Source organism: Pseudophryne corroboree, chromosome 4 (genome assembly GCF_028390025.1).
Source record: "Pseudophryne corroboree isolate aPseCor3 chromosome 4, aPseCor3.hap2, whole genome shotgun sequence".
NCBI lineage: Eukaryota > Metazoa > Chordata > Amphibia > Anura > Myobatrachidae > Pseudophryne > Pseudophryne corroboree.
The window spans coordinates 840,154,254-840,298,432 of record NC_086447.1 but is presented as its reverse complement, the minus strand read 5'-3'; the positions used below and the strand labels follow the sequence as shown (position 1 = coordinate 840,298,432).

General features: G+C 46.2%; 2 pseudogenes; one reads left to right on the top strand and one right to left on the bottom strand.

The window, feature by feature from the left end:
• Positions 1–18,784: 18,784 nt before the first annotated feature.
• Positions 18,785–18,903, bottom strand: LOC134912617 (5S ribosomal RNA; annotated as a pseudogene).
• A 1,471-nt stretch (positions 18,904–20,374) lies between these two features.
• On the top strand, positions 20,375–20,493 carry LOC134912161 (5S ribosomal RNA; annotated as a pseudogene).
• The last annotated feature ends 123,686 nt before the right edge of the window (positions 20,494–144,179 follow it).

The window sequence follows — 144,179 nt, the reverse complement described above, 5'->3', positions numbered from 1 at the left end:
TTGTATTATTATTATAATATATACCACCTAACCGTGGTTTTTTTATACCACCTAACCGTGGCAGTCCGTCCATAATTGTATACTAGTATCCAATCCATCCATCTCCATTGTTTACCTGAGGTGCCTTTTAGTTCTGCCTATAAAATATGGAGAACAAAAAAGTTGAGGTTCCAAAATTAGGGAAAGATCAAGATCCACTTCCACCTCGTGCTGAAGCTGCTGCCACTAGTCATGGCCGAGACGATGAAATGCCAGCAACGTCGTCTGCCAAGGCCGATGCCCAATGTCATAGTACAGAGCATGTCAAATCCAAAACACCAAATATCAGAAAAAAAAGGACTCCAAAACCTAAAATAAAATTGTCGGAGGAGAAGCGTAAACTTGCCAATATGCCATTTACCACACGGAGTGGCAAGGAACGGCTGAGGCCCTGGCCTATGTTCATGGCTAGTGGTTCAGCTTCACATGAGGATGGAAGCACTCAGCCTCTCGCTAGAAAACTGAAAAGACTCAAGCTGGCAAAAGCACCGCAAAGAACTGTGCGTTCTTTGAAATCCCAAATCCACAAGGAGAGTCCAATTGTGTCGTTTGCGATGCCTGACCTTCCCAACACTGGACGTGAAGAGCATGCGCCTTCCACTATTTGCATGCCCCCTGCAAGTGCTGGAAGGAGCACCCGCAGTCCAGTTCCTGATAGTCAGATTGAAGATGTCAGTGTTGAAGTACACCAGGATGAGGAGGATATGGGTGTTGCTGGCGCTGGGGAGGAAATTGACCAGGAGGATTCTGATGGTGAGGTGGTTTGTTTAAGTCAGGCACCCGGGGAGACACCTGTTGTCCGTGGGAGGAATATGGCCGTTGACATGCCAGGTGAAAATACCAAAAAAATCAGCTCTTCGGTGTGGAGGTATTTCACCAGAAATGCGGACAACAGGTGTCAAGCCGTGTGTTCCCTTTGTCAAGCTGTAATAAGTAGGGGTAAGGACGTTAACCACCTCGGAACATCCTCCCTTATACGTCACCTGCAGCGCATTCATAATAAGTCAGTGACAAGTTCAAAAACTTTGGGTGACAGCGGAAGCAGTCCACTGACCAGTAAATCCCTTCCTCTTGTAACCAAGCTCACGCAAACCACCCCACCAACTCCCTCAGTGTCAATTTCCTCCTTCCCCAGGAATGCCAATAGTCCTGCAGGCCATGTCACTGGCAAGTCTGACGAGTCCTCTCCTGCCTGGGATTCCTCCGATGCATCCTTGCGTGTAACGCCTACTGCTGCTGGCGCTGCTGTTGTTGCCGCTGGGAGTCGATGGTCATCCCAGAGGGGAAGTCGTAAGCCCACTTGTACTACTTCCAGTAAGCAATTGACTGTTCAACAGTCCTTTGCGAGGAAGATGAAATATCACAGCAGTCATCCTACTGCAAAGCGGATAACTGAGTCCTTGACAACTATGTTGGTGTTAGACGTGCGTCCGGTATCCGCCGTTAGTTCACAGGGAACTAGACAATTTATTGAGGCAGTGTGCCCCCGTTACCAAATACCATCTAGGTTCCACTTCTCTAGGCAGGCGATACCGAGAATGTACACGGACGTCAGAAAAAGACTCACCAGTGTCCTAAAAAATGCAGTTGTACCCAATGTCCACTTAACCACGGACATGTGGACAAGTGGAGCAGGGCAGGGTCAGGACTATATGACTGTGACAGCCCACTGGGTAGATGTATGGACTCCCGCCGCAAGAACAGCAGCGGCGGCACCAGTAGCAGCATCTCGCAAACGCCAACTCTTTCCTAGGCAGGCTACGCTTTGTATCACCGCTTTCCAGAATACGCACACAGCTGAAAACCTCTTACGGCAACTGAGGAAGATCATCGCGGAATGGCTTACCCCAATTGGACTCTCCTGTGGATTTGTGGCATCGGACAACGCCAGCAATATTGTGTGTGCATTAAATATGGGCAAATTCCAGCACGTCCCATGTTTTGCACATACCTTGAATTTGGTGGTGCAGAATTTTTTAAAAAACGACAGGGGCGTGCAAGAGATGCTGTCGGTGGCCAGAAAAATTGCGGGACACTTTCGGCGTACAGGCACCACGTACAGAAGACTGGAGCACCACCAAAAACTACTGAACCTGCCCTGCCATCATCTGAAGCAAGAAGTGGTAACGAGGTGGAATTCAACCCTCTATATGCTTCAGAGGTTGGAGGAGCAGCAAAAGGCCATTCAAGCCTATACAATTGAGCACGATATAGGAGATGGAATGCACCTGTCTCAAGTGCAGTGGAGAATGATTTCAACGTTGTGCAAGGTTCTGATGCCCTTTGAACTTGCCACACGTGAAGTCAGTTCAGACACTGCCAGCCTGAGTCAGGTCATTCCCCTCATCAGGCTTTTGCAGAAGAAGCTGGAGGCATTGAAGAAGGAGCTAACACGGAGCGATTCCGCTAGGCATGTGGGACTTGTGGATGCAGCCCTTAATTCGCTTAACAAGGATTCACGGGTGGTCAATCTGTTGAAATCAGAGCACTACATTTTGGCCACCGTGCTCGATCCTAGATTTAAAGCCTACCTTGGATCTCTCTTTCCGGCAGACACAGGTCTGCTGGGGTTGAAAGACCTGCTGGTGACAAAATTGTCAAGTCAAGCGGAACGCGACCTGTCAACATTTCCTCCTTCACATTCTCCCGCAACTGGGGGTGCGAGGAAAAGGCTCAGAATTCCGAGCCCACCCGCTGGCGGTGATGCAGGGCAGTCTGGAGCGACTGCTGATGCTGACATCTGGTCCGGACTGAAGGACCTGACAACGATTACGGACATGTCGTCTACTGTCACTGCATATGATTCTCTCAACATTGATAGAATGGTGGAGGATTATATGAGTGACCGCATCCAAGTAGGCACGTCACACAGTCCGTACTTATACTGGCAGGAAAAAGAGGCAATTTGGAGGCCCTTGCACAAACTGGCTTTATTCTACCTAAGTTGCCCTCCCACAAGTGTGTACTCCGAAAGAGTGTTTAGTGCCGCCGCTCACCTTGTCAGCAATCGGCGTACGAGGTTACATCCAGAAAATGTGGAGAAGATGATGTTCATTAAAATGAATTATAATCAATTCCTCCGCGGAGACATTGACCAGCAGCAATTGCCTCCACAAAGTACACAGGGAGCTGAGATGGTGGATTCCAGTGGGGACGAATTGATAATCTGTGAGGAGGGGGATGTACACGGTGATATATCGGAGGGTGAAGATGAGGTGGACATCTTGCCTCTGTAGAGCCAGTTTGTGCAAGGAGAGATTAATTGCTTCTTTTTTGGGGGGGGTCCAAACCAACCCGTCATATCAGTCACAGTCGTGTGGCAGACCCTGTCACTGAAATGATGGGTTGGTTAAAGTGTGCATGTCCTGTTTTGTTTATACAACATAAGGGTGGGTGGGAGGGCCCAAGGATAATTCCATCTTGCACCTCTTTTTTCTTTTCTTTTTCTTTGCATCATGTGCTGATTGGGGAGGGTTTTTTGGAAGGGACATCCTGCGTGACACTGCAGTGCCACTCCTAGATGGGCCCGGTGTTTGTGTCGGCCACTAGGGTCGCTAATCTTACTCACACAGCTACCTCATTGCGCCTCTTTTTTTCTTTGCGTCATGTGCTGTTTGGGGAGGGTTTTTTGGAAGGGACATCCTGCGTGACACTGCAGTGCCACTCCTAGATGTGCCCGGTGTTTGTGTCGGCCACTAGGGTCGCTAATCTTACTCACACAGTCAGCTACCTCATTGCGCCTCTTTTTTTCTTTGCGTCATGTGCTGTTTGGGGAGGGTTTTTTGGAAGGGCCATCCTGCGTGACACTGCAGTGCCACTCCTAGATGGGCCCGGTGTTTGTGTCGGCCACTAGGGTCGCTTATCTTACTCACACAGCGACCTCGGTGCAAATTTTAGGACTAAAAATAATATTGTGAGGTGTGATGTGTTCAGAATAGGCTGAAAATGAGTGTAAATTATGTTTTTTGAGGTTAATAATACTTTGGGATCAAAATTACCCCCAAATTCTATGATTTAAGCTGTTTTTTAGGGTTTTTTTAAAAAAACACCCGAATCCAAAACACACCCGAATCCGACAAAAAAAATTCGGTGAGGTTTTGCCAAAACGCGGTCGAACCCAAAACACGGCCGCGGAACCGAACCCAAAACCAAAACACAAAACCCGAAAAATTTCCGGCGCTCATCTCTAGTATAATCCCCATATTCCTTACGGAGTCCCCAGCATCCTCTAGGACGTTAGAGAAAATAAGATTTTACTTACCGGTAAATCTATTTCTCGTAGTCCGTAGAGGATGCTGGGGACTCCGTAAGGACCATGGGGAATAGACGGGCTCCGCAGGAGATAGGGCACTTTAAGAAAGACTTTAGGATGGCGCCACAAGGGTTCCGCAGCACCCAATTACAGAGTACATGAACAAATAATCAAACAGGAAAACAGCAACTTACAGTTGATGACAGTATAGGACAAGTACAGGGTAAATAAACATAGTTACATCAGCAGATGACATTGGAATAAGTATCAGGTGGCAGAAGACTGCTGGATTTGGTGCAGTTGAAGGTTATTAAAGTAAGAAAGGATAAGCACATGAGGGAAGAGGGCCCTGCTCGTGAGAGCTTACATTCTAAAGGGGAGGGGTAGACAGACAGGGGTGACTTACCGATGTGGAGGGTAACACCAGCTTTTGCTGGCATTACCCTATAGAAGCCTCAGCTGCCCAGCACCGCTCACTCTGGCCCCCCTCACCTCCTGTGCTGGCAGCCATGCGGCTCACTCCCGGATCCCTGAACCTCCTTCTCCCCCAGCAACACAGCCAGCTGTCCTGCCTCACCTTCCAGGTGCAGGGAGGAGGAGCCTTGCAGATGTCACCAACAGGAGGTTAATACCAACAGGTAATACCATCAGGAGGAATACCATCAGGAGGCTCCCAGAGCTAGGAGGTGGAGGAGACCCGCGTACACCCTCTCACCCAGCGGCGGCATCGCAATAGTCAGCTCTTTTTGGAAGAGCTGTCTTATGATACTAATTGCATATGTTAGTACATATGGGATTAGTATCATTGCGATGTTTGGCAGAGTGGACTCTGCACACTTTGTACATCCCACCCACAGTGTGATTGTTAACCCTTTTTTAAGTGCTATAATGCTGACACAATGCACTTTCCTCTTGGAATACCTCCACCAGGATCCCAGGTATGAGCAGTATGAGCTGCAGTGTCTAGTAAACCATCTTAAAATGTAGGAATACTAGCATTAAAGGATTTAAAGGAGTGACATTGCTGAAAGAGGCTGGCTGTTTAAATATTTAAACATATACATCAGTATATTGTAAAAGGATATAGCAAATGCAGAACAGTACCTTACTTTAAATCCATGTACTGTATCCAGTGGTGCAAGTACAAATTTTTTCTTAGTGGTACTGATAGTAAAAATGTGCGTGGTCACGTGTCATGAGGGAGCATGGTCACACGAAACTAGGGGAGTGGCTACATGACAAAAGGGGCATGGCCACATTATGCCACACACTGTAATGCCCCTTACACATTATGCCAAACACTGTAATGCCCATTACACATTATGACACACACTGTAAAGCTTATTACACATTATGCCAGACACCGTAATGCCCATTACACATTATGCCACACACCGTAATGCCCATTACACATTATGTCAGACACTGTTACACCCATTGCACATTATGCCACACCGTGACGTCCATTACACATTATGCCACACACCGTAATGCATTACATATTATACCACACACCGTAATGCCTATTACATATTATGCCACACACAGTTATGCCACTGACAGCATTTTATGTCCTACACACAAAAATGCCCCTTATAAATTATGCCCCAGCAGTGGTCTAAATGGTACTCCGTACCACCCTACTTTCAGCACTGACTTATCACTTCTGGTGTTGCAGGTATACAGCATACCTCCCAACTATCCCGATTTTCGTGGGACAGTCCCTTTTTTTGGGACTGTCCCGCTGTCCCTCCCGCCAGCCGCAGTGTCCCACATTGGGAGGCTCCTGCACTCGCTGCTCTGCTTAGCAGAACAGCGGTGAATAGACGCTATGCGCATGCGCACAGCGTCTATTCAGTGGAGACTGAAGGAGAGGGGGCATGCCAGCAGCTCACAGAGCGCTGGGTATGCCCCCTCAGTGATGAAAATGGGGGCATGGCTCACGATCGTGGGCCCTCCTGCGAAGCCACGCCCCTTTTCCATATGCCCCACCCCTTTTGGGAGCGCACGGGGCTTCGCCGCCCATGTGTCCCTCTTCGCCTAATAACAAAGTTGGGAGGTATAATACAGTGTCTCCAAATATGGCTGCAAATGTCAACACCAATCCTAAAATAATGGAGCTTTGTACTTTAAGTTAATGTATATGGAAATTAAATATGATATATTTCCTGTTTACTTTTTTCTATATGAATGAATAGAAGAGTTTCACTGGCTGATCCAAGAGCTTTAAAGAATTTTCAAAGGGGCACTGACAATTTGTAACTCAAACATATTCCGTAGCTAATGATTTCTCCAAATCTTATGGCTAAAAAAAGACTCCTCTGTATGTTAGTTCCTGTATTCTGTTTTATTTTTCCTGCAAAGGTGTTTGCCAAAAAGAAACGTATTTATCAAGAACTGCTGATTAGTTAGTGTAGCTGGCAGGATTGCAAGGCACTTAGCAGAAAATATGTATCTGTCAGTACAGCGAGCTTATGTATTGTGTACAATATATTGAAAGAATTCCATGCAAGATTTAACCACACTAGCATTTTCATTGAGATGGTTTCTGTAACTTGATTCAATTGGCGATCTATTTTATTTTGTTATATTTCACTTCATTTTACTATTATTATTATTATTATTATTATTATTATTATTATTATCATCTGTATGCATTAACAAAGTGAAAATAAGGAAGTATCAGAACATATTTCGGTCAAAACAGTTAAGATTTGCAATCCATCATTACTTTTGAAAGACTTACTTTGACATCTATCCATCAAACGGGTGGTCTTCTGTATGCCGAATGTCGGGATCCCGGCGCACAGTATACCGGCGCCGGAATCCCGACACCCGGCATACCGACAACTATTCTACCTCGTGGGGGTCCACGACCCCCCTGGAGGGAGAATAAAATCCTTTGCGCTCGCCACGCTGTCGGTATGCCGGCGGTCGGGCTCCCGGCGCCGGTATGCTGGGCGCCGGGACCCCGAGCGCCGGCATACCGTACGACACCCCATCAAACTACAGCTGCTGGTATCTTGGCTGCAGTCAAGTGGGTGGTACAGGGTGGGGGGGCGTGATGCAGCCAGGCAGGGGGTGTGGCATTATGATGCTGTTACCACGGCCCCACCCCCAGCCAGTGCTGGTTTCCTCACTAGGCACGTGCCTATGGGCTCCACAAGCTGGGAGTGGCACAGCAGTCCCACCAACTCTTGAGATTTCAAATGAAACAATTCAGCCGCAGCTAATTGGACACAGAATAAAGACCACATCATGATGCATCACAGGGATTATTAGGAGTGGGTGCATGTGCAGACCAGGAGCCCAGAAGATCAGGTTTATACTGGGAGGAGTTTCCGGAGAGTTTGCACGAAGCCGGATTAAGGGGGGGGGGGGTCCCGGGTATACGTACCCCGGGCCCCCCTTTCCAAAAGGGCCCCCTGCCACACCACAGATCGGATCTCTCTTCAATCCAATCTGCGGTGCTGCGCTCACGAGCCCCGGCTCCCCGCTGCCCTGTCCCTCCTCCTCCTTCAGTTCAGCGTGCGGCACGCCAATGACTGAGCCGCAGGCTTGCTGAGCCGGACAGCAATTGGACAGCTGAGCCGTCGCTCAGCTGCACTGACTACAGCTCTAAGAAGAGTGCTCTAACAGCTGTAGTCAGGGCAGCTGAGCGACGGCTCAGCTGTCCAATTGCTGTCCGGCTCAGCAAGCCTGTGGCTCAGTCATTGGCGCGCCGCACGCTGAACTGAAGGAGGAGGGATTCTTAGCGATGTGGATATATATATTTTATTTCTTTTTTTTAGTCCATGGGGGCCCCTGCGCTTTAGTGCCCCAGGCCTCCCGGGGCCTTAATCCGGCTCTGTTTGCACGTGCAATCCAGGAGCCTGGAAATAGCAGCCCCTAGCCCATGATAGAAGCCTGCGAAAGGCCAAAGAAACAGGGTGCTGGAGAAGGCCGTGTTTTGTTGTGCCTAGGGGTGCCCTGACCCCTAATTCGCCCCCAGCATTGTATAACGAGGAGCAACTATTTTATATGGGGAGAGGTTGTCAAATGCTGGCCAGCCTTTTTAAAGACTAGGGGCCAAATGCAATTGCCTATGAGATTTGGAGAGTGCAAAGATTTGGGCGATTTAGCTGCAATATTTAAAGCAGCATTTGCATGTCCCTAACCCAAATTTCCAGGTGTATCGGATAACTTGCTATGAAAAATGAATGGCTTTGTATCTAAAAAGTGCACCAGGATGCTACTTATTTATTTTTAAGTAAGACACAAACCATCCCTGTCTTCCTCATACCAACAGGCTCCCATCTCATGCCTACAAACTACTTGGGGTTTATTTACTAATATTCGTGTTTGTGCCGATTTGATGGGATTTTAATCTCGATTTTTATCGGACATACTGTATTTTACTGCAACTTTTTGAATCCTTTTTCGCTAATTTACTAAGCTGACGAGTTTTCTTGTTTCGTATTTTCCGATGTCGATGTGATTCGTATTGTCGGGCAGTGTTTTACGGGAGTGATGAGTAATACACTGCCGGACATAACACAATGAAGCCCAGCCGGATCAGTGAGATCCGTGCAGGGCTTCATTGTGTACATTATGAGTAGTGTTTAAAGAGTTAAAACTCGGAAAAAAATTGCGTGGGGTCCCCCCTCCTAAGCATAACCAGCCTCGGGCTCTTTGAGCCGGTCCTGGTTGTAAAAATACAGGGAAAACATGCGTCCGGTCCTGGTTTAAAAAATACGGGGGACAAAAGATGTAGGGGTCCCCCGTATTTTTTAAACCAGCCCGGGCTCCACTAGACAGAAAGATGATGCCACAGCCGCGGGACACTTATATAGGTCCCTGCGGCCGTGGCATTACCCCCCCAACTAGTCGCCCCTGGCCAGGGTTCCCTGGAGGAGTGGGGTCCCCTTAAATCAAGGGGTCCCCCCCTCCAGGCACCCAAGGGCCATGGGGTGAAGCCTGAGGCTGTCCCCCCCATCCGTGAGCGGTGGATGGGAGGCTGATAGCCTTTGTGTAAAAATAGGAATATTGTTTTGTTGTTGTAGAACTACAAGTCCAAGCAAGCCTCCCCCGCAAGCTGGTACTTGGAGAACCACAAGTACCAGCTTGCGTGGATATAACGGGCCCGCTGGTACCTGTAGTTCTACAACAACAAAAAATACCCCAAAAAAACACAACACACACCGTGAAAGTAATGCTTTATTTTACATACATGCACACTTACACACTCACATACTTACCTATTGTCCCACAGAGCCCCTCGGTACAGTACCTGTCAAATAAAAAATATACTTACAACCAATCCTGTGTAGATCTGTCCTCTTCTTATCCGACGTAATCCAGGGTCTTGAATAAAATAACAAACCGGAAACCCGATCCACGCACTTAAAGGGGTTCCATGTTTACACATGGAACCCCTTTCCCCGAATGCCGGGACCCCCCATGACTTCTGTCACTGAAGGTCCCGTCAGCCAATCAGGGAGCGCCACATCATGGCGCTCTCCTGATTGGCTGTGCGCTCCTAGCCTGTCAATCAGGAGGAGCGCACTGGCTAGAATGGGGCTTAGCGCAGCTCCATTCTACCCAATGATGGGAACTTTGCGGTCTGTGGAAAACCACAAGGTTAAATGGGGTCACTTTTGATTTCCCTTGAAGCTCCTTGTGAGATAAATCGCATCAAAAGTGCTTTTTTGTGTGCATTCCATGCGCATACAATCATGCGATTTATCGCATGTCCCTTGCGACCAGCAATCGGATGACCAGAAATGGGTGGAGGGGAGTGTCCAGTAAGTGAGCTAAATACCTAACAGATTGCACATCGCAGTGCGATAAATCAAATGTGGTAAAAGCTGCATGCCATCGCACGTGCCATCTGATAAATATTAAGTGCAGCACATAATATCTTGAGATGCAAGATTTGACCAGCGTGCCCGCGCATCGCATCGGGGGACACATTTGATGTGCATACAATCCTGCCACTTATCGCACCGATGCGGTCAAGGGTTGTACCAGATATCTCACAAGTGTATGGGCACCATAACGGTTGCATCTCAGTTTTAACTTTATTTTAATGAAAACACTTTTTAAATAATATTTTTGGTTATGAGTATTTTACCTTTTGTTTTTACATAGGACTGTGGGCCTAATTCAGAGTTATACGCTATTGCAATTGTGATTTTCTATGCTCCGCAATTGCTAATGTTAGGAAGGGAAGCCAGTGATTGCAGGTCGGGGGGTCTCTCCGTTCCCCCCTCTCCCGCCCCTGCATGTACTTTGTGGTTGGAGTTGCTACCGCTGCTGCTTACATAGAATCTCAGCGATAGCGCTAATACAGTAATGCAGCAGGGGGCGTCACGCCTCCAGCTGCATTACTGATCCGAGCTGCATTCTAGGATGCAGAATTAGGTCATCTGCAACACCATCGGGCGAGCTTTGTGACCTATGAGGTTGCGCAAGACCGTCGACGCAGCAACAACAAAGAGGCGAGAAATTCTCTGTCCTCGGACAGAGATCTCGACATTGTCCCTCCCCCGCAACAGCTGTGGCATTTTGGGAAACGGATGCCGTTGTCTCCCCCTCCCCACACCAAAATGGCATCAGATTGTCAATCACTGACAGCCTGATGACGTAGTGCGACCGGCATCACAGACCCGTACTGGACTTGCGCAGTACAGGTCCAGCGCATGCACAAAGTACATCAGCACTGTGCGTCATGCATCGCTATAGCGACAGGACCTGAATCAGGCCCCTACTGCACATGTCCATCTCAGGACATGTCAACATCGATTATTATACAGATACACTGTCTTTATTTTCTACACTGTGGTAACATATTCTAAATATACAACAAACACAAATAATTACTATGTGTACAAGCTTAATTATAATAGTGTACAAGAAGCAGAAGGCTGTGCATCCTGATTGTAACACATTGTTAGTATGAGGTCACAAGCAGAGGCTTCGGAATGGGAAGGGGGTGGGGGGGGGGGGCAAGGGGGCAGCATGCCCCCTCCAAACCAGACAGATGCATAGGCGTGGGTGAGGGGGAGCGTGGCCATGCTGAGCCTGCTGGAATATCCCCGCCTCCTCCCAGTAATCCATCTATGGAGAGCCGGCTAGAAGGACATGGGGCGTAGCCATTGGCGTTTCTATAATGGGTGCAATGTGTGCGGTGCACACGGGCCCCTGGGTCCAGGGGGGGGGGCTATAAACACTTGGAATCATTGCAGCAAACAATTCTCCTTTGTAACAAACTATCAGGGCTTGTACAGAAGAGAGGTGATAAACGCTAGTTACCATTGTAGACAAAAACTTGGTACTTGTCCTTCGCTTCAACAGAGCGTTAGAAGTGTGGTAATTATAGAGACTCCAAGTTTACCTGCAGGAAAGTGCAGCATGTCCTTAATAAGCATTTCCACATACTGTCACTGTATGGTACAGATGGCTAACGTTTATGAATACTGCTTGTTAGCGAGTGTGAATGAACTGGTCCATTCCCTTACATTTTTGGGGGACTCTTTATATAATAAGGATTACGAAATCTTAAAAGGCCTATGTATTAATACACTGCTCAAAAAAATAAAGGGAACACTAAAATAACACATCCTAGATCTGAGTGAATGAAATATTCTTATTAAATACTTTGTTCTTTACATAGTTGAATGTGCTGACAACAAAATCACACACAAATTATCAATGGAAATCAAATTTATTAACCCATGGAGGTCTGGATTTGGAGTCACACTCAAAATTAAAGTGGAAAAACACACTACAGGCTGATCCAACTTTGATGTAATGTCCTTAAAACAAGTCAAAATGAGGCTCAGTAGTGTCTGTGGCCTCCTCGTGCCTGTATGACCTCCCTACAACACCTGGGCATGCTCCTGATGAGGTGGCGTATGGTCTCCTGAGGGATCTCCTCCCAGACCTGGACTAAAGCATCCGCCAACTCCTGAACAGTCTGTGGTGCAACGTGGCATTGGTGGATGGAGCGAGACATGATGTCCTAGATGTGCTCAATTGGATTCAGGTCTGGGGAACGGGCGGGCCAGTCCATAGCATCAATGCCTTCGTCTTGCAGGAACTGCTGACACAATCCAGCCACATGAGGTCTAGCATTGTCTTGCATTAGGAGGAACCCAGGGCCAACCGCACCAGCATATGGTCTCACAAGGGGTCTGAGGATCTCATCTCGGTACTTAATGGCAGTCAGGCTACCTCTGGCGAGCACATGGAGGGCTGTGCGGCCCCCCAAAGAAATGCCACCCCACACCGTTACTGACCCACTGCCAAACCGGTCATGCTGGAGGATGTTGCAGGCAGCAGAATGTTCTCCTTGGCGTCTCCAGACTCTGTCACGTCCGTCACATGTGCTTAGTGAGAACCTGCTTTCATCTGTGAAGAGCACAGAGCGCCAGTGGCGAATTTGCCAATCTTGGTGTTCTCTGGCAAATGCCAAACGTCCTGCACGGTGTTGGGCTGTAAGCACAACCCCCACCTGTGGGCGTCGGGCCCTCATACCACCCTCATGGAGTCTGTTTCTGATCGTTTGAGTAGACACATGCACATTTGTGGCTTGCTGGAGGTCATTTTGCAGGGCTCTGGCAGTGCTCCTCCTGTTCCTCCTTGCACAAAGGCGGAGGTAGCGGTCCTGCCGCTGGGTTGTTGCCCTCCTACGGCCTCCTCCACGTCTCCTGATGTACTGGCCTGTCTCCTGGTAGCGCCTCCATGCTCTGGACACTACACTAACAGACACAACAAACCTTCTTGCCACAGCTCGCATTGATGTGCCATCCTGGATGAGCTGCACTACCTGAGCCACTTGTGTGGGTTGTAGGGAGGTCATACAGGCACGTGGAGGCCACACACACTACTGAGCCTCATTTTTACTTTTTTTAAGGACATTACATCAAAGTTGGATCAGCCTGTAGTGTGTTTTTCCACTTTAATTTTGAGGGTGACTCCAAATCCAGACCTCCACGGGTTAAGAAATTTGATTTCCATTGATAGTTTTTGTGTGATTTTGTTGTCAGCGCATTCAGCTATGTAAAGAACAAAGTATTTAATTAGAATATTTCATTCATTCAGATCTAGGATGTCTTATTTTAGTGTTCCCTTTATTTTTTTGAGCAGTGTATAGAGATGTGCACCGGACATTTTTTGGGTTCTGTGTTTTGGTTTTGGATTCGGTACCGCGGCCGTGTTTTGGATTTGGACGCGTTTTGGCAAAACCTCCCTGAAATTTTTTTGCCGGATTCGGGTGTGTTTTGGATTCGGGTGTTTTTTTTCAAAAACCCCTCAAAAACAGCTCAAATCATAGAATTTGGGGGTCATTTTGATCCTATAGTATTATTAACCTCAGTAACCACAATTTCCACTCCAGTCTATTCTGACACCTCACAATACTATTTTTAGTCCTAAAATTTGCACCGAGGTCGCTGGATGACTAAGCAAAGCGACCCAAGAGGGCGGAACAAACACCTGGCCCATCAAGGAGCGGCACTGCAGTGTCAGACAGGATGGCACTTTAAAAAACTGGCCCCAAACAGCACATGATGCAAAGAAAAGAGAAAAAGAGGTGCACTGTGGTCGCTGGACGGCTAAGCTAAGCGACACAAACACCTCAATATCACTGGAATTATTCGTTCTAATCAATGGTATTATTGGTCCAAATCACTGGAAGAAAATGACAAAATCACTGGAATTATTTGGTCTAATCAATGGTATTATTGGTCCAAATCACTGGAAGAAAATGACAAAATCACTGGAATTATTCGTTCTAATCAATGGTATTATTGGTCCAAATCACTGGAAGAAAATGACAAAATCACTGGAATTATTCGTAAACATTTGTAGAAAGTCGTTGCTTTCTGATTACAGAAATGCTCAGATATTCCTGCGAATCCACAATCCCTTCCCAGAGGAAAAAGAAATTGAGTAACCGTTGTTTGAGAACGTTTGTTCTCTTTCCCTTACAAAGAAACAAACCACTTTCCAAGAAGACTGACGTTTTTGGGATTATGGAGGCATAATGTTTTTGAATATAAATCCTAAAGCAGGTGGTGTATTAGAGCAAAAGAGTGCAAGAGACCAGCCATGCAGTTTCTGAAATATTATGACAAAATGTTACTGTATTTCATAAGCACTCATTCCTAACTCTGCTAAGTACTGTTTGGTATACTGTATCTGGCTTCCATGAGGTAGTTGTCCATTATTTCAGCTTCCATTGACCTTTATGAAAGCGGTAGAAGTTATCGATTCTTTTTTTTATTTTTTATTTTCCCCTATTTTTAATTTTCTCCTGCATAGCCCAGTAAAATGTTGCAATGTTAAGTATTGACTTGTGCCTTCTGGGGGTCCACTTCTTCCCCAAACCCAGCCAAATCTCATCCTAACCCTCTGTTCCACGTTCTCTATGTACCCCATCTGTGTCACCGATGTCTGTCTACCCCTCCCCTTTAGATTGTAAGTTCTCACGAGCAGGGCCCTCTTCCCTCATGTGCTTATATACTGTTGGTCACCAAAATGCTGCACTGTAGTACTATATATACTGCTCACAAAAATGCTGTACACATATGGAATGGATACTTGCAGTGACACAGAGCTGCAAGATACAGCAATGGCCTACTGTACAACTATATACTGTTAGTCACCAAAATAACTGCACTGTAATAACGAGATTTATGGTAAGAACTTACCTTTGTTAAATCTCTTTCTGCGAGGTACACTGGGGTCCACAAGTCTGGACAATGGGGTGTAGAGTAGGATCTTGATCCGAGGCACCAACAGACTCAAAGCTTTGACTGTTCCCAGAATGCACAGCGCTGCCTCCTACATCACCCCGCCTCCCAGCACAGGAGCTCAGTTTTAGTTAACCAGCCCAATGCAGTAGCAGGAAAATAGACGACAACGGTTAGTAGCCACATACACCACACTCTCACGACAAGAGAAGTGTCAGCGGCTAATGCCAAATGAACCCAAAGAAGCTAAGTGCGTCAGGGTGGGCGCCTTGTGGAGCCCAGTGTACCTCGCAGAAAGAGATTTAACAAAGGTAAGTTCTTACCATAAATCTCGTTTTCTGCTGCGGGGTACACTGGACTCCACAAGTCTGGACAATGGGGATGTCCTAAAGCAGTTCCTTATGGGAGGAGACGCACTGTAGGGGGCACAAGAACCCGGCGTCCAAAGGAAGCATCCTGGGAAGCGGCAGTATCGAAGGCATAGAACCTTATGAACGTGTTCCCGGAGGACCACGTAGCCGCCTTGCACAATTGTTCAAGGGTTGCACCACGTTGGGCCGCCCAAGAAGGTCCAACAGACCGAGTAGAATGGGCCGTAATGTGAACAGGAGCAGAGAGACCAGCCTTCACATAAGCATGTGCAATCACCATTCTAATCCATCTGGCCAGGGTCTGCTTGTGAGCAGGCCAGCCACGTTTGTGAAATCCAAACAAAACAAAGAGAGAATCAGATTTTCGAATAGAAGCAGTTCTCTTCACATAGATACGGAGAGCCCGTACCACATCCAAAGACCGCTGTTTGGGAGACAAATCAGGAGAGACAAAGGCCGGAACCACAATCTCCTGATTAAGGTGGAACGAAGAAACCACCTTAGGTAAATATCCGGGATGAGTCCTAAGAACCGCCCGGTCACGGTGAAAAATCAGATATGGGGAACTACAACACAAGGCACCCAGATCCGACACCCTTCTAGCAGAAGCAATAGCCAGCAAGAACACCGCCTTAAGGGAAAGCCACTTAAGGTCAGCTGAACCAAGAGGTTCGAATGGAGGCTCCTGCAACGCCTCCAAAACCACCGACAAGTCCCAAGGAGCCACAGGCGGTACACAGGGGGGGGGGTAGGATACGCAACACACCCTGAGTGAAAGTATGAACATCAGGTAAAGTCGCACCGCCAGCGCATCCACGAATGCTGCTTGAGGATCCCTTGTCCTTGCTCCGAAGACCGGAAACTTGTGATTGTGTCGAGACGCCATCAGATCCACATCTGGAAGACCCCACCTTTCCACGAGGAGTTGAAACACTTCTGGATGGAGGCCCCACTCGCCGGCATGTACGTCCTGTCGACTGAGAAAGTCCGCTTCCCAATTCAGGACTCCTGGAATGAATATTGCCGATATTGCCGGTAGATGGCGTTCTGCCCAACGTAGAATTCGTGAGACTTCCTTCATTGCCAGACGGCTTTGAGTGCCGCCTTGATGATTTATGTAAGCCACTGTGGTGGCGTTGTCCGACTTTACTTGAACAGGACGGTTCTGAATCAAATGCTGGGCTAGGTTCAATGCACTGAAAACCGCCCGCAATTCCAGAATGTTGATCGAGAGGAGAGATTCCTCCTTGGTCCACCGACCCTGCAAGGAGTGCTGCTCCAGCACCGCGCCCCAACCTCTTAGATTGGCATCTGTCGTCAACAGGACCCAGTTGAATGTCCAGAAGGGACGGCCCCTGTACAATTTTTGGTCCTGGAGCCACCAGAGCAGCGATATACGGACCTCCGGAGTCAAAGAGATCATATTAGACCTGATCCGGTGAGGCAGGCCGTCCCACTTGGCTAAGATCAGCCTCTGGAGAGGGCGAGAATGGAATTGAGCATACTCCACCATGTCGTATGCCGAGACCATGAGGCCCAGCACCTGCATTGCCGAATGTATCGACACCTGCGGACGAGAAAGGAAGCAACGAATCCTGTCCTGAAGCTTCAGGACTTTCTCCTGAGACAAGAACAACCTCTGGTTGTGAGTGTCCAACAGCGCTCCCAGGTGCTCCATGCTCTGAGCAGGGACCAGGGAGGATTTCTTCCAGTTGATGAGCCACCTGTGGGCTTGTAGAAACTGGACCATCATGTCTAGATGACGCAGGAGAAGATCTGGGGAATTTGCCAGGATTAACAAGTCGTTCAGATACGGCAGTATCCTGACCCCTTGACGGCGGAGTACCACCGTCATTACCGCCATAACTTTGGTGAAGACTCGCGGAGCCGTTGTTAAACCAAAAGGTAACGCCCGAAACTGGTAATCTAGGTTGCCAATAGCGAACCTCAGGTATTGCTGATGTGACACTGCTATAGGAATATGCAGGTAAGCATCCTGTATGTCCAGGGAGACCATGTAGTCCCCAGGTTCCAAGGCCAGAACTATCGAGCGAAGGGTTTCCATACGGAACTTGGATACCTTCACAAACCTGTTCAGTGCCTTCAGATTTAGAATGGGCCGGGAGGACCCATTCGATTTCGGGACTAGAAACAGCGGAGAATAGTACCCCTGGCCTCTCTGAGCAATGAGGCACCTGTACAACGACTCCTGTATCCAGGAGGGTCTGTACCACCGAATGTAGAGTGTTTGCCTTTGTCTGGTCCGACGGGATGTCTGTTAGGCAAAATCGATGAGGGGGTCGGTTTTTGCAGGCTATGGCGTAACCTCGAGTGTCGACTTCCCGTACCCAGGCATCTGAAGTGGTCTTCAACCATTCCTGGGTATACCCTAGAAGCCGGCCCCCCACCCTGGGATCCCCCAGGGGGAGGCTCGCCCCGTCATGCGGCAGGCTTATCAGTCTTGGCAGCTGGCTGACGGGCAGCCCAGGCTCTTTTGGGCTTCGGCTTACCAGGTTTGGAAGGGCGGGCCTGCTTATGGTACGCATGACCTTTTGCTTTACCTGAAGGACGAAAGGGGCGAAAGGACGTGCCTTTGGCCTTCGACACAGAAGGAGCTGTATTAGGCAGACAGGCAGTTTTGGCAGTAGCCAAGTCAGCCACTATCTTATTTAAGTCCTCCCCTTGAAAGGGAGTACCTCCAGGGTTTTCCTAGGGTCCAGATCCACAGACCAGGATCTCAGCCACAATATCCGGCACGCCAGGACTGACGTAGTAGAGGCCTTGGCTGCTAGGATACCGGCATCAGAAGCTGCCTCTTTAATATAGTGAGAAGCTGTGACAATATAGATGGTGAACAAGCCCGTTTACAGGGTGAAACGTACGTTCTATAAAGTTAGATTTAAGGATGCCGCACAGGACTAGGTGGTTTGTGTTTAAAATTTATTTGCAAAAGGTTTCCAAGATAACCGACCCATCAGAAAAATTCTGAAAATGTATCACCATCTACCAGTAGAAATATTTTTGTGTAGATATAAACAGTGATTGTCGATGGTGCTCCCATAGGTCCAATGCATATGTAGTAAAGGGGAAAGAGAAAGAAAAAAAGTGACCTTTGTTGGGAGCACTCCCACTTGGAAACGATAATGATTTGAGTAATGAGCAATGATATGAAAAGTGAAGTAATTAAAATGTAACCTTTAATTTTATTATATTAAAATATTGGTACACCAGTTATATTGTTTCACTATTTAGGGGCTAGTCAATGTGAGCCACCTGGTAAAGCTAAATTGTGAAAATATTGATGAAAATACAAAACATTATTAGGCAGGCTCAGAGTACTTGGATATATGGAATAGGTACTATAACCAAATTGGTGCCGTCAAAAGAACCTACAACACCTGGTATTCCTTAGTGGTCCACCACCTAAGTACTGACCAGGCCCAACACCGTATTGCTTCCAAGATCAGACGAGATTGGGCATGCGTGGTGTGGTATGGTAGTAGATCAGCATTGATCTGGCGATTTCTACCACTAATATATAGATGGTAGGGGGTTATTGGTAAGCACCTTGTTACCAAATTAACCGAGTAATCTCTAAGGAGAAAATATATGTTTAACCATCATTGCACCAAATTGTAACCCAAATCTGTAGGTATACGTGGATTTAAATCATGTGGTTAATGGTTTCTCAGCCCGCAAGGAATGCCTGTATGTTTCATTATGTGCTGTGCAGCACCTATGAAAATTGGGTTTGTACTGCCCGTGAACAAGCTAATCTGTGAAACGTACGTTGGGAGGTGAACAGGAGGATCATGATGAGTACGCTCACATGATCAGAGACCGAAAGGAGAGGAGATCAGAGAGGCAGCACGGACGCCGGAGCCCGGCGGTCAGCGGCGCGCTACGAGCAGACAGACACTTAAGTATTTTTGGTCCCCACTTGCCTGTCGATCTCCCAGTAGCAGGAGATGATATTTTTCAAACCTCATTAACGCCGGAGCTTTGCGGCTAACGGCGCATGGAGAGCGGGCAAACTTAATTATTGCATTGTCCCATCTGCTACACTATCTCCCGTCAAACCTATTGGCACATACACAATTAAGAAACAGCGTGCATTGGTCTCTTTGGCAAATGTTATGCCAATAATCACAATACAGTGCATCAGTACCTATTCATATGCAGGTCTTTGTTGGAATATAAAGCTATTGTGCATATCATAGCTAAATGTATTGAAAAAATCACCTAGCATATGATCTTTTTTGGGGGATTATTGTATTTGTCCCCTCTTTGGGTTCGTTTTGGCAATTCTTGTCTGTCTATTACATGTTAGACAGACACGTTACAGATACACTGTGGATACATGCTAGATAAGTTATTGTGGCAAAATTTCTCTATTTCAAAGACAACACCTATACTTTGTTAGGCACCATGGCACTAATTAGCCCTTAATTGGATAATTGAGACTGTTATACATCTTGTCTATTTTTCAAGTCTGTTTTCTTTCTCCTAACAATCTTTATATCATTCTTGGTCCTGTATTTTTTCGATCATGATATAATAGGAGGTTTATTTATAATCTTTGAGCTTATAACTTCACAATAACCTTTGTTTTTCCCTTAACAGGGTGATCCAATTAACCAATAGAGACGATTTCTCTTTGGATCATATACAAATACTGTGGCATGTTATCAGTAGAACAGTGATCTATATCTGCCTTATTCGCAGTACAAACCCAATTTTCATAGGTGCTGCACAGCACATAATGAAACATACAGGCATTCCTTGCGGGCTGAGAAACCATTAACCACATGATTTAAATCCACGTATACCTACAGATTTGGGTTACAATTTGGTGCAATGATGGTTAAACATATATTTTCTCCTTAGAGATTACTCGGTTAATTTGGTAACAAGGTGCTTACCAATAACCCCCTACCATCTATATATTAGTGGTAGAAATCGCCAGATCAATGCTGATCTACTACCATACCACACCGCGCATGCCCAATCTCGTCTGATCTTGGAAGCAATACGGTGTTGGGCCTGGTCAGTACTTAGGTGGTGGACCACTAAGGAATACCAGGTGTTGTAGGTTCTTTTGACGGCACCAATTTGGTTATAGTACCTATTCCATATATCCAAGTACTCTGAGCCTGCCTAATAATGTTTTGTATTTTCATCAATATTTTCACAATTTAGCTTTACCAGGTGGCTCACATTGACTAGCCCCTAAATAGTGAAACAATATAACTGGTGTACCAATATTTTAATATAATAAAATTAAAGGTTACATTTTAATTACTTCACTTTTCATATCATTGCTCATTACTCAAATCATTATCGTTTCCAAGTGGGAGTGCTCCCAACAAAGGTCACTTTTTTTCTTTCTCTTTCCCCTTTACTACTGAAACGTACGTTCAGCAGTACTAGTCTTTGAGCGTCACATGACGCCACTTCCGGAATCCCGAGACACGTGACAGGGGCCCGGACCACGGCACTAACGGAGACGACTGCCGCAACCGCTGCATTCGGGGACTCTCTCTCCCCGTCAGGTATTTTCAGTGCGCTCTCATCATCCGCTTGGCGGTACCTCCCAGCCCTGCACTGATTAAATATCAACAGGGCTGCGGGCGCTATAGCGGATGACAGCAAGAAACACTCTTTTCTTTCTTCAGTCCGTTACCGTCTGGCCGACTCTCTCACCTCCCATTCACTGTGTACTTGCACACACATGGGAAGGCAGCAGAAGTTGGCTGGGCATATGGGACGGGCTTCTATTCTGCCTGTAGATGGGGATTCTTTAATTTACACCAATATCCCCTTTTTGTGGTAATTAAACTATCTTTCTCCACAAATGTCTATTATAGCTACAGTTCTAAAAAACAGATTCAGCTAACTCAATTTAATTCTTCCTCTGGCTATGATTATATTTATAGGAAGACTGACAATTCATTGTAAATTTACCTTATCGCTGATGTTACATATCGCTTAAGAAATAACAAAACTGTTGCAAGTAGATTGGAGATCAGAGTCCATATAAGGAGTTACTGCTTCACTCTTTTGAGATTTTACATTGTGTCTTTTTCTTTAGTAATTGCTGCAAGCACAGTGGAGTACCCAATTTCTAAACTATATATTGCCATTAATGATGGTACAACAATAGGGGACACATATATATTTTTCCTCTGTGCAAATCATGCTCATATAAATGCAGATAAAACTCTCTGCTATCTGTACCTGTCACTGTGGCCATAAACAAATTGCTTCTCATTATTGAGGAGTATATGATTTATCTGCCCTATTCAGGTAAACACTCACTCTTAAAAGAATGTTTATGACCAACTGTTTATGTATCAGGATTTCAATACAATAAAGTTCTGATCTATAAAGCCTGCTCAGGTATATTCTGTTCTGAGCAGGGATAGTGATCAGCTACAAACTAATTTGATAAAACTGCTTTTTGATTTCCCTCAATAGAAGTGACACAGTAGCTACTAACTACAGGTAGATCGTCCAGTTAGGAGAATACATTATGCCGTCATGGTCGGATCATTACTCTCTGACCTTGCTTATTTTATCTTATAATTAAATTGAAAAAAAAAAAAAAAAAAAGCTTTTTTTTATATAATCTTATATCACACTATATTTTCACCTGAGGGTGACCTATATTCAGAGGTCAAAAATCTCTCTTTTTTTGTTTGAGAAAGGCTACGTATGACATATATATTTTTATTTTTTGACTCAATAAATGTTATGTTTTAAATAAATTAAATTATTTTGATAAAGAGTGCCCCCACAAAGAGGTTTTCTTCCTGTTCTCTTGATCTCTTTCGAGGAACAAAACAATTTTCTAAGATTTAGTTTCTTTACCTCGGGGTGCACCACCAGCAGGATGATTTATTTCTGGAAATTTTCTCCTTAATTATCTTCCAGATTGTTGGTTTACAATATTTATCAATATTTATCATCATTTTCTGAAAGGTTGTGCAGGAACATTCCGCCCTCCCTGTTTCACAATATATGACAAGCATTGTCTAGCATGGTCAGAGGAGATTTCAGCTTCTAACTCCAAGGCCCATGCTTCAGCACCCGTGAGGGTGTAAATCGCTTTCAGACAACCCTCGACACGTTTGTCCGTAGGCTCTTTTAGAGACGTGACGGTAGTGACAGGTAGAGCTGAGGAAACCACCATCCTAGCCACATGTGTGTCTACTGGAGGAGGCGTTTCCCAATTCTTAGACAGCTTTGGCGCGAGGGGATAGCGAGCCAGCATCTTCTTTTGAGGCACAAACTTCATACCCGGGCTTTCCCAGGGTTCCTGACGTATATCCACTAGGTGGTCAGAGTGAGGTAAAACCTGCTTAACCACCTTCTGACGCTTCAACCTATCTGGTTTCTTAGGAGGAACGGATGGCTTGGGATCATCCGTAATCTGCAATATTAACTTAATAGCCTCCAAAAGATCAGGAACATCCACATGTGAACCACCCTCCCCATCAGCCGTATCTGAGTCAGAACCTGTGGGCTCAGTGTATGTGCTGTCTTCATCAGACGAGGTGTCAGTGACAGCAGTGGATTGTGAGGAGACGAGCGCTCGCTTAGAGGATCTCTTGGACTTAGCCGAGCGTTCGTCAGACTTTTTAGTAGTCAGGGACTGGTTCAACTTCTTTAATTGAGCAGATAAATCATCCGCCCACGGCGGGTTAGCTGCAGGGACCACATACGGTTGTACCGGCATTGGGGGTCCCATAGGGGGTGTTAGTTTGTGAACTAGCGTATGTAGAAGCGTGGAAAAAGCGGCCCACTGAGGGTCAGTATGTGCCTCAGTTGCCACAGTCCCACTGGGGGGCAAAGAGCCCCCAGAACCAGAGCCCACAGCTGCTATATTCTTCTCATATGGGTCTGTGACTGCAGCAACACCGGCAGTGTGTTCATCCCCAGAACCGTTACCCTCAGAAGCAGACATGATATAACTTGCAGTATGAGGTAACACAGTACAATTATTAGCAGCACTATATCCCTAAACCCAAACCCCTGCGCAGTATAGTCAGCACTAGCAGAGATAAAGGAGAGATATGGTGACTAGATCACAGAGAAAAATACGTAATACAGTATATCTTTGTGAAAATCCTATATTAAATAACACCTGACGCACCAAGCCCCCTCAGGTTATGAAATATAGGGATAGCAAGTTGAGTGAAAGACACGAAATGGACACCACTCAGCTATCAAATGCACACACAAATAGTCACAGTTTGTACAATGCAGAGGTTATTACAGACAATAATACTGCACTGGACTAGCTTACACAGCTATATAACAGTAGATATAACAGTAGACAGTAAGAACTGGATGTATATCACAGGGTAATTGTACTAGAAAACCCTGACTAAGTGCACTCTTTCTTAACTAGCACTGACTAAAAAGGCAGGTAGAATACTTAGTGTCATGTAAAGGCACAGCGCTGACAACCAGGCGGCTTTACATAGGAGGATTTGCCCTAGCAGTCCCTGGAACAGTGAACTGAGGAGTAATGGCGCCGCAGACACTGACAGGGAGTGAGGAAAAGACAGAGATGCAGCTCCAGGGCGGGAACACTTGCTGGAAATGGCGCCCTGGGGGAGGGGCTTCAGGTCTAAGCCTTATCCCCCTTGCTGGAAAAACCACCGGGTACTGTGGGAGATATTAAAATCGGTTTTGAGAGAAAACCTGACCTGCGCCCATGCCCTGGTGATCTAGTGGGATCGCCTGTATCCACAGTGTCCACCGCCAGCGCGCGCGGCCCGCCTCCCACTGACCGCGCCGGATTGCGATAAAGACCGAGTCCCGCAAGCGGGACCCACTTACCACCTCCCGAAGCGCGGCCACGCGATCCTGGAGAGCCCCAGCCATGTGTGCCTAACGTGAAGTAAACCGGAGCCTCCGCTGTAGGAACCCGGCAACCAGGGCTCGGGAGTGTACAGCGCCGCTGGGGAGAGCTGGAGCAGCAGCAGAGAATGTCACAAGACATTTACCACCGCTGCTGCCCTGAAGTCTTCAGTTTTTCTTCAGAAAAAAAGCCTTTCTTAGGGCTGCCTGGAGCAGCCCCTCTGTTAAGTGCCTGCTTACTGCAGCACCAACTAACAAACTGAGCTCCTGTGCTGGGAGGCGGGGTGATATAGGAGGCTGGGAACAGTCAAAGCTTTGAGTCTGTTGGTGCCTCGGATCAAGATCCAACTCTACACCCCATTGTCCAGACTTGTGGAGCCCAGTGTACCCCGCAGCAGAAACTATATATATACTGCTCACAAAAATGCCGCACAGATATGGAATGGATACTTGCAGTGACACAGAGCTGCAAGATACAGCAATGGCCTACTGTACAACTATATACTGTTGGTCACCAAAATGCTGCACTGTAATACTATATATACTGCTCACAAAAATGCTGCACAGATATGAAATGGATATTTGCAGTGACACAGAGCTGCAAGATACAGCAATGGCCTACTGTACAACTATATACTGTTAGTCACCAAAATGCTGCACTGTAATAATAAGATTTTACTCACCGGTAAATCTATTTCTCGTAGTCCGTAGTGGATGCTGGGGACTCCGTAAGGACCATGGGGAATAGACGGCTCCGCAGGAGACTGGGCACATCTAAAGAAAGCTTTAGGACTATCTGGTGTGCACTGGCTCCTCCCCCTATGACCCTCCTCCAAGCCTCAGTTAGGACACTGTGCCCGGAAGAGCTGACACAATAAGGAAGGATTTTGAATCCCGGGTAAGACTCATGCCAGTCGGCAAATATCCCTCTGTGCATCACGCATGTATAAGACAGCGTCTTTTATATGCTCTATTTTCAGCAAAATATTGTCCCTATCTATAGTATAAATATTATCCGACAGGGAATCTGACCACGCAGCTGCCGCACTGCACATCCATGCCGAGGCAATAGCAGGTCTCAATATAATGCCCGTGTGTGTGTATATAGCTTTAAGGGTAGTTTTCTGCTTTCTATCAGCAGGTCCTTCAGGGCGGCCGTATCCGTGACGGTAGTGCCACCTTTTTTAATAAGCGTGTAACCGCTTTATCTACCCTAGGGGTTATTTCCCAACGTGACCTATCCTCTGGCGGAAAAGGGTATGCTGCTTAGAAATTATCAATTTCTTATCGGGGGAAGTCCACGCTTCCTCACACACCTCATATCACTTCTTCAGATGCAGGAAAACTACTGGTAGTTTTCTGTCACCAAACATAATACCCTTTTTTGTGGTATCTGGGGTATTATCAGAAATGTGTAATACATTTTTCATTGCCTTAATCATGTAACGGGTGGCCCTATTGGAAGGTACACTAGTCTCATCGTCGTCGACACTGGAGTCGGTATCCGTGTCAACATCTGTGTCTGCCATCTGAGGTAGCGGGCGTTTTAGAGCCCCTGATGACATGTGAGACGCTTGGACAGGCACAAGCTGAGCAGCCGGCTGTCCTATGTCGTCAAACCTTTTATGTAAGGAGTTGACACTGTCACGTAATTCCTTCCATAAGTCCATCCACACCGGTGTCGACCCCGCAGGGGGTGACATCCCATTCACAGGCATTTGCTCCGCCTCCACATCATTATCCTCATCATACATGTCGACACAGCAGTACCGACACACAGCACACACACAGGGAATGCTCTGACAGAGGACAGGACCCCACAAAGCCCTTTGGGGAGACAGAGGGAGAGTATGCCAGCACACACCAGAGCGCTATATATCACAGGGATATCACCTATAGAGAGTGTTTTCCCTTATAGCTGCATAATATATATATATATATATATATATATATATTGCGCCTAATTTGTGCCCCCCCTCTCTTTTTAACCCTTTTCTGTAGTGCAGGACTGCAGGGGAGAGCCAGGGAGCGATCCCTCCAGCAGAGCTGTGAGGGAAAATGGCGCCAGTGTGCTGAGGGAGATGGCTCCGCCCCTTTTTCGGCGGGCTTTCTCCCGCTATTGTAAAAGTTCTGGCAGGGGTTAATAAACACCTATATAGCCCCTGGGGCTATATATGGTGTCAGTTCGCCAGCCAAGGTGTTAATATTGCTGCTCAGGGCGCCCCCCCCCCCAGCGCCCTGCACCCATCAGTGACCGCAGTGTGTGGTGTGCATGAGGAGCAATGGCGCACAGCTGCAGTGCTGTGCGCTACCTTGGAGAAGACAGAAGTCTTCAGCCGCCGATTTTCCGGACCACCTTCTTGCTTCTGGCTCTGTAAGGGGGACGGCGGCGCGGCTCCGGGAACGGACGACGAGGTCGGGTCCTGTGTTCGATCCCTCTGGAGCTAATGGTGTCCAGTAGCCTAAGAAGCCCAAGCTACCACCACTTAGGTAGGTTCGCTTCTTCTCCCCTTAGTCCCTCGGTGCAGTGAGCCTGTTGCCAGCAGGTCTCACTGAAAATAAAAAACCTAACATATACTTTCTTCCTAGGAGCTCAGGAGAGCCCCTAGTGTGCATCCAGCTCAGCCGGGCACAGAAATCTAACTGAGGCTTGGAGGAGGGTCATAGGTGGAGGAGCCAGTGCACACCAGATAGTCCTAAAGCTTTCTTTAGATGTGCCCAGTCTCCTGCGGAGCCGTCTATTCCCCATGGTCCTTACGGAGTCCCCAGCATCCACTAGGACGTCAGAGAAACTATATATACTGCTCACAAAAATGCCGCACAGATATGGAATGGATACTTGCAGTGACACAGAGCTGCAAGATACAGCAATGGCCTACTGTACTGTACTACTACTATTATATAGATTACAGATATAAAGTTACATTGTGGGGGAATCCAGTATACGTTCTGTCACCAGGTACCAGTGAATGGCCACATCATGTATACAGGTGACAGATATAAAGTTACATTGTGGGGGAATCCAGTATACGTTCTGTCACCAGGTACCAGTGAATGACCACATCATGTATACTATATAGGTGACAGATATAAAGTTACATTGTGGGGGAATCCAGTATACGTTCTGTCACCAGGTACCAGTGAATGACCACATCATGTATATAGGTGACAGATATAAAGTTATATTGTGGGGGAATCCAGTATACGTTCTGTCACCAGGTACCAGTGAATGACCACATCATGTATATAGGTGACAGATATAAAGTTACATTGTGAGGGAATCCAGTATACGTTCTGTCACCAGGTACCAGTAAATGACCACATCATGTATATAGGTGACAGATATAAAGTTACATTGTGGGGGATTCCAGTATACGTTCTGTCACCAGGTACCAGTGAATGGCCACATCATGTATATAGGTGATAGATATAAAGTTACATTGTGGGGGAATCCAGTATACGTTCTGTCACCAGGTACCAGTAAATTACCACATCATGTATATAGGTGACAGATATAAAGTTACATTGTGACGGAATCCAGAATACGTTCTGTCACCAGGTACCAGTGAATGTCCACATCATGTATATAGGTGACAGATATAAAGTTACATTGTGGGGGAATCCAGTATACGTTCTGTCACCAGGTACCAGTGAATGACCACATCATGTATATAGGTGACAGATATAAAGTTACATTGTGGGGGAATCCAGAATACGTTCTGTCACCAGGTACCAGTGAATGACCACATCATGTATATAGGTGACAGATATAAAGTTACATTGTGGGGGAATCCAGTATACGTTCTGTCACCAGGTACCAGTGAATGGCCACATCATGTATATAGATGACAGATATAAAGTTACATTGTGGGGGAATCCAGTATAAGTTCTGTCACCAGGTACCAGTGAATGGCCACATCATGTATATAGGTGACAGATATAAAGTTACATTGTGAGGGAATCCAGAATACGTTCTGTCACCAGGTACCAGTGAATGACCACATCATGTATATAGGTGACAGATATAAAGTTACATTGTGGGGGAATCCAGTATACGTTCTGTCACCAGGTACCAGTGAATGACCACATCATGTATATAGGTGACAGATATAAAGTTACATTGTGGGGGAATCCAGTATACGTTCTGTCACCAGGTACCAGTGAATGACCACATCATGTATATAGGTGACAGATATAAAGTTACATTGTGGGGGAATCCAGAATACATTCTGTCACCAGGTACCAGTGAGTGACCACATCATGTATATAGGTGACAGATATAAAGTTACGTTGTGGGGGATTCCAGTATACGTTCTGTCACCAGGTACCAGTGAATGGCCACATCATGTATATAGGTGACAGATATAAAGTTACATTGTGGGGGAATCCAGTATACGTTCTGTCACCAGGTACCAGTGAATGGCCACATCATGTATATAGATGACAGATATAAAGTTACATTGTGGGGGAATCCAGTATACGTTCTGTCACCAGGTACCAGTGAATGGCCACAACCTGTATATAGGTGACAGATATAAAGTTACATTGTGAGAGAATCCAGAATACATTCTGTTGCCAGGTACCAGTGAATGACCACATCATGTATATAGGTGACAGATATAAAGTTACATTGTGGGGGAATCCAGTATACGTTCTGTCACCAGGTACCAGTGAATGACCACATCATGTATATAGGTGACAGATATAAAGTTACATTGTGGGGGAATCCAGTATACGTTCTGTCACCAGGTAACAGTGAATGGCCACATCATGTATATAGGTGACAGATATAAAGTTACATTGTGAGGGAATCCAGAATACGTTCTGTCACCAGGTACCAGTGAATGACCACATCATGTATATAGGTGACAGATATATAGTTACATTGTGGGGGAATCCAGTATACGTTCTGTCACCAGGTACCAGTGAATGACCACATCATGTATATAGGTGACAGATATAAAGTTACATTGTGAGGGAATCCAGTATACGTTGACAAAGCCTAATATATGTATCCTATATTAAACACTCTAAAAGGTTAAGAGACACAGTACGCAATTGGCGTATGGAATACCGTAAGAGTACACACGTAGCATAACAAACGCTTAGCCGTGGACGAGACGCACGAGCGGCACGTTCGCTCACGGCTTAAAGCGTAAAGGCTAGCACGCTATAGGCTGCCGACTAACGTGATGATACGCTATCAGTGTAGCGGACGCTCGAGACCACGAGGAGATCACAAGCGGTGTTGACGCTCACAGAGTTAAACCTTTGTAACAATATCATAAACAATGTACTTATTTTGTAAACCTTTGTGCAGTGATAAGGTGTAAATGCAACACAGTGTAACCTTGTTAGTTTAAAAGCTGTATGAGCGACTCTTACGCTCTGAGAACCCTTTAGCAATATAATAAACACTCAAATACCGGTCTAAGGTTCTAACACCTTTTAAGGGAGAGAATGAACGTTCAATCGCAAAAGAATACACAATACAAGTTATACACTACCAAACTAACATAAAATACCTAACCGAGTTACTACACGTTAAAATACAACAAAGACACAATTACATTTAAGGGGAAAGAGAGAGAGAAATGGCTTACAACAAATAGGAGATAAATATGGTTGCAGAGAACTTACGCACAAGGGGAACAATCGCAAGCGCCTTTCTGGATATCCAGCTCCCGATTATTAGTGATGAGAACCGTTGAGAAGAGTAGAGAGTTGGCCCAGATCGGCTTGTCTTTTTATACACTACACACAATACAGTACAATGGTCCCTACATTCTTATTGTTCATTGGACACAGGAATTCGTCTCCGCATTATAACAAAAGGTCATAGGTTGGTTCATACAGGTGGGCTGTGACTATTCCAAACTGTTCAGGTGGGAGGGAAACTGGGTTTCCCGCCGCATGGGTAATAAAGTGCAAATATAGTGTTATGCACACCAGTGCCTGCAGGAATGTACTGGTGTCTGAACTGTTATGCACACCAGTGCCTGCAGGAATGTACTGGCGTCTGAACTGTTATGCACACCAGTGCCTGCAGGAATGTACTGGTGTCTGAACGGATAGGGATGCAAAACAAATGAACTCACAGACAGACTGGGGAATATGACATTACGTACACAGAAGGTGATAGGGTAACAAAATAAACACAACTTGAACAGAGAAGCCCAGAGGCTAAGAAACTGAGTGTCTCCCTATGATTAGGAATGCTCAGATGAAAAAAGCAAGATGTTGTGTTTTAATACGTATAGAACCCGAAATGCTGTTGCTAAGGGCAACAGCAAAACCCTAAAGGGTTACCAACGGGTGTGGCAGTAAACTCCTTGGTCAGAGATGGAATGATAGACACAAGGAGAGTCTCCACAATCCTAATCATCACTTGCAGTGCACAGGTTCAGCTTACTGCCACTAAACTGAATACCTGAACACCTTGCACAGTGAGACAGGATTTAGGCAGGCAGTCTGAGAATACAGCCGCAAACCTGCTAAGTTCACAGAGTAGCAAAAGAACCCCAGCAGGTTAAACGACTGACTCCAGTCTTACTGCTAGGTCTGGATTGGCAGAGTGTAGTACCAAATCCCCAGGCCTATTTGCAGTAAGCAACAACAAATACAAAGCTACACAGTACTGGCTAACTTTCAGGAACTGACTAACCAACAAAGATTCAGCAGCATCTGCTTAACCTGAGAAGAGGCCTTATAAAGCAGGTGCTGTCCACGCCCCACTCAGACCTCACAGACTGTGAGCACAAAAACCAGCACCGGATCCCCTGCCGTGCACAGAGCCTGTAACCACTGCACAGCAAAAGACCCGAACCGGAGTATCAGCTGCGCTCAGGTTACTCCGCTAGCACTTGTCTCCCGGTTGCCATGACGACGTGGCAGCACAGGGCAGGAGACCCTAACATATAGTAAATGTCCATAAACTTCTTATGTCCATAACTATACGCACGAGCGAGTAATCTGCTTCAAACCAACACCGGAATATTGCTAATTATATTCTCTTCCGATGGATACTAAACACCACTGTGCAACCCCTGTCTGACCCTTCGTTTCAAACAAAGAGGAATCTCTTTGTCCCTGAACATGCTAAATTAAATAAACTTTCAGATTCTATCAAAGGGACCATAATCTACAAAATACATTATATGACTAAAATATGTTACGATTGAGTCGCCCGCTAGACGCACACAAACTCTACCGTAAATGCGCATACCGTGCGCCTGCGAGTGCACGCGACTGCGAGTATACGCACGCACGGGAGGGCTCATGCACGCGCAGCAGGCACCCGCATGAGGTGCATATATGGCAATGTGTAGCGTGATATTTTTCTGACTTTGACAGTCCACCCTTTGGCAGTCACCAATAACTGCCACTTCCTAAAACATTTCAAAAAGAGAAAAATATATGTCATGTGTAAATACATTTCTATGGTCGGGTAGGGGAGGAGAGAAGAAGGTGAGAAAAAGGTATGATCTAGTGAGATAGTAGAAGCATGTATGTATGAGTCCATGTTTGAGGGGTCATGTATCATCGTGCCGTACGTGTTTTAAATCAAGCTTCGAGGTATTGCGAAGTTTACATTTGAATTCCTTCTTATCCCGTGGTACGGGTCTGTGGATGGGCTGTCAAACTTTACCGAGCTCTTTTCGGCTTTTGGTTGCAACAAAATGGGGGAGCACATTTTAGTTGATGATACATGAATGGGGGGATATGTGAGTGCTGATATCTGTGCCTGTATTCCCTATCGACTATGTGTGTTATTACCTCAAGGTTGTAGAGATGAAGATAAGGAGCAATTATGGTAAATGCAGTCATAAACTATGTGAGTTTAATATACATTTGTTGATTGGAGTCTTGTCTGGTGTCTTGTCTTGATGTACATGTTGACTGTAGTCTCTTTGGGCTTTTGCCAATAATGCGAGCAAAAGCTTTCTCAATGTCCATAGACTTACAAAAAGTGTTGGGCTAGCGTAAAATTAAAGTTACTAGGGATATGGGGGGTCTATGGCATAGTCCATCAGTTGTCTGTGTAAAAGGTTGTCAAATTCTTCTTCCAAGCGGATGTCTTTTTACCTTGGAGGAAAACAAAGGAGAAACGGGTGAAAGAAACGGACCGTGGAATCACATTTTCATCACTACATTGTCTCTATCGTTGGGTCATAAATCAAATCCATTGGAATTACAATGTCCTCACTCCTTAGACTCATCACCCTAGTACTTCGTTTACACTTCGTTAAAGCCTGAACGCATCTAAATATCAAACCAATCGATATGACGATACCCAAGATACACAGAAGAAATTTCCCTACATCCATTATAATTCCTTGGGCCCATTCTCCTAAACCAGAGAACCAATTTCGCGGGTTCATCCATAACACCCAACCGGTCAGCTCATTACCCACAGCAGCGAGGGTGAGATTGTGTCTCCTGCGGAACTCCCACTTTAATTGGAGGATGTCGTCCATCTTTTGGTCTATGACCTCGACCGGGTCCTTGGTGCTATTCGTAATATAAGTGCAGCATTTTACGCCGTACTGCGTTGCCAGTGTGACACAATATCCACCCGTCACTGCCGTGAGATAATTAAGAACCACCCTATGCTGAACCAGTTCTGTTTTATAAGCTTGGAGCTCCCTTCCGGTATACCGGAATGTGTCATCATACATTTCCGTGATATTGTCTAATAAATTTGCAAGCGCAGATATATATTTATAATTTATCACTCCTCTGGCGGTACGAGTGATATCTAACGTGATTAGGAATTGAATCCCGGTGGATTCATGGATCAGGTCAGAGGCCGGATGCTCTGTTCTTTCTATTAGGTGCCGTTTAACAATGTGCTCGTAATGAGTGTGAGTATAAGGAGCTTGGGCACTGCGGTGAATATCCTTCATTTTAGTGTGGGATACGGTCATTACCTCAGGCAGTACTTTTCCAATATAACATAACCCTTCTGAGTTTGGGGCAAGCCACTTATACGCCTTCCTCCCGCATATGAAATATGCATCATCGGGGAGAACATATGGGACGGAGTAGGACATAACCATATTACACATTTTCCATATGAAATCTCCTAACCCTAATTCTCCCATCTGTTTAGTACACGTATCTGTTTGTACGATATGTGCACAGTATCCTGGTGATACTTCTCCAACTCTCATGATCCTACTTCCTAGGGTATACCTATATTGGAAATATTTTCCACTACCGGCTATGTGGCGTATAAGTTCTGTATCTGTAGGCATTCTATTGGCTCTGTATGAAAAGGTCATGGTTTGGTTATTCCATGACACTTCCCAATTTCCCGGCTTTCGGGGATTGGAAATGTTAAAACATACTAGGGATCTATCCACGTGATATTGGTGGAGCTTCAAACTAGGAGGACTGGAGATATTAAACCTCCTGTCCACCGGCCTCCCACCACTTAGCTCAAGTACATCTCCTACCGTTAAAGGGAATGGCACTAGCCCTGATTTGCTATGGCCTTGAGGTACTTGAGAGCATACCCAACAGTCTGTCTGATTTAGTACTTTACCCACTAAGGAGTGATAGTCACTCAATGGATGCCTATCCATATGGATATTAAAACTGGATTGACATTTCTTGATGCACCCATCCTCAACTACATTATTACAATGCCTACAGATGCAGTTTCCTTCAGCTAACAATCCTTCACAATGTTTACAAATAACATGGCTGCTAGATCGTTTCCGGTACTCGCCTTTGCTCGGTGGTTGTGTTGCTATTGGAAATTTACACCTCCGTCTCAGTCATCAGAAACCCATTCCGGATCCTTTCTCAACCTCACTGGTACTCTTACCGAAACAGACTGCTCTGGTCAACATCATGGTCAACAGGAAAATACGGACTGCAGTCTCTTGGGGCGAGTCCATCTTACAGGAGGAGAAAGAAATTTGTAATGGGGGTACAAAAAATACTTTGAGGGGAAAGAAAAATGTTACGATAATTAGTTCTCTAGTCTTGTTGTTCTTCTTGTTCTGCTGTCATCTCAAAGGTGCTGTCTCTCAGTCTTCCAAACGAACACTCCGGTGATACAATATTCCTTCCAAACCAGCGATCTTTCTGTAAGGAGCAAAAATCTTGCATCACCATTCGTCTAACTGATGTGTGACATACCATCTTTAAAACATGAAAACATGAGTGAGAAGAGAGAAAACAAAAAAAAACAAAAGAGAGAGAGAACAATTCATATATATATATATATATATATATATTACATAAACCAACAATAAACAACAACAGGGAAAAAAAACTTTTCAAACATTTTTCAGGAGAGAAAAAAAACATTGTCAGATCTGCCGTTCATCATCAGGCTGTCATATCTACATGTCCAATGGTATCCTTGCACAGTCCCTCCCACCAGCACCTCCATACTCCACCCTTTGTATCTGGCCAGGATACATTGATGCGGGTAGGTCATGCTGGGGTTTGGTAGACTTCTGCAAAGACCAAGTAGCTATGCAATGTTTGAGTCCTGCCGATGACCGTCAGAGATGGGGAAAAAGAAAACATTTCACTGATACATTACAAATTTTACCCGGTCATTCCTGTGTCCTCAAGGAATGACCTCCCAATTTGTTAACAATAACCTCAGGCTTACCATCAGTCCTAATGATCACCTTTCCTGATTGCATGTTACAGGTGCGGCCCAAACTCCTTCCTATGTGATCCCTGATTACAATTTGGTGTGTAATAACTTTGCTCATCTCTTTGTCTAGGGGGTCTGACTTTATGTGGGCTGTTACAGTTGCTGGCATAATGCCCTTCTCTTTTACAAAGATAACAAATCCTTGATTTCCTCCATGTGCCAATGGCCTGGGGTTTTGGTTGATTTGATGTCTCCTCTAATGTTTGGATGCCCATCGCCATCAACCGCTTTCCCTGTACTTCCCTGATTCCTTGGATACCATGGTTATGTTGTTGTCTAGGGGGTTGATATGACTTTTGTCTACTTCTTGATCTACAATCTCTTGCAAAATGTCCCTCTTTGTGACAATGGTAACAAACTACTACATTTGAATTTCTCACAGGGTTTTGGGTCTTAAGCTGGTGTGGCTTCGTTGTCAGGGCTTGTCTACTGATTGTTATTTGCTTACTGCCCTGTGACTCCAGGTGTCTTTTGATGCTCCACTCGACAACGGCTGGGAAATATTTTCCTAACTGTCGGTTGATCTGCTTAATACATTCCTGATTGTGTTCCTCCGTACAAGGTACCTCCGTGTCTAATTTACAATCAGAAATAAATTTTGCAGGGTCAACACTGGAGGGCAAACATGCCCTCAGCACTGTCCGCCAATCTTTGTTGGTGGGTTTTGTGGAGTTTCCTAGTTCTTTAATAAATCTTTGACATGAAACTAGATCTTCCCTAGGATCAGGGAATTCAGACATGATTGATCTCAATTCTGTCCGGGACCAGGGACGGCGCATTGCACTGTCCTTGACGGGAATGATTCCCTGATCGTCAGTCTTCCCATTGGGGACTGTGATCACCCTGACAGGACTAAATTCAATTACATCACCTTGTGTTGGTCTTACAATATGGGGTACATTTGTTTGTGCGTGATATATAACACCGTACGTACCTGTGGACACGACCTCACCTGACCCTCCGTTAGGGGGTTTGATTACTGCCTTTACCGATTTGGTCGCGTCCACCTGGATGTCTGGTAGGATGGCTACTGGAAAAGGTGCAGACATCGTGCTGGGCTCACTTTCTTGCTTGTAGTCCTGAGGGAAGTTTGACATGGGGTGCGACTTGCACAGGTTAACATTTGTAATTTTTACACTTTCATTTTTATAAACATTATTACATTTGTTACTTTCATTCTTAATACAGTTACTAAGTGCATTTTTATCGTACACCATTGCGCCATTCTCTGCAACCATAATCCTCTCCATTGCCATGTCTCTCTTCCCAAGATGAGAGTCAGATATGTAAGTTAAATTTCTTTGCATTTCACTTTCCTGTTGCCACAATTTTAAATAATCATAATGTCTAATACGCCTTTTTGAAGATTTAATCAGGCACACTCTTCTCCTTAAATTCTGTAATACTTCTGGGTTAAAACTACCTACCCGGGGAAACTTTTCCCCGTCATGCACAGTCATCCTTTCCCATTCATTGCACAACATTTCTGTGTGATGACCATATTTCTCACACATGATATACCTTGCCGACCCGATTGGTCGGTTTATCAAATCAACCTGAACCTCGGCTGATCGCCCCTTACCTGAACAACTGGCCCCCATCTCTGCAGGTGCTGCTTTCACTACCTCTGACTTCAAATCAGGGTCTTCGGCAACCCTTACAAAAACCAAGATGCTCGGGGTAAGGCTGCGGTGGGGGTTTTGCTCCGAAGTCCGCCCACTTAACTCCCGTCCACGCTGGCCAATACGGCGACCAAAGTTCCCAGAGGTTCCGTACCCAACCTAGGGCACCTAAGTACGTCTACTTGCTCGGGCGTGTGGGAGTGTCTTACCCTCCCCAGCAAGTGTCAGTCGCTGGAATGTCCCTGAGTGATCAGGCTACTTCCCTTAAAATAAAAAAAATTACACAAATCACGTTAACAATGTGCAAGTAGCGTTCTTCTGAATTCAAGACACGCTAATGCACACAATCACATGCGGTACAATCGTATCTGCACACAAGCAACTAATCTTATGTGCGGAACGATCAGTGGAATCGAAAATTTCTGCTGCGAATTCCTTCAGCGATGAGCTTCTTTGGCCTATATGGGTCTCGCACCAACCCTCTTCGGTTGTGCTTCTCTACTTCTAGTCTGCTGTACCTGAACCTCTTGTTCTGTGACCTCCTGGTCTGTGACCTCCTGGTCTGTTATGTACAGCAGACTCTACTGCTCATTAATATGTCGAGACTAACAAGGGACGCTTCCCAAGCCACCCCACGATATCACTCTCGCTGGTGTACCTCTTTCTACTGGCCTATGGTTCCCACTTCCGTAATAAAAGAGAAATCTTCTATATACACACACTCTTACATTTGAACACTCTTATTTCTGTACAGAATTCCTTTCATTCAGTATTAGCCTAACCCAGAAGAATTGCAATAGAGAAGGTTTTTTTTCTTTTAACTTTAAACTTTTGGATTTGAGATAGATCTGTGTTATTATCGCGTTATTTCCTTATCATCTATTAAACAATACTATCGTGCGGTTTGTATTATGTGGGTGTATCCGTACGCTCCGTTGCGTAATATACGCTCCGTGCGTCGACCCTTGCGTTGCGTACGCCCTGCCCTTGTAAGGACACGTGTACGCAGACCAAGTACGTCCACAGTAACACACTACACGTTTATCAATGTGAATGATCTTTAACAGTAATCATTCACTGAACACCACCCAAATCTCCCTTGTACTTCTAGGCGAGACTGTGTGCGTGTCTTTTACAATTATTCCCTTAAATATTACTTTTTATCTTTTAACTATTAAATAACAACAGATGTCTCAGCACTTTTATCACTAGTATGTGGCAATCAGGAGAATGAGGCACGAACAAATAATACTAAACAAGAAATACAGGTGTGTGTGCTTATGCGTACGTTCGCAAAACAGAAACTAAACACTTTTTAAAAGACAATAACGTACTGTTCCTACCTTCCGGTTCCGGATTCCTTCAGCACTCCTTACTAAGCGAAGCAGACGTTTATCTGGTCAGCACTACGAGGAATATTACCTCCCGCCCTTTGCTGACCGATAATGTCTGCTGAAATTACCTAGTGCAGATATGTGAAGAGCGGGCGAGTCCCCAATTGACAAAGCCTAATATATATATCCTATATTAAACACTCTAAAAGGTTAAGAGACACAGTACGCAATTGGCGTATGGAATACCGTAAGAGTACACACGTAGCGTAACAAACGCTTAGCCGTGGACGAGACGCACGAGCGGCACGTTCGCTCACGGCTTAAAGCGTAAAGGCTAGCACGCTACAGGCTGCCGACTAACGTAATGATACGCTATCAGTGTAGCGGACGCTCGAGACCACGAGGAGATCACAAGCGGTGTTGACGCTCACAGAGTTAAACCTTTGTAACAATATCATAAACAATGTACTTATTTTGTAAACCTTTGTGCAGTGATAAGGTGTAAATGCAACACAGTGTAACCTTGTTAGTTTAAAAGCTGTATGAGCGACTCTTACGCTCTGAGAACCCTTTAGCAATATAATAAACACTCAAATACCGGTCTAAGGTTCTAACACCTTTTAAGGGAGAGAATGAACGTTCAATCGCAAAAGAATACACAATACAAGTTATACACTACCAAACTAACATAAAATACCTAACCGAGTTACTACACGTTAAAATACAACAAAGACACAATTACATTTAAGGGGAAAGAGAGAGAGAAATGGCTTACAACAAATAGGAGATAAATATGGTTGCAGAGAACTTACGCACAAGGGGAACAATCGCAAGCGCCTTTCTGGATATCCAGCTCCCGATTATCAGTGATGAGAACCGTTGAGAAGAGTAGAGAGTTGGCCCAGATCGGCTTGTCTTTTTATACACTACACACAATACAGTACAATGGTCCCTACATTCTTATTGTTCATTGGACACAGGAATTCGTCTCCGCATTATAACAAAAGGTCATAGGTTGGTTCATACAGGTGGGCTGTGACTATTCCAAACTGTTCAGGTGGGAGGGAAACTGGGTTTTCCGCCGCATGGGTAATAAAGTGCAAATATAGTAAATGTCCATAAACTTCTTATGTCCATAACTATACGCACGAGCGAGTAATCTGCTGCAAACCAACACCGGAATATTGCTAATTATATTCTCTTCCGATGGATACTAAACACCACTGTGCAACCCCTGTCTGACCCTTCGTATCAAACAAAGAGGAATCTCTTTGTCCCTGAACATGCTAAATTAACTAAACTTTCAGATTCTATCAAAGGGACCATAATCTACAAAATACATTATATGACTAAAATATGTTACGATTGAGTCGCCCGCTAGACGCACACAAACTCTACCGTAAATGCGCATACCGTGCGCCTGCGAGTGCACGCGACTGCGAGTAAACGCACGCACGGGAGGGCTCATGCACGCGCAGCAGGCACCCGCATGAGGTGCATATATGGCAATGTGTAGCGTGATATTTTTCTGACTTTGACAACGTTCTGTCACCAGGTACCAGTGAATGGCCACATCATGTATATAGATGACAGATATAAAGTTACATTGTGGGGGAATCCAGTATACGTTCTGTCACCAGGTACCAGTGAATGGCCACATCATGTATATAGGTGACAGATATAAAGTTACATTGTGAGGGAATCCAGAATACGTTCTGTCACCAGGTACCAGTGAATGACCACATCATGTATATAGGTGACAGATATAAAGTTACATTGTGGGGGAATCCAGTATACGTTCTGTCACCAGGTACCAGTGAATGACCACATCATGTATATAGGTGACAGATATAAAGTTACATTGTGGGGGAATCCAGTATACGTTCTGTCACCAGGTACCAGTGAATGGCCACATCATGTATATACTTATACTGGTGGTCCCCGGTCCCCACAATGCAGCACACTGATCAAATATTTGCAGCACACTGAGCACAGATATGGACCGTTTTCAGGCAGAGAACGTAGATATTTTCAACACACTGAGCAGATTATTTGCAGCACACTGAGCACAGATATTTGCAGCACACTGAGCACAGATTACGGAGCTTTTCAGGGAGAGAACGCTGCCACGTCCTCTCCGTTCAATCTCCAATGCAAGAATGAAAATGGTGGCGACACACGGCTCCCTATATAGAATACGAATCTCGCGAGAATCCGACAGCGGGATGATGACGTTCGGGCGCGTTCTGGTTAACCGAGCAAGGCGGGAAGATCCGAGGCTGCCTCGGAACCGTGTAAAATGGGTGAAGTTCGGGGGGGTTCGGATCCTGAGGAACCGAACCTGCTCATCTCTAATTAATAACTGTGGTATTGCAACTGATATTTTAATTTTTAATAAAAAATATCCCCGCTATGCACTAAAGTTAACTTATAGCAATGATCGCGCTGAGCAAAATATTTTGTGGGTCTCTTCACATATTATGGGGGCATTGAAAGATTGCGCACTCCAAGACTTGGTATACTGTACATGCACTGACAATACAATGTCAGTGCATGTACACTTTTTTTTTTGTATTGTCAGTGCATCTATACCTTGAAGAAAACAGTGGTGGGCATTGAAATGTCGGTGAACAGAGCCGGATTAACAATGGGGCGGATGGAGCTGCAGCTCCAGGCCCCCCATTGAAAATAGGCCCACAGCAAACTGACAGCATTGAAAGGAAAAATCTTTTTCCTGTCATAGACTGCCAGTGGCCTCCTCTCTCCCATGCCTGCCTACCTCCTCCTCCAGCTCCGTCCAGCACTCTCACCTGGGTTCCCACGGTGCCATGCAGGCAGTGTGGTGGCCGCCCCTCCCTCTCATCCAGTCACTGCTTCACTGGGGGTCCTTCTGTCATTCACAGCCTTAAGCTCCGCCCCCAGACTGTATGAGGAGCTCCTTAGCACGAAGGCAACATAGACACAACCCTGCTGGAAGCCTGGCAAGTGTAATGGCTCTTGAGTAATGTGTGTATACTGTGTGTGTGTGTGTGTGTGTGTGTGTGTGTGTGTGTGTGTGTGTGTGTGTGTGTGTGTGTGTACTTTTTAATGTGTGTGTAGTGTGTACATGTGGTGGTGTGTGTATAGTGTGTGTGTATATGTGGTGATGGGAGTGTTTGTGTGTACTTTATGCGTGTGTATATGTGGTAGTAACGCTGTGTGTAGTGTGTACTATGTGTGTGTATATGTGGTAGTGGGTGTGTGTGTATAGTGTGTAGTGTGTGTGTGTGTCTGTGTGTCTGTGTCTGTATATGGGGGATGTTTGTGTACTTTGTGTGTGTAATTTGTGGCGGTGGATGTGTGTGTGTGTGTGTGTGTGTGTGTGTGTGTGTGTAGTTTGTGTGCGTAATGTGGGTGTATATGTTGTGGAGGTGTGTGTGTAATGTGTGTGTATATGTGGTGGTGGAGTGTGTGTGTTTGTGTGTACTGTGTGTATATATGTGGTGGTGGGGTTTTGTGTGTAGTGTGTACTGTGTGTGTGTATGTGGTGGTGTGTGTGCGTAATTTGTGTGTGTAGTGTGTACTGTGTGTGTATATGTGGTGGTGGGGGGGTGTACTGTGTGTGTGCCATAGGCCCTCATTCCGAGTTGTTCGCTCGCTAGCCGCTTTTCGCAGCAGTGCACACGCTAAGCCGCCGCCCTCTGGGAGTGTATCTTAGCTTAGCAGAATTGCGAACGAAAGATTAGCACAATTGCGAATAGAAATTTCTTAGCAGTTTCTGAGTAGCTCGAGACTTACTCTGCCATTGCGATCAGTTCAGTCAGTTTCGTTCCTGGTTTGACGTCACAAACACACCCAGCGTTCGCCCAGACACTCCCCCGTTTCTTCAGACACTCCCGCGTTTTTCCCAGAAACGCCAGCGGTTTTTCGCACACGGCCAGAAAACGGGCAGTTTCCGCCCAGAAACACCCACTTCCTGTCAATCACACTCCGATCACCAGAACGATGAAAAATCCTCGTAATGCCGTGAGTAAAATACCTAACTTTTGTGTAAAATAACTAAGCGCTTGCGCTCTGCGAACCTTGCGCATGCGCAGTAAGCCACTAATCGCAATATAGAGAAAATCGGCAACGAGCGAACAACTCGGAATGACCACCATAGTGTGTACTGTGTGTGTTTGTGTATACGTGGTGGTGGGTGTGTGTGTGTGTGTGTGTGTGTGTACTTTATGTGTGTATATGTGGGGGGGTGTACTTTGTATGTGTAGTGTGTACTGTGTGTGTGTGTGTGTGTGTGTGTGTGTGTGGTGGCGTAAGTTCGTCCCCGTTGCCTGGAGGCAAGATAAATATTGGTGTCCCCCCCCATTTCCTATATTAAGACAAATAAATGTGTGTGTGTGTGTGTGTGTGTGTGTGTGTGTGTGTGTGTGTTCTTAAAAAAATGTATATACTGTATTTATACATTTAATTGTCTTTTATTTTAAATCACACAATTCTTAGCAGTCATACCCAGGATTAGAAGCCATGACCTGCTTCACTGACAGCAGACACTTTACTGATGGAGTTATTTGCTCCTGTACGGGAAGCATGAGAATTCTAACTATATGAAGTTACGTGTAATTGTCAGAGAAGTAACTTCATATAGTTAAAATTCTCATATTTCCTATACAGGAGCACATCAGTAAGGTGTCTGCTTGCAGTGTAATAGGTTGCGGTTTCTAATCCTGGCTGTGACACTTGTAAAATGTGTATCCACAGTATAATAAAGAGGGTGTGATTTGTAAGGTGCAGGGACCAGTGAGGAAGTCGGCCACTGAAGAGATAGCGGCAGCTATCAATTAACTTAATTCAATGGTGTCACAGAATGGGAGGAGAGGTGCCCCCTTCAGAGCAGGAGCCCGGTGGCAGATGACTCCGTTGCCTCCCAGAGTTCTGCCTCTGTGTGTGTGTGTGTGTGTGTGTGTGTGTGTGTGTGTGTGTGTGTGTGTGTGTGTGTGTACTTTCTCTAACGTCCTAGTGGATGCTGGGAACTCCGTAAGGACCATGGGGAATAGCGGGCTCCGAAGGAGGCTGGGCACTCTAGAAAGATCTTAGACTACCTGGTGTGCACTGGCTCCTCCCACTATGACCCTCCTCCAAGCCTCAGTTAGATTTCGTGCCCGGCCGAGGTTGGATGCACACTAGGGGCTCTCCTGAGCTCTTAGAAAGTTATAGTCTTAGAATTTGTTTTTTTCAGTGAGACCTGCTGGCAACAGGCTCACTGCAGCGAGGGACTAAGGGGAGAAGAAGCGAACTCGCCTGCTTGCAGCCGGATTGGGCTTCTTAGGCTACTGGACACCATTAGCTCCAGAGGGATCGACCGCAGGCCCAGCCTTGATGTTCGGTCCCGGAGCCGCGCCGCCGTCCCCCTTACAGAGCCAGAAGCAGGAAGATGGTCCGGAAAATCGGCGGCATGAAGACATCCTGTCTTCACCAAGGTAGCGCACAGCACTGCAGCTGTGCGCCATTGCTCCTCATACACACTTCACACTCCGGTCACTGAGGGTGCAGGGCGCTGGGGGGGGGCGCCCTGAGGCAGCAATAAAAACACCTTGGCTGGCTAAAATACCTCAATATATAGCCCCTGGGGCTATATTTGAGGGAAATACCCCTGCCAGAATCCCCCCCCCCCAAAAAAAAGCGGGAGAATAGGCCGCGAAAAAGGGGCGGAGCCTATCTCCTCAGCACACTGGCGCCATTTTTCCCTCACAGCTCGGCTGGAAGGAAGCTCCCTGGCTCTTCCCTGCATTTCTACAGTACAGTAAGAGGGAAAAGAGAGGGGGGGCACTAAATTGGCACTGTATACAGTATAAGCAGCTATTAGGGACATAACTCAGTTAGTCCCTGTATATATATAGCGCTCTGGTGTGTGCTGGCATACTCTTACTCTGTCCCCCCAAAGGGCTTTTGTGGGTCCTGTCCTCTATTTGAGCATTCCCTGTGTGTGTGGAGTGTGTCGGTACGGCTGTGTCGACATGTTTGAGGAGGATAATGATGTGGAGGGGGAGCAGATGCCTTTAGCAGAGATGTCACCCCCTGCGGGGCAGACACCTGAGTGGATGGTATTATGGCAAGAAATGAGTGCACGTATAGACTCCTTACATAAAAAATTTGACGACATGCCGACTGTGGGACAGCCGAGTCTTCAGCTCGTGCCTGTCCAAGGGTCTCAAAAGTCATCAGGGGCTCTAAAACGCCCGTTATCTCAGGTGGCACAAGTAGATGTTGACACGGATACTGACGCCAGTGTCGACGACGATGAGTCAAATTTAATGCCCGTTAAGGCCATTCGCTGCATGATTGAGGCAATGAAAGAGGTGTTAAATATTTCTGATTTACATCCAGGTACCACAAAAAAGGGTATTATGTTTGGGGAGAAAAAACTACCTGTGGTTTTTCCCCCGTCAGATGAATTAAATGAAGTATGTGAAGAAGCGTGGGCTTCCCCTGATAAGAAATTGGTGATTCCTAAGAAATTACTAATGGCGTTCCCTTTCCCGCCAGAGGATAGGTTACGTTGGGAAACACCCCCGAGGGTGGATAAAGCGCTCACACGTTTGTCAAAAAAGGTGGCACTACCGTCCCAGGATACGGCCGCCCTTAAGGAACCTGCTGATAGAAGGCAGGAGGCGATCCTGAAGTCTGTATATACACACTCAGGCATTATACTCAGACCAGCAATTGCGTCAGCTTGGATGTGCAGTGCTGCCGCTGCATGGTCAGATAACCTGTCAGAAAATATTTACACACTAGACAGAGACACGATCCTGTTAACAATTGACCATATAAAAGACTCAGTCTTATACATGAGAGATGCACAGAGGGAAATCTGCCGGCTGGCATCTAAAGTAAGTGCACTATCTATCTCTGCTAGGAGATGCTTATGGACTCGCCAGTGGACTGGAGATGCAGATTCCAAAAGGCACATGGAAGTTTTGCCTTATAAAGGGGAGGAATTATTTGGGGATGGTCTCTCCGACCTAGTTTCCACAGCAACGTCTGGGAAGTCAGCATTTTTACCCCATGTCCCCTCGCAGCCTAAGAAGGCGCCATTTTATCAGGTTCAGTCCTTTCGATCCCAGAAAAATAAGCGGGGAAAAGGAGGGTCTTTTCTGTCAAGAGGCAGAGGCAGGGGAAAAAGGCTGCAGCAAACAGCAGGTTCCCAGGAACAAAAGTCCTCCCCCGCTTCCTCTTCCAAGTCCGCCGCATGACGGTGGGGCTTCACAAGCGGAGCCAGGTACGGTGGGGGCCCGCCTCAGGAATTTCAGCGATCAGTGGGTTCGCTCACAGGTGGATCCCTGGATCCTTCAAATAGTATCTCAGGGATACAGGCTGGAATTCGAGGCGATTCCACCCCGCCGTTTCCTAAAATCCGCCTTGCCGATTGCTCCCTCAGACAGGGAGGCAGTGCTAGCAGCAATTCACAAGCTGTATTCCCAGCAGGTGATAATCAAGGTACCCCTACTTCAACAAGGCCGGGGTTACTATTCCACACTATTTGTGGTACCGAAACCGGACGGTTCGGTGAGACCCATTCTAAATTTGAAGTCCTTGAACACATACATAAAAAAATTCAAGTTCAAGATGGAATCGCTCAGGGCGGTTATTGCAAGCCTGGACGAGGGGGATTACATGGTATCCCTGGACATCAAGGATGCTTACCTGCATGTCCCCATTTACAATTCTCACCAGGAGTACCTCAGATTTGTGGTACAGGATTGCCATTACCAATTCCAGACGCTGCCGTTTGGACTCTCCACGGCACCGAGGGTATTTACCAAGGTTATGGCGGAAATGATGATACTCCTTCGAAAAAAGGGAGTTTTAATTATCCCATACTTGGACGATCTCCTAATAAAGGCACGATCCAAGGAACAGTTGTTAGTGGGAGTAGCACTATCTCAGGAAGTGCTGAGCCAGCACGGTTGGATTCTGAATATCCCAAAGTCACAGCTGGTCCCCACGACACGTCTAATGTTCCTGGGAATGATTCTGGACACAGCCCAGAAAAAAGTGTTTCTCCCGGAGGAGAAAGCCAGGGAGTTGTCTTCTCTAGTCAGAGACCTCCTAAAACCAAAACAGGTATCGGTGCATCACTGCACGCGGGTCCTGGGAAAGATGGTAGCTTCTTACGAAGCAATTCCATTCGGCAGGTTCCATGCCAGAATCTTTCAGTGGAACCTGTTGGACAAGTGGTCCGGATCGCATCTTCAGATGCATCGTTTAATAACCCTGTCTCCACGAACCAGGGTGTCTCTTCTGTGGTGGCTGAACAGTGCTCATCTTCTGGAGGGCCGCAGATTCGGCATACAGGACAGGGTCCTGGTGACCACGGATGCCAGCCTACGAGGCTGGGGGGCAGTCACAAAGGGAAGAAATTTCCAGGGACTATGGTCAAGTCAGGAGACTGCCCTTCACATAAATATTCTGGAACTAAGGGCCATTTACAATGCCCTAAGTCAAGCAAAATCCCTGCTCCTACACCAGCCGGTGCTGATCCAGTCAGACAACATCACGGCAGTCGCCCATGTGAATCGACAGGGCGGCACAAGAAGCAGGACGGCGATGGCAGAAGCCACAAAAATTCTCCGATGGGCGGAGAATCATGTACTAGCACTGTCAGCAGTGTTCATCCCGGGAGTGGACAACTGGGAAGCAGACTTTCTCAGCAGGCACGACCTCCACCCGGGAGAGTGGGGACTTCATCCAGAAGTCTTCCAAATGATTGTAAATCAATGGGGTCGTCCACAGGTGGACATGATGGCGTCTCGCATAAACAAAAAACTAGAGAAGTATTGCGCCAGGTCAAGAGACCCTCAGGCGATAGCGGTGGACGCCCTAGTGACACCGTGGGTGTACCGGTCAGTGTATGTGTTCCCTCCTCTACCTCTCATACCAAAGGTACTGAGAATAATAAGAAAGCGAGGAGTAAACACAATTCTCGTGGTTCCGGATTGGCCAAGAAGAGCGTGGTACCCGGAACTTCAAGAGATGATCTCAGAGGACCCTTGGTCCCTGCCGCTCAGGCAGGACCTGCTACGGCAGGGCCCCTGTCTGTTCCAAGACTTACCGCGGCTGCGTTTGACGGCATGGCGGTTGAACGCCGGATCCTGAAGGAAAAGGGCATTCCGGAGGAAGTCATTCCTACGCTTATTAAAGCCAGGAAAGATGTTACGGCAAAACATTATCACCGCATATGGCGGAAATATGTTGCATGGTGCGAGGCCAAAAAGGCCCCAACAGAGGAATTTCAACTGGGTCGATTTCTGCATTTCCTGCAAGCAGGAGTGAATATGGGCCTAAAACTAGGCTCCATTAAAGTACAGATCTCGGCTCTGTCGATTTTCTTTCAAAAGGAACTAGCTTCAGTACCTGAAGTTCAGACATTTGTGAAAGGAGTGCTGCATATTCAGCCCCCATTTGTGCCTCCTGTGGCACCGTGGGATCTCAACGTGATGTTGAATTTCTTGAAATCACATTGGTTTGAGCCACTAAAAACCGTGGATCTGAAATATCTCACGTGGAAAGTGGTCATGTTATTGGCCCTGGCATCAGCCAGGCGAGTGTCAGAATTGGCGGCTTTATCATGTAAAAGCCCTTATCTGATTTTTCATATGGATAGGGCAGAATTGAGGACTCGTCCCCAGTTTCTCCCTAAGGTGGTGTCAGCGTTTCACCTGAACCAGCCTATTGTGGTGCCTGCGGCTACTAAGGATTTGGAGGACTCCAAGTTGCTAGACGTTGTCAGGGCCCTGAAAATATATGTTTCCAGGACGGCTGGAGTCAGAAAATCTGACTCGCTGTTTATCCTATATGCACCCAACAAGCTGGGTGCTCCTGCTTCTAAGCAGACTATTGCTCGTTGGATTTGTAGTACAATTCAGCTTGCACATACTGTGGCAGGCCTGCCACAGCCTAAATCTGTCAATGCCCATTCCACAAGGAAGGTGGGCTCATCTTGGGCGGCTGCCCGAGGGGTCTCGGCTTTACAACTTTGCCGAGCAGCTACTTGGTCAGGGGCAAACACGTTTGCAAAATTCTATAAATTTGATACCCTGGCTGAGGAGGACCTGGAGTTCTCTCATTCGGTGCTGCAGAGTCATCCGCACTCTCCCGCCCGTTTGGGAGCTTTGGTATAATCCCCATGGTCCTTACGGAGTTCCCAGCATCCACTAGGACGTTAGAGAAAATAAGAATTTACTTACCGGTAATTCTGTTTCTCGTAGTCCGTAGTGGAAGCTGGGCGCCCATCCCAAGTGCGGTCTATCTGCAATACTTGTACATAGTTATTGTTAACTAAATCGGGTTATTGTTGAGCCATCTGTTGAGAGGCTCTATTGTTTCATACTGTTAACTGTGTTTCATATCACGAGTTGTACGGTGTGATTGGTGTGGCTGGTATGAGTCTTACCCGGGATTCAAAATCCTTCCTTATTGTGTACGCTCGTCTGGGCACAGTACCTAACTGAGGCTTGGAGGAGGGTCATAGTGGGAGGAGCCAGTGCACACCAGGTAGTCTAAGATCTTTCTAGAGTGCCCAGCCTCCTTCGGAGCCCGCTATTCCCCATGGTCCTTACGGAGTTCCCAGCATCCACTACGGACTACGAGAAACAGAATTACCGGTAAGTAAATTCTTATTTTATATGATGGGGGTCTGTGTGTATATGCTATGTTTGGGAGGGCTGCGTTAACACTTATTTGTTATAGGAGTAGCAGCTGAGGAGGGAAGGGGTTGCACTAGCCCTTAGAAATTGGATGTTTAGTGCATAAAGGGGGTCATTCCGAGTTGATCGCTCGCTGCCGATTTTCGCAGCGCAGCGATCAGGTAAAAAAATGGCAAAACTGCGCATGCGTATGCACCGCAATGCGCAGGTGCGTTGTATGAGTACAAAGAGGATCGGTGCTGGGCGATAGTTCTAACAAAGAATCCATTCGCACAGCCGATCGCAAGGTGATTGATAGGAAGAGGGCGTTTATGGGTGTCAACTGACCGTTTTCTGGGAGTGTTTGGGAAAACGCAGGTGTGTCCAGGCGTTTGGAGGGCGAATGTCTGACGTCAATTCCGGGAACTTCATCGCTGGATCGATCGCACAGGGTGAGTAACTGCAGGGCTGGTCTACTTTTACACAAAACTTTTCTAGCATAGCAGGGCTGCACAAGCGATGGCAGCCTTGCTATGCTAAAATACACTCCCCCATAGGCGGCGTTAGGTTGATCGCACGAGCAGCAAAAAGTTGCTATGTGCTATCAACTCGGAATGACCCCCAAACTCCCAGCACTCACTCCTAAACAAATAATATCACATATGCAGTTTACTTTTACATTCTGGTATAATCCAATTTATTAGGATACAAAGCATAAAAACACGATATTATTTACAATTTATATGGTTTATATAATGCTGATGGTCCTAATACCAGTATACACAGACAGTACAATACATGACAAAAAACATTTAAACATTTAAAATGCTATTTGAATAATGCAGTGGCAAAAAGGAATATTTCTGCTGTCCTATTTGATTGACGCAAAATAATTGTTTTCTCCTATTTTTCCTAAGGACTACATTTATCCCCTATTTTTACCTGTTTGTAGAGGTACAAAATGCTGAAGGGAGAGTAAACCGCATAAGGCGTATCTACCTATATTCAGATTTTTCTCCAATCAAATAGGTCAGCAGAAGTATTCCTTCTTGCCACTGCATTGTTAAAATAGCATTTTAAATGTTTAAATGTTTCTTTTTTTGTCATGTATTGTACTGTATATGTATACTGGTATTAGGCCCAATAAGCATTATATAAACTATAAATAATATCGCGTTTTTATGCTTTGTATCCTAATAAATTGGATTATACCAGATTTTAAAAGCAAACTGCGTCTGTGTATATATGTTGTGGTGGGGTAGTTTGTGTGTATTTTGTGTGTGTGTGTGTGTGTGTGTGTGTGTGTGTGTGTATGTAATGTGTACTGTGTTTGTGTATATGTGATGGTGGTGGAGGTGTGTGTGTACTTTATGTGTGTGCGTAGTTTGTACTGTGTGTGTATATGTGGTGGTGTGTGCTTTGCAATAGAGAGGAGAGTTGATGCTACCTTCCTCAATATAGGAATAAGTATCTTTTCAAATTATTTGTTGCGCTGGTGTAACTGTATTTCTATTTTGTGTATGTGAAGTGGTGGTGTGTGTGTTTGTGTGTACTGCATGTGGTGGTGGGTGTGTGTGTACTTTATATGTGTATAGTGTGTACTGTGTATGTGGTGGTGGGTGGGTGTACTTTGTGTGTCTAGTGTGTACTATGTGTGTGTACTACGTACCTGTGTATATATGTGGTGGTGTGGGGAGGTGAATGTGTTAGTGGGCACTGGGATATTGAAATTGATCAATGAATGGCTTATGAGTGCTAGGTGGGGGTAGTTAACGGGTGTTGCTGTGTGTGTGTCTGTGTGTGTGTGTGTGTGGTAATAGGTGCTGCTGTGTGTGTGTAGTATCGGGTTCTGCTGTGTGAGTGCAGTAAGGGGTTCTGCTGTATGTGTGTGTGTGTAGTAAGGGGTGCTGCGCTGTGTGTGTAGTAAGGGGTGCTGAGCTGTGTGAGTGTCGTAACGGGTTTTGCTGTATGAGTGCAGTAACGGGTTCTGTGGTGTGAGTGTAGTAATGGGTGCAGCTGTGTGAGTATAGTAATGGGTGCTCCTGCTAATGTAGTCATGAGTGTTACTGGTCATGCCCATCCACATCACTAGTCACATCCTCGGCGGTCGCATATAATAGACCCTTTGTAAATTTCAGCTCCAGGCCCACGTGGACCTTAATCTGGCACTGTCAGTGAATGTAACATGCTATGACCTTTAATATATTCTATTTAAAAGTAAGTATTGGTGTGCCGCAGTCTTTCATTGCCTACCACTACTTTTGCTGAAGGCACCAAGCAAGCTGATCCTTTGTATGTGAGCGAGTGTTGGTGGTTCATTAACCATATTAAAAATAAATATATATATATTAGTGATGAGCGGGTTCGGTTTCCGAGAAACCGAACCCCCCCGAACTTTACCCTTTTTACACGGGTCCGAGCCATACTCGGATTCTCCCGCATGGCTCGGCTAACCCGAGCGCGCCCGAACATCATCATCCCGCTGTCGGATTCTCGCGAGATTCGGATTCTATATAAGCAGCCGCGCGTCGCCGCCATTTTCACACGTGCATTGAGATTGATAGGGAGAGGACGTGGCTGGCGTCCTCTCCGTTTATATAGTTATAGTTAGTTGATCTGATTGCTACTGCTTAGCTTATTGTGGGGAGGATTGGGGAGCAGCTGTTAGGAGGAGTACAGTGCAGAGTTTTGCTAGTTTTTTTTTATCCGTTCTCTGCCTGAAAAAAACGCTCCATACCATATCTGTGCTCAGCCTCAGTGTGCTGCATGATATATCTGACTGTGCTGAGTGCTCACACTGCTTAATTGTGGGGGAGACTGGGGAGCAGCTATAGCAGGAGTACAGTACACAGTTTTGCTGACAGTGACCACCAGTATACGTTTGTCTGCCTGAAAAACACTCCTGTGGTGTCTTTTTTCTTTATACTATAAGTATAAACGCAGTCTGCTGACAGTGTCCACCAGGTCCATTATACTGTATATAGCAGTACGGTAGGCCACTGCTGTACCTACCTCTGTGTCTTCAGTCACTCGTCGTCATACATAAAGTATACTATCCATCCATCTACATTGTATACCTGTGGTGTCTTTTTTTCTTTATACTATAGACGCAGTCTGCTGACAGTGTCCACCAGGTCCATTATACTGTATATAGCAGTACGGTAGGCCACTGCTGTACCTACCTCTGTGTCTTCAGTCACTCGTCGTCATACATAAAGTATACTATCCATCCATCTACATTGTATACCTGTGGTGTCTTTTTTTCTTTATACTATAAACGCAGTCTGCTGACAGTGTCCACCAGGTCCATTATACTGTATATAGCAGTACGGTAGGCCACTGCTGTACCTACCTCTGTGTCTTCAGTCACTCGTCGTCATACATAAAGTATACTATCCATCCATCTACATTGTATACCTGTGGTGTCTTTTTTTCTTTATACTATAAACGCAGTCTGCTGACAGTGTCCACCAGGTCCATTATACTGTATATAGCAGTACGGTAGGCCACTGCTGTACCTACCTCTGTGTCTTCAGTCACTCGTCGTCATGCATAAAGTATACTATCCATCCATCTACATTGTATACCTGTGGTGTCTTTTTTTCTTTATACTATAAACGCAGTCTGCTGACAGTGTCCACCAGGTCCATTATACTGTATATAGCAGTACGGTAGGCCACTGCTGTACCTACCTCTGCGTCTTCAGTCACTCGTCGTCATACATAAAGTATACTATCCATCCATCTACATTGTATACCTGTAGTGTCTTTTTTTCTTTATACTATAAACGCAGTCTGCTGACAGTGTCCACCAGGTCCATTATACTGTATATAGCAGTACGGTAGGCCACTGCTGTACCTACCTCTGTGTCTTCAGTCACTCGTCGTCATACATAAAGTATACTATCCATCCATCTACATTGTATACCTGTGGTGTCTTTTTTTCTTTATACTATAAACGCAGTCTGCTGACATTGTCCACCAGGTCCATTATACTGTATATAGCAGTACGGTAGGCCACTGCTGTACCTACCTCTGTGTCTTCAGTCACTCGTCGTCATACGTAAAGTATACTATCCATCCATCTACATTGTATACCTGTGGTGTCTTTTTTTCTTTATACTATAGACGCAGTCTGCTGACAGTGTCCACCAGGTCCATTATACTGTATATAGCAGTACGGTAGGCCACTGCTGTACCTACCTCTGTGTCTTCAGTCACTCGTCGTCATACATAAAGTATACTATCCATCCATCTACATTGTATACCTGTGGTGTCTTTTTTTCTTTATACTATAAACGCAGTCTGCTGACAGTGTCCACCAGGTCCATTATACTGTATATAGCAGTACGGTAGGCCACTGCTGTACCTACCTCTGTGTTTTCAGTCACTCGTCGTCATACATAAAGTATACTATCCATCCATCTACATTGTATACCTGTGGTGTCTTTTTTTCTTTATACTATAAACGCAGTCTGCTGACAGTGTCCACCAGGTCCATTATACTGTATATAGCAGTACGGTAGGCCACTGCTGTACCTACCTCTGTGTCTTCAGTCACTCATCGTCATACATAAAGTATACTATCCATCCATCTACATTGTATACCTGTGGTGCCTTTTAGTTGTGCGCATTAAAATATGGAGAACAAAAATGTGGAGGTTAATAAAATAGGGAAAGATCAAGATCCACTTCCACCTCGTGCTGAAGCTGCTGCCCTAGTCATGGCCGAGACGATGAAATGCCATCAACGTCGTCTGCCAAGGCCGATGCCCAATGTCATAGTACAGAGCATGTAAAATCCAAAACACAAAAGATCAGTAAAAAAATGACCCAAAAATCAAAATTAAAAGCGTCTGAGGAGAAGCGTAAACTTGCCAATATGCCATTTACGACACGGAGTGGCAAGGAGCGGCTGAGGCCCTGGCCTATGTTCATGGCTAGTGGTTCAGCTTCACATGAGGATGGAAGCACTCATCCTCTCGCTAGAAAAAAGAAAAGACTTAAGCTGGCAAAAGCACAGCAAAGAACTGTGCGTTCTTCGAAATCACAAATCCCCAAGGAGAGTCCAATTGTGTCAGTTGCGATGCCTGACCTTCCCAACACTGGACGGGAAGAGCTTGCACCTTCCACCATTTGCACGCCCCCTGCAAGTGCTGGAAGGAGCACCCGCAGTCCAGTTCCTGATAGTCAAATTGAAGATGTCACTGTTGAAGTACACCAGGATGAGGATATGGGTGTTGCTGGCGCTGGGGAGGAAATTGACAAGGAGGATTCTGACGGTGAGGTGGTTTGTTTAAGTCAGGCACCCGGGGAGACACCTGTTGTCCGTGGGACGAATATGGCCATTGACATGCCTGGTCAAAATACAAAAAAAATCAGCTCTTCGTGTGGAATTATTTCAACAGAAATGCGGACAACAGGTGTCAAGCCGTGTGTTGCCTTTGTCAAGCTGTAATAAGTAGGGGTAAGGACATTAACCACCTCGGAACATCCTCCCTTATACGTCACCTGCAGCGCATTCATCAAAAGTCAGTGACAAGTTCAAAAACTTTGGGTGACAGCGGAAGCAGTCCACTGACCACTAAATCCCTTCCTCTTGTAACCAAGCTCCTGCAAACCACACCACCAACTCCCTCAGTGTCAATTTCCTCCTTACCCAGGAAAGCCAATAGTCCTGCAGGCCATGTCACTGGCAAGTCTGACAAGTCCTCTCCTGCCTGGGATTCCTCCAATGCATCCTTGAGTGTAACGCCTACTGCTGCTGGCGCTGCTGTTGTTGCTGCTGGGAGTCGATGGTCATCCCAGAGGGGAAGTCGGAAGACCACTTGTACTACTTCCAGTAAGCAATTGACTGTCCAACAGTCCTTTGCGAGGAAGATGAAATATCACAGCAGTCATCCTGCTGCAAAGCGGATAACTGAGGCCTTGGCAGCCTGGGCAGTGAGAAACGTGGTTCCGGTATCCATCGTTAATTCAGAGCCAACTAGAGACTTGATTGAGGTACTGTGTCCCCGGTACCAAATACCATCTAGGTTCCATTTCTCTAGGCAGGCGATACCGAAAATGTACACAGACCTCAGAAAAAGAGTCACCAGTGTCCTAAAAAATGCAGTTGTACCCAATGTCCACTTAACCACTGGGTAGATGTATTGCCTCCCGCTGCAAGAACAGCAGCGGCGGCACCAGTAGCAGCATCTCGCAAACGCCAACTCGTTCCTAGGCAGGCTACGCTTTGTATCACCGCTTTCCAGAATACGCACACAGCTGAAAACCTCTTACGGCAACTGAGGAAGATCATCGCAGAATGGCTTACCCCAATTGGACTCTCCTGGGGATTTGTGGCATCGTACAACGCCAGCAATATTGTGCGTGCATTACATCTGGGCAAATTCCAGCACGTCCCATGTTTTGCACATACCTTGAATTTGGTGGTGCAGAATTATTTAAAAAACGACAGGGGCATGCAAGAGATGCTGTCGGTGGCCAGAAGAATTGCGGGCCACTTTCGGCGTACAGGCATCGCGTACAGAAGACTGGAGCACCACCAAAAACACCTGAACCTGCCCTGCCATCATCTGAAGCAAGAGGTGGTAACGAGGTGGAATTCAACCCTCTATTTGCTTCAGAGGATGGAGGAGCAGCAAAAGGCCATTCAAGCCTATACATCTGGCCACGATATAGGCAAAGGAGGTGGAATACACCTGACTCAAGCGCAGTGGAGAATGATTTCAACGGTGTGCAAGGTTCTGCAACCTTTTGAACTTGCCACACGTGAAGTCAGTTCAGACACTGCCAGCCTGAGTCAGGTCATTCCCCTCATCAGGCTTTTGCAGAAGAAGCTGGAGAAATTGAAGGAGGAGCTAAAACAGAGCGATTCCGCTAGGCATGTGGGACTTGTGGATGGAGCCCTTCATTCGCTTAACCAGGATTCACGGGTGGTCAATCTGTTGAAATCAGAGCACTACATTTTGGCCACCGTGCTCGATCCTAGATTTAAAACCTACGTTGTATCTCTCTTTCCGGCAGACACAAGTCTGCAGAGGTTCAAAGACCTGCTGGTGAGAAAATTGTCAAGTCAAGCGGAACGTGACCCGTCAACATCTCCTCCTTCACATTCTCCCGCAACTGGGGGTGCGAGGAAAAGGCTACGAATTCCGAGCCCACCCGCTGGCGGTGATGCAGGGCAGTCTGGAGCGAGTGCTGACATCTGGTCTGGACTGAATGACCTGCCTACGATTACTGACATGTCGTCTACTGTCACTGCATATGATTCTCTCACCATTGAAAGAATGGTGGAGGATTATATGAGTGACCGCATCCAAGTAGGCACGTCAGACAGTCCGTACGTATACTGGCAGGAAAAAGAGGCAATTTGGAGGCCCTTGCACAAACTGGCTTTATTCTACCTAAGTTGCCCTCCCTCCAGTGTGTACTCCGAAAGAGTGTTTAGTGCCGCCGCTCACCTTGTCAGCAATCGGCGTACGAGGTTGCTTCCAGAAAATGTGGAGAAGATGATGTTCATTAAAATGAATTATAATCAATTCCTCCGTGGAGACATTCACCAGCAGCAATTGCCTCCAGAAAGTACACGGGGACCTGAGATGGTGGATTCCAGTGGGGACGAATTAATAATCTGTGAGGAGGGGGATGTACACAGTGAAAGGGGTGATGAATCGGACGATGATGATGAGGTGGACATCTTGCCTCTGTAGAGCCAGTTTGTGCAAGGAGAGATTGATTGCTTCTTTTTTGGTGGGGGCCCAAACCAACCAGTCATTTCAGTCACAGTCGTGTGGCAGACCCTGTCGCTGAAATGATGGGTTCGTTAAAGTGTGCATGTCCTGTTTATACAACATAAGGGTGGGTGGGAGGGCCCAAGGACAATTCCATCTTGCACCTCTTTTTTCTTTCATTTTTCTTTGCGTCATGTGCTGTTTGGGGAGTATTTTTTTGAAGGGCCATCCTGCGTGACACTGCAGTGCCACTCCTAGATGGGCCAGGTGTTTGTGTCGGCCACTTGGGTCGCTTATCTTAGTCACACAGCTACCTCATTGCGCCTCTTTTTTTCTTTGCGTCATGTGCTGTTTGGGGAGTATTTTTTTCAAGTGCCATCCTGTCTGACACTGCAGTGCCACTCCTAGATGGGCCAGGTGTTTGTGTCGGCCACTTGGGTCGCTTATCTTAGTCACACAGCTACCTCATTGCGCCTCTTTTTTTCTTTGCGTCATGTGCTGTTTGGGGAGTATTTTTTTCAAGTGCCATCCTGTCTGACACTGCAGTGCCACTCCTAGATGGGCCAGGTGTTTGTGTCGGCCACTTGGGTCGCTTAGCTTAGTCACACAGCTAGCTCATTGCGCCTCTTTTTTTCTTTGCGTCATGTGCTCTTTGGGGAGTATTGTTTTGAAGGGCCATCCTGCGTGACACTGCAGTGCCACTCCTAGATGGGCCAGGTGTTTGTGTCGGCCACTTGGGTCGCTTATCTTAGTCACACAGCTACCTCATTGCGCCTCTTTTTTTCTTTGCGTCATGTGCTGTTTGGGGAGTATTTTTTTCAAGTGCCATTCTGTCTGACACGGCAGTGCCACTCCTAGATGGGCCAGGTGTTTGTGTCGGCCACTTGGGTCGCTTAGCTTAGTCACACAGCTACCTCATTGCGCCTATTTTTTTCTTTGCGTCATGTGCTGTTTGGGGAGTATTTTTTTGAAGGGCCATCCTGCGTGACACTGCAGTGCCACTCCTAGATGGGCCAGGTGTTTGTGTCGGCCACTTGGGTCGCTTATCTTAGTCACACAGCTACCTCATTGCGCCTCTTTTTTTCTTTGCGTCATGTGCTGTTTGGGGAGTATTTTTTTGAAGGGCCATCCTGCGTGACACTGCAGTGCCACCCCTAGATGGGCCAGGTGTTTGTGTCGGCCACTTGGGTCGCTTATCTTAGTCACACAGCTACCTCATTGCGCCTCTTTTTTTCTTTGTGTCATGTGCTGTTTGGGGAGTATTTTTTTGAAGGGCCATCCTGCGTGGCACTGCAGTGCCACTCCTAGATGGGCCAGGTGTTTGTGTCGGCCACTTGGGTCGCTTATCTTAGTCACACAGCTACCTCATTGCGCCTCTTTTTTTCTTTGCATCATGTGCTGTTTAGGGAGTATTTTTTTCAAGTGCCATCCTGTCTGACACTGCAGTGCCACTCCTAGATGGGCCAGGTGTTTGTGTCGGCCACTTGGGTCGCTTATCTTAGTCACACAGCTACCTCATTGCGCCTCTTTTTTTCTTTGCGTCATGTGCTGTTTGGGGAGTATTTTTTTTGAAGGGCCATCCTGCGTGACACTGCAGTGCCACTCCTAGATGGGCCAGGTGTTTGTGTCGGCCACTTGGGTCGCTTATCTTAGTCACACAGCTACCTCATTGCGCCTCTTTTTTTCTTTGCGTCATGTGCTGTTTGGGGAGTATTTTTTTGAAGGGCCATCCTGCGTGACACTGCAGTGCCACTCCTAGATGGGCCAGGTGTTTGTGTCGGCCACTTGGGTCGCTTAGCTTAGTCACACAGCTACCTCATTGCGCCTCTTTTTTTCTTTGCGTCATGTGCTGTTTGGGGAGTATTTTTTTGAAGGGCCATCCTGCGTGACACTGCAGTGCCACTCCTAGATGGGCCAGGTGTTTGTGTCGGCCACTTGGGTCGCTTAGCTTAGTCACACAGCTACCTCGGTGCAAATTTTAGGACTAAAAATAATATTGTGAGGTGTGAGGTGTTCAGAATAGACTGAAAATGAGTGGAAATTATGGTTATTGAGGTTAATAATACTATGGGATCAAAATGACCCCCAAATTCTATGATTTAAGCTGTTTTTTAGGGTTTTTTGAAAAAAACACCCGAATCCAAAACACACCCGAATCCGACAAAAAAATTTCGGTGAGGTTTTGCCAAAACGCGTTCGAACCCAAAACACGGCCACGGAACCGAACCCAAAACCAAAACACAAAACCCGAAAAATTTCCGGTGCACATCACTAATATATATATATATATATATATATATATATACAGTATATATATATATATATATATACATATATATAAACCAATATGAACAAGCAGCACTCGATGACTGAGTTATAAAGTCAATGTATTAAAACACATAAGTGCATAACATTCCAACGTTTCGCTGCACAACTGCCCCTTTGTCAATGCGTGTCCCCCGAAACGTTGGAATGTTACGTGTCTTAATACATTGACTTTATAACTCATTCTCTGAGTGCTGCTGCTTGTTCATATTGGTTTCTATTGGATTTATGCCAGAGGGCACCGCAGCAGATAACATTCTACAGGAGAGTGGTGGGGTGTGTGAGGTCATGCTGTGATGTCATAATGGCAACTGCCTATATCAGGGCTGTGCTTTTGCTGTCTCTTGCATATGCCTCCTGAGGCCTGGGACGGCATAGCACACCAGCAGAGCTTAGTGACTGGACAAAGATAAGGGCAGCTTAGTTCGAAGCGTCGGCAGACTTTTAGCATGACTACTATAATATATGACTTATGACCTTGGGGATAGCATAGTATTGGATAAAAACAAAATCTCACACTACTGGGACAGTGCTTTTACTTAACAACCACAAGCGCCTGCAAATGGGTCATTGGAAATATTTGAAGAGCGCTGTCTAGATGGGCCTATAATGTCCCTAATATATCCTTTATGTCCGGCAGCACCTGTGACATCTCCTTGGAGTTGTTTGGTGAGCCTATAATGTCTCTCTGCCTGCCTAAATCCCAGTGTGCCAGTTTTGCAGTATGTTCCATTTCTATTAATTTGCAGAGGTGTAAGAGAATTATATTGTGCTTTAGTCAATACTTTTGTTGTTATCCAATATTATATACAGATGTAGCCACGCTGATCATGGCTACATCTGAGTTAAACGTGCACCCTCGACGTAGCTATGCGCACCTGTGCCTAGCCATGCCGAGCTGCGGCATTTGCCGCTCCCATTCATCCAAAATGGCTGCACAAACATCTTAGACGTCCAGACGTACGTGGCGTGGTAGCGCCTAACAAGATGCAATCGCGGTATGATGTAGCCACAACGAGATTGGCTACATTTGTACAGTTGTAACTCCCTGTGATCATCAGAGACGAGTGCTATGGTGGTTATGACTGTCCCCCTCCCCCCCATCTCTTGCTCTCTTTTTCTCTAACGTCCTAGAGGATGCTGGGGACTCCGTAAGGACCATGGGGAATAGACGGGCTCTTTCAGAAAGCTTTGGATTCTGGGTGTGCACTGGCTCCTCCCTCTATGTCCCTCCTCCAGACCTCAGTTTTACACTGCGCCCAGACGATTAAGGGCGCACTGCAGGGAGCGCTCTTGAGTTCTTTGCTACAGAAAGCATTTTTGTTTGGATTTTTACCTTTTTCACAGGGAGCACTGCTGGCAACAGGCTCCCTGCATCGAGGGACTGAGGAGAGAGGGGCAGACCTACTTAACTGATAGGATCTGCTTCCTCGGCTATTGGACACCATTAGCTTCAGAGGGGGTGAACACAGGTTCGTCCTGGGCGTCCACCCCCGGAGCCACGCCGCCGTTCTCCTCACAGAGCCAGAAGAACAGAAGCAAGAAGACGTCTCAGGCGGCAGAAGCCTACAGCTTCACAGAGGTAACGCACAGCACTGCAGCTGTGCGTCATTGCTCCACATCACCTCACACACTCCGGTCACTGTATGGGTGCAGGGCGCAGGGGGGGGGGGGCGCCCTGGGCAGCAATAATAACACCTCTTAGATGGCAAATAGGTATATACATGTACATGTACAGCTGGGCACTGTACATGTATATATTTGAGCCCCCGACATTTTACACGATTTTGAGCGGGACAGAAGCCCGCCGCCGAGGGGGCGGGGCTTCTCCCTCAGCACTCACCAGCGCCATTTCTCTCTCCACAGAACGCTGAGAGGAAGCTCCCCGGACTCTCCCCTGCTTACACACGGTGAAGGGAGTTTAAAAAGAGAGGGGGGCACATAATTGGCGGATAAAGTATAATACAGCGCTGCTGGGGAAAAGCATTCTGTGTTGGTCTCCAGGTTGTTGCGCTGGGGTGGGTGCTGGCATACTCTCTCTCTGGGGTATATGCAATTGCGGTCGAATTCCCGAAAATGTCGAAAAACGGGACATTTTCGCCCAAAAAAATAATTCGACAATGCAATTCAGTACTTTTCGCCAAAAAAACGGACTTTCCAAATTCGACTTTTTGAAATTCGACATTTGTCAAATTCGACATTTCTGCAATGGTACAAATGCGGCAATTCGACAAAAGTATATTCAATTGAAGATTGTAAATTCGACAACAGTGCTTTTAGACAGTAAATTCGTCATTTTCAATCCGCCACACTTTGCTGGCGGAATCTAATAAAAATGTTTAAAAACATGTTTTTTTTAGTGTTTTTTTTATTGGTAATAGCATTTCTCTGACGTCCTAAGTGGATGCTGGGACTCCGTAAGGACCATGGGGAATAGCGGCTCCGCAGGAGACTGGGCACAACTAAAGAAAGCTTTAGGACTACCTGGTGTGCACTGGCTCCTCCCACTATGACCCTCCTCCAGACCTCAGTTAGAATCTTGTGCCCGGCTGAGCTGGATGCACACTAGGGGCTCTCCTGAGCTCCTAGAAAGAAAGTATATTTTAGGTTTTTAATTTTACAGTGAGATCTGCTGGCAACAGATTCACTGCAGCGAGGGACTAAGGGGAGAAGAAGCGAACCTACCTAACTGGTGGTAGTTTGGGCTTCTTAGGCTACTGGACATCATTAGCTCCAGAGGGTTCGACCGCAGGACCCGACCTTGGTGTTCGGTCCCGGAGCCGCGCCGCCGGCCCCCTTACAGAGCCAGAAGCAAGAAGTGTTACGGAAAATCGGCGGCAGAAGACTTCTGTCTTCAACAAGGTAGCGCACAGCACTGCAGCTGTGCGCCATTGCTCCTCATGCACACCTCACACTCCGGTCACTGATGGGTGCAGGGCGCTGGGGGGGGGGGGGGGCGCCCTGAGGGCAATATAAGACACCTTTATATTTATATTAGAAGGGATTAGGTACTTGGTTTGCCTATTTTGGAGGCACAAGTACTATTTATATATTTTTAAAAATATATATATCCAAAATTTGCCCCGGCACTCCTCCAGATAACTTGCTGAGGTGCACTTCCTTGTGGACTTGCTGGTCCACCCACATGCAATAGGGAGAAAACAGGTGGCACTCTCAGTCTTGTAGATAGTGAAAAACCTCCACGTCGTGGAGTCTTTATTGAAACAAACAGGTGACGTTTCGGGGACGTATCCCCTTCCTCAGACAACAATATAGTGCAAGAACAGTGTTTAAATATAAGCATAGAACCCACTTACCCCCACAATCATGACTCTCAGCTGCGTGGACCACGGAGTGTCCGGCGTCTCATGTCCCGCACTTCCGGTTTCGGCAGCACGGCCCGGCCGGAAGTGACGCGATCACGTCAGCCGGTTTCCTTGGCAACGCGCTGGGAGCCCTGAAACAATAACAAACCAGCAATGTGACAATCTCATGTGCTATAGCTGCTCACAAGTCTAAAACACGCTCAACTGAGCTAGAGTGAGCACATAAAACAAATAAAAGTGAAAACAACAATATATCATATAGAAAAATATCATGTAAAAAATTTTTTATCATATAAAAATAGTTAACAGTGATTTAAAATAACCTATGTGTACTAACACCCAGGGACCAGTGCACAACAGACCTTGTAAGTTTTAACATTAATGCCCGTTGTATCGATGTTGACAAACATCGATGGGTCTTTTTTATTTTTTTTAAAATGTTTATTCATTTATTTAAAATTTAATTTCAAAAGACAAGTTTGTTTATTTAATTTTATCTCTTATTATTATGGCCTTTAGAGCTTTTTTTAAAAGAAGCTTAATAAATCTATGAGGTGGACAAACCAGTGAAGTGGCTGCCATCCTGGGCCCGATGGTGACAACTATATTTAATTCAAATCATAAACGGAGAAAAGTAGGGCAAATGAGTCTAGACGGGGGGAACCTGTACCAAAGCAATGGTTAAGGGTTTTATCACAGAAAATTAATCAAACCCAGTGACTCGTTTAGACCCTTGGGCGCCAAGCAATCCAGGCGGAAAATCCACCTGGATTCGAGCTGGAGCAGCTTTCTCCCCCTATCTCCCCCCCGGATGGACGCTGGTACGTGATCAATTGCTCGGTACCTCAAACTAGCAAGGCTATGTTTAAATCTGGCAAAGTGCCTTGCCACCGGCTGCTCACTAGTACCCGTGGCAATGGCTGCCCTGATGGCCGACCTGTGTTGTGTTAACCGTGTTTTTAATTGACATTCGGTTTTGCCTACGTAGTAGAGCCCGCAAGGGCAAACTACCACGTAGACCACAAACCGAGATGTGTAGGTCAGACACTCGGTGACCCCTTTTGTGGTAAACACCCGGTCAGGGGCCTCCACCCGGGGAAGAGCAAAACGAGAAGGGGAGGTCAAACGAGGAGGCTGAACAGTAGGAAGGCCGCCCAAACACAGAGCCACCTAATCTTCAACCTATCCTCGCAGGAGCTTCAGGAGTCTGAGCAACGTCTACTCAGCAAGGGACTTTCATATATACCCACCAACTTTGTGGATCCTTTTAAGTGGAAGATAGAATCATTTAAATTAGCCCGTTCATTAAAAATTAAAGAACATTTCCATAAACATCCTACGGTGAACATGGAGCCTATGTTACCTGGCCGTATATCCAAATTGGGTAATCGTTCCAGATTTGACCCGCAGTCAAATAATGCCACTCTTAAGACTTTTCATAGACTTATGGACAGTTCATGTGGACAGAGAATCCCAGGGGTGAAACACAACCTGTCAAGTGATGAAAGACAAGCGTTAAAGAACTTACAACAGAGGACCGACATCGTCCTGAGAGCCGCAGATAAGGGCGGCTCTATTGTAATTCAGGACACTTCCATATACGCAGCAGAATGTGACAGGTTGCTAAGTGATGGAAACACCTACAACCGATTGGATAAAGATCCCACTCCTGGGTTTAAACAGGAACTTGACCTCTTGTTAAAAAGGGCTGTGAGTGAGGGGTTGTTATCTCAGGTAATCAGTGACAAATTATCCACAAAGTGGCCACGGGTTCCCTTGTTCTACACTCTCCCTAAGATCCACAAGGACGCGCAGAGACCCCCGGGCAGACCTATCATCTCTGCCCGTGGGTCTCTGTGTGAGCCGATTGCGATCTTCCTGGATGCATATTTGCAGCCATGCATCCAGGACACGTTCACGTACCTGAAAGATACTAAGATGTTGTTGGATAGGCTGGCCAGGTTGGGGCCACTGCCCAGTGACACGATCATGGTGACCTTAGATGTCACCAGCCTTTATACGTGCATTCCGCACGACGCTGGGTTAGAGGCTGTTAGACGGCTAATCACAGCGAACCCGTTATACACAGGTACAGATGTGGATCTGTTTATTGAGCTGTTGGCCTACACCTTGTCACATAATTTCTTCTTTTTCAATGGTAGGTTTTACAAACAACTGACGGGGTGCTCGATGGGGTCCCCAGTGGCACCGTCTTTTGCAAATAGTTTCATGTGGGAAACGGAGAGGGGACTGTTTTTTGAGGATGCGGACATTGCAGGGCACATTAAGTTATACTTTCGTTATATTGACGATCTCCTCATCTTCTGGAGTGGCGACATCCAGATCCTGACTGAGATCATCAATAGACACAATAGTTCAGCTTGCCCTATCAAATTGACTTGGAACCATAGTAGTTCTGAAATTTGTTACTTAGATGTCTGCATACTCCTAAAGGAGGGACAGGTGGGGACAACCCTCTATAAAAAACCCACAGACAGAAACACCCTACTCCGAGCTGACAGCTCACATCCGAAAGCCATGATCCGCAGCCTACCCTATTCCCAGTTACTTAGGGTTTGTAGGAATAACACGGACCCGGAGATACGGCGGCAGCAACTGGAAGAAATGATATGGAAGTTCTCTGAGAGAGGATATTCTCTTCCAGAACTGAAAAAAGCAAAAGAAAGAGCGCTGTGCAATTTTCAGAAACCACCAAAACGCCATTCAAAAAGGCTACCCAAGGAGACTATTCCTTGGGTGACTGAATATAACTCCAGCAGCCCGACACTGGTAAAACAGGTTAAGGGGATGTGGCAGATGGTCACTTCCGACCCGGATCTTAAGTGTTTCCATAATAGTAAATTGATGCCCAGTTTTTCTAGGGGCAGAAATCTGAAAGATCTAGTTGTCAAAACGGACATCACTGGCTTTGACACTAAAGAGACAACCAGACATTTTTTGAGTAAGAAGAATGGGTGTTTCAAATGCCTAGGATGTACGACTTGCTCTTTTTTCATTGTAGGTGAGACGTTTCCCCATCCACATACGGGTCAACGGCTCAAAATTAGGTGGCCATTAACCTGCACATCTCGGTTTGTGGTCTACGTGGTAGTTTGCCCTTGCGGGCTCTACTACGTAGGCAAAACCGAATGTCAATTAAAAACACGGTTAACACAACACAGGTCGGCCATCAGGGCAGCCATTGCCACGGGTACTAGTGAGCAGCCGGTGGCAAGGCACTTTGCCAGATTTAAACATAGCCTTGCTAGTTTGAGGTACCGAGCAATTGATCACGTACCAGCGTCCATCCGGGGGGGAGATAGGGGGAGAAAGCTGCTCCAGCTCGAATCCAGGTGGATTTTCCGCCTGGATTGCTTGGCGCCCAAGGGTCTAAACGAGTCACTGGGTTTGATTAATTTTCTGTGATAAAACCCTTAACCATTGCTTTGGTACAGGTTCCCCCCGTCTAGACTCATTTGCCCTACTTTTCTCCGTTTATGATTTGAATTAAATATAGTTGTCACCATCGGGCCCAGGATGGCAGCCACTTCACTGGTTTGTCCACCTCATAGATTTATTAAGCTTCTTTTAAAAAAAGCTCTAAAGGCCATAATAATAAGAGATAAAATTAAATAAACAAACTTGTCTTTTGAAATTAAATTTTAAATAAATGAATAAACATTTAAAAAAAAATAAAAAAAGACCCATCGATGTTTGTCAACATCGATACAACGGGCATTAATGTTAAAACTTACAAGGTCTGTTGTGCACTGGTCCCTGGGTGTTAGTACACATAGGTTATTTTAAATCACTGTTAACTATTTTTATATGATAAAAAAAATTTTACATGATATTTTTCTATATGATATATTGTTGTTTTCACTTTTATTTGTTTTATGTGCTCACTCTAGCTCAGTTGAGCGTGTTTTAGACTTGTGAGCAGCTATAGCACATGAGATTGTCACATTGCTGGTTTGTTATTGTTTCAGGGCTCCCAGCGCGTTGCCAAGGAAACCGGCTGACGTGATCGCGTCACTTCCGGCCGGGCCGTGCTGCCGAAACCGGAAGTGCGGGACATGAGACGCCGGACACTCCGTGGTCCACGCAGCTGAGAGTCATGATTGTGGGGGTAAGTGGGTTCTATGCTTATATTTAAACACTGTTCTTGCACTATATTGTTGTCTGAGGAAGGGGATACGTCCCCGAAACGTCACCTGTTTGTTTCAATAAAGACTCCACGACGTGGAGGTTTTTCACTATCTACAAGACTGAGAGTGCCACCTGTTTTCTCCCTATTAAAAATATATATATATTTTTTTTTTAATGGAATGGTAAAAAAATTTTTTAAAAATGCGTGGGGTCCCCCCTCCTAAGCATAACCAGCCTCGGGCTCTTCGAGCCGGTCCTGGTTCTAAAAATCCGGGGGGAAAACTGACAGGGGATCTACCGTATTTTTAAAACCAGCACCGGGCTCTGCGCCTGGTGCTGGTGCAAAAAATACGGGGGACAAAAAGCGTAGGGGTCCCACGTATTTTTTATACCAGCATCGGGCTCCACTAGCTGGGTAGATAATGCCACAGCCGGGGGACACTTTTATACTGGTCCCTGCGGCCATGGCATTAAATACGCAACTAGTCACCCCTGGCCGGGGTACCCTGGAGGAGTGGGGACCCCTTAAATCAAGGGGTCCCCCCCCTCCAGCCACCCAAGGGCCAGGGGTGAAGCCCGTGGCTGTCCCCCCCATCCAAGGGCTGCGGATAGCCTTGAGTAAAATGAAAGAATATTGTTTTTTCCAGAAGAACTACAAGTCCCAACAAGCCTCCCCCGCAAGCTGGTACTTGGAGAACCACAAGTACCAGCATGCGGGTGGAAAAACGGGCCCGCTGGTACCTGTAGTTCTACTGGAAAAAAAATACCAAAATAAAAACAGGAGACACACACCGTGAAAGTTAAAGTTTATTTCATACATGCCAACACATACATACTTACCTATGTTGACCCGCCGACTGCCACGTCTCCAATGTCGCCGACGATCCGGGGTACCTGTGAATAAAATTATACTCACCTCAATCCAGTGTCCTGTGATTTGTAATCCACGTACTTGGCAAAACAAAAAAATGAATACCCGGACCACACGGACTGAAAGGGGTCCCATGTTTACACATGGGACCCTTTTCCCCGAATGCAGAGACCCCCCATGACTCCTGTCACAGAAAGGTCCCTTCAGCCAATCAGGAAGCGCCACTTCGTGGCACTCTCCTGATTGGCTGTATGCGCGTCTGAGCTGGCAGACAGCGCATCGCACAGCCCCCTCCATTAGTTTCAATGGTTGGAACTTTGCGGTCAGCGGTGGGGTTACCCGCGGTCAGCCGCTGACCGCGGGTGACCTCACTGCTGACCGCAAAGTTCCCACCATTGAAAGTAATGGAGGGGGCTGTGCAATGCGCGTCTGAGCTCAGACGCGCAGAGCCAATCAGGTGAGTGCCACGAAGTGGCGCTTCCTGATTGGCTGAAGGGACCTTTCTGAATGCTGAATGTCTTGAATGCAAATGTAAATCTCCTGCATAAAAGATTAGACAAGGCTGAAGCTAGGGATCAGTCAGCTAGCCAGTCCGTGCCTGTCCCTGTGGTGCCAGGACCTTCAGGGTCTCAAAAGTGCCCCATATCCCAGGTCGCTGATACAGATACCGACACAGATACTGACTCTAGTGTCGACTATGAGGATGCAAAATTACAGCCGAAGGTGGCAAAAGGTATTAGGTACATGATTATTGCCATAAAAGAGGTTTTGCATATCACGGAGGAACCCCCTGTCCCTGACACGAGGGTTCACATGTTTAAAGGGAAAAAGCCTGAGGCCACGTTTCCGTCCTCATTTGAGCTAAGCAAATTATGCAAAAAGGCTTGGGAATCTCCGGATAGGAGACTCCATGTTCCCAAAAGGATTCTCATGGCGTATCCTTTTCCACAGAAGGATCGGATACGATGGGAATCTGCGCCTAAAGTAGACAAGGCGCTGACACGCTTATCCAAGAAGGTGGCACTACCTTCTCCGGATACAGCTTCCCTCAAGGATCCTGCTGATCGCAAGCAGGAAATTACCATGAAGCACATTTACACACATCTAGGAACTATCGTTAGGCCGGCCATGGCGTCGGCCTGGGTTTGTAGTGCTGTCGTGGCATGGGCAGACTCCTTATCTACGGAGATGGACACCTTAGATAGGGATACCATTCTAATGACCATGGAGCATATCAGAGATGCTGCCTTGTATATGATGGATGCTCAGAGAGACATTTGTTTACTAAGCTCTAGAATAAACGCTACGTCTATTTCTGCTAGGCGGCTCGTGTGGACCCGACAGTGGACGGGAGACGCCGACTCAAAGCGGCATATGGAGTCATTGCCTTACAAGGGGGAGGAGTTGTTTGGAGAAGGCCTCTCGGACCTAGTCTCTACTGCTACGGCTGGTAAATCAAATTTTTTACCTTATGTTCCCCCGCAGCATTCTAAGAAGGTACCACATTATCAAATGCAGTCCTTTCGTTCCAATAAAAACAAGAAGGTACGAGGATCGTCCTTCGTTGCCAGAGGTAAAGGCAAGGGAAAAAAGCTGCACTCAGCTAGTTCCCAGGAGCAGAAGTCCTCCTCTACTTCCGCAAAGTCCACAGCATGACGCTGGGGCTTTCCGGGGGGGTCAGATCAAGGGGGGGCACGTCTTCGTCTTTTCAGCCACGTCTGGGTTCAATCACAGGTGGATCCCTGGGCAATAGAGATTGTTTCCCAGGGATACAGACTGGAATTCGAAGACATGCCCCTCGCCGGTTTTTCAAATCGGCTCTGCCGGCTTCCCCGTCAGAGAGGGAGCTAGTGTTAGCGGCAATTCACAAATTGTACATTCAACAGGTGATAATCAAGGTTCCTCATCTCCAGCAAGGAGAGGGTTATTATTCATTCCTGTTTGACCCATTCTAAATCTAAAATCCCTGAACCTGTACTTGAAGAGGTTCAAGTTCAATATGGAATCGCTCAGAATGGTCATCGCCAGCCTGGAGGGAGGGGATTGGATGGTGTCCCTGGACATAAAGGATGCGTACTTTCATGTTCCGATTTTCCCCCCTCACCAGGCGTTTCTGATATTTGCAGTACAGGATTGTCACTGCCAATTTCAGACGTTGCCGTTTGGTCTTTCCAGGGCCCGAGACTTTCACCAAGGTAATGGCGGAAATGATGGTGCTCCTGCGCAAGCAGGGAGTCACAATTATCCCGTACTTGGACGATCTCCTTATAAAGGCGAGATCTCGGGAGAAGTTGCTGGACAGCGTGTCTCTGTCCGTGAAGATGTTGCAGATGCACGGCTGGATTCTCAATTTACCGAAATCCCAGCTAGTACCTGCAACGCGTCTGACCTTTTTGGGCCTGATTCTAGACACAGACCAAAAAAGAGTTTTTCTTCCGGTGGAGAAGGCTCAGGAGCTCATAACCCTGGTCAGGAACCTTTTAAAGCCAAAAAAGGTTTCGGTGCATCATTGCACAAAGGTTCTGGGGAAGATGGTGGCTTCATACGAGGCCATCCCCTTCGGCAGGTTCCATGCGAGGACTTTCCAATGGGACCTATTGGACAAATGGTCCGGGTCCCATCTACATATGCAGAAACGGATCACCCTGTCTCCCAGGGCCAGGGTATCTTAACTTAACCATCTTCCTTTTTCTTCTCATCCTCAGGTATGTTCAAATCTCCCCATGTAATCTGGCTATTGCTATCTGCACGTATGCAAATCATCTTTATTCCAAATGTATGTTCAAATCTCCCCATGTAATCTGGCTATTGCTATCTGCACGTATGCAAATCATCTTTATTCCAAATGTATGTTCAAATCTCCCCATGTAATCTGGCTATTGCTATCTGCACGTATGCAAATCATCTTTATTCCAAATGTATGTTCAAATCTCCCCATGTAATCTGGCTATTGCTATCTGCACGTATGCAAATCATCTTTATTCCAAATGTATGTTCAAATCTCCCCATGTAATCTGGCTATTGCTATCTGCACGTATGCAAATCATCTTTATTCCAAATGTATGTTCAAATCTCCCCATGTAATCTGGCTATTGCTATCTGCACGTATGCAAATCATCTTTATTCCAAATGTATGTTCAAATCATTTGTTAGACAGTTTTGTGATTTATGCTTTTGTTTGTAATTTAAAATACCTGCGTTTCAAAGCTTGGTCAGTGCCGCATATTTAATTAAGGCTCACTGGGCTGGTGTTTGTTTAGTCAATCACTGTGTAATGTAACACCTTTGATTAGTGGGACATTTGCCTCAGCTGTAGTTGGGTCAATTTCCCATAGTATATCTGTAACTTCAACCATGCACAGCTGTGCATGTCAGCTGTGCGTTCCAATACTCAAAGTGTTCCTTCTCTAAGCGTCTTGAAAATGAACATTTAAACAAACATTGAACAGCATCAAGAAAGAAATCTGGAACATTATGTGGCCTCTCCTCACCTCTGCCATGAGAACACCAGGACCAATGCCTACTACTTCTGTGTCCAAAAACATCATGACTGCCCCCGGGACTACCCCTCAAGCTCAGCAGGGAACTGAGGGACGTGCGCATCAGGACCAGACTTTGCTGGGTCAGTTCCATTGGACATTAGTGTGCACCCCACATTCTCACACCCACCCGCACTGCTCTCATGAGACCAGGACATTTATCTTTTTCACAAAATAATGTTAGTACAGTTTTCCTGCAAATGTGTCTTTCTCTTCTCTTACTTCTTACACGGTACTTCCACCCCACTGTGTGCTATTCCCGTAATGTGTACCTCCATTGGTTGCACACCCTGCCAGCAGTAACCTATGCAGTGCGCCCAACATGGCTGCCTCGGATGGTTCCCCTGTGGGCGGGGTGTGCTTCATTTGAATCTTTCCATGCAGGGTATAGCATACTCCTACACACGTGTCAGTTCTCCCATACATGCATTTGGCCCCTGTATGGCTCATCTCCCACTGTGTAACCTTGTAGTGCGCCCAACATGGCTGCCTTATCTGGTGCGCTTGTGGATGGGATGAAAAATGCGTGGACCTGATGTTTTTATTGGAACCCTACTCTGAACTTAAGGACTCTGCAATCTCCCCATTTTGTGTTCTCTTCTAGGGGTGGACTATTCAACCCTGGGTAATCCTACGCAATGCGCCTAAGATGGCTGCCGCACCTGGTGCCTTGTGATGGTGGAATACACAACCCCTGGAGGTTATTACTCAAAATGCCTACACCAATCATGCATTATTCTTTCTGTGTCTTTGTCTGTGTGGTTTATCTTTTGATGTAATACTTAAATCTTCTGTATTATGTGCATTGTGTGAGTTCTAGTTGGCGCCGCGGATGGCTGCCTCGGTGCTGCTCTGCCAAGCAGCCTTAGTTTTTAGTCTTAAATGTATAATATGTCTACTGTACAGTTGCATATGTGCAGTATGAACTCATATGTGTAATGTTTGTAATGTATGCTACGTTTTTTCCTCCATGTTGCTGCTTGGCAATGCATTGTACCACAAAGAATTCCTAGTGTACGTGAGTACACCTGGCCAATAAAGCTGATTCTGATTCTGATTCTCTCCTGTGGTGGCTGCACAGTGCTCACCTCCTAGAGGGTCGCAGGTTCGGCATTCAGGACTGGATCCTGGTGACCACGGACGCGAGCCTCCGAGGTTGGGGGGCTGTCGCACTGGGAAGAAATTTCCAAGGTCTCTGGTCAAGCCTAGAGACTTGTCTCCTCCACATCAATGTCCTGGAGTTAAGGGCCATTTACAACGCCCTACGCCATGCGGAGGAGTGGCTTCAGAACAAACCGGTTCTGATTCAGTCGGACAATATCACGGCAGTGGCTCATGTAAACCGCCAAGGTGGCACAAGGAGCACAGTGGCCATGGCAGAGGCGACGAGGATTCTGCGCTGGGCGGAAGGCCATGTAAGCGCACTATCAGCAGTGTTCATCCCGGGGGTGGACAACTGGGAGGCGGACTTCCTCAGCAGGCACAACCTGCATCCGGGAGAGTGGGGACTTCATCAAGAAGTCTTCACACAGATCGTGGATCGGTGGAGACTGCCTCAAATAGACATGATGGCGTCCCGTATCAACAAAAAGCTAAAGAGATATTGCGCCAGGTCAAGAGACCCTCAGGCGGTAGCGGTAGAAGCTCTGGTGACACCATGGGTGTTCAGATCGGTCTGTGTGTTTCCTCCTCTGCCTCTCATACCCAAGGTGTTGAGATTAATAAGACTAAGAAGGGTCAGAACAATTCTCATTGTTCCAGATTGGCCAAGGAGGACTTGGTATCCGGATCTGCAAGAGTTGCTCACAGAAGATCCGTGGCCTCTTCCTCTAAGGCAGGACCTGCTGCAGCAGGGGCCCTGTCTGTTCCAAGACTTACCGCGGCTGCGTTTGACGGCATGGCGGTTGAACGCCGGATCCTAGCTGAAAAAGGGATTCCGGAGGAGGTCATTCCTACCCTGATCAAGGCTAGGAAGGATGTGACATCGAAACATTATCACCGTATATGGCGGAAATATGTTTCTTGGTGTGAGGCCAGAGCTGCTCCTACGGAGGAGTTCCATTTGGGCCGTCTGCTTCACTTCCTTCAAACGGGAGTGAATTTGGGCCTAAAATTAGGGTCCATAAAGGTCCAAATTTCGGCCTTATCCATTTTCTTTCAAAAAGAATTGGCTTCTCTTCCTGAAGTACAGACTTTTGTGAAGGGAGTGCTGCATATTCAGCCTCCCTTTGTACCTCTGGTGGCGCCTTGGGATCTTAACGTGGTATTAAGTTTCCTCAAGTCACCTTGGTTTGAACCACTCAAAACAGTGGAGTTTAAAATACCTCACTTGGAAAGTGGTCATGTTGTTGGCCTTAGCTTCTGCAAGGCGTGTTTCGGAATTAGCGGCTTTATCATATAAAAGCCCATAACTGATTTTTCACGTGGATAGGGCAGAGTTGAGGACTCGTCCTCAATTTCTGCCCAAGGTGGTCTCATCCTTTCATATGAACCAACCTATTGTCGTGCCTGTGGCTACACGGGACTTGGAGGACTCCGAGTCCCTGGATGTGGTCAGGGCTTTGAAGATTTACGAGACCAGAACAGCTAGGATCAGGAAGACTGAAGCTCTGTTTGTTCTGTATGCTGCCAACAAGGTTGGCGCTCCTGCTTCAAAGCAGACAATTGCTCGCTGGATCTGTAACACGATTCAGCAGGCGCATTCTACGGCAGGATTGCCATTGCCTAAATCGGTTAAGGCCCATTCCACTAGGAAGGTGGGCTCTTCTTGGGCGGCTGCCCGAGGGGTCTCGGCACTTCAACTGTGCTGAGCTGCTACTTGGTCGGGGTCAAACACCTTTGCAAAGTTCTATAAGTTTGATACCCTGGCTGAGGAGGACCTCCTGTTTGCTCAATCGGTGCTGTAGAGTCATCCGCACTCTCCCGCCCGTTTGGGAGCTTTGGTATAATCCCCATGGTCCTTACGGAGTCCCCAGCATCCTCTAGGACGTTAGAGAAAATAGGATTTTACTTACTGGTAAATCTATTTCTCGTAGTCCGTAGAGGATGCTGGGCGCCCGTCCCAAGTGCGGACTTCTTCTGCAAGACTTGTATATAGTTATTGCTTACATAAGGGTTATGTTATAGTTGGTTGGTCTTGAACCGAGGCTATGTTACTTGTTCATACTGTTAACTGAGTAGTTTATCACAAGTTATACGGTGTGATTGGTGTGGCTGGTATGAATCTCGCCCTTAGGTTACATAAATCCTTTCCTCGTACTGTTCATATCCTCTGGGCACAGCTTCTCTAACTGAGGTCTGAAGGAGGGACATAGAGGGAGGAGCCAGTGCACACCCAGAATCCAAAGCTTTCTTAAAGTGCCCTATCTCCTGCGGAGCCCGTCTATTCCCCATGGTCCTTACGGAGTCCCCAGCATCCTCTACGGACTACGAGAAATAGATTTACCGGTAAGTAAAATCCTATTTTTTCACTCTCTCACCATCGACTGTAGGTGCGTTCTTCACCGGCCGGGTAATAGGTCAAAATAGCAGATTTTAGGTGTCAGAAGGGATGACTGGGTTATGCAAGGTTAGTGGGTGGGTGGGTGGTGTGGGCAAACTCTGCATAGTCTCTTAATGCCTAGAGGGACTGGCAGTCCTTCAGCCATGGGTCCCCAGAGGTTTCCTCCACAAGGGGGCTTTTCCTCTCCTGAGTGCTGAAGGGTGACTTCATGAGTCATGAGGCTTCTGCCATCTTGTTCCTCTTATAGGACAAGTTTGTAAGATTTCTGGACCAATCTTAGTCCGAAATTCCCTACTTTATAATGCAGAGAAAATTATTATAATAATTACATAATAATAATAATAATAATAATAATAATCAGAAGAAGAAAAAGAACAAAAAGAAAAATAGGCTATATTTTACTTTAAATAAAAATAGACAATTATTTTTTAAATATATTTTGCTTGAAGCTGCCTTTATTTTTATTAATGAATCCTCTCAAAAGGTCAAGAAATATAACACATATTTGGGGTGACAAAATATTAGGAGAGTTCAGAACCATACACTGGCCAGTATCTACTAAAAATCAGAGTTTGGCCAATTTGTGTTTTTTTTTACTAAGTCCCAACACTGGAATTCACTAAGCACAAATCTCGGCAGTGTTTGGGACATTCGTAATGGTTTGAATGGCAAAGTACACAAATACGAATGAATAGACCATCAGTCAAACGCGCCTGTTATTTCATACAATACGGGAATTTACTATTCATTCGTATTTGGGTGTTAGTCTTTGAGTGCTCAATTGCGGTCGGATTTGTTTGCGATTCGTAAAAAAACGCAGCAAAAAAATAGACCTGCTTTTTTCAGCCGTGTTTACATGTGTTGACACTTACAAATCATTCTAACCTGAATTAGGATGCCTATAAAAGGGACACAAACTTCTCTCATGCAAAATAATTTATTTCCTTATGTTTGGTGGCCAAAACTTGTAGATTTGTAAGGCAATACACATTTAACAACATATATCCATTATTACACACATTTGTGTTCAACTTTCAAATATGTCAAATGTTGTTGTTTCTGCATCATGTTTTTAAATCTGATTACTTATTTTTAACACACACAAACATGGCACAACAATAATGTCAGTCATTTTCGGACTGAATTATCTAAATATTACCCCCAACATATTAGGACACTTTTAGCCAACTCAGTTGTGTTTTTCTTGTCAATTCGTCTAGAGAGGAAATGTAAAACAGTTACAATTCACATTGTAAATTGTATTGGTCATGGATGAATCTGCCTGGCTGCCAATTAGTCTGTCTGCTGACTCAAAGAATGATTAGAATCTAGAAAGAGTAATGATTAGAAAAAAATCAAGTGGTCTGCTTTCTGCCTGCTTAAGACAATCTGCCTGGCTGCCAATTAGTCTGTCTGCTGGCTCAAAGAATGATTAGAATCTAGAAAGAGTAATGATTAGAAAAAAATCAAGTGGTCTGCTTTCTGCATGCTAACATCTATGTGCAGCTCAAACAACAGTTTCCTGCTAACAAAAAATACAAAGATGATAAAGAAGAAATGTGTGTACAAAATTCCTTTTGTTGTTTGTACCAGTTATAATTAATGATGTTGTACAAATTGTCAAGGAGCTAAGTGTTATATATATTCTTTTAATCATACACTTGGTAAGTGTTTTTTCTCCTACCTCCTAGAGGATGCTGGGGACTCCAAAAGGACCATGGGGTATAGACGGATCCGCAGGAGCTTGGGCACACTACAAAGACTTAAACTGGGTGTGAACTGGCTCCTCCCTCTATGCCCCTCCTCCAGACCTCAGTTAGACTTTGTGCCCAGGAGTGATGGGTCACACACTAGGGGAGCTCTAATGAGTTTCTCTAGAAAAGACTTTTGTTAGGTTTTTTATTTTCAGAGAGACCTGCTGGCTACAGGCTCCCTGCAGCGTGGGAGTGAGGGGAGAGAAGCAGGACCTACTTCTGTGAGTTTCAAGGCTTCTGCTTCTCGGCTACTGCACACCATTAGCTGCAGAGGGTTTGATCACTTGGTGCGCCTAGCTGCTTGTTCCCGGAGCCACGCCGTCCATCCCCTCACAGAGCCAGAAGAAAGAAGTCGGGTGAGTATGAGAAGATCAGAAGACATCTGGACGGCAGAAGACTTCAGAGACGACAGGTACAGCACAGCGTACACATCACCAACGGTATATTACTGGGTGCAGGGCGCTGGGGGGGCGCGCCCTGGGCAGCATGTCCCTGAGGTCCATGAGAGCGGCATACGGAGGGTAAGTGCTTCGGCACCCACCGCAGACCCCCGCCGGCATTTTAAAACATTTTATGCACTTTTAAATTTGGCGGGCCGGAGCGCGCCGGGAAGGGGGCGGAGCTTCGGTCCGCAGATCACCGGCGCCATTTTCTCTGCTCCACGAGGCCCAGAGAGGAGACGCTGCGGAGGACCTCCACGCTCCTGCTAATACAAGTAAAACGGGGGCTTTTTTACTAAAAGGGGGCCGCAGTTCTGGTGATTCTTAAGTGTAATCAGCGCTGCATATATCGTGTGTATCGATATATGGGCGCCGGGCCAGACCTGTATATATGGGATATAAGGAGTTATAACGCGCCGAGGGGGGCGGGGCTTAGCTCTCCCACTAACAGGGTCAGCGCCATTTTTTCCTTCCCTGTCCCTGCCAGAATGTATGTTTGCACAAAGGGGGGGGCACTGTTTTTTAGTGTTATATACTCATATATAACCCTAGTGGAATTGGAATGGGCCATGCACTCATTCTTGTGTGTAGTTTTTGTGTGCTCCCTGTCAAAAATACCCAGTTTAGTACACTTGTGTCGACAGGCGTGAGTGTTCGGTTATAAACACATATAGCTTCACTGTCGGCATCGCCGACGCCCGTGGGTACTTGCTACAAATAAGAAGTATGTTTCTGGGGGACACAATGGTATGTGGGTGACCCTGTCGGCACCAACGGTTGTCACCGGGGGGTAACTGGACATGCTGTATATGACTTCTATAGAGTTGAGCGTGACTTCCCTCAGACCCCTTGGGGTCGCAAGAAGGTAATTTTCCCTGGTTACTAATCCCTGCTGTCGACGAATACTGGGGTTTTCTGTCAACTACTAGGTTTCCTTGTAGATCCACAACCGAGGCTTGTCAGTACATGGCCATACACGTTCAGACCACATTAATGTCACTGGGACCAGAAGGCTCGGGACGATCTGATTACATAGGTGTATGGTATATGTATATGTGTATGTATGTATATGTATATATATATATATATATATATATATATATATATATAGGATATGTGGCTATATGTGTATTGTAATAGTCATATGATGTTTCTGATGAATACTGGTGTAATATTATTAGTACTATTTCTTGCTGTCGACATTTCCTAAGGTTCTGTCGACCATAACGTTCCTGGTAGATCCTCATCGGGGGCATATCAGCACATGGTCATACACATTCACAACACATTACTGTCTCTAGGAACCTGACGGTTCTGGACAATCCACTTGCGTATAGGTTATATCTATATGTGTGTATATGTAGATATAGCTTTATATATGCAGGACTAGGATATGTGTGTTTTATTGTGTATTACATGATGTATATCCATGATTGCTAAAATAATGGTATTCTTATTCATGTGCTGGTCGCTCTGTTGATTAAGCTCTAGATTGGCCGTGGCGAGTTGGTTTTCGATCCTATCAAGGAGTCCGAATATTATTCTCTTCCTGACGCGGAGAGAACATTATGACAGTCAACTCCTGGTCGACGCAGAGCCTGGCCGCAAGGGATCATATACAGGAAGCTAAGTGATATTTTATTTCTATACTTTGACCTTGTTTGCACTGCATGCACTTGAGGGTGTGTTGTATCCGGGTAGCATCCGATAGAATTACCCTACCCTGAGTGGGTAAGCTTGCCTGTGTTGACTCTACCTTATAACAGTGCAGCAGCCTACCGCGTGACAGCAGGAGGTGTGACCGGGAAAAGGCTGAGGATGTCTCCAAGAGATACTGGAGAGAGGCCTCTGTTCACTCAATCTCGGCGGTTACCTCTGGTAAGTTTAACTTCGTAAGTTAGCCTCCTTCACAGCGGTTGGAGACGCATTCTTTTGTGGGATGCAGTCGTTTTAACCGGTTTGATACCGTCTTTTCTTTTCTTTTCCTTTTCTGTGCAGACAGTGGAAGTTGAGAAGGTAAGAGTTCTGCAGCCTTGTTAGGTTCGCAGAAGTGGAGGTTGTTTTCGGTTTCCTCCACATCCAACACTTGTCGCTGAGTCTATTGGGCTGGTCCCCACTCTGGTGGGCACTCATCTAATAATTCTCAGTTGGCCCGGGAATAGACTAGGACCCGTGGGTTATTTATAGACTCCGGAGGCGAACATTCTGAGTTACGGTTGTTTCCCCTTATTGTTTGTTTAATAGATCTTGCCGTTCCACTATGGAAAGGGAGATAGTACGCGACGCCATGCAGAGGTGCGTCAGGATCTGGTCATTGTCCGGTTGCCCCTGTATAAGGGTGCAAATCGTTGTTTCTCTCCGACTGTTCTTTGACACAGGGATTGGCTGTTGTTTCCAACGATACAGATGTCGGAGTTGGGTTTTAGAGCTGATAATGACCGGTTAAGGTTTGGTGCTTTTCCTGTGGAAAAAGGTCTGAAGATCCAGAGTTGGATCAGCTTTGCTGTGACACTTCATCAATGTGTTCCGTTATTAAAACGATTGGGTGCGGCCTGAGGAGCCTCGTTTTTGTTGGTAGGCGGGTCTAATGCCAGGGAGGCTTTCAAGAGACCAGTTGGGAATGTGGTCCGGGTCTCAACTGCATATGCACCTGAATATAATTCTAACGGCCAGGACAACACTTCTGTGGTGTCTGCTTGGTTCTCTCCTTCTAGAGGGATGAAGGTTCGGTTTCCGAGGGTAGATCCTGGTGTCCGTGCATACAGATTTCCACGGCAGGGGAGCAGTACTTGCAAGGGACGTATTTCCAGGGGATAAGGTCAATTTGGAAAGCTTGTCTGCTATATGCTTTCTTGAATTAAGAGTAAGTTTCGACGAATGTATTCGTCATATTCTACCCGTGTAGTTCTGCCTGACAACTTGTCAGCGGTGGCGTACGTAGGCCGCTATGGCGGAACAAGGAGCAAACCGGCAATGGCAGAAGATACACAGTTTCGCCGTTGGGTAGAAAGTCGTGTAAACACTATATTAGCAGTCTTTGTTCCGAAGGTGAACGACGGAGAAATAGATTTCCTCTGCGGGCGCAATCTCCATCCAGGAGAAATTCAATCGTCTTCGAGAAATTTTCACAGACGTGACAGGTCTTTGAGGAATGTCGCAATTGGATATATTGGCGTCTCACCGCAACGAGAGGCCGCTGGGATGTTGTTCCAGGTCAAGGGACACTCGTGCTATAGCAGTGGACTTCCTTGTGACACCGTGGGTGTTTTTTAGTCGGTCTATGTGGCCTCTCCGTTTTCACTTTTTTCTGAAGGTGATAATTGTGGGATGAACTAAGGTTCAGGCGATCCTCTTGGATCTGGTTTAGTCAAAGAGGTTTTGTTATCCACTTTTTCCTGAGGTACTCATAGAAGATTACTGCCCTCTTCCTCTACGTGAGGATCTGTTACAACAGGATCAGGGTGTGTTTTAAGGCTTTCCGCTGCTGAGTCTGACGGCATGGTGGATGAATGCCATATCTTAAGCCGAAAGGGTGTTCCCAGGGAAGTCATTTCCTCAAGTCTTCAGGCTAGGAAAGAAGTAACGGCTAAGCTTTACCACCAGTGGTTGACGTAACTATGTGTCTCGGTGTGTATCCGGGAAAGCTCCTATGGAAGACTTTCAGCTAGGTGGTTCTTATCCGTATTTTACAAGCCGGTGTAGATGCAAGCCTAAAGTTGGGTTCCTTTTCAGTGCAGTGTGGCCTAATAATTGCTTACAAAATTTATCTCTTAGAGAGTGGTCATGCTATTGCCTTTGACATCCGCATGGCGGGTGTCGGAAAGGGTGGTTTTTTGTATACCAAGAGCCTTGTTTTATCCTTCATGTGAATGAAAAGGAATTGAGAACTCGGTGAATAGTTCAGCCATGAGTGGTTTTTGGGTTTCGCAGAAATCGGCCTATTTTAATACTGGTGATTACTTAGGCATTGGCTGATTCAAATTCTCTCAAGGTAGCCAGGGATTTGAATATTTAGGCCGCCAATTTGGCTCAGTTTGGAGAAACAGTGAATCTGTTTGGTATGTCCCAGCATGCTTTGGGTGACTGTGTTATACAGTCTATTACACGCTGGATATGTGAAGTTATTTGGCATGTTCGTTCTACGGCTGGATTGCCATCACCGAAGTCGGTGGTGGCCCCTTCTGCTGGGAAGATGGGCTCTTCTTGGGAGGATGCCCGAGAAGTCTCGGCGCTTCAACGTTGCCGAGTGGATACTAGGTCGGGTTCAAACGCTTTTGTTATGCTCTACGAGTTTGATACCCTGGCTGAGGGGGACCCTTTGTTGGCTCAATCGGTGTTGCAGAGTCGTCCGCACTCTCCCGCCCATTCTGGAGCTTTGGTATTGACCCCATGGTCCTTTTGGAGTCCCCAGCATCCTCTAGGACGTAGGAGAAAATAGGATTTTGGTACCTACCGGTAAATCCTTTTCTCTTAGTCCGTAGAGGATGCTGGGCGCCCGTCCCAGTGCGTACTGTCTGCAGCTCTAGATGTTGGTTACACCCTGGTGGTGTTTCTTCTCTGTCAAGCTGTTGCTCTTGTTGTTCATGCCATGGCATGCAGTGTCTTATTACTGGTTGTGTTGACACACAGGCTGTGTCATATTATCTCGGCATGTGGCCGTGTATTCTTCATGCCGTGGTCTGGTTTTCTATTGAATGCCACGTTCTGCGGTATGTTCGTGGTGTGAGCTGGTTTGACACTCACTGTGTTTATAAATTCTTTCCTCGAAATGTCCATCTCTCCTGGGCACAGTTTTCTAACTGAGGTCTGGAGGAGGGGCATAGAGGGAGGAGCCAGTTCACACCCAGTTTAAGTCTTTGTAGTGTGCCCAAGCTCCTGCGGATCCATCTATACCCCATGGTCCTTTTGGAGTCCCCAGCATCCTCTACGGACTAAGAGAAAAGGATTTACCGGTAGGTACCAAAATCCTATTTTTTCTCTTCTCTTTAAAGAAATGGGTGTGGTTTTTTTTAATGTTTATTTGGGTGGTTGCTTGTCCTGGCCTTTGCCTTTATCACTGTCGTGTTGGCGTGCTCTGGTGGAGCACCTTGGTGGTGATGACACTGGCGTTACATTTGGAGTAGTCGTACCAGAACTGCTGCTTGTTTGCTGTTGCTGCAGGGATCTGAGTGTTTCATTGAGGTTACTGAGGGTGGCATTGAGTTCACGTGTTGCAGCATTTTGATTGTCTACAATTCTGGACATGGATTCATTGATCATTTGATTGCTTTCTAAAATGTTTATATAGCTTTGCTGTTGTCTGTGCTGTTCTTCCATTATGCGCTGTAAGTTGCCCATGACATGTGTAATGTCTGCACGTATGATTTCCATGGTATTTGCAATTCTTGTGTTTGTTTCATTTTGTCTACTCAGATTTCTGCTGATTCGTCTGAGGTGAGATGGTAGGCTTGCAAACATTTGGGTCTGCCTACGCAGGCAATCTTCATTAGTGGCCTGCTGTCTAGCCCAAATGGTCCAGAACACTTGATCAGGGCCTTGTGTTACTGGTGTTGTTGGGCTGTGTTGGGTTGGTGGTGTGCTTTGCTGTGGGAGAGTACTCACAGGTGCTGGGGGGCTGATTCCTTTGCTTACTGGATGCATTTCTAACATGATTGTGTCATCCATGTCACTGTGTTGCTGTTGTTGCGGAGGGATGCTGGTACTAGGACTAGAAGCTGAAATTAAAAACATTTATCCGTTACTTATCCATATGTTTAATACATTGGTACAAAGCACTAAACATGGAACACATGTAATGGACTTGTGCTTTCAGATATCCGGCCTAGCAACATCATCACTCATTACTTAAATACATACATATGCCTGTTTGTGGCAAATGTGTCTGGTTACTTCATTCTGAAAGCAAACACATGAGTTGTATGGTACATCAGACATACTCCTGCCTAAAAACACATTGTAATCCATAATGTGTTGCCTTATAGTGTCTCCAACCAAAACATAGTAATGTTTTTGTATGCAGTTGGCAATGTTAGGACAAGCACACATGTGTAAATGATTCTAACAACCTTACTATTTGCAAAGCTTACACATGAGTTTCTGTTGCAGCATCTTCCACACAATGTGCTACTGTATGGCTGAAGTGGACATACATATCTTTACTGGATGTTGTGTAGGCCATTTTGTTTGGTTTCCATTTCATGTTTTACTGACTTGGGTAAGTATAGCAGATTTTGATGGGTATTGACTTAATGAGTTTAAGTAAATGGTTTTTTAAAGATCTGAAATTTTTAATTGTTATCACAGTTTGTTACTCACAATCAAGATGAGGGGAGTGTGGTTGTCGTCTTGGAGGTGTGTCCAAAATTTGGAGTGGGGGCACCGAACAAACAGTAGATAATCTTCGTGGCGGGGTAGCCTGCTGTGGTTGGGCCTGGACATCAGACCTTGCTTTCTTTGCTGGCAGATGTTTTTTGTGGTGTGTTCCAGAAGTGCGCCTTCTGCTGCTTAAGACTTCTTTGGATGGACCTAGTATTGAAAGTGATATTTTGTTATGGCCATTCATTTACAAACCTAACCTATACTACAATGGACACTTTACCTGCTTCCGCAGCGTCATCATCATCAGATGTGATGGGAGTGACTGTAGGACGACCAGTACTGCTTTTTTTCAACACTGTAAATCCAAAAAAAATTAAAAAAAAAAATTATTCATGCTATTGTTAATACATCCACCCATTATGCTTATAAACATTACATCTTTAAAAAATGGATGTTTTATTATGAATCTAAAAATAAGGACATTAAACACAAAAAGCACAACAACAAACCCAAAACATTGTCCAATAGCCATATGCACTATGGAAAGTGCAACACAGGGAATCATATACAGGACACAGACATAGGACACAATTCCAAAAACATACACTAACAAGCCAAAACACACACAGCTTCATTTTCAAATAAAATGAAAAAAAAAAAAAAAATACAGATGCGATATAGAAATAGGTCTGTGATGTGGCACTCCAAACACACATTAACACAATATGAGGCCAACAAAAATTAAAAAAAACAAAACAAAAAACAGTAAGGTAACTAAGTCTGCAGTTGTTGTGTCAGTGTACAAATACAGACTCAAAATGAACCAGCAAATAGTGGCCTTGACTTAAACAATATTACATTGAGTACTAATGAAATTATACATGTAACTGCCTTCAAAGACACTTTGCACTACTCCAGCCTCTAACATATCAACCACTGATTTGGAAACATTGCACATGGATAACTGAATTAAAAAACATAGTCCAACTTTCAAAATGTACAATGTGCAAAAGTAAAACATTATTGCTGGACAATTCAATGACACACCAAGTCCAAACTACACATGGAAAATGTACTGTCCAAAAACCACATGACATACAAGCAAGTAAGACGTTACATTGACTTTTGTATGAAACATGACCCAAAACAATATATTTGATGACGCACACTTGAAGATGGGAGTAATATGCAACGTCACATGACACACATTTAAAACATACAGTAAGCCAGAAGTAATGTCATAGAATGTTAAGGCAAATACACATGCTCACCATCCTTCCTGGGGCGATCGGAATCCCGGACATGGGTTGCAGACACTACTTCTGGAGGGATTATAGTCCGCATGGGCTCCTCATAGTCCAGATATGTGGCAATAAAGGGCGGACCACCACCGGTTTTGCGAGCCGACTTCGCCTCCTTGGCCATTTTGGACTAGACACGTCGCTTTATGTCATAGTACCGTTTGCGGCACGTGTCCTCCGTCCGCTTCACCACCCTCTCACTATTTACAGCAGCAACTACTTTCGCCCACAACACCGTCTTCTTCCGTGTTGGCACCTTGGCGGACTCAGGCCCAAATAGCTGCCGCTGATACTTCATCAGCTCCCGCACCAATGCCACATTTTCTGCATAACTAAACTTGACATTCCGCCCAGTCTTAGTAGTGGTGCGTGGCTGCGGAGCTGTCTGACTGTCACTATCACTGTCACTTGAGGCTGCTGCAGCAACCTCACCAACCTCCTCCACCTCACTAACCTCACTAACACTCACCTCCTCCACCTGACCGACCTCCTCCCCCTCACTAACACCCTCCACCTCACTCACCTCAGCCACCTCTGAGTCACACATAATTGTGTGACTAAACAATTAACACAGAAAAAAAACAAACAAAACAAAACACTCCTCCGCTACCACTACACTAATCACACACACACACACACACACACACACACACACACACACACACACACACACACACACACACAAACACTGACAAGGGACTATAAATAAAAAAAGCTTGGACAAAAATTGAAACAAAACCAAAAAATACAAGACAACAAGAATGACAAAACTACTTTCAAATAGGGATGAGCGGGTTCGGTTCCTCGGAATCCGAACCCGCCCGAACTTCAGTTTTTTTCACACGGGGCCGAGCGACTCGGATCTTCCCGCCTTGCTCGGTTAACCCGAGCGCGCCCGAACGTCATCATCCCGCTGTCGGATTCTCGCGAGGCTCGGATTCAATCGCGAGACTCGGATTCTATATAAGGAGCCGCGCGTCGCCGCCATTTTCACACGTGCATTGAGATTCATAGGGAGAGGACGTGGCTGGCGTCCTCTCCGTTTATAGAGAAGAGAGTGAGACAGTAGAGAGAGACACAGTAGTAATTTTGGGGAGCATTAGGAGGAGTACTAGTAGTTACTTGCTGAAGTGATAGATAGTGTGACTGTATTATCTGACTTGTGGAGGAGACACTGACAGTGGGGAGCAGTTAGAGTCTGAGAGCAGGACTCAGGAGTACATATAACGTACAGTGCACACTTTTGCTGCCAGAGTGCCACACTGCAATTGTGACCACACTGACCACCAGTATAATATATATTGTGATTGTCTGCTTAGGAGTACTACTTGCAAGTTGCTGATAGTGTGACCACTGACCAGTGACCTGACCACCAGTTTAATAATCACCACCAGTGAGTTTAATATATATATATATATATATATATATAATTGTATATAATATATATATAATATTGTATACCACCTACCCGTGGTTTTTTTTTTCTTCTTTATACATACTACTATAGTAGCTTACTGTAGCAGTCTGCGGTGCTGCTGAGCTGACAGTGTCCAGCAGGTCCGTCATCAGTCATTACATAATAAATATATATACCTGTCCGGCTGCAGTACTAGTGATATTATATATATATATATATTGATTTCATCTCATTATCATCCAGTCTATATTAGCAGCAGACACAGTACGGTAGTCCACGGCTGTAGCTACCTCTGTGTCGGCAGTCGCTCGTCCATCCATAATTGTATACCACCTAACCGTGGTTTTTTTTTTCTTTCTTCTTTATACATACTACTATAGTAGCTTACTGTAGCAGTCTGCGGTGCTGCTGAGCTGACAGTGTCCAGCAGGTCCGTCATCAGTCATTACATAATAAATATATATACCTGTCCGGCTGCAGTACTAGTGATATTATATATATATATATATATTGATTTCATCTCATTATCATCCAGTCTATATTAGCAGCAGACACAGTACGGTAGTCCACGGCTGTAGCTACCTCTGTGTCGGCAGTCGCTCGTCCATCCATAATTGTATACCACCTACCCGTGGTTTTTTTTTTTCTTTCTTCTTTATACATACTACTATAGTAGCTTACTGTAGCAGTCTGCGGTGCTGCTGAGCTGACAGTGTCCAGCAGGTCCGTCATCAGTCATTACATAATAAATATATATACCTGTCCGGCTGCAGTACTAGTGATATTATATATATATATATTGATTTCATCTCATTATCATCCAGTCTATATTAGCAGCAGACACAGTACGGTAGTCCACGGCTGTAGCTACCTCTGTGTCGGCAGTCGCTCGTCCATCCATAATTGTATACCACCTAACCGTGGGGTTTTTTTTTTCTTTCTTCTTTATACATACCACTATAGTAGCTTACTGTAGCAGTCTGCGGTGCTGCTGAGCTGACAGTGTCCAGCAGGTCCGTCATCAGTCATTACATAATAAATATATCTACCTGTCCGGCTGCAGTACTAGTGTGATATTATATATATATATATATATATATATATTGATTTCATCTCATTATCATCCAGTCTATATTAGCAGCAGACACAGTACGGTAGTCCACGGCTGTAGCTACCTCTGTGTCGGCAGTCGCTCGTCCATCCATAATTGTATACCACCTACCCGTGTTTTTTTTTTTTCTTCTTTATACATACTACTATAGTAGCTTACTGTAGCAGTCTGCAGTGCTGCTGAGCTGACAGTGTCCAGCAGGTCCGTCATCAGTCATTACATAATAAATATATCTACCTGTCCGGCTGCAGTACTAGTGTGATATAATATATATTGATTTCATCTCATTATCATCCAGTCTATATTAGCAGCAGACACAGTACGGTAGTCCACGGCTGTAGCTACCTCTGTGTCGGCAGTCGCTCGTCCATCCATAATTGTATACCACCTACCCGTGGTTTTTTTTTTTCTTTCTTCTTTATACATACTACTATAGTAGCTTACTGTAGCAGTCTGCGGTGCTGCTGAGCTGACAGTGTCCAGCAGGTCCGTCATCAGTCATTACATAATAAATATATATACCTGTCCGGCTGCAGTACTAGTGATATTATATATATATATATATATATTGATTTCATCTCATTATCATCCAGTCTATATTAGCAGCAGACACAGTACGGTAGTCCACGGCTGTAGCTACCTCTGTGTCGGCAGTCGCTCGTCCATCCATAATTGTATACCACCTACCCGTGGTTTTTTTTTTCTTTCTTCTTTATACATACTACTATAGTAGCTTACTGTAGCAGTCTGCGGTGCTGCTGAGCTGACAGTGTCCAGCAGGTCCGTCATCAGTCATTACATAATAAATATATATACCTGTCCGGCTGCAGTACTAGTGATATTATATATATATATATTGATTTCATCTCATTATCATCCAGTCTATATTAGCAGCAGACACAGTACGGTAGTCCACGGCTGTAGCTACCTCTGTGTCGGCAGTCGCTCGTCCATCCATAATTGTATACCACCTAACCGTGGTTTTTTTTTTTCTTTCTTCTTTATACATACTACTATAGTAGCTTACTGTAGCAGTCTGCGGTGCTGCTGAGCTGACAGTGTCCAGCAGGTCCGTCATCAGTCATTACATAATAAATATATCTACCTGTCCGGCTGCAGTACTAGTGTGATATTATATATATATATATATATTGATTTCATCTCATTATCATCCAGTCTATATTAGCAGCAGACACAGTATGGTAGTCCACGGCTGTAGCTACCTCTGTGTCGGCAGTCGCTCGTCCATCCATAATTGTATACCACCTAACCGTGGTTTTTTTTTTTCTTTCTTCTTTATACATACTACTATAGTAGCTTACTGTAGCAGTCTGCGGTGCTGCTGAGCTGACAGTGTCCAGCAGGTCCGTCATCAGTCATTACATAATAAATATATATACCTGTCCGGCTGCAGTACTAGTGATATTATATATATATATATATATTGATTTCATCTCATTATCATCCAGTCTATATTAGCAGCAGACACAGTACGGTAGTCCACGGCTGTAGCTACCTCTGTGTCGGCAGTCGCTCGTCCATCCATAATTGTATACCACCTACCCGTGGTTTTTTTTTTCTTTCTTCTTTATACATACTACTATAGTAGCTTACTGTAGCAGTCTGCGGTGCTGCTGAGCTGACAGTGTCCAGCAGGTCCGTCATCAGTCATTACATAATAAATATATATACCTGTCCGGCTGCAGTACTAGTGATATTATATATATATATATATTGATTTCATCTCATTATCATCCAGTCTATATTAGCAGCAGACACAGTACGGTAGTCCACGGCTGTAGCTACCTCTGTGTCTTTTAGTTGTGCCTATTAAAATATGGAGAAAAAAAATGTTGAGGTTCCAAAATTAGGGAAAGATCAAGATCCACTTCCACCTCGTGCTGAAGCTGCTGCCACTAATCATGGCCGAGACGATGAAATGCCAGCAACGTCGTCTGCCAAGGCCGATGCCCAATGTCATAGTACAGAGCATGTCAAATCCAAAACACCAAATATCAGAAAAAAAAGGACTCCAAAATCTAAAATAAAATTGTCGGAGGAGAAGCGTAAACTTGCCAATATGCCATTTACCACACGGAGTGGCAAGGAACGGCTGAGGCCCTGGCCTATGTTCATGGCTAGTGGTTCAGCTTCACATGAGGATGGAAGCACTCAGCCTCTCGCTAGAAAACTGAAAAGACTCAAGCTGGCAAAAGCACCGCAAAGAACTGTGCGTTCTTCGAAATCCCAAATCCACAAGGAGAGTCCAATTGTGTCGGTTGCGATGCCTGACCTTCCCAACACTGGAAGTGAAGAGCATGCGCCTTCCACCATTTGCACGCCCCCTGCAAGTGCTGGACGGAGCACCCGCAGTCCAGTTCCTGATAGTCAGATTGAAGATGTCAGTGTTGAAGTACACCAGGATGAGGAGGATATGGGTGTTGCTGGCGCTGGGGAGGAAATTGACAAGGAGGATTCTGATGGTGAGGTGGTTTGTTTAAGTCAGGCACCCGGGGAGACACCTGTTGTCCGTGGGAGGAATAGGGCCGTTGACATGCCTGGTGAAAATACCAAAAAAATCAGCTCTTCGGTGTGGAAGTATTTCACCAGAAATGCGGACAACATTTGTCAAGCCGTGTGTTGCCTTTGTCAAGCTGTAATAAGTAGGGGTAAGGACGTTAACCACCTCGGAACATCCTCCCTTATACGTCACCTGCAGCGCATTCATAATAAGTCAGTGACAAGTTCAAAAACTTTGGGCGACAGCGGAAGCAGTCCACTGACCTGTAAATCCCTTCCTCTTGTAACCAAGCTCACGCAAACCACCCCACCAACTCCCTCAATGTCAATTTCCTCCTTCCCCAGGAATGCCAATAGTCCTGCAGGCCATGTCACTGGCAAGTCTGACGAGTCCTCTCCTGCCTGGGATTCCTCCGATGCATCCTTGCGTGTAACGCCTACTGCTGCTGGCGCTGCTGTTGTTGCTGCTGGGAGTCGATGGTCATCCCAGAGGGGAATTCGTAAGCCCACTTTTACTACTTCCACCAAGCAATTGACTGTCCAACAGTCCTTTGCGAGGAAGATGAAATATCACAGCAGTCATCCTGTTGCAAAGCGGATAACTGAGGCCTTGACAACTATGTTGGTGTTAGACGTGCGTCCGGTATCCGCCGTTAGTTCACAGGGAACTAGACAATTTCTTGAGGTAGTGTGCCCCCGTTACCAAATACCATCTAGGTTCCACTTCTCTAGGCAGGCGATACCGAGAATGTACACGGACGTCAGAAAAAGACTCACCAGTGTCCTAAAAAATGCAGTTGTACCCAATGTCCACTTAACCACGGACATGTGGACAAGTGGAGCAGGGCAGGGTCAGGACTATATGACTGTGACAGCCCACTGGGTAGATGTATGGACTCCCGCCGCAAGAACAGCAGCGGCGGCACCAGTAGCAGCATCTCGCAAACGCCAACTCTTTCCTAGGCAGGCTACGCTTTGTATCACCGGTTTCCAGAATACGCACACAGCTGAAAACCTCTTACGGCAACTGAGGAAGATCATCGCGGAATGGCTTACCCCAATTGGACTCTCCTGTGGATTTGTGGCATCGGACAACGCCAGCAATATTGTGTGTGCATTAAATATGGGCAAATTCCAGCACGTCCCATGTTTTGCACATACCTTGAATTTGGTGGTGCAGAATTTTTTAAAAAACGACAGGGGCGTGCAAGAGATGCTGTCGGTGGCCAGAAGAATTGCGGGACACTTTTGGCGTACAGGCACCACGTACAGAAGACTGGAGCACCACCAAAAACGCCTGAACCTGCCCTGCCATCATCTGAAGCAAGAAGTGGTAACGAGGTGGAATTCAACCCTCTATATGCTTCAGAGGTTGGAGGAGCAGCAAAAGGCCATTCAAGCCTATACAATTGAGCACGATATAGGAGGTGGAATGTACCTGTCTCAAGCGCAGTGGAGAATGATTTCAACGTTGTGCAAGGTTCTGCAACCTTTTGAACTTGCCACACGTGAAGTCAGTTCAGACACTGCCAGCCTGAGTCAGGTCATTCCCCTCATCAGGCTTTTGCAGAAGAAGCTGGAGGCATTGAAGGAGGAGCTAAAAAGGAGCGATTCCGCTAGGCATGTGGGACTTGTGGATGGAGCCCTTAATTCGCTTAACAAGGATTCACGGGTGGTCAATCTGTTGAAATCAGAGCACTACATTTTGGCCACCGTGCTCGATCCTAGATTTAAAACCTACCTTGGATCTCTCTTTCCGGCAGACACAAGTCTGCTGGGGTTCAAAGACCTGCTGGTGACAAAATTGTCAAGTCAAGCGGAACGCGACCTGTCAACATCTCCTCCTTCACATTCTCCCGCAACTGGGGGTGCGAGGAAAAGGCTCAGAATTCCGAGCCCACCCGCTGGCGGTGATGCAGGGCAGTCTGGAGCGACTGCTGATGCTGACATCTGGTCCGGACTGAAGGACCTGACAACGATTACGGACATGTCGTCTACTGTCACTGCATATGATTCTCTCACCATTGAAAGAATGGTGGAGGATTATATGAGTGACCGCATCCAAGTAGGCACGTCAGACAGTCCGTACTTATACTGGCAGGAAAAAGAGGCAATTTGGAGGCCCTTGCACAAACTGGCTTTATTCTACCTAAGTTGCCCTCCCACAAGTGTGTACTCCGAAAGAGTGTTTAGTGCCGCCGCTCACCTTGTCAGCAATCTGCGTACGAGGTTACTTCCAGAAAATGTGGAGAAGATGATGTTCATTAAAATGAATTATAATCAATTCCTCCGTGGAGACATTGACCAGCAGCAATTGCCTCCACAAAGTACACAGGGAGCTGAGATGGTGGATTCCAGTGGGGACGAATTGATAATCTGTGAGGAGCGGGATGTACACGGTGATATATCGGAGGATGATGATGAGGTGGACATCTTGCCTCTGTAGAGCCAGTTTGTGCAAGGAGAGATTAATTGCTTCTTTTTCGGTGGGGGTCCAAACCAACCCGTCATTTCAGTCACAGTCGTGTGGCAGACCCTGTCACTGAAATGATGGGTTGGTTAAAGTGTGCATGTCCTGTTTATACAACATAAGGGTGGGTGGGAGGGCCCAAGGACAATTCCATCTTGCACCTCTTTTTTCTTTCATTTTTATTTGCGTCATGTGCTGTTTGGGGAGTGTTTTTTGGAAGGGCCATCCTGCGTGACACTGCAGTGCCACTCCTAGATGGGCCAGGTGTTTGTGTCGGCCACTAGGGTCGCTTAGCTTACTCACACAGCTACCTCATTGCGCCTCTTTTTTTCTTCTTTGCGTCATGTGCTGTTTGGGGAGTGTTTTTTGGAAGGGCCATCCTGCGTGACACTGCAGTGCCACTCCTAGATGGGCCAGGTGTTTGTGTCGGCCACTAGGGTCGCTTATCTTACTCACACAGCTACCTCATTGCGCCTCTTTTTTTCTTCTTTGCGTCATGTGCTGTTTGGGGAGTGTTTTTTGGAAGGGCCATCCTGCGTGACACTGCAGTGCCACTCCTAGATGGGCCAGGTGTTTGTGTCGGCCACTAGGGTCGCTTAGCTTACTCACACAGCTACCTCATTGCGCCTCTTTTTTTCTTTGCGTCATGTGCTGTTTGGGGAGTGTTTTTTGGAAGGGCCATCCTGCGTGACACTGCAGTGCCACTCCTAGATGGGCCAGGTGTTTGTGTCGGCCACTAGGGTCGCTTATCTTACTCACACAGCTACCTCATTGCGCCTCTTTTTTTCTTCTTTGCGTCATGTGCTGTTTGGGGAGTGTTTTTTGGAAGGGCCATCCTGCGTGACACTGCAGTGCCACTCCTAGATGGGCCAGGTGTTTGTGTCGGCCACTAGGGTCGCTTAGCTTAGTCATTCAGCGACCTCGGTGCAAATTTTAGGACTAAAAATAATATTGTGAGGTGTGAGGTATTCAGAATAGACTGAAAATGAGTGGAAATTATGGTTTTTGAGGTTAATAATACTTTGGGATCAAAATGACCCCCACATTCTATGATTTAAGCTGTTTTTTAGGGTTTTTTGAAAAAAACACCCGAATCCAAAACACACCCGAATCCGACAAAAAAAATTCGGTGAGGTTTTGCCAAAACGCGGTCGAACCCAAAACACGGCCGCGGAACCGAACCCAAAACCAAAACACAAAACCCGAAAAATTTCAAGTGCACATCCCTACTTTCAAACACAATACAACACTCAGAACTCGCAAAAAATACTCCTCCAAACAAACACTACTCACCAAACTCCACTGCACAACCTCTCTCCTCACCACTAACTAAACCCACGAGGTGCGGACGGTTTGGGGAATATTTATATGGTTGCGCACAGACACTCCTACCATCTGAAACACAACCAATCACGAACGGGGATGAAAACCGAAACTAAAAGTGAAAATGCGGCCACTGGACAAAAAAAAACCCTGCCGCGTTTAACTTAGAAAAAAACCCAGCAAAAACAACACAAACACGTACACAAACGACAATGACGGCCGTAAATGTGCCAAAAAAAACCGACTGGCATCGACATCGAAAACACGAAAACAATAAACTCGAATGCTTAGTAACTTGGCGTATATAGGGGGTAATTCCAAGTTGATTGCAGCAGGATTTTTGATAGCAATTGGGAAAAACCATGGCCCTCATTCCGAGTTGATCGTTCGCAAGGCGATTTTAGCAGAGTTGCTCACGCTAAGCCGCCGCCTACTGGGAGTGTATCTTAGCATCTTAAAATTGCGAACGATGTATTCGCAATATTGCGATTACAAACTACTTAGCAGTTTCTGAGTAGCTCCACACTTACTCGGCATCTGCGATCAGTTCAGTGCTTGTCGTTCCTGGTTTGACGTCACAAACACACCCAGCGTTCGCCCAGACACTCCTCCGTTTCCCCGGCCACTCCTGCGTTTTTTCCGGAAACGGTAGCGTTTTTTCCCGCACGCCCATAAAACGGCCTGTTTCCGCCCAGTAACACCCATTTCCTGTCAATCACACTACGATCGCCGGAGCGAAGAAAAAGCAGTGAGTAAAAATACTATCTCCATTGTAAAATTACTTGGCGCAGTCGCAGTGCGAATATTGCGCATGCGTACTAAGCGGAATTTCACTGCGATGCGATGAAAAATACCGAGCGAACGACTCGGAATGAGGGCCCATGTGCACTGCAGGGGAGGCAGATATAACATGTGCAGAAAGAGTTAGATTTGGGTGGGTTATTTTGTTTCTGTGCAGGGTCAATACTGGCTGCTTTATTTTTACACTGCAAATTAGATTGCAGATTGAACACACCCCACCCAAATCTAACTCTCTCTGCACATGTTATATCTGCCTCCCCTGCAGTGCACATGGTTTTGCCCAATTGCTAACAAAAATCCTGCTGCGATCAACTTGGAATTACCCCCCTAGTTTCAAAAAGTTGCATGAAAATGCACCCGATACAAGACGAGTTTAAACACTACACAAACCGACACAAACACGAATATTAGTAAATTTTGGCCATTGTATATTCTACACAAGAGACAGTGCCGTAACTAGACATTTTAGCGCTGTGTGCAAGAAACAAGATCGGCGCCCCCCCCCACACACACACATTTAAAACAGGGTCAGTGCGCGCCGTAGGGGGTGTCTTCGTGAAAAAGGGGCGTGACCACAAAATAATACCAAATTATATTACGCTGCACAGTAGTCTTCATTATTCAAATTATGCCGAACAGTAGTGCCACTTACACACACATTACAGTAGGCACAGCTCCCTTTTACACCTTACGGCAGACAGAGCACCCTTTTACACCTTACGGCAGGCAGAGTCACCATTTACACCTTACGGCAGGCAGAGTCCCCTGTCAATCAATACAGCAGGCAGAGTCCCCTGTCACACATTATGGCAGGCAGAGTCCCCTGTCACACATTATGGCAGGCAGAGTCCCCTGTCACACATTATGGCAGGCAGAGTCCCCTGTCACACATTATGGCAGGCAGAGTCCCCTGTCACACATTATGGCAGGCAGAGTCCCCTGTCACACATTATGGCAGGCAGAGTCACCATTTACAGAGTCCCCCGTCCTCCGCTGAAATATTCTGTGATTGCCCCTGTGCCTGCCCACCTTCCCCCATCCCCTCCTCTGTCATGCTATGCTGACTTTACCTTATGGCCTGTACCAGTGGCGCAAGTTTAATCTAGATGCCCGGAGGCGGAATAGACGATGGTGTGCTCCCCCCCTCAAAGTTCACACACAGCCACATAGGCACACAGACAGTCACACATACACACACACACACACACACACACACACACACACACACAGTCACATATGCACACACACAGTCACATATGCACACACACAGTCACATATGCGCACACACACGCAGCCACATATACACAGACGGGTACATATACACACACATACATAGCGACATATGCGCACACACAGTCACATATACACACAGTCAAATATACACAGACAGCCACATACACTATTCACACATAGTTATAGACAGCCACAGTATATACAGTCACATAAGCACAGCCAGCCACATGTACACCACAGCACATATACATCGACAACCACATATGCTCCCACACACAGTCACACATACACACACAGCCATACAATGTTAAACAAGTAATACACTACTCTCCCCACCACATCGTTACTGACTCCTCACTGCACCCTGCTGAGCGGCGCCTGCTGCTCTCCCGCCCACAGCCCACCTGCATAGTGACAACTGTATCCCTCTGCTCTGCACGCCTGCACACACTGTGGACGGCTTCTCAGGCAGCGGGCGGACAAGGTCCGGCGGGCGGTCGGGGGGGAAGATGAGATGCCCTTCCTCGCAGCTTTCTGCAGCTGCACAGCACTCCAAGCTCCAAGTCCAGCATGGGGAGGAGCGGAGGCGGAGCTGACATTCAGACAGTGGCACCGGCGCTGCTGCTGTCGAGTATACATTATGATGGAGGCTAGTTGCGCCCCAGGTCATCGTGCGCTGTGTGCAAGGCACACAGCGCACATACCTAGTTACGGCCCTGACAAGAGAGTACCAGGCGAGGCAGCCATGTTGGGTGCAGTACAAGGGTAAAATGAAAAGCAACTAACAGGACACCTAGTTCACAGTAAGGAAAATGGTCTTACTCTATAATTGCTTTTAGACATTTTTCTCCTTTATAACAATTTTCAAGTGAGCTGAGGAGAAAATAACAAAAGAGGGTCAAGTTATATTTTGAAATAATTTACAAAAAAATAATAATCTGACAAATAATAAAAAATAAAAAGTTATATTAATTCTCTAATATTCCGAAGATGATAAGCTCATACAGGGGCGGATTAGGAATGAACACCAGCCTGGAAAATTTATGGAAGCAGCCCTAATGGGGGCAGAGTCTGTTGAGGGGGAGGGGTCTGTCAAGAGGGCGTGGTCACTCTTTAGAGGTCCTGTTCCTGAAATAGACACAGTTGGGGCCTCCTTTGCTTTACGTTATGCTAATGTTTACATGCGACTTTATGCATGTGCTACTACAATCCCCTTCCCTGATGTACATCTGTACGTCTGAATATACAAGGACTGATATGCCCACTTTCAGTGTCTACTCTGACACTGCTGTCATGCCGTTAATCTACTTCTGATTTTATTGATTTTTCATTCTACAAACCCCTTTTTTTACCTTATATGTTTCAAGTACAAGGAGGGGGAGCACACACTACATACAGCACAGTACAGGGAGAGGGAGCACACACTACATACAGCACAGTACAGGGAGGGAGCACACACTACATACAGTACAGGGAGGGGGAGCACACACTACATACAGCACAGTATAGGGAGGGGGAGTACACTAAATACAGCACAGTACAGGGAGAGGGAGCACACACTACATACAGCACAGTACAGGGAGGGGGAGCACACACTACATACAGCACAGTACAGGGAGGGAGCACACACTACATACAGCACAGTACAGGGAGATGGAGCACACACTACATATAGCACAGTATAGGGAGGAGGAGCACACACTACATACAGCACAGTACAGGGAGGGAGCACACACTACATACAGCACAGTACAGGGAGGGGGAGCACACGCTACATACAGCACAGTACAGGGAGGGAGCACACACTACATACAGCACAGTACAGGGAGGGAGCACACACTACATACAGCACAGTACAGGGAGGGGGAGCACACACTACATACAGCACAGTACAGGGAGGGAGCACACACTAAATTCAGCACAGTACAGGGAGGGAGCACACACTACATACAGTACAGGGAGGTGGAGCACACACTACATACAGCACAGTACAGGGAGGGAGCACACACTACATACAGCACAGTACAGGGAGGGAGCGCACACTACATACAGCACAGTACAGGGAGAGGGAGCACACACTACATACAGCACAGTACAGGGAGGAGGAGCACATACTACATACAGCACAGTACAGGGAGAGGGAGCACACACTACATACAGCACAGTACAGGGAGAGGGAGCACACACTACATACAGCACAGTACAGGGAGGAGGAGCACATACTACATACAGCACAGTATAGGGAGGGGGAGTACACTAAATACAGCACAGTACAGGGAGGGGAACACACACTACATACAGCACAGTACAGGGAGGGAGCACACACTACATTCAGCACAGTACAGGGAGGGAGCACACACTACATACAGCACAGTACAGGGAGGGGGAGCACACACTACATACAGCACAGTACAGGGAGGAGGAGCACACACTACATACAGCACAGTACAGGGAGAGGGAGCACACACTACATACAGCACAGTACAGGGAGGAGGAGCACATACTACACACTACATACAGCACAGTACAGGGAGGGAGCACACACTACATACAGCACAGTACAGGGAGATGGAGCACACACTACATACAGCACAGTATAGGGAGGAGGAGCACACACTACATACAGCACAGTACAGGGAGGGAGCACACACTACATACAGCACAGTACAGGGAGGGGGAGCACACGCTACATACAGCACAGTACAGGGAGGGAGCGCACACTACATACAGCACAGTACAGGGAGAGGGAGCACACACTACATACAGCACAGTACAGGGAGGGGGAGAACACACTACATACAGCACAGTACATGGAGGAGGGAGCACACACTACATACAGCACAGTACAGGGAGGAGGAGCACACACTACATACAGCACAGTACAGGGAGGGAGCACACACTACATACAGCACAGTACATGGAGGAGGAGCACACACTACATACAGCACAGTACAGGGAGGAGGAGCACACACTACATACAGCACAGTACAGGGAGGAGGAGCACATACTACATACAGCACAGTATAGGGAGGGGGAGTACACTAAATACAGCACAGTACAGGGAGGGGAACACACACTACATACAGCACAGTACAGGGAGGGAGCACACACTACATTCAGCACAGTACAGGGAGGGAGCACACAGTACATACAGCACAGTACAGGGAGGTGGAGCACACACTACATACAGCACAGTACAGGGAGGGAGCGCACACTACATACAGCACAGTACAGGGAGGGGGAGTACACTAAATACAGCACTGTACAGGGAGGGGAACACACACTACATACAGCACAGTACAGGGAGGGAGCACACACTACATTCAGCACTGTACAGGGAGGGAGCACACACTACATACAGCACAGTACAGGGAGGGGGAGCACACACTACATACAGCACAGTATAGGGAGAGGGAGCACACACTACATACAGCACAGTACAGGGAGGGGGAGCACACACTACATACAGCACAGTACAGGGAGGAGGAGCACACACTACATACAGCACAGTACAGGGAGAGGGAGCACACACTACATACAGCACAGTACAGGGAGGAGGAGCACATACTACATACAGCACAGTATAGGGAGGGGGAGTACACTAAATACAGCACAGTACAGGGAGAGGGAGCACACACGACATACAGCACAGTACAGGGAGGGGGAGCACCAGTGGTGCAAGTGTGTGGGTACGGGTGGGTACGGCGTACCCGTAAGAATTTAGCCGTGGGTACGCCGTACCCACACCGACGGGCCGCCGCTCCTCTTCCCTCCCTCCCTCTGCTGCTACCCGCCGCACCGCCGCTGATGTGAAGGAAGGAGAGCGCAGCCTGCGCCTCTCCTTCCCCTCAGTCTCCGGCGGGTGTCTCAGTTTAAGGGAGCAGGGGAGGAAGGGGGGACATGTATACCTGACACTGGGGTATATCTGGCACTGGGGGGGCATGTTATACTTGGCACTGGGGGATATCTGGCACTGGGGGGGGGGCATGTATACCTGGCACTGGGGGATATCTGGCACTGGGGGGGGGCATGTATACCTGGCACTGGGGGATATCTGGCACTGGGGGGGGGCATGTATACCTGGCACTGGGGGATATCTGACACTGGGGGGGCATGTATACCTGGCACTGGGGGATATCTGGCAATGGGGGCATATCTGGCACTGGGGGGGCATGTATACCTGGCACTGGGGGATATCTGGCACTGGGGAGGCATGTATACCTGGCACTGGGGGATATCTGGCACTGGGAGGGCATGTTATACCTGGCACTGGGGGATATCTGGCACTGGGGGGGGGGCATGTATACCTGGCACTGGGGGATATCTGGCACTGGGGGGGGGGGGGCATGTATACCTGGCACTGGGGGGGCATGTATACCTGGCACTGGGGGATATCTGGCACTGGGGGCATATCTGGCACTGGGGGGCATGTATACCTGGCACTGGGGGATATATGGCACTGGGGGGGCATGTATACCTGGCACTGGGGGATATCTGGCACTGGGGGGGGGCATTTATACCTGGCACTGGGGGATTTCTGGCACTGGGGGGGCATGTATACCTGGCACTGGGGGGGCATGTATACCTGGCACTGGGAGCATATCTGGCACTGGGGGGACTTGTGTACCTGGCACTGGGGGATATCTGGCACTGGGTGCATATCTGGCACTGGAAGACATGTGTATCTGGCACTGGGGGCATATCTGGCACTGGGGGGACATGTGTATCTGGCACTGGGGGGACATGTGTATCTGGCACTGGGGCATATCTGACACTGAGGGCATATCTGGCAATGGGGGCATACTTGTGTATCTGGCACTGGGGGCATTTCTGTATCTGGCACTGGGGGCATATCTGGCACTGTGGGCATATCTGGCACTGGGGGCATACTTGTGTATCTGGCACTGGGGGCATTTCTGTATCTGGCACTGGGGGCATATCTGGCACTGTAGGGGCATTTCTGTATCTGGCACTGGGGGGCAATGTATATCTGACACAGTGGGGGCATTTGTGTATCTGGCACTGCGGAGCAATGTGTATCTGACACTGTGAGGCATGAGGCAATGTATATCTGGCACTCTGGGGGCATTTGTGTATCTTGCACTGTGGGGCAATGTGTATCTGGCATTGTGAGGCAATGTGTATCTGGCACTCTGGGGACATTTGTGTATCTGGCACTCTGGGGGCATTTGTGTATCTGGCACAGTGAGGCAATGTGTATCTGGCACTGTGGGGCAATGTATATCTGTCACTGTGGGGCAATGTATATCTGGCACTGTGGGGCAAAGTGTATCTGGCACTATTGGGGTCATATGTGTATCTGCCCCTCCCCCCATATGTGTATCACGCCCCCATTTCTCTAATGTCCTAGTGGATGCTGGGGACTCCGTAAGGACCATGGGGAATAGACGGGCTCCGCAGGAGACTGGGCACTCTAAGAAAGATTTAGTACTACTGGTGTGCACTGGCTCCTCCCTCTATGCCCCTCCTCCAGACCTCAGTTAGAATCTGTGCCCGGAAGGAGCTGGGTGCATTTTAGTGAGCTCTCCTGAGCTTGCTATTAAGAAAGTATTTTAGTTAGGTTTTTTATTTTCAGAGAGCTTCTGCTGGCAACAGACTCTCTGCTACGTGGGACTGAGGGGAGAGAAGCAAACCTACTAACTGCGACTAGGTTGCGCTTCTTAGGCTACTGGACACCAATAGCTCCAGAGGGATCGAACACAGGAACTTAACCTTTGGTCGTCCGTTCCCGGAGCCGTGCCGCCGTCCCCCTCGCAGAGCCAGAAGACAGAAGCCGGCGGGTTGAAGCAAGAAGACGTCAAAATCGGCGGCAGAAGACTCCTGTCTTCATATGAGGTAGCGCACAGCACTGCAGCTGTGCGCCATTGCTCCCACACTAACCCACACACTCCGGTCACTGTAGGGTGCAGGGCGCAGGGGGGGGCGCCCTGGGCAGCAATTGAGTACCTCCTGATAAAAAGCAGCATATACACAGCTGGGCACTGTAATATGCATGAGCCCCCGCCATTATTTTTATACAAAATCGCGGGACAGAAGCCCGCCGCTGAGGGGGCGGGGCTTCTTCCTCAGCACTCACCAGCGCCATTTTCTCTCCACCGCTCCGCTGAGAGGAAGCTCCCCAGGCTCTCCCCTGCAGTCTCACGGTAGAAAAAGGGTGAAAAAGAGAGGGGGGGGGGGGGGGCACATAAATTTGGCGTAAAAACAATATATACAGCAGCGACTGGGTTAACACTAAGTTACTGTGTGATTCCTGGGTCATATAGCGCTGGGGTGTGTGCTGGCATACTCTCTCTCTGTCTCTCCAAAGGGCCTTGTGGGGGATCTGTCTTCAAATAGAGCATCCCCTGTGTGTGTGGTGTGTCGGTACATGTGTGTCGACATGTCTGAGGTAAAAGGCTCCCCTAAGGAGGAGTTAGAGCAAATATGTGTGTGAGAGGGTGTCTCCGTCGACAACGCCGACACCTGTTTGGATATGTGTAAGTGCTAAGGTGAATTTATTGCACAAAAGATTAGAGAACAGACAGGAAATCTACCCATGTCTGTCCCTATGGCGCAGAGACCTTCAGAGTCTCACAATGCTCACTATCCAAAATAATAAACACTGATATCGACACGGAGTTTGACTCCAGTGTCGACTACGATAATGCAAAGTTACAGCCAAAATGGCAGAGAAGTATTCAATATATAATTATTGTAATAAAAGATGATTTGCATATCACTGATGACTCATTTGTCCCTGACACAAGGGTACACATGTTTAAGGGGAAGAAAGCTGAGGTAAATTTCCCTCCTCTCATGAGGAAAAAGAGCGGGAATCTCCAGACAAGAGACTGCAGCTTTCCACAAAGAATTCTCAGGCAGTATCCTTTCCCCACTAGGGCCAGGATGTGATGGGAATCTTCCCCTAGGGTGTCACGTTTGCACAGAAGGTAGCCCTAGCTATTCTCAGGGATCCTGCAGATAGCGTGCACATTCTGGTACACTACTCAGACCGGCGATTGTATCGGCATGGGTTTATAGCGCTGGGGCGGCGTGGAGGTACCTTATCTGCAGAAATTGAGACCCTAGTATGTATATATATATATATATATATATGTATATAGAGAGATATGTATATATATTAAAGATGCTGTCTTAAGAGATATATATAATCAAACATGCCCAAAGAGACATGAGTATACTGGGTCCTAGAGTCAAAGCTATGTCAATTTCTGCTTGACGTGTCCTGTAGAATATGCAATGGACAGATGATGCCAACTTAAGTGGCATATGGAAGGCTGAGGATTGTGTGGAGAAAGGTTCTCGGACCTGGTCTCCACGGCTATAGCTGGTAATTCGGATATTTTGCCTTATATTCCTGCACAGCCTAGGAAAGCATGTCATTATCAAATGCAGCTTTTCGAACAAAGAAACAAGAAAGTCCGAGGTGCGTCCTTTCTTGCCAGAGGCGAGGCCAGAGGAAAGAAGCTGCACAACACAGCTAGTTCCCAGGAACAGAAGTCCTCCCCGGCCTCTATGAAAATCCACCGCATGTCGCTGGGGCTCCACAGACGGAGCTAGGCCCGGTGGGGGCACGCTTTCGTAAGTTCTGCAACAAGTGGGTTCACTCCCTGTTAGATCCCTGGGCAATAGATATTGTGTCTCAGGGATACAAGCTGGACTTTGAGAAGATGCCTCCTCACTGCCGGCCCTGCCGGCTTCCCCCCCACGAGAGGGAAACAGGGTTAACTGCAATTCACAAATTGTATCTTCAACAGGTGGTGGTCAAAGTTCCCCTCCTTCGACAAGGAGGGGGTTATTATTCGACCATGTGGTAGTCCCGAAACCAGACGGTTCGGTCAGACCCATATTAAATTTAAAATCCCTGAACATATACCTGAAAAGGTTCAAGTTCAAGATGGAATCGCTAAGAGCGGTCGTTACAAGCCTGAAAGGGGGAGATTTTATCGTGACTCGGGACATAAAGGAGGCATACCTTCATGTCCCCATTTATCCACCTCATCAGGCGTACCTCAGAATTGCGGTACGGGATTGTCATTACCAATTTCAGACGTTGCCGTTTGGTCTCTCCACGGCCCCGAGAATATTCACCAAGGTAATGGCGGAAATGATGGTGCTACTGCGGAAGCAAGGTGTCACTATTATCACGTACTTGGACGATCTCCTCATAAAAGCGAGATCAAGAGAGCAGTGGCTGAACAGCGTATCACTTTCTCTGGAAGTGTAACGGCAACACGGCTGGATTCTATATATTCCAAAGTCGCAGTTGGTTCCTACAGCTCATCTGCCTCTCCTAGGCATGATCCTAGACACAGACCAGAAAAGGGGTTTATCTCCCGATAGAGAGAGCTCAGGAGCTCGTGACACTGGTCAGGAATCTATTAAAACCAAAACAGGTGTCAGTGCATCACTGCACTCGAGTCCTGGGAAGGATGGTGGCATCATACGAGGCCATTCCTTTTCGCAGGTTCCATGAGAGGACCTTCTAATGGGACTTACTGGACAAAGTGGTCCGGATCACATCTTTAGATGCATCGGTTAATCACCCAATCCCCCGGGGCCAGGGTGTCTCTCCTGTGGTGGCTGCAGAGTACTCACCTTCTCGAGGGCCGCAGGTTCGGCATTCAGGACTGGGTCCTGGTGACCACGGATGCAAGCCTCCGAGGGTGGGGGGCAGTCACTCAGGGAAGAAGTTTCCAAGGGCTGTGGTCAAGTCAGGAGACTTGCCTTCACATCAATATCCTGGAACTAAGGGCCATATACAACGCCCTAAGTCAAGCGGAGACCCTGCTTCGCAACCAATCGGTGCTGATCCAATCAGACAACATCACCGCAGTGGCTCATGTAAACCGCCAAGGGGGCATAAGAAGCAGGGTGGCGAGAAGCCACCAGAATTCTTCGATGGGCGGAGAATCACGTACGAGCACTGTCAGCAGTGTTCATTTCGGGAGTGGACAACTGGGAAGCAGGCACGACCTCCACCCCGGAGAGGGGGGACTTCATCAAGAAGTCTTCGCGCAGATTGTAGGTCGGTGGGAACTGCCACAGGTGGACATGATGGCATCCCGCCTCAACAAAAAGCTACAGAGGTATTGCGCCAGGTCAAGAGACTCTCAGGCGATAGCTGTAGACGCACTGGTGACACCGTGGATCTTCCAGTCGGTTTATGTGTTTCCTCCTCTTCCTCTCTTACCCAAGGTGCTGAGAATCATAAGGAAAAGAGGAGTGAGAACAATACTCATTGTTCCGGATTGGCCAAGACGGACTTGGTATCCAGAGCTGCAAGAAATGCTCACAGAGGACCCATGGCCTCTGCCTCTAGGGCAGGATCTGTTGCAGCAGGGACCTTGTCTGTTCCAAGACTTACCGCAGCTGCGTTTGACGGCATGGCGGTTGAACGCCGGATCCTAGTAGAAAAAAGGGATTCCGGATGAGGTTATTCCTACGCGGATAAAGGCTAGGAAGGACGTGACGGCTAAACATTATCACCGTATACGGCGAAAATATGTTGCTGGGTGTGAGGCCAGGAATGCCTCTACAGAGGAATTCCAGCTGGGCCGTTTCCTTCACTTCCTACAGTCGGGAGTGACTTTGGGCCTAAAATTGGGGTCCATTAAGGTCCAGATTTCGGCCCTATCCATTTTCTTTCATAAAAAACTAGCTTCTCTACCTGAAGTTCAGACGTTGTAAAGGGAGTGCTGCATATTCGGCCCCCTTTTGTGCCACCAGTGGCACCTTGGGATCTTAACGTGGTGTTGAGTTTCCTGAAATCTCACTGGTTTGAGCCACTTAAGACCGTGGAGTTAAAATATCTCACGTGGAAAGTGGTCATGCTATTGGCCTTAGCTTCGGCTAGGCGTGTGTCAGAATTGGCGGCTTTGTCATGTAAAAGCCCCTATCTGGTTTTCCATATGGACAGGGCAGAATTACGGACTCGTCCGCAATTTCTGCCAAAGGTGGTGTCATCTTTTCATTTGAACCAACCTATTGTGGTGCCTGCGGCTACTCGTGACTTGGAGGATTCCAAGTTACTAGATGTAGTCAGGGCTTTGAAGATTTATGTAGCCATAACGGCTGGAGTCAGGAAAACTGACTCGCTGTTTATCCTGTATGCATCCAACAAGCTGGGTGCTCCTGCTTCAAAGCAAACTATTGCTCGCTGGATCTGTAACACGATTCAGCAGGTTCATTCTGCGGCTGGCTTGCCGCCTCCAAAATCAGTAAAAGCCCATTCCACAAGGAAGGTGGGCTCTTCTTGGGCGGCTGCCCGAGGGGTCTCGGCATTACAGCTTTGCCGAGCAGCTACTTGGTCGGGTTCAAACACCTTTGCAAAGTTCTACAAGTTTGATACCCTGGCTGAGGAGGACCTTGTGTTTGCTCATTCGGTGCTGCAGAGTCAACCGCACTGTCCCGCCCGTTTGGGAGCTTTGGTATAATCCCCATGGTCCTTACGGAGTCCCCAGCATCCACTAGGACGTTAGAGAAAATAAGATTTTACTCACCGGTAAATCTATTTCTCGTAGTCCGTAGTGGATGCTGGGCGCCCGTCGCAAGGGGGTCATTCCGAGTTGTTCGCTGGTTATTTTTTTCTCGCAACGGAGCGATTAGTCGCTAATGCGCATGCGCAATGTCCGCAGTGCGACTGCGCCAAGTAAATTTGCTATGCAGTTAGGAATTTTACTCACGGCATTACGAGGTGTTTTCTTCGTTCTGGTGATCGTAATGTGATTGACAGGAAGTGGGTGTTTCTGGGCGGATACTGGCCGTTTTATGGGAGTGTGTGAAAAACGCTACCGTTTCTGGGAAAAACGCGGGAGTGGCTGGAGAAACGGAGGAGTGTCTGGGCGAACGCTGGGTGTGTTTGTGACGTCAAACCAGGAACGACAAGCACTGAACTGATCGCACTGGAAGAGTAAGTCTCGAGCTACTCAGAAACTGCACAGAGAAGTCTTTTCGCAATATTGCGAATCTTTCGTTCGCAATTTTGATAAGCTAAGATACACTCCCAGTAGGCGGCGGCTTAGCGTGTGCAAAGCTGCTAAAAGCAGCTTGCGAGTGAACAACTCAGAATGAGGGCCCAAGTGCGGACTTTCTGCAATGCGTGTATATAGTTATTGCTTAATAAAGGGTTATGTTATGTTGGCATCCGTGGTTGATGCTTTGTTGTTGTTCATACTGTTAACTGGGTATGTTATCACAAGTTGTACGGTGTGATTGGTGTGGCTGGTATGAGTCTTACCCTGGATTCCAAAATCCTTTCCTTGTAATGTCAGCTCTTCCGGGCACAGTTTTCTTAACTGAGGTCTGGAGGAGGGGCATAGAGGGAGGAGCCAGTGCACACCAGTAGTACTAAATCTTTCTTAGAGTGCCCAGTCTCCTGCGGAGCCCGTCTATTCCCCATGGTCCTTACGGAGTCCCCAGCATCCACTACGGACTACGAGAAATAGATTTACAGGTGAGTAAAATCTTATTTTTCATTGGCCACGCCCCATGTGGCATTTGGCCACACCCATTTTTTTTGCACGCGCCGACACGGAGGAGGAGCACATACTATATATACAGCACAGTACACGGAGGAGGAGCACACACTATATATACAGCACAGTACACGGAGGAGGAGCACACACTATATATACAGCACAGTACACGGAGGAGGAGCACATACTATATATACAGCACAGTACAGGGAGGGGGAGCACACAAGTAGTGAAACACAGACACAGGGGACCAGCATAGCGGAATATGTCCCAGTGACCAATCCGCCCCTGATTACATACTGTACATAGCCACCATATTATTACATGAATAGTACCACATTACACGAATAGCACCACATTACACGTATAGCATGGCATTGCATGTATAGCACCGCACTACACGTATAGCACCACATTACACGAATAGCACCACATTACACGTATAGCATGGCATTGCATGTATAGCACTGCACTACACGTATAGCACCGCACTACACGTATAGCACCGCACTACACGTATAGCACCGCACTACACGTATAGCACCACATTACACGAATAGCACCACATTACACGTATAGCACCACATTACATGTATAGCACCACATTACACGTATAGCATGGCATTGCATGTATAGCACCACATTACACAAATAGCACCACATTACAGATATAGCACGGCACTATACGTATAGCACCGCATTACACAAATAGCACCACATAACACGAATAGCACCACATTACAGGTATAGCACCACATTACACGTATAGCACTGCATTACACGTATAGCATGGCATTGCATGTATAGCACTGCACTACACGTATAGCACCGCACTACACGTATAGCACCGCACTACACGTATAGCACCGCACTACACGTATAGCACCACATTACACGAATAGCACCACATTACACGTATAGCACCACATTACATGTATAGCACCACATTACACGTATAGCATGGCATTGCATGTATAGCACCACATTACACAAATAGCACCACATTACAGATATAGCACCGCCTTACATGTATAGCACGGCACTATACGTATAGCACCGCATTACACAAATAGCACCACATAACACGAATAGCACCACATTACAGGTATAGCACCACATTACACGTATAGCACTGCATTACATGTGTAAGGAGACTAAGAGGAGACATTAGTAATATCTTCAAATATGTAAAGGGGCTTTACACGGAGCTAGCAACTGATTTGTTTATTAAAAGAACTCTGTATAAGACGCGTGGGCACTCACTGAGGCTAGAAGAGAGAAAATGCCGTACGCAACGTTGGAAAGGGTTCTTCTCTGTAAGGGGAATAAAGATTTGGAACTCACTGCCGGAGGAAGTAGTAATGGTAGACTCTATAAATGCATTTAAAAACGGATTGGACAAATTTCTAACAGGAAAACATATCAAGGGCTTTAGCATTTAGCATATTGACATTAAAATTATCTGGGAGTGGTAGGAATCATTGCTGTAAATCGGTACTAAACCATTACTTCAGCATGCACATTATAAAATAAACAGATTAATGCAGAATACAGGTTGAACCCGATGGGCATTTTGCCTCTTTTCAACCTCACTGACTATGTAACTATGTATAGCACCACACTGAACGTATAGCACAGCATTACACAAATAGCACCACATAACAAGAATAGCACCACATTACAGGTATAGCACCGCACTACACGTATAGCACCGCATTACACATATAGCACAGCAATACACTTATAGCACCTCATTACACAAATAGCACTGCATTACATACATAGCCACCGCATTACATACATAGCAACCGCATTACATAAATAGGCCCATCACAGACATTGGGCAGCTATAGGGCTGAAGGACGTTGTATTAGAGATTGTCCCAGGGCTGGCTGTGAGTGCTGCCTGATCAGCTGGCATCCTGAGAACAAGGTACATCCTGCTCCTGTCCAGTCCCCAAACCATACACTGTGACCGGGGACGCCCTAACCCTTACACCACCATGATAATGGAAATAATGTAATTAAAAATAACCTCTCTGCCGGGTCCCCTTCAGTGCTCATTTGCCGCTCTGGCCAGTTCAGTGAAAGTGCAGAAGCTAGGGTGGCGGCGGGTGCAGTGAACCATCGCTATGCTGCTGCTCCCGGGCTGGGTTCGTTGAAGAGACCTTTGGCTGGGTCCAGAGAGAGGATGCTGCTGAGCTGGTTAACTTTCTCCAGGTCCCTCCTATGGTAGAACAGCTTCACCACTTCTCACGGCTAGCGGCACCTGGAAGTGCCCGTTAGCCTAACTGTGTTTCAATGAACCGCAAGTACTGGAAGCAGTGTGAGCCAGCCCAGCCTGAGTGTGAATCAGCCTGGCTGAGGGGGATATGGGACCGGCCCATCAGAATCTGTCACGGTGTCCTGATGGGCCAATCCGCCCCCGGGGGCAGCTTTGCCCTGTGCTGGGTGCCCCTTACATGCTAGAGAATGGAGTTGTAGTTTTGCGATTTCTCGCAAAACTACAACTCATACAGAATAGGCGCTATGTTCAGACTAATTCACATTACTTTGAATATTGTGAAAGCCTACAAAATTGTTGCCTCCTTTGATATGGGGGACAAGTCTGATTTAACAAGTTATATATATATATATATATATATATATATATCTCCAGCAAATTGAATCAGAGGGCGCTCTCAATCACTTAAACTGGTTACAAACTAAAAATTGACCAAATGATTATGGCTTTACACAATTTATTAAAAGCAAAGTATTGCCCAATCTAGACAGAGGTAACCCTTTTTCACAATTACAGATCACAATATATGTCAAATGTACAATAGTGTAGGGTTTCTTTTCTCTCTGTCTTCAAACCTGACGCGTTTCGTCCTTCGTGGACTTCTTCAGAGGGATGGTCAACACAGCAAATGGTCAGTCCATGAAGCAACCATATATGAATTCAATGGGTTGAAACACTCTAATGCTCAATAGTGTTGAACACTTTAGATACAGCAGTAGTTCCTATGTGCTCTCCCAAGTGCAACTGCTCGTAGAACAAACAGCGGCACTCAGGAGACTTTCTTAAAGATGATAAGGTGCAAAAATTTAATCCATGTTAAATCACCCAAACAAGAGGCCTCACCTTTTGCAAGGTGCGAGCTCGACAGGGAGTATCACAACCTAGTCTGTAAAGATACTCCCTGTCGAGCTCGCACCTTGCAATAGGTGAGGGGATATCTAGATTCCACCTTACAAACGTGTTGGCTGTGTACTCTTTTAGTTGCATTTTATTGACACAATTTTATACTTTGAACTGTGTATACGTTATTAAAATAACTTTTTACTAATTGGCCTGTTGGCCTCTTGTTTGGGTGACTATTTGGTGAGGGGTGTCTGTTACAGGTCCCCAGATTTAAATACCCTCCAGTCTTCATTCCGACGAAAATAACGCTGGAAGAACTGTGTAATTACATTCCACTTTAGCGCACTTGAGAATTTGTGTTTATTCATATATATATATATATATATATATATTGTGGTTGTACTGGAGTTGTGAGTGTCGAATATTTTGAGGAAACCAACTCTCTCTCTCTCTCTCTCTCTCTCTCTATATATATATATATATATATCTACTGTATATATCTTCCACAATTCTCTGCAACCTTCTCTGCTGACAACCAGATATTTCAAGTAATTTCAAATGAGTCATAAATATTTTATAAGACATTCGGTTGTGGTACTGTGTATGGTTTGCTTGCAAATGGATTACTGAGTACAGTATTTAAACATGTGTATTATGCTTCAGACAAAAGTCCCTAAAATCCATTATAATATAGACAAACATGTGGCTAACCACACCTCTAGTATTCCCAATGCCAACTATGCACTGAGTTTTTGCAAACGATAGACCGGATAAATACCCACAGCGTGCACATGTTTCAGTGGTGATGAAAAACCATAATGTTATGCAGGAGATTAACCATGCTTACTCATACTGTAGTTCAGTTTCAGAACTTTAAGTACAGAAATATGGAAGCATTCTAGTCGGACAGACAAATGCTAGGAATTTACGATATTTACTGAAATAAGGTGTTTAAGAAGTCCGACTGGTAGAAAACAATATGAACTTTTGTAAGGAGATTTGTTCATTAGTTTTATATCTATATAGCTGAAGTAATTCATGACTGATTAGGCAGTAGCTGTGGGGGTATATCATACTTACCAAATTTCTGGCTGCCCCCTACCAGGAGGGACGGCAGAGCGGGGACTGATATAATCATTATTAGCATACTTGCTAATGATTACCTGCAATCTAGGGGCCTGATTCAGACCTGATCGATGTTGTGCGAATTCGCAAGGCGGGTGATTATTATCGATCGACTGCGCATGCGCACGGATCGTAGTGCATACGTGCGAGGCCAAAATGCAAAAATATCCAGCAACTTTTTTGATCGCTAGGCATACGCAAGTTGATTGACAGGAAGCGGGCATTTGGGGGTGGTAACTGCCCGTTTTCTGACAGTGTAAGGAAAAATGCTGGCATGGCCAAGCGTTTTCAGGGGGGATGTGTGACATCAGCTCCGGCCTTGATCAGCCTGATTCTATTGCACTGTAGGACTGGAAAAATCATTCGATGGTGAGTGAGTTGCGAACGGATTTGCAGCTGACTGGCGTTCGCAGAGATTTTTCGCAAGGCGTATGCAGACTTGCACGGGGCGGGTTTTCACTCTGTCTGGGCGGCGACTATCTGATCGCAAACCTCTGCAAATTTGCAGAGGAGCGATCAGGTCTGAATTACCCCCTATATCCATACACCTGAGCGATGTATCTGGAGATGTGACCTAATCTAAATAGTTCCTGGAACATGAAACAATTCAGGGGCAGCATATGAGGGATGGGGGCCCATGTGCAATGTCCAAGTAGGTACTTCCTCACAATGGCAAATGCACGGTGTAGACGATGACAACCTGCCATTGTCCCAGAGATTTCTTATGAGTCAGAGAAAGCTTCTGCAGAAGGTTAGTTTATTGAAAGGAAGCAGGGTGTGCAGTGGCCACAAAGCCTGCACCCATCATAGGTACAATGCTACAATAGCCGTACATTGTACACCCTTACTGTATATACGTTGTACGGGCACACCCCATCCACCTCCCAGGAATAGGATGCCCAGTGGCTTGTTACATTTGTTTTAGGGTTCATGCACAATCCCTAAGTGTGTTGTACAGTAGATCATATTTAAAGCCAGTCCAGCTGATGGACATTGTATATGAATGAAAATCATCCAATGCTAAAACATGGTAAAAATGTTGGCAGAGTATTGCGGTACCTGATGTAGTTACGTTAGTCCACACACTTAAAGAGTTAACAGAATGCATGTTTATTGAGATACACACAGGTGACTTAGTAATTAGAAGATATCTTGTAATGGCAGCTGGCTCCTATAGCAGACAGCTTAACACAGTATATTTGGTGGTACTTATCGGTACGGTGATATATGGCTGCGGTATGACACCAGGGTATGGCTCCGATGGTGAGGGATGGAGGACTGCACGTCCGTGCAGTCTGACTCACGCTGTGAAGGATGACACACTACCCGGCTCTATCTTAAGCTCCTGCAGTACGGCACATACAACACACGTGAAACGTTGAAGTCACTCAGCTCTGAGCCCTCTGTAAAATGGAGGAGCTCCGTGTTAGGCTCCGCCTCCCTAATACAATGGGCACTAACAGGGTAAACACTAGGGGATGCGCCCATAAGACTGTGCATAAAGAGACATGTATAGAGCGCATCATTATCCAACACTCCCCCTGGCTCAAAACTGTCTCCGGTCACATATATAAAAGAACATGACATTTTTTTTTACCAACAAAGCCATGCCTGTAACCGAAAACATGGGTTAAGAAAGCAAAAATAGTAAGTACAAATCAACATTAAACATATTCCAGTCCACATTCCTTCAAGAATGCATTTAACAGGTGTGATGACAGTCCTTTGGTCGACATGTCGGCAACATTTTCTTCACTTGTAAATTATTCCACACTGATGGACTTATTTTCCACTAATTCGCAAATGAAGTGATGTCTTATAGCAATGTGCTTAGACCGTCCATGTTGCTTTGTGCTACAAGAAAGATCTATTGCTCCCTTGTTATCATACACTATGTTGATGATCTCACTGTGATAAAGAAGACCTAACTCACAAAGTCTCTTTTATCCATAGTGCTTCCTTTGAAGTTTCTGTGAGCACCATTTACTCCACTTCCATTGTATAGAGGGCAACTGTGGGTTGTTTCCTGCTTACCCAGCTGACGGCTGCGCCTGCTAATGCAAACAGGTATCCAGTGTAGGAATGTCGGTCGTCCTGATCTGACCCCTAATCGGCGTCAAAGAATACTTTTAAGCTAGTGTCTTTTGATTTGTAAATCTCAACTTTAGTGAACTTGCACCTTTGAGGTACCTTAATATTCTCTTCACTGCAATCCAGTGTTGCCTCCCAGGATTGTTTGCAAACTGGTTTGCCCGACTCACTGCATGTGTAATGTCAGGACATGTCCCAATACTTGCGTACATCAAGCTACCAATGGCATTTTGATAAGGGATTTCTTGCATCTCCTCTATCTCCCCCTAGCTGCTTGATAACATGGCCTTGACCATCTCTACACTTTTGTCAATGGAAGTGATTACTGGTTTTGCATCTCTCCATCTGTATTTGGAAAGTATTGCCTCAATGTATGTTTGTTGGTCAATTGTGAGAGTCCCTTCTTTTAGGTTTTGTACAATTCTCATACCTAAAGTGATTTGCAGGGCCTAGATCTTTTAACTTGAATCTTTGTTTTAGCTGGTGCTTCACGTCAGTGATGTAATTATCTTGATCTGCCAGAAGTAAATCATCCACATACACAGCTATGATGAAAAATTTTTCTTCTATAGTCATATGGTATAGGCAGTGATCAGTCTCTGACCTAACAAAGTTAATTTCTAGTAACACTGTATCCAACTTCACATACCAACAATGACCACTTTGCTTAAGGCTGTATAACGACTTCTTTAAAAGACAAACTTTTCCTGTTTGGAATATATTCTCGTCATAGTGTTCAGGTGGTTCCATATAGATTTCCTCAACTAACTCCATTTAGGAATGCAGAATCAAAGTCTAGCTGGTATAACAGTAGATCATGTAGTGTAGCAATAGCAATCATTAACCTTAAGGTGCTGTTACTTGCAACAGGTGAATAGATCTCTCCGTAATCTAACCGGACTTCTGGGTATATCCCTTGGCAAAAAGGCGGGCTTTGTAACAAGCTATTGTCCTGTCTGCATTTAACTTCTTGCAGAAGACCCACTTGTTTTTGATCGTTTTTACTTGGCCTATTAGCTATAGTCCATGTACTGTTATCATCCAGTGCTAACAGCTCTGTATCAATTGTTGACTTCCACTCTGTCCAATCACTGCTTGTCTTTGCTTCTTGTATGTCTTGAGGTTCACAGTAAGCTATGTTTGCGTACTCCTCACTGTATTTCTTGGCCGGAACACCTTTGTTGCTCCTCATGGAACTCCTGTTCCCTCATTGGTTGTCTACTTTGACACTCTCAGTTTCAGACACTCTTTCTGCTGCCTGTACATCTAATAATACATTCTCTTCTTGCTCCACTGCCCCAGTCAGTGGTGCTGTCTCATAGAATACCACATCTCTGGATTTAAGAAGACGCTTGTTTGTAACATCCCAAAGTCTGTATCCTTTGCTTTCTTTGCAGTATCCATGCATTATACATTTATGGATTTTGGATCTAACTTTCTCCTTTTCTTCTTTGGTATATGTGCAAAAGTTTTGCTCCCAAAGACACGAAGATGACTGACACTTGGCCTTTTTCTGGACCACGCCTCCAGTGGCGTTTTACCTTTAACAGCTACTGTAGATGCATGATTCTTTAGGTATACTACATAGAGATGAGCGGGTTCGGTTTCTTTGAATCCGAACCCGCACGAACTTCACTTTTTTTTCCACGGGTCCGAGCGACTCGGATCTTCCCGCCTTGCTCGGTTAACCCGAGCGCGCCCGAACGTCATCATGACGCTGTCGGATTCTCGCGAGGCTCGGATTCTATCGCGAGACTCGGATTCTATATAAGGAGCCGCGCGTCGCCGCCATTTTCACTCGTGCATTGAGATTGATAGGGAGAGGACGTGTCTGGCGTCCTCTCCATTAGAATAGAGATAGATAGATTAGATAGAGAGAGATTGTGCAGAGTCGCAGACAGAGTTAGTTTACCACAGTCAGTGACCAGTGCAGTTGCTAGTTAACTTTTATTTAATATAATATATCCGTTCACTTCTCTCTGCTATATCCGTTCTCTGCCTGAAAAAAAAAACGATACACAGCACAGTCAGTCACACAGTGTGACTCAGTCTGTGTGCACTCAGCTCAGCCCAGTGTGCTGCACAGTCATCAATGTATAAATTAAAAGCTTATAATTAATTGTGGGGGAGACTGGGGAGCACTGCAGGTTGTTAGCAGGAGCCAGGAGTACAATTATATTAATTAACAGTGCACACTTTTGCTGCAGGAGTGGTGACCAGTGCCTGACCACCAGTATAGTATTGTTGTATACTACTAATATCTCTTTAAATATCAACCAGTCTATATTAGCAGCAGACACAGTACAGTGCGGTAGTTCACGGCTGTGGCTACCTCTGTGTCGGCACACGGCAGGCAGTCCGTCCGACCAGAATTGTATTATTTATTATTATATACCTACCACCTAACCGTGGTTTTTTTTTCATTCTTTATACCGTCATAGTGTCATCCTAATTGTTACGAGTATACTACTATCTCTTTATCAACCAGTGTACAGTGCGGTAGTTCACGGCTGTGGCTACCTCTGTGTCGGCACACGGCAGGCAGTCCGTCCGACCAGAATTGTATTATTTATTATTATATACCTACCACCTAACCGTGGTTTTTTTTTCATTCTTTATACCGTCATAGTGTCATCCTAATTGTTACGAGTATACTACTATCTCTTTATCAACCAGTGTACAGTGCGGTAGTTCACGGCTGTGGCTACCTCTGTGTCGGCACACGGCAGGCAGTCCGTCCGACCAGAATTGTATTATTTATTATTATATACCTACCACCTAACCGTGGTTTTTTTTTCATTCTTTATACCGTCATAGTGTCATCCTAATTGTTACGAGTATACTACTATCTCTTTATCAACCAGTGTACAGTGCGGTAGTTCACGGCTGTGGCTACCTCTGTGTCGGCACACGGCAGGCAGTCCGTCCGACCAGAATTGTATTATTTATTATTATATACCTACCACCTAACCGTGGTTTTTTTTCATTCTTTATACCGTCATAGTGTCATCCTAATTGTTACGAGTATACTACTATCTCTTTATCAACCAGTGTACAGTGCGGTAGTTCACGGCTGTGGCTACCTCTGTGTCGGCACACGGCAGGCAGTCCGTCCGACCAGAATTGTATTATTTATTATTATATACCTACCACCTAACCGTGGTTTTTTTTTCATTCTTTATACCGTCATAGTGTCATCCTAATTGTTACGAGTATACTACTATCTCTTTATCAACCAGTGTACAGTGCGGTAGTTCACGGCTGTGGCTACCTCTGTGTCGGCACACGGCAGGCAGTCCGTCCGACCAGAATTGTATTATTTATTATTATATACCTACCACCTAACCGTGGTTTTTTTTTCATTCTTTATACCGTCATAGTGTCATCCTAATTGTTACGAGTATACTACTATCTCTTTATCAACCAGTGTACAGTGCGGTAGTTCACGGCTGTGGCTACCTCTGTGTCGGCACACGGCAGGCAGTCCGTCCGACCAGAATTGTATTATTTATTATTATATACCTACCACCTAACCGTGGTTTTTTTTTCATTCTTTATACCGTCATAGTGTCATCCTAATTGTTACGAGTATACTACTATCTCTTTATCAACCAGTGTACAGTGCGGTAGTTCACGGCTGTGGCTACCTCTGTGTCGGCAGTCGGCAGGCAGTCCGTCCATCCATAATTGTATTATTATTATAATATATACCACCTAACCGTGGTTTTTTTTTCATTCTTTATACCGTCATAGTGTCATACTAGTTGTTACGAGTATACTACTATCTCTTTATCAACCAGTGTACAGTGCGGTAGTTCACGGCTGTGGCTACCTCTGTGTCGGCAGTCGGCAGGCAGTCCGTCCATCCATAATTGTATTATTATTATAATATATACCACCTAACCGTGGTTTTTTTTTCATTCTTTATACCGTCGTCATAGTGTCATACTAGTTGTTACGAGTATACTACTATCTCTTTATCAACCAGTGTACAGTGCGGTAGTTCACGGCTGTGGCTACCTCTGTGTCGGCAGTCGGCAGGCAGTCCGTCCATCCATAATTGTATTATTATTATAATATATACCACCTAACCGTGGTTTTTTTTTCATTCTTTATACCGTCGTCATAGTGTCATACTAGTTGTTACGAGTATACTACTATCTCTTTATCAACCAGTGTACAGTGCGGTAGTTCACGGCTGTGGCTACCTCTGTGTCGGCACTCGGCAGCCCGTCCATAATTGTATATACCACCTAACCGTGGTTTTTTTTTCTTTCTTTATACATACATACTAGTTACGAGTATACTATCTCTTTATCAACCAGTCTATATATTAGCAGCAGACACAGTACAGTGCGGTAGTTCACGGCTGTGGCTACCTCTGTGTCGGCACTCGGCAGCCCGTCCATAATTGTATACTAGTATCCAATCCATCCATCTCCATTGTTTACCTGAGGTGCCTTTTAGTTGTGCCTATTAAAATATGGAGAACAAAAATGTTGAGGTTCCAAAATTAGGGAAAGATCAAGATCCACTTCCACCTCGTGCTGAAGCTGCTGCCACTAGTCATGGCCGAGACGATGAAATGCCAGCAACGTCGTCTGCCAAGGCCGATGCCCAATGTCATAGTACAGAGCATGTCAAATCCAAAACACCAAATATCAGTAAAAAGCCTCTTTTTTTCTTTGCGTCATGTGCTGTTTGGGGAGGGTTTTTTGGAAGGGACATCCTGCGTGACACTGCAGTGCCACTCCTAGATGGGCCCGGTGTTTGTGTCGGCCACTAGGGTCGCTAATCTTACTCACACAGCTACCTCATTGCGCCTCTTTTTTTCTTTGCGTCATGTGCTGTTTGGGGAGGGTTTTTTGGAAGGGCCATCCTGCGTGACACTGCAGTGCCACTCCTAGATGGGCCCGGTGTTTGTGTCGGCCACTAGGGTCGCTAATCTTACTCACACAGCTACCTCATTGCGCCTCTTTTTTTCTTTGCGTCATGTGCTGTTTGGGGAGGGTTTTTTGGAAGGGACATCCTGCGTGACACTGCAGTGCCACTCCTAGATGGGCCCGGTGTTTGTGTCGGCCACTAGGGTCGCTAATCTTACTCACACAGCTACCTCATTGCGCCTCTTTTTTTCTTTGCGTCATGTGCTGTTTGGGGAGGGTTTTTTGGAAGGGCCATCCTGCGTGACACTGCAGTGCCACTCCTAGATGGGCCCGGTGTTTGTGTCGGCCACTAGGGTCGCTAATCTTACTCACACAGCTACCTCATTGCGCCTCTTTTTTTCTTTGCGTCATGTGCTGTTTGGGGAGGGTTTTTTGGAAGGGACATCCTGCGTGACACTGCAGTGCCACTCCTAGATGGGCCCGGTGTTTGTGTCGGCCACTAGGGTCGCTTATCTTACTCACACAGCGACCTCGGTGCAAATTTTAGGACTAAAAATAATATTGTGAGGTGTGAGGTATTCAGAATAGACTGAAAATGAGTGTAAATTATGGTTTTTGAGGTTAATAATACTTTGGGATCAAAATGACCCCCAAATTCTATGATTTAAGCTGTTTTTTAGTGTTTTTGGAAAAAAACACCCGAATCCAAAACACACCCGAATCCGACAAAAAAAATTCGGTGAGGTTTTGCCAAAACGCGTTCGAACCCAAAACACGGCCGCGGAACCGAACCCAAAACCAAAACACAAAACCCGAAAAATTTCAGGCGCTCATCTCTAATACTACAGTAGATACTGCTTCTGCCCAAAATTTATTTTCCAGGCCAGCCTCACTTAGCATAGTCTATGCTTTTTCAACAATTGTGCGGTTTGCCTGCTCACTCATGCCATTCTGTTCCGGTGTGCAGACAATTGTTAGCTGATGCTTTATGTCATATTTTCTAAGAAATGCAGCTAAGCCTTTGTTATCATACTCTCCACCATTGTCTGATCTCAGGATCTTTAGTTTCAGACCCGTCTGAGTCTCCACCAGGATTTTGTAATCCACAATTTTGCTGACGACTTCACTCTTCTCTTTATTGAAGTACATGTGTGTTATTCTTGTGGCGTCATCAATGAGAGTCATGAAATACCTGTAGCCACTTAATGATTCCACCTCCATTGGTCCACATACGTCAGTGTGCACTAGAGCTAAAGGTGTCTCTGCTCTACTAACTGACTTTGGAAATGGGTTGCGAGTTTGCTTGCGTTTTATGCAACTCTCACACATGGGTCTTTCAGCGTTGCTCACGGTGATCCCTGTTACCATTCCATCTAGCAGTTTCTGGACGTTGTCATATCCTAGATGACCCAAGCCTTTGTGCCACAGCTCCATTGACTGCTTTGCATCAGTAGCCATCATTGCAATATACTCCTCAGTGTCCAGGACGTATAGTTGGTTGCACCGGGTTGCTGAAGCAATAACAGTCCTTCTTTCATTTTGCACCGTACACTTGCCCTTCTCAAACTGCACTCTGTTACCTTTTTTCTCAAGGATGCTGATAGCAATGAGATTACTTCCCAAATCTGTCATGAACAATACATCTTGGATATCTGTAACAACTGTTTCTCCTCCAATTCTTAAACGCACTGTGACTGTCCCAGCTTGTGACACAGTAAGGACTTTATTTCCAATCCCTGTTACTGTAATGGATACACACGGTCTTAAAGAATTGAACCAATGTTGATTGCAACTGAAATGCCTAGTGGCCCCGGAGTCCATGTACCAGCAATCCTTCTTGTGACTATCTACTACATTCAGTGCTGACTCGTTTGGTTTGTCACGCTGTTTCTGCGCACCACTGGAATTTCTCATCCTACAATCTGAAGCCTTATGCCCCAACTTGTGACACAAAACAGTTGAACTTGAGCATTTTGGACTTTGTCCTATTTGTGAGTAAGGCAGAACCCTCAGCTATGGTCTCGACAGGAATACGTTGTTGGAACTATAGTAGCTTGGCCCTTTCAATCTCTGTCAGCTTAGTATCATTTGACTCTAAAGCAACCACCAAAAAAATAAAATTCTTGCATCAGATTTTGCAGCATCGCCATTGCCACTTCTTCCTCGTCCACCTCTGCCCCCACAGATGCCAACTGCTGAGCTTTCGACAATATCTTATCAATATAATAATTCATGTCCTTCCAGGCACTCAGTTTCGTTCCATATAGCATGCACCTCAAACTTATTCTTCTCATCAGACCTCTGTCCTCATACGCATTTTGCAGGTCTGTCCACATGTCCTTAGCTGACACTTTCCCACTGATTATTGAACAGACATGCTGCTATCCCAATGGCTCTGTCTTCCTCATCTGGGTTAGGACCTGCTCCTGGGTCTATTGTAACCTTCCACAACTTTCCCGCTTAAGCTGCATCTCCATGGCAAACTTCCATGTAGTGTAGTTTTCTCATCCTTTCAGATTTGCAAAGTTCATACCATGCCCTGTGTTATACATCTTCTCAGTGTCATAACTGAGGGCTGGTGCTGACCAGGGGAAACCTCAATTGTAGGGGCTGAGGTATGTGTGAACCTGGGAGGCAGTACAGGGTTCTTAGACATGCAGGGAACCTTTACCACAGATGCCCCAAGGCGTGACCACGACAACAAAGGAAAGTTCAAAGGTTTTATTGAAACTCAGCTCACAAGCATATGTCGGCAGTTAGCAATATTAAGAACAGCATATAAGTCACAGTTCCCAGGAGTGCATATAGGCAGTCTCTAGGTGTGGTATAATTAAGCACAGTCTTGAAGGACTTGGAGATGATATGTCCTTACCAACACCGATGCACTGGGTAGCTGATGGGAAACAAAAGCTGATGACTGGACTTCCGGGAAATGCCGGATAGAACCGACACAGGTGGTGAGCTGTGAAATGGTGTCAGATACCAGTGTAATGGAAGATCAGACGCAGAAACACTGGTGATGCTAGAGATCGATGACAGAGCACCGATGGTGACTTGGGATCGATGACGGAACACCGATGGTGACTTGGGATCGATGACGGAACACCGATGGTGACTTGGGATCGATGACGGAACACCGATGGTTACTGGAGATCGATGGCGGAACACCGATGGTTACAGGAGATCGATGGTGGAACACCGATGGTTACTGGCAGGGCAGAGCACCGCTAGAAGCTGGAAGCCGGTGTCGGTTAACTGCCAGTCACAGGGTGCAATGATGAGACACTGCAGAGTCAGGCTGTACTGCAGAGAAAGTCCATGGGAGGACTGCACACTGGAATCACTGAAGACAAATGAAGCACTGACATCTTTTCACCCCAGGAACAGGATATTTATACCTGCTAGGAAGCAGGGATTGGCTGGCTGATTAACCAGAGACCAGAGTGCAGCTGCTGGGTAATCAGGCTGAGAGCAGAGTGCAGCTGATAGGATGAAAGATAACATGTGATTAGGAAAACATGGCTGCGCCCATGTTAGCTTTTGGAGGGAAAGATTGTTTGTAACTTGAATTAACCATGAAGCTGCCAGAATCACAGTAAAGAGATTTGAGACAATGAGATGCAGCGTGCTGCACACAGAGTGCAGATGGAATCCAGGCTTGGAACACTGGGACAGTCTCAGGAGGCATTTGGAAGGTAAATACTGATAAGGAATTACCTGGATCGTGACACTCAGTGCTTCTATAAAATGTCACTTAAAGTTTATCTATGTGTTCTTTTATTCTGTGCTATCACTCAAACATGCAGCAGAAGCGTTGCTGGGCCCATAACCTGTTGGCAGAGTATTGCGGTGCCTGATGTAGTTACGTTAGTACACAGACTTAAAGAGTTAACAGAATGCAGGTTTATTGAGATACACACAGGTGACTAAGTAACTAGAATATATCCTGTAATAGCAGGCAACTGGCTCCTATAGTAGACAGTGTAACTGTTAGGCGCCGGGGTACGCTCGTCGGTGCGGCCCGGCGCCTAGCAACCAGGGACGCCGTACGCGTACAGCCGCCGGCTCCCTGGCAACGCTAGACGCCGGGCACACTGAGCCGCACGGACCCTAGCAATGGGGACGCCACTGGCGGACCGCGTTCCCCGTTGCTGGGTCCAGTTAAAATGATTGTGCACCTGTTTCCTGGCCGTGCAGCAAGGCAGCTGCACGGCATTTATGTAATCAGCCCTGTCAGCAGCTGATTGGAGGACTCCTGTTTATATGCACTCTCAGGGCTTCTCACAGACGCCGGTAATATCTTCCTGCATGCTGTCCTTGTTTGCTGAGAGTCTGTTTCCAGTCTTGCTGTATCCGGTCGTTCCAGTCTCCAGTAGTCCTGTACTCGGAAGTTGTCATCTTGTTCCTGGAGTCCTGACTGATCACCGTTTAACATCCAGTGGTGTTCGTGAGTCGCGGCTTTGCCGTGTGTTGCGGCTTGGCCGCCTTACCATTTATTATTTGTGTTTTGGAGCATTTTGCGGAGGGTTCCGCTTCCACAGGTCCACTCTGGTATCCGGCGGTGCTGGGTAGGAGTATTTGACAAGTGGATTTTTGGTTGTCCTTTTCCCTGGCGGTTTTTCCGCACATACTTTAGGTCTTTGCTAGTTAGCTTGTTGCCCCTGGCCTGTTGTCAGTCAGAGGTCCTCTTGTTATCATCCTGCCTCGGATTTCCCTTTGTCTCTCATTAAGATCGGGGGGCACCGGAGTTGGGAAAGACATAATCCGCCCTTCAAACGTGGCTGCCAAGGGCTCAAGAAACCATAGTCTCGCAAGGGATTTCCGATAGCACGGGTGAGACAATAGAGTTAGGGCGCCAGGGGCAACTAGTCTTTCCTGCTCCCGTTACCAGCATTCCATTCCAGCGCTCTGGTCATTGTCATAAGATCTCCTCTGGTCAGGAGTGCTGGAATCATAACATTATTACCGGCCACACCAAAACTTAAAATTAAACGGGGTTTAATTTTTTTCTCATTCAGTTTTGTAAGAGTTTATCGGCCTCATGAATCCAACAGGTTTAGGGCCAATTCCTGGTCAGCTCTTAGTCAGCCAGATTCAAGAACTTACTCAGATGGTTCAGGATCTTTCCCTTCGGGTGAAGTCGCAGGAAGATCTTTTGCGAACTTCCCCGAAGGTAGTCCCTGAACCAAAGATGCATTTGCCTGACCGTTTTTCTGGTGATAGGAAAGATTGTTTTAATTTTAAAGAATCCTGTAAACTTTATTTTCGTTTAAGACCGATCTCCTCGGGTACTGAATCTCAGCGGGTTGGGATTATTATTTCTTTGCTCCAGGGGGATCCTCAGACCTGGGCATTTGGTTTAAAAGCAGAGGATCCGGCCTTGTTGTCAGTAGACGCCTTTTTTGGGTCTACAGGGCTATTGTATGATGACCCTGATAGAGAGGCATCCGCTGAAGGTCAGTTGCGCGCTCTCAGACAGGGTAGGAATCCTGCAGAGGTTTATTGTATAGAGTTTCGCCGTTGGTCGAACGACTGTGGCTGGAATGACCCAGCCCTGCGCAGCCAGTTTCGCCTCGGCTTATCAGAGCCTATAAAAGACAGTCTCCTTCAGTATCCCGCTCCTGAGACTCTCGATAAACTCATGGAGCTTTCTATTAAGATTGATCGTCGTCTCAGAGAGCGGAGGGCTGAAAAAGGAGCACCTGTCAGGTCAACTCCATGTGTATATTCCATTCCTGAGGATGTAGAGGAGCCCATGCAGATGGGTCTCTCCCGGCTGTCACCTGAAGAAAGAGCCAGAAGGCAAAACTCTGGTCTTTGTTTGTACTGTGGGGGTAAGGGACATTTTGCTCGTAATTGTCCGAACAAGTCGGGAAACGCCTTGACCAGGTGAATTGTGAGGGGGTTCACCTAGGTCTGCAGCTTATCTCCTCGAATAACTCCCTTTTAGTCCCAGCTAAAGTTTCCTTTGGCAGCCTCAGTTCTTCGGTGTCAGCTTTTGTTGACAGTGGAGCTGCAGGAAACTTTATGGATTTAACTTGGGCTAAGGCCTTAGGCATTCCTCAGTTATCTTTGGGTAGGTGTGTCACCATGCATGGCTTAGATGGGAGTCCACTGTCCAATGGGGTTATTTCCCTCTGTACACCCCCTGTACTACTTACGGTAGGAGCTCTTCATTCTGAAAAAATCGAGTTCTTCCTTACCCATTGCCCAGCAGTTCCAGTGGTTCTGGGTCACCCTTGGCTGGCCTTTCATAATCCCACCATTGATTGGCGGTCGGGGGAGATTTCACAATGGGGTACCTTCTGTGATAAGGAATGTATTACGTTTCCAGTCAGAATAGCAGCTGCCATTCCTGAACTCATTCCCGTGGAATACCAAGAGTTTGCTGATGTGTTCTCCAAGGGCAATGCAGACATTCTGCCTCCACATCGGCCTTATGATTGTGCTATTGAGCTAATTCCTGGTGCCGCATTGCCAAAGGGAAGGTTATATGCTTTATCCGGGCCAGAAACTGCGGCCATGAATGATTATGTTAAGGAGAGCCTAGGGAAAGGATTTATTAGGCCATCAAAATCTCCTTTAAGTGCAGGCTTCTTCTTTGTGGAGAAAAAGGATGGCTCGCTTAGACCTTGCATTGACTTTAGAGCCCTGAATAAAATCTCAGTAAAAAATACTTATCCTCTGCCGCTGATTTCTGTCCTCTTTGATCAGCTGCGTTCGGCTGTGATTTTTTCTAAAATTGACCTAAGAGGAGCGTATAACCTCATCCGAATCAAGTCTGGAGATGAGTGGAAGACGGCCTTCAGTACTCAGTCGGGTCACTACGAGTACCTGGTGATGCCGTTCGGCTTGTCTAACGCTCCAGCAGTTTTCCAGGACCTCATTAACGATGTGCTCCGTGACTTCCTTGGGAAATTCGTGGTCGTTTACTTAGACGACATCCTGATTTATTCTGACTCAATTGAACAACATGTTACCCAGGTGCGTCAGGTTCTTCAAAAGTTACGTGAGAATCATCTATATGCCAAGCTGGAGAAATGTGAGTTTCATGTCACGGAGGTATCTTTTTTAGGGTACATTATTTCCCCTCGGGGATTTTTCATGGAACCTAAGAAGCTCCAGGCCATCCTTAGTTGGGCGCAACCCACCAATTTAAAAGCAATTCAGCGCTTTTTAGGGTTTGCGAATTATTATAGGAGGTTCATTCATTCTTTTTCCGACCTGGTTGCTCCCATTGTGGCTCTGACAAAGAAAGGAGCGGATCCTACCAACTGGTCGCGTGAAGCTGAGTTGTCCTTTCGGGCCCTGAAACAAGCTTTTGTCTCGGCTCCAGTCCTCAGACATCCCAATCCAGAATTGCCCTTCGTTGTGGAGGTTGATGCCTCGGAGGTTGGAGTGGGGGCTATCCTATCTCAAAAGGATCCGGAGTCTCTGGAACTGCGTCCTTGTGCCTTTATGTCCAGGAAATTCTCCTCCGCTGAATCCAACTATGATGTTGGTAACCGGGAGTTACTGGTAATAAAATGGGCTTTCGAGGAGTGGAGGCATTGGCTGGAGGGAGCAACACATACTATTTCAGTATTGACTGACCTTAAAAACCTGCAATTCATCGAATCAGCTAAGCGGCTGAATGCCCGGCAGGCTCGTTGGGCTTTATTCTTTACTCGTTTCAAATTTATTATCACTTTCAGGCCAGGTTCCAAGAATACCAAGGCGGATGCCCTGTCACGCAGTTTTCTTCCGGTTCACAATAACAGTCCTGTTACTCCCATACTTCCATCTTCAGTCATTTGGGCAGGCCTCACACAAGATTTATTTACCCAGTTAAAACAGCTTCAACACCAAGCTCCTGGAAATACTCCTGCTGGTCGTCTTTACGTCCCTGAGTTTTTGAGAGCTACTGTTTTGACTGAGTTCCATGATAACAAAGTTTCCGGGCATCCGGGGATCTCTAAGACTTTGGAGTTAGTCTCCCGCTCAGTATGGTGGCCTGGTCTTTCTAAAGACGTTAAGGAGTTTGTTTTTTCATGTCAGGTTTGTGCACAGCATAAGGTTCCCCGTTCCTTGCCTATCGGGCAACTTATGCCCTTAAATGTCCCCCTCAGGCCATGGTCTCATATTTCCATGGATTTTGTGGTAGACCTTCCCCTTTCAGCCGGATTCCAAGTCATATGGGTGGTAGTGGACCGTTTTAGCAAGATGGCTCATTTCATTGCTCTTCCCCGACTGCCATCTGCCCAAGGATTGGCAGTTTTGTTTCTCCGCCATGTTTTCAGACTTCATGGGTTGCCCACTGATATTGTTTCTGATCGGGGTCCACAATTCATTGCACAATTCTGGAAGTGTTTTTGTGCTTCATTAAAGATGAAATTGTCATTAACATCCGGTTACCACCCCCAATCCAACGGGCAAACCGAGCGAGTTAACCAATCATTGAAACAGTATTTGCGTTTGTACTCAGCCAAACTCCAGAATGATTGGTCCGAGTTTCTTCCATTGGCGGAGTTTGCTTACAATAATTCTTGTCATTCCTCCACTAATGTGTCTCCATTCTTTTCAGTTTTTGGTTTTCACCCCAGAGCTAATTCTTTTTTTCAACATTCCTCAGTTTCCTCGCTAACCTTAACCTCCCATCTCAGAGCCATTTGGAAAAAAGTGCACCTTGCTCTCAGAAAAGCGGCCTTTCAAGAGAAAAAAATTTCTGACCGGCTCCGACGTCCTTGCACTTTTAAGGTGGGAGATAGGGTATGGTTGTCGACTCGTAACATTAGACTTCGACAATCCTCGGCTAGATTGGGACCCAAATTTATTGGACCATTTCATATTATTAAAAAAGTCAACCCAGTTGCTTTCCGGTTACGTTTACCAAGATCTCTCCGGATTGGAAATACGTTTCATTGCTCCGTGTTGAAACCATACGTTTCTTCCAGTAGATTTCCTCGGAAGATCTCTCAGGGAAGATCTCCAGTGGATGTACAGGGACAACAGGAGTTCCTGGTGGAGAAGGTTCTCGATTCCAAATTGTCCCGGGGCAGGCTTTATTTTCTGGTTCACTGGAGAGGCTATGGTCCAGAGGAAAGGTCTGGGGTCCTGGATAAGGATCTTCATGCCCCGAGGCTCAAGAGGGCATTTTTTCGGGAATTTCCTCGGAAGCCTGGCTTTAGGGGTTCCTTGACCCCTCCTCAAGGGGGGGGGGTACTGTTAGGCGCCGGGGTCCGCTCGTCGGTGCGGCCCGGCGCCTAGCAACCAGGGACGCCGTACGCGTACAGCCGCCGGCTCCCTGGCAACGCTAGACGCCGGGCACACTGAGCCGCACGGACCCTAGCAACGGGGACGCCACTGGCGGACCGCGTTCCCCGTTGCTGGGTCCAGTTAAAATGATTGTGCACCTGTTTCCTGGCCGTGCAGCAAGGCAGCTGCACGGCATTTATGTAATCAGCCCTGTCAGCAGCTGATTGGAGGACTCCTGTTTATATGCACTCTCAGGGCTTCTCACAGACGCCGGTAATAGCTTCCTGCATGCTGTCCTTGTTTGCTGAGAGTCTGTTTCCAGTCTTGCTGTATCCGGTCGTTCCAGTCTCCAGTAGTCCTGTACTCGGAAGTTGTCATCTTGTTCCTGGAGTCCTGACTGATCACCGTTTAACATCCAGTGGTGTTCGTGAGTCGCGGCTTTGCCGTGTGTTGCGGCTTGGCCGCCTTACCATTTATTATTTGTGTTTTGGAGCATTTTGCGGAGGGTTCCGCTTCCACAGGTCCACTCTGGTATCCGGCGGTGCTGGGTAGGAGTATTTGACAAGTGGATTTTTGGTTGTCCTTTTCCCTGGCGGTTTTTCCGCACATACTTCAGGTCTTTGCTAGTTAGCTTGTTGCCCCTGGCCTGTTGTCAGTCAGAGGTCCTCTTGTTATCATCCTGCCTCGGATTTCCCTTTGTCTCTCATTAAGACCGGGGGGCACCGGAGTTGGGCAGACATAATCCGCCCTTCAAACATGGCTGCCAAGGGCTCAAGAAACCATAGTCTCGCAAGGGATTTCCGATAGCACGGGTGAGACAATAGAGTTAGGGCGCCAGGGGCAACTAGTCTTTCCTGCTCCCGTTACCGGCATTCCATTCCAGCGCTCTGGTCATTGTCATAAGATCTCCTCTGGTCAGGAGTGCTGGAATCATAACAGTAACAAAGTATACTTGGCGGTACTTATCGGTATGGTGATATGTGGCTGTGGTATGACACCAGGGTATAGCTCCAATGGTGAGGGATGGAGGACTGCAGGTCCATGCAGTCTGACTCCCACTGTGATGGATGACACACCGCCCGTCTCTCTCTTAAGCTTGGGCAATGTGGCACATACAGCACATGTGGAACGCTGAAGTCACTCAGCTCTGAGCCCTCTGTAAGATGGAGGAGCTCCGTGTTAAGCTCCCTAAGACACTGGGCACTAGCGGGGTAAACACTAGGGGATGCGCCCATAAGACTCTATGCATAAGGAGACAGATACAGAGCACACCATTATCCAACAAAAAAAACATGATAGTTGGTTTTAATTTTCAAACATGTTGGATCTGTCAGACCATCGTTCTGACAATTTCATTCAGTGTACTAACAGTAATATTCTGATGATACATTGTTCTGTAATGTAAGGGGGCTCGGCAAAATTGTTTGAATAGCTAAGCTTGTTGCACTGTTGAATTGTTGAATTGTCTCTGTGATGTCATTAAGCCCCATCCCCTTCAGACAAAACATTGTAGACATTTTTACCAGCCAGGAGATAAGAGAGTGAACATTCTGGCACCTATACACTCAGAAGTACCCTTGTTTGAAAGCGGGATCACCAAAGATCTTGAATTGTATAGAGCATGATGAAGTCCAGACAATATCAATATGCAGAGTAATTCTTCCTATAGATACAACACTGAAATTGCACTCTCATCCACAGGACAAAGGACCTCCACCTACTGCATTTTATCATTTTTAATGATAGACATAGAAACATAGAATTTGGCAGCAGATAAGAACCATTTGACCCATCTTCTCTGTCCATTTAGGGTGTGGTTATTAGCATTACAGGGTTAGAGTTAGATTGGGTGTTAGTGTATTAGTGTTAAGGTATTAGGGTCAGGGTTCAAATTAAGTTTAGGTTTGGATGTTAGTGTTAGGGTAGTAGGATGTGAGGGGGCTCACCAAAATTGTTTGAATAGATAAGCTTGTTGTACTGTTGGTTGAATTGTCAGAAGAAATCAAGTGTTTGTGGTCAGCTTCAGACTTTTCTCATCTAGAGGCTTTCCCTTTGGTGTGATCCAAATAAAAATACCAGGATGGGTTTTCCTGGAAATTGTAAATTACAGCTGAAACGGCAACATCCTAGGAAAAGGAGACTTCCATAGAAAAGGAGACTATTTAATTGGCTACTTCCAAGTATGTAGTCCCAGTAGCTATAGATAACGAGTTTTGCAATGAATGGTACTCCAGTTTGCAATCAACTAAATTAATATGAGTTCTGTTATACAATATCACATATTCTTCTCTTAATCCAAAGAAATGGTGCACCCTTCACTACAACAGACTAGACTATCCCTGTAAATAGAACATTTCATACGGACTCCCATCCACCGGTTGCTGTCTAAAATACTGAGGAGAAGAAGAGCGGGGCTGTCACAATCCTGACTAAAGTTCTCATATTTTGTGTCTTATGTCTGACATAACTCCTCCCGCTCAGCATACAAGCTGCAGTCTGTGGTACTCACTAAAGAAAACTCCTGATATTCACCTGTGTTCAGCAGCTAGTCTTTCTGCTCATTGTGCTTAGTTGTCAGTGAAGTCTATACATGCTGCCTTTGCAAAGCGCTCTCAGCATTCAGTGTATAATCCTAGTGTGATCCTCAATAGTGCTGAGCTTCCTGGAGTTTGGGCCTAAACCAAAGTTCCCTCCAAAACCAGTGATGGATGTCACCATCTTGGTTCCAGTCAGCTGACTCTCTACTGACCAATCCATTCCAGTCTGGTGCTCAGCTGACACTTCCAGCCAATCCAGAACAACCCAGGGGTTTACAGTTTTTTGCTTTCTATGGCACAGGTTGCCAGTTCCATAAGTTAAGGTGGGTACACACTAATAGATATATCTGCAGACCAATTGATCTGCAGATATATCTATGGACGGATCGGGCAGTGTGTTGAGCCTACACACTGCCCGATCCGTCGGGGACTGACGTCATGAACTGGGCGGGCGTTTACACACGCCCGCCCAGTTCCGCTGTCAATCACCGCCGGCCGCCGCAGCATGTGTACAGGCGGTCGGCCGACCGCCCCGTACACACACAGCGATGCTCCAATATATCGGTAGATATATTGGCCGTCGGCTGTGCTGCGCGGCCGACGCGATACGTCTGTGAACGACGGAGTTCACAGACATATCGGCCGTACACACTGGCCGACGGTCCCACGATATATCGGCCGTTCAAGAGAACGGCCGATATATCGACCAGTGTGTACTAGAGATGAGCGGGTTCGGTTCCTCGGAATCCGAACCCCCCCGGAACTTCAGCCTTTTTACACGGGTCCGAGGCAGACTCGGATCTTCCCGCCTTGCTCGGCTAACCCGAGCGCGCCCGAACGTCATCATCCCGCTGTCGGATTCTCGCGAGGCTCGTATTCTATCGCGAGACTCGGATTCTATATAAGGAGCCGCGCGTCGCCGCCATTTTCACACGTGCATTGAGATTGATAGGGAGAGGACGTGGCTGGCGTCCTCTCCGTTAGAATAGATAGAGACACTTGAGTTGATTACTTAGTAATTTTGGGGAGCATTAGGAGTACTCAGAGTGCAGAATTTTGCTGATAGTTAGTTACTAGTGACTGACCACCACCAGTTTTATTTATTATTTAATATAATCCGTTCTCTGTCTGAAAAAAAACGATACACAGTCACATACCATATTTGTGCTCAGCCTCAGTGTGCTGCATGATAATATCATCTATGTATATCTGACTGTGCTGAGTGCTCACTGCTCACACAGCTGAATTGTGGGGGAGACTTGGGTGCAGTTATAGCAGGAGTACAGTGCACACTTTTGCTGCCAGTGTGACTGACCAGTGACCACCAGTATATTGTCTGCCTGAAAAAGTTAAACACTCCTGTGGTGTTTTTTTTTTTATTCTATAAACGCATTCTGCTGACAGTGTCCAGCAGGTCCGTCATTCATTATATTATATAAATATTTACCTGCAGTAGTGTTATATTTTTTTTGTTCATCTCTATCATCTTTATCATCTCTATATTAGCAGACGCAGTACGGTAGTCCACGGCTGTGGCTACCTCTGTGTCGTCAGTGCTCGTCCATAATTGTATACCTACCTGTGGTGGGGGTTTTTTTTCTATCTTCTTCATACTAGTAGTTTAGGAGTCTGCTGACAGTGTCCAGCAGTTCCGTCATTATATTATATATACCTGCAGTAGTGATATATATATATTTTTTATATCATTATCATCTCTATACTAGCAGACGCAGTACGGTAGTCCACGGCTGTGGCTACCTCTGTGTCGTCAGTGCTCGTCCATAATTGTATACCTACCTGTGGTGGGTTTTTTTTTCTATCTTCTTCATACTAGTAGTTTAGGAGTCTGCTGACAGTGTCCAGCAGGTCCGTCATTATATTATATATACCTGCAGTAGTGATATATATATATTTTTTATATCATTATCATCTCTATACTAGCAGACGAAGTACGGTAGTCCACGGCTGGAGCTACCTCTGTGTCGTCAGTCACTCGTCATCCATAAGTATACTAGTATCCATCCATCTCCATTGTTTACCTGAGGTGCCTTTTAGTTGTGCCTATTAAAATATGGAGAACAAAAATGTTGAGGTTCCAAAAATAGGGAAAGATCAAGATCCACTTCCACCTCGTGCTGAAGCTGCTGCCACTAGTCATGGCCGAGACGATGAAATTCCATCAACGTCGTCTGCCAAGGCCGATGCCCAATGTCATAGTACAGAGCATGTAAAATCCAAAACACAAAATATCAGTAAAAAAAGGACTCAAAAATCTAAAATACAATCGTCGGAGGAGAAGCGTAAACTTGCCAATATGCCATTTACCACACGGAGTGGCAAGGAACGGCTGAGGCCCTGGCCTATGTTCATGGCTAGTGGTTCAGCTTCACATGAGGATGGAAGCACTCAGCCTCTCGCTAGAAAAATGAAAAGACTTAAGCTGGCAAAAGCACAGCAAAGAACTGTGCGTTCTTCGAAATCACAAATCCACAAGGAGAGTCCAATTGTGTCGGTTGCGATGCCTGACCTTCCCAACACTGGACGTGAAGAGCATGCGCCTTCCACCATTTGCACGCCCCCTGCAAGTGCTGGAAGGAGCACCCGCAGTCCAGTTCCTGATAGTCAGATTGAAGATGTCAGTGTTGAAGTACACCAGGATGAGGAGGATACGGGTGTTGCTGGCGCTGGGGAGGAAATTGACAAGGAGGATTCTGATGGTGAGGTGGTTTGTTTAAGTCAGGCACCCGGGGAGACACCTGTTGTCCGTGGGAGGAATATGGCCATTGACATGCCTGGTGAAAATACCCAAAAAATCAGCTCTTCGGTGTGGAAGTATTTCAACAGAAATGGGGACAACAGGTGTCAAGCCGTGTGTTGCCTTTGTCAAGCTGTAATAAGTAGGGGTAAGGACGTTAACCACCTCGGAACATCCTCCCTTATACGTCACCTGCAGCGCATTCATCATAAGTCAGTGACAAGTTCAAAAACTTTGGGCGACAGCGGAAGCAGTCCACTGACCAGTAAATCCCTTCCTCTTGTAACCAAGCTCACGCAAACCACCCCACCAACTCCCTCAGTGTCAATTTCCTCCTTCCCCAGGAATGCCAATAGTCCTGCAGGCCATGTCACTGGCAATTCTGACGAGTCCTCTCCTGCCTGGGATTCCTCCGATGCATCCTTGAGTGTAACGCCTACTGCTGCTGGCGCTGCTTTTGTTGCTGCTGGGAGTCGATGGTCATCCCAGAGGGGAAGTCGTAAGACCACTTTTACTACTTCCACCAAGCAATTGACTGTCCAACAGTCCTTTGCGAGGAAGATGAAATATCACAGCAGTCATCCTGCTGCAAAGCGCATAACTGAGGCCTTGGCATCCTGGGCGGTGAGAAACGTGGTTCCGGTATCCATCATTACTGCAGAGCCAACTATAGACTTGATTGAGGTACTGTGTCCCCGGTACCAAATACCATCTAGGTTCCATTTCTCTAGGCAGGCGATACCGAAAATGTACACAGACCTCAGAAAAAGACTCACCAGTGTCCTAAAAAATGCAGTTGTACCCAATGTCCACTTAACCACGGACATGTGGACAAGTGGAGCAGGGCAGACTCAGGACTATATGACTGTGACAGCCCACTGGGTAGATGTATTGACTCCCGCCGCAAGAACAGCAGCGGCGGCACCAGTAGCAGCATCTCGCAAACACCAACTCTTTCCTAGGCAGGCTACGCTTTGTATCACCGCTTTCCAGAATACGCACACAGCTAAAAACCTCTTACGGCAACTGAGGAAGATCATCGCAGAATGGCTTACCCCAATTGGACTCTCCTGTGGATTTGTGGCATCGGACAACGCCAGCAATATTGTGTGTGCATTAAATATGGGCAAATTCCAGCACGTCCCATGTTTTGCACATACCTTGAATTTGGTGGTGCAGAATTATTTAAAAAACGAGAGGGGCGTGCAAGAGATGCTGTCGGTGGCCAGAAGAATTGCGGGACACTTTCGGCGTACAGGCACCACGTACAGAAGACTGGAGCAACACCAAAAACGCCTGAACCTGCCCTGCCATCATCTGAAGCAAGAAGTGGTAACGAGGTGGAATTCAACCCTCTATATGCTTCAGAGGTTGGAGGAGCAGCAAAAGGCCATTCAAGCCTATACAACTGACCACGATATAGGAGGTGGAATGCACCTGTCTCAAGCGCAGTGGAGAATGATTTCAACGTTGTGCAAGGTTCTGCAACCTTTTGAACTTGCCACACGTGAAGTCAGTTCAGACACTGCCAGCCTGAGTCAGGTCATTCCCCTCATCAGGCTTTTGCAGAAGAAGCTGGAGACATTGAAGGAGGAGCTAACACTGAGCGATTCCGCTAGGCATGTGGGACTTGTGGATGGAGCCCTTAATTCGCTTAACAAGGATTCACGGGTGGTCAATCTGTTGAAATCAGAGCACTACATTTTGGCCACTGTGCTCGATCCTAGATTTAAAACCTACGTTGTATCTCTCTTTCCGGCAGACACAAGTCTGCAGGGGTTCAAAGAACTGCTGGTGAGAAAATTGTCAAGTCAAGCGGAACGCGACCTGTCAACATCTCCTCCTTCACATTCTCCCGCAACTGGGGGTGCGAGGAAAAGGCTCAGAATTCCGAGCCCACCCGCTGGCGGTGATGCAGGGCAGTCTGGAGCGACTGCTGATGCTGACATCTGGTCCGGACTGAAGGACCTGACAATGATTACGGACATGTCGTCTACTGTCACTGCATATGATTCTCTCACCATTGAAAGAATGGTGGAGGATTATATGAGTGACCGCATCCAAGTAGGCACGTCAGACAGTCCGTACGTATACTGGCAGGAAAAATAGGCAATTTGGAGGCCCTTGCACAAACTGGCTTTATTCTACCTAAGTTGCCCTCCCACAAGTGTGTACTCCGAAAGAGTGTTTAGTGCCGCCGCTCACCTTGTCAGCAATCGGCGTACGAGGTTACTTCCAGAAAATGTGGAGAAGATGATGTTCATTAAAATGAATTATAATCAATTCCTCCATGGAGACATTCACCAGCAGCAATTGCCTCCACAAAGTACACAGGGAGCTGTGATGGTGGATTCCAGTGGGGACGAATTGATAATCTGTGAGGAGGGGGATGTACACGGTGATGAATCGGAGGATGATGATGAGGTGTACATCTTGCCTCTGTAGAACCAGTTTGTGCAAGGAGAGATTAATTGCTTCTTTTTTGGTGGGGTCCAAACCAACCCGTCATTTCAGTCACAGTCGTGTGGCAGACCCTGTCACTGAAATGATGGGTTGGTTAAAGTGTGCATGTCCTGTTTATACAACATAAGGGTGGGTGGGAGGGCCCAAGGACAATTCCATCTTGCACCTCTTTTTTCTTTCATTTTTCTTTGCGTCATGTGCTGTTTGGGGAGTGTTTTTTGGAAGGGCCATCCTGCGTGACACTGCAGTGCCACTCCTAGATGGGCCAGGTGTTTGTGTCGGCCACTAGGGTCGCTTATCTTAGTCACACAGCTACCTCATTGCGCCTCTTTTTTTTCTTCTTTGCGTCATGTGCTGTTTGGGGAGTATTTTTTGGAAGGGCCATCCTGCGTGACACTGCAGTGCCACTCCTAGATGGGCCAGGTGTTTGTGTCGGCCACTAGGGTCACTTATCTTAGTCACACAGCTACCTCATTGCGCCTCATTTTTTTCTTCTTTGCGTCATGTGCTGTTTGGGGAGTATTTTTTGGAAGGGCCACCCGGCCTGACACTGCAGTGCCACTCCTAGATGGGCCAGGTGTTTGTGTCGGCCACTAGGGTTGCTTAGCTTACTCACACAGCTACCTCATTGCGCCTCTTTTTTTCTTTGCGTCATGTGCTGTTTGGGGAGTGTTTTTTGGAAGGGCCATCCTGCCTGACACTGCAGTGCCACTCCTAGATGGGCCAGGTGTTTGTGTCGGCCACTTGGGTCGCTGAGCTTAGTCATCCAGCGACCTCGGTGCAAATTTTAGGACTAAAAATAATATTGTGAGGTGTGAGGTGTTCAGAATAGACTGAAAATGAGTGGAAATTATGGTTATTGAGGTTAATAATACTTTGGGATCAAAATGACCCCCAAATTCTATGATTTAAGCTGTTTTTTAGGGTTTTTTTTAAAAAAACACCCGAATCCAAAACACACCCGAATCCGACAAAAAAAATTCGGTGAGGTTTTGCCAAAACGCGTTCGAACCCAAAACACGGCCGCGGAACCGAATCCAAAACCAAAACACAAAACCCGAAAAATTTCCGGTGCACATCTCTATGTACAGGCCTTTACATAGCTCTGTGGGGGAGAGGTGTAGCTGTGCCTCGAGGCTGAACCACTCTGCTCCAGAGGACACTTCCCATGACCTAGTCTCCTCCAGTGTTAAACCTGGTGTCGGCATTTACCCAGTGTATATTCCAAACCATCGGTGCAAGTCCGATATTATCTGTATCAGTTACCCAACTCCAACCGATTCTGAGACAGCGTTGGATACACAAATATCCCAGAACCTGCCAGGGGCACAATGATATTATCACACTGATGACTCTGCGATGTCATTAAAGCCCCATCCCTTTCATAAAAACCATTGCAGACTTTTTTACCTGTCAGGAAATAAGAAAGTGAGCATTCTGGCACCTATACACTCAGAAGTACCCTTGTTTGAAAGAGGGATCACTAAAGATTTTGCATTGTATAGAGCATTATGAAGTCCAGACAATATCAATATGCAGAGTAATTCTTCCTATAGATACAACATTGAAATTGCACTCTCATCCACAGGACAAAGGACCTCCACCTACTGCATTTTATCATTTTCAATGATAGACATAGAAACATAGAATTTGGCAGCAGGTAAGAACCATTTGGCCCATCTTGTCTGTCCATTTAGGGTGTGGTTATTTGGGTTAGGGGGTTAGAGTTAGATTAGGGGTTAGGGTATTAGTGTTAAGGTATTAGGGTCAGGGTTTAGATTAAGGTAAAGGTTTGGGATGTTAGTGTTAGGGTAATAGGATTAATTGTGAGGCTTAAGGTAGTAGTGTTATGCTGTATACACACTTATAGATATATCTGCAGATCAATTGATCTGCAGATATATCTACAGGCTGATCGGGCAGGGGGTTGAGCATACACACTGCCTGATCTGTCGTGACTGATGTCAGGAACTGGGCGGGCATTTACATGACCCCGCCCAGCTGCATTGTCAATCACCGCCGACTCGTGCAGCAAGTGTATGTGCAGGCGGCTGACCGCCTGTGCAGATAGCACGATGCTCCAATATATCACCCATCGGCTGTGCTGCAGGACCGACACGATTGCCCTCATTCCGAGTTGATTGCTCGCTAGCTGCTTTTAGCAGCAGTGCAAACGCTAAGCCGCCGCCCTCTGGGAGTGTATCTTAGCTTAGCAGAAGTGCGACCGAAAGGATCGCAGTGCTGCTACTAAAAAAGATTGTGCAGTTTCTGAGTAGCTCGAGACTTAATCCTAGCTAGCGATCACTTCAGAATGTTTAGTTCCTGTTTTGACGTCACAAACACGCCCTGTGTTCGGCCAGCCACGCCTACGTTTCCCCAGCCACTCCTGCGTTTTTCTCCGACACGCCTGCGTTTTTACACACACTCCCCGAAAACGGTCAGTTACCACCCAGAAACACCCACTTCCTGTCAATCACTCTGCGGCCAGCAGTGCGACTGAAAAGCGTCGCTAGACCTTGTGTGAAACTGCATTGGCTTTTGTGAAAGTACGTCACGCGTGCGCACTGTGCCCCATACGCATGTGCAGAAGTGCCGCTTTTTTACGCGCTGCGAACGAATGCAGCTAGCGATCAACTCGGAATGACCCCCGATATGTCTGTGAAACACGTTGTTCACAAACATATTGCTGGTCACACTGGCCGACAGACCACCGATATATCGGCCATTCAATTGAACGACCGATATATCGGCCTGTGTGTACACACCTTTAGGGTTTAGGACTAAGGGTGATTAAGGTACCGCAGTGTGCCCTGTGATAATCTCACCAGGCTGGCGAGTTCACAGGGCAGCACTGCGATAAGCACCCTTTTGCCCAGCTTTCTCTGCCCCTGGCAAACAAAACGTACTCACCTGTCCATGGAGCCTGTGTCCGCTGCTTCGGTGAGCGCTGCCGGGCGGCAGGTCCCCCATATGCTGCAATGTGACCCGGTGCAGTAAAGTGATGCTGAAAAATGGCAGCGCACTTTACAGCACTGGGGGGCACAGCGTAGAAAAAGAACGCGGCGCCCGGCAGCCTCCTCAAGCAGTGCGGACCAGTTCCCTGGACAGGTGAGTATATTATCCTGCTGGGGGGGTCCGCGGCACGTGGGGGTAGTCGCGACGGGGGAAGTTGACTGGTCGGCGGTGGTAGTGGCGATGTCGGCGCATGTGCAGCAGGACATTGGGGTATTTTTTACGAAATATATCCCGATGATGCTGCGAAGAGGCATCGCAGGGACAGAGCTTGACCGCAAGCTCTGTTCCTACATGCGATGTAATCAATTATCGCATTGCGAGTTTGGGCGGATGGTGATAAATAGGCCCCTTAGACTTCTTTTAGTGCTTGTAATTGTAGTAAGGTCACCATAGTTTGTCAGACATCTGGTCACTGATATCATCGCACATCTCTTTCATATTGACAGTCTCTGATTTACAAATTCATTTGGAGCTCCTCTCCTTCATGTCATCAGAATCGGGCAATGTTCTCCCTGACTTGGACAGAGGGCAATTCAAAAGTTCTGTGCGCCCCCTACTGGGTGTTATACGAATAAGTGTCTATCAGAAAAATTCAATTATTGCTCCAATCAGATGCCCCTTACCATTTAACACGCCTGAAAGCTCCTGGTTAAGGCTAAACCCATCTAAAGTTCTCGTTTGGGCATCTAAAGCCCAGCTTTGGGCGCCCAAACTATGGATTTTCACACATTTTATTCTCTCACCTCCGGAGGATGCAAGAAAAAATGTGTCTGCCATAACTAACGGGCGTCTGAACGAAGCAACGTTTGAATTGCTTCCGATAGATGCCCATTCCTTTGGAATTGAAAGTTCACATTTAAGCTTAGTGAGTGTATTTAGTCATAATTGTTGGGTTTGCTAAATTCATGTGTACGCAGAGATCCATCTGATTCAGACAGATCTCCTGATCCAGGTATGGGGCGGGTGCAAGTGCTAATGATGCAGTAATTACTATTATAGACATTTGGTGCCCTGTGCCAGATAAAGTTTCGGCGCCAACCCCCCCCCCCCTCCCCATCCCCCGCACCACCACCACCACCAACACCACCAATTTTGTAAGTAGCGATATTAGGCATGTACCCATAAAATTAGCGTGATCTCATGTCCATGAATCTGGGGATGTGGCCAGCACTCCCGGAATTGCTGGGCTGCCCCAGGCTCGCCCCCACACTTTGTATATGCCATGCCGTGCCCATGCGTACGGCATCTATTTAGTGACAGCGCGGTGACAGCTGTGGGTGGCAGCCTAGCTGTGGGCGGATTTCACTGATTATAGTTAAACAATAGCTGGAGAGCTTAGGTGGACTCTTACTAGATACAGAATAATAAAATAAACATTGAAGTCTACTGCCTACAGGTGAATACATTGTTGTTCCTAAACTCATGTTGCCTAGGACTAGAGTGTGACATAATAGTAACTTAGGGGAACATGTACTAAGCAGTGATAAGAGCGGAGAAGTGAGCCAGTGGTGAAGTTGCCCCATCAACCAGTCAGCAGCTCTGTATAATTTTATAGTATGCAAACTGTAGATGTTACTTCAGTGCTGATTGGTTGCCATGGGTAACATCTCCACTGGCTCACTTCTCCGCTCTTATCACTGCTTAGTACATGTCTCCCTTAATATTAGCTTTGATCAATAAATAAGAACAATAAAGTTAATCTAACAGTCTACATTCCGATGTCACCACATCTTATCATACTGCATTTACTCTGATACACATATTGAGACATCTCCCTCCCATGCTGAGTCCAACACAAATAAAACCAGAAAACCATTCATCATGGTGGAAACGCATGTATGACAAGAAAATATTTTCTTTCCTTTGGGTTTTCTCTTTTGGTTTTCCTAACTACCTATATCAAAAAAAAGTTCCATTTTATGTACTTTATACTTTGTAAAGAAACTTTTATAGCACAGATGGTCTAGATTTGTGGGCTTTACAAATAAAATGAAAATGCAGAATTAGAGCATATGGGTGCAATCTCCTCTGCTCATCGTTCAAGGTCAAACGAAGCCTCAAAAAATGTACTAAAATCTCAACTCGCAATCTTCAACTGAACTATGTTATATATGTGTTGTAGACTATATGCTATTATAATTTATTGTTTAAATTATAATTTCATTTTTTCTTTGCCAAATTCAATTAGTTTCTGTATGCTTCATGTTTAACGCTAATATACTGTAACTTTCATTTTCTTTTTGTGTAACTTTTCTTTTTGTCATCACTACTGAAAAAGCATTTAGCCTGAAGATTAAGCCTAAGGCAAATAGCACAGGTTGTACAGTACATGTCGTGTACATTGGTGGTCATTCCGAGTTGATCGCTCGCTAGCAGTTTTAACAGCCATGCAAACGCATTGTCGCCGCCCACTGGGGAGTGTATTTTAGCTTTGCAGAAGTGCAAAGGCTTGTGCAGCAGAGCGCCTGCAAAATTGTTTTGTGCAAAACAAGAGTAGCCCGGTAGTTACTCTTCGTGTGCGTTGATTCTAACGACGGCGGGACGGCTTTTGACGTCACACACCCACCCAGTGAACGCCCAGCCACGCCTGCGTTTTTTCGGCCACGCCTGCGTTTTTCTAAGCACTCCCTTAAAACGGTCAGTTGACACCCAGAAACGCCCTCTTTCTGTCAATCTCCTTGCGGCCGGCTGTGCGATTGGAATCGTCTCTAGAACCAGTGCAAAACCACAATGGACTTTGTACCTGCACGACGCGCATGCGCATTGCGGAGCATACGCATGCACAGATTAGCCGTTTTTTTCACTGATCGATACGCAGCGAACAACGGCAGCTAGCGATCAACTCGGAATGACCCGCATTGTGAGAATATTCCAAGTCACACCTTTGTGACCATTTACTGTAACTAATGGTGTCACATGGCAGAGGTGTAATACAGTGACAATAGAAAAAGTTATAGCACAAAGCAGACTGCATGCCCCACAACTGTCCTTCTTTTGGAGGGAGAATAATCATTCTTTGGAACGCAAAGCCCTCTTTCCAACAAAATTGACCTTTTTGAGTCTGAGATACATATACAGTAGATGTGTAGCAATAACTTAATGTATTGGTTACAAAAAAAAATCATAAGGTTTCTACTTTTTAATACATTTGCATGAAATTTCGAGTTTTAGGGCATTTTAGCTGTGTTTTGTAATTATTTACCCCAGAAGTCACCGTAAATAATAGGTACTGTATGTTTTTGTTTTTGCCAGAAATTGTTGGACCTATTTAGTGGACCTATTTTTGTAAACTGACCTTGCATTGCAGTGATTACTGTTTTGAAGACATATACGGGCATATGTAACAATTTTCTTACTAATATAATAAACACCCTTTTCACATTATTTAATATCACCAGAATGTACTAAAGGGCAAATGTAGGAAAATTAGCAAAATTCTCCTCCAAGCCTTTAAATTTGCATTCCAGATTGCATTTCCCATACTTGTAATGGAAAATGTGATCTGCCCGAATTTACAAAAAAAAAAATTCTAAATAAAACAACAGGAGGGTGCCCTGTGATAATAACGCTGTTTTGAGATAGTGTTATTTAGGTTTCTCTCTGGTTCCCTTCCCTGGCAGCAAAGGCTGTGCTTTGATCTGGCCTCTGTGACCAGCCATGTTTGAGTTTGATAGACACAGAGGCTGATCACTGTGTGAAAATAAAAGTTAAGAAACCAAATAATACTTAATTGCACCCAGGGACCAGTGATCCGGTGAGGGCAGCTAGTCATGGGATCACTTTGCTCCTGCTGCCAGTGCAGTAAAGTGATGTTGTGAAGTAGCATCTCACTTTACAGCACCGGAAGTCACAGAGGAGCACAAGATCAGAGTACCAGCTGCCCTCCAGGGTCACCGATCAGCGATCCTGGCTGCAGGTAAGTTTAATCGGATGGAGGGGGTCGCAGGGGTCATGGGGACATGGGATTTGGCCGTTAAGGCAGAATTTGGTTTAAAGTATTCTGAACGAAATCTCCCCATCAGTTTGTTCTGTTCATAATGCAAACCTAACAAAGAGCAGAATGCACCGACCATTGTTTTTCTTGGTTTCTTTCTTTACTATATACAGTACTTAGCAAAATGTCCAATGACCAATGCAATGCTGAATGTCCTTATCATAGTTTGTAAAACAAAAGTGAAATTTGAAGGTTGTATTCATAATGTAATGTGACATTTTACTATCATTTCTTTTATCTTTACTTATTTATCACCCAATCAAACTCCCTGACAAATGCTTCCTCTTGAAGAATATATACTTTATAAGGAGGTACATGGAGTTACTTTTATCACAATTTATCACAATCTGTATCTGAGGATGTGGATGTCATGTGATAAAATTGCCCCAGTCAACAATGCGATAGTTGAATACATCACATGGATGTATCAATTATCGCATGCAGGTACAGAACTTGCGAGAAATATCTATCCCTGCAATACCACTTCATAGCTTTTTCATGAAAAATACCCTCAATATGTGCTGTGCATCCGTCGCCGCCTACATTGCTGCTACAGCCATTACCGGATCCCCCCCTTATTATGACTACCCCACGCCGTGACACCCCCACCGCTGCTCATACTCATCGACACCCAGGGACTGGTGACCGGTGCTCTGGGAGGGCTGCCGGTCTTCGGATCCTCTTCCTGCTGTGACCCCCAGTGCTGTAAAGTGCTGAAATTAAAGCTGACAACAATTTTCTGGCGCAATCAAGATTAAAGCTGCACTGCGTTAGTAATAATGAGTCACCTTCCTCATAACAAAGACTATAAACCAAAAGATATACCAACAGCACTTGCGTTATAACCTGTATAAACACAGAGATATACTTAACATCCAGATGTCTCTTTAGATGTTCACTATTCCAAAAGTTGCTCCAGGTACATGTAAAAAAAAAACAATAACGCACAATATAGTGGATTATCTTCAAGACAAGTCCATTGTAACTACCAACAGGTGAATGTAGGAGGAATGCACTCAGTGCCTTTTCTAGCGGCAGGCAAGTCATGCGCCCCGCCCACCACAGCACTTGCAGGCTCTCCTATCCTGCTCTCCTATCCCTTCCATAGTACTCAGCTTGGGGGGCGGGTTTTGCGGAATGACACGGTTGCATCATGTCACGACACAACCGGGCAATTGCACAAAACTCCACCCCACCGAGCGGTGGACTATGGGCGGTATGGATAGGAGGAGGGGGAGCATGATAGCAGTGTCTGCCAGCAACTGCACACCCTTGGCAACGAGCATTACCCTTGACAATGAGCATTACCCTTGGCAACGAGCATGACACCCAGCGCATGAAACCCCTGGCAACGAACATGACACCCAGCACATAAAAAACCCTGTCAACAAGCAGTTAGTTTAAAAGTAAGTTGAAGCTTTACTGTAGGGCATAATGTATCACGGGCATTGCGGTGTATGACATAATATGGTGCAGGGGGCATAATATGGTGCATGGGGCATTACAGGGTGGGGCTTAATATGGTGGATTTTTTTTCATGTGGTGGCCGAGGTCTGGCGTTGCAGGATCAAAAACTGGTAGTATTTTCCTGCGAGGCCATAATCATTTAGCGAGGCCACACCCATCTGTTTTTTTTATATGTCTATTGGGGTGGGGGCGCATTTTTTAATGTCTATGGGGGGAGGGGGCAAATGTTTTTACTGCTCACACTGGGAGACAAATTGTCTAGAAACAGCCCTGAATACAGTGTTGGGATCAAGTTCCTTGAAAAAGATGCCAGTTGCATTGAAACGCGTTGGAAGAAATAACCAGGAGATTGTATTTTTTTTTCCTTGCCAGCAGCATTAGGTCACTTGACATCTTGAAGCATGTGATTATCTCCTACAACTGGTGACTTTGATATAAATGACCTTATGTGAGCTGATATGGAAAGGATATATATTATACCCTTTTTAAATTGTTGGTCTGTTGTGAAAATAAATGTTACTGTTTTTAAGCGCCTGATGCTGGATCTATGCATGATCGCGTCAATCCATAGGCAAACAGGGGTGGAAAAGATACCTTTGTATGTACATACACAGCAGGCTTACATGTAAACGTTATGTAAGCATCAGTGATTATTCTTATTACACGTGGTGTATTTCTACAACCTTTGAAGGGAAGCACAACTGCTTGAAGAAATCTGCAAAAATCCCTAACACTGCATTCCTCTTACATTTACCTGTTGGTGGTTGCAATGGACTTGTATTGAAGATAATCCACTATATTTTGTTTTATTGTTTTTTTTTTTACATGTACCTGGAACAACTTTTGGAATAGTGAACATCTAAGGAGACATCTGGATGTTAAATATATCTTTGTGTTTATACAGGTTATAGCGCAAGTGCTGTTGGTATATTTTTTAGTTTATTGCGCTGTAAAGTGAGCTGCCGCTTCACAGCATCGCTTTACTGCACCAGGGGTCACAGCAGCTGCAGGAGGATCCGATGATCGGCAGCCCTCACCGAAGCACCAATCACCGCACCCTGGGTGTACTGTAGGTAAGTATTTTTTTTTTAACACAGTGATCAGCTTGTGTTTTGTCAGTGGGAAGAGAATATCTGAAGATAGCGTTATTATCACAAGGCTCACTGCAGTGTTTTATTGCTTTTTTTCTCTAACGTCCTAGTGGATGCTGGGGACTCCGTAAGGACCATGGGGAATAGACGGGCTCCGCAGGAGACTGGGCACTCTAAGAAAGATTTAGTACTACTGGTGTG